Consider the following 121,896-nt stretch of genomic DNA (forward strand, 5'->3'; position numbering starts at 1 on the left):
TCTGGTATACATCAGGAAATGGGAGACATATTGTCACAGAAACAACATCACTTACAGCTCGATGAACATAATGTCTGTTCTGGAATTCCTGGCAGGCCTCCATTATGATGAGGGGCTCAGTTACAGTGCCATTAACTCCGCCAGAAGTGCCCTTTCAGCATATCTATGGCGAGGATCAGAGCGTCATTCTGTTGGGACTCACCCCCTGGTAACCAAACTTATGAGGGGAATTTTTAATATCAATCCCCCAAGAACCAGGTACTCTCAAATACGGGATGTGAGTATTGTCCTAACGTTGCTAAGGAACTGGTCTCCAGCAACAGCTCTGTCCCTGCAAAAACTGACGCATAAAACAGTCATGCTGATGGCTTTGGTCACAGCACAAAGGGTATAGTCTTTACATAAGTTAAGGCTGGACAATATGACTTCTTCAACAAGAAATCTACCTTTTCATATTCACAAATTAGTCAAACAGAACAGACCGGGACCATCAGGCCTCAAAATAGAATTTAGGGCTTACCCTATAGATGATCGTCTCTGTATAATAAGACATGTATTGTTATATATGGAGAACACCAAAAACATCAGAGGCTATGAAATGGCACTACTAATCAGCCACAAGCAACCCCACAAAAAAGTGTTGGTTCAAACTATTTCCAGATGGCTGAAACAAGTTTTAACAACAGCTGGAGTGGATACTAACATATTCAAATCTCATTCCACCAGGGCTGCAGCTACATTGGCAGCTATGGTGTTGGACGTACCGATGGACCAAATCCTGGAGACAGCAGGATGGTCAAGGGAAAAAACGTTCCAACAATTCTACCATAAACCAATGGTTAAACCTGGAACCTTTGCAGAATCAATTTTAAGTTCTGTAATATGATTTCACCCCATGAAATAGGGGCTATAATTTGTTGTTAATAACTTTATCATGGATTTCAATGTCGGATTTATGTTTAAACATGTTAACACAATTCCTCCCTTAGTCAATTAAGGCAGATGTGATGCATCGACTTGTTTCCACGGCATGAAATCACAGAGCTTTGAAATCTTCACGTAGTCACTCACGTGACTCCGAAGTAAAATAGTAAGATTAAACGAGAACTTACCAGTTCGAAGTTTGATCATTATTTTATGAGGAGTAACGTTGAGGGATTACGTGCCCTCCACTCCCACCCTTGATCATAAAGTTCAACTGGTATCCTCTTCTCTAATCTTACTATGTTCAGTCATTACTGTTATCTGTGATTTCACACCGCTGCTTTGAAGAATGACACGCAATCCCTCAACGTTACTCCTCATAAAATAACGATCAAACTTCAAACTGGTAAGTTCTCGTTTAATCTTACTATTAACCTACAAACCTGTACGTCTTTGGAGTGTGGGAGAAAACCAGAACATCTGAGCGATGTTCTTTACGTCTTGTATAACTGCAACATGACCTCCCAACGTCTATATTCAATACAATGACAAATGAAGGGCAATGTGCCAAAATCCTTTTTGGCCACCCTATCTACCTGTGGTGCCACTTTCAGTGAACTATGTACCACCACAACTAGGTCCCTCTGCTCCACAACACTCCCCAGAGCCCTACCATTCACTGTATTGGTCCTGCCCATGTTAGTCTGTCCAAAATCCAACACTTCACATTTCTCTGTATTAAATTCCATCAACCATACCTAAGTACACCTGCCCAACCGATCAAGATCCTGCTGCAATTTTCGACAACCATCTTCACTATCTACAATGCCACCCATTTATGTGTCATCTGCAAACTTTAATTTTGTTTTCTTTTATGTGCAGATAAAATTTTGAACACTCCAGTAGCATTTTAAATGGACTTTGTCGCTGGGTTATTTTGCACGTCTCCCATATGGGAGCTGGTGACTCATTCACATGCTACAATGTAGTGCAACAAAAATCCATGTTCTAGGAAATGATATCTTCCAAGGAAAAGATTCCAAATGTCTTTATCAACTATTGTGAAATGTGGAAATAAATCTTCCCATGAGAATTTAAGAGACATGCTTATGGAATTCATCTAGGATCATAACCTCTGATGAAATGGGAACATCTGCGATCAGATACTTTTACAGTTGTCCACAGTACAAGCATGTTTCCCTAAGTTATTACTGATATGGGCTTTAATGTATATTGGTAATTGCAGTGATATTGTTACTGGCAATACTCCAGGGTCAAAGGATAAATATGCTATTTGGGTGCACAAATAGAATAAATCTGGGGAGTTTTATTTAAATGCTTCCAACTAATAGGGGTGTTTGGAATTTTATAAATATTATGACCTTTATTTGCTATAAATAAAGTTGTGGGAATAATGCTGTTGCTTATTGTGTGCACACGAGTCCCATAACTGAAATATAAATGGGATGACTTGCATCTAGATGTACTTGGATTCAAAGGAAAACATTCCAATATAGTTACACACATGTCAACAATGACAAATCCCACGAGTGTAGTTATAATTACATTTAAGATTAAAACAAATGGTTCACGATGCTTGAAAATGCTTCAACTTCATACTGTAAGTAAAGGATTTCAGTCGTTAGATATGGGCACAGAACTAGGCTTACAGCAAAGGAATGAATGATCCCAGGGATGACTGGGTTAATTCAATTATTCAATGTTACTTTACTGTCAGGTACAGTGAAATACTTTATTTTGCATACAATCTGATAAAATCATACAGCAGATCTCACCTAGACAGTACACAAGAGCCACCATGCTTCTGGTGCCGCCAAAGTAACAAAAGTTCACCGAACTGTCCTATCTTCGGCCTGCCACCGCACATGGCAGAAGTTGGCCCGCCACCTTGTACCCCATTCTTCTCAACGGTGACCCCACCCCACCGGGTCTCCCAATTGTTCTCGGCGGGCCCTAACGGAGTCACTCTCGCCTGCCCTCCTCACTCTCGTCGATCCACCAATGCACCTCACTCTCGATGGTCCACCTCGCGTTGAGGAGTGTTTGAACGCGCAGGGTCTGTATTCTCTGGAGTTTTTCTCCCTGCTAGCAGAGACTGAATCTTTCGCTGGATTAAGGTGAGACAACGTTGAAGCAATTTGATGACTCTGGCCCTGTACTCGCCAGAATTTAGAAAGATGAAGGGAGCTCACATTGAATAATGAGAGATCAAGACAGAGTGGATGTGGAGAGGATGTTTACAGTCTAGCACCAGAGGGCATAGCCTCAGAATAAAAGGACGTACCTTCAAAATGGAGGTGAAAAGGAATTTCTTTAGCCGGAGGTTGGTGAATCTGTGAAATTCATTGCCATAGATTGCCAAGTCGTTGGGTATTTTTGAGGCAAAGATTGACAAGTTCTTGATTAGCAAGGGTATCATGGGGAGAAGGCAGGAAAACGGGGTTAAGGGGGAAAAATAGATCTGCCATGAATGGTAGGGTAGATTGATGGGCTGAATGGCCTAATTCTATTCCGATGTCATATGGTCTTATGGATGATTTTAAAAAAATTGAATGTAATTATTGTATTGGTGCATGGATTATCACATTCAAGCTTTGTTACAATATTCATCTTTATATCTATCTATCTATCTATCTATCTATCTATCTATCTATCTATCTATCTATCTATCTATCTATCTATCTATCTATCTATCTATCTATCATAATCATCATATACTTATTAAAAGTCTGGTCTTGTATATGTGTGTGTGTGTGAGTATATGTGGTTGTCTTTACATCTTCGCAAAAACACTATGCGGTAATGATTACATTTCATATATTCCAAGTGATATTTTTCCCCTCGAGGCCGGAATCACCTTCACTGAACATTTTATGCATTATTTCTCGACATTACTGATTAAATTTAAAAAAAATCAAAATACTTTGAATTTAAAAGGACAGCTTCACTGAAGACCAGCTTAAACTGATGATGTCACAATGGTTCAGTTAGCAGTGATCAGGACTACCACATCTCCAGTGGGGGCAACGGGTAGGGAATAGATGTGTTGGGGGAGCAGACCCAACGGGTCTGCACTTGGTCTAGTACTTATTAAAATTCTGATCTTGTACGTATGTATATGTGTGTGTATATGTGCGTATGTATATGTCATTGTCTTTACATCTTCGTCAAAACACTACGCTGTAACAATTACATTTTTACATATTCTGATTGCAATTTTTCACCTCGTGGAAGAGAACACCTTCACTGAACATTTTATGCTTTATTTCTTGTCATATTCTTAACTTATTACTGATTAAAAGTTAAAAAAAAAATAAAAAGACTGAATTTAAATCAACCAGCTTCAACTGCTGATGTCACAATGGCTCGGCTAGCAGTGATCAGCTTCACCGAAGATTTCATCCTATATTTGAAGTTATTCACGATCAAGGTTTTAAAAATGTCAACTTTCACAAGATTTTTACATATTCTAATTCACATTTTTCCCCTTTAGGCAGAGACCATCTTCACTGAACATTTTATGCTTTATTTCTCGACTTATTACTGATTAAAGTTTTAAAAAATCAAAAGACTTTGAATTTAAAACGACCAGCTTCCACTGATGACTTCACAGTGGCTCGGCTGGCAGTGATCAGCTTCACTGAAGATTTCATCCTATATGAGGACCACGCCTCCCATGGGTAGCTATGGGTAGGGAACGGGTGCATTGGGGGAGCAGACCCAATGGGTCTGCACTTGGTCGAGTATATTATTAAAAATCTCATCTTGTTTGTTTCTATATGTATGTGATCTGGGACCTATACCAAAATGGTACACTGTAGCATTCTAATTTCTGCACCACCTTACTCAACTTTGTCTCGTGGTCCTTCCGATAAAGTTTCATTCAGACTGATGTTATTTCCCTAGTTATTGACATTCAAATGTTTAAAAATCCCCACAATGTAATGAATAATTTGATAGATGCTGGGACAGTTGATCGAAGATTCTGGCAGTTAGCAGCTATGATGTCACAATGGGGTCTCACAGTCCTCCAATCACAATGGGATCTCATTTACATATGCTGTCATGCACATTCCGCCACCCGACAATGACATCACAATGGGATCTCAGCTGCCAATCAACAGTGTTAGGATATGCTCTAGCAAGTGCAATGAGTGGGGTAGGGAAGGAGAAGAAATGTTATTTAAACATTGTGTATAGTGGGGGAGTGCAAAAGGGGAGAGGTGAGGGAGGGTGTGACTGAGGATAGGGAAAAACAGTGGCAGAGGTGAGGGAGGGAGTGGAAGAGAAGGGAGAGAAGAGGGAGGCTGAAGACGAGGGGGAGGGAGTGTATGAGCCAAGCCTACGCAGTTGGGGGCTATGGGTGAGTGGTGGAATATTGTGTTGGGGGAACGGGCTGCGTTGGCGGAATGGATATATCACAATGGAATCTCATTTACATTTCTTGGGGGGAGGTTTTTCATTGTAGGGGGAGGATTAGGAGAGAGGTTTCATTTACTCAAAGAAATTGTGATTTTCCTTGTTAGGGGAAGTGGGCTGGCAGGGAGCTCCCCATTTCATTGTGAGGGGTGGAATAGGGGAGAGGTTTCATTTTCCAGAATTTTCCTTGTGGGAGGGTGGGATGGGGATTTTCTGTGTGGGGGTGGAATAGGGGAGAGGTTTCATTTTGAGAACTTTCCTTGTAGGGGTGTGGGAAGGGGGGTGGGGGCAATTGGGGACTATGGGTGTGTGGTGGACTATTGCATGGGGGAATGGGATATGTTGGAGGAACGGGTGAGTTGTGAAAATGGGTTGCGTTAGAGGAACGGGTGAGTGGTGGATTATTGTGTTGGGGGAATGGGCCCCAACGGGTCCCGCTTGGTCTAGTATACTACTAAAAGCATCATCTTGTTTGGTTCTATATGTTTGTCATCTGGGACCTACACAACGGTACATGGTAGCACTAAAATCTTTGCGCTACTTTACTCACCTTTGCCCTGTGGTCGTTCCTATAAAGTTTAGTTCAGATTGATGTTATATTTCACGTTATTGACTTTAAACGTTTAAAAAAAAAACATTTTGAGAAGAATACCTTGACAGATGCTGGGACAGTTGATTGGTGATTCGGTCAGTTAGCAGAATTGAGGAGTGTTTGGTCTGTCTGTCTGTCTGTCTGTCTGTCTGTCTGTCTGTCTGTCTGTCTGTCTCTGTCTGTCTGTCTGTCTGTCTATCTGTACTCTGTCTGTCTCTGTCTGTCTGTCTGTCTGTCTGTCTGTCTGTCTGTCGCTGTCTGTCTGTCTATCCATATGTTCCCCTAGAACTACGCCAAAACGGTACAGAATAGCGCTAAATTTTTGCACCACCTTAATCACAATTGTCATGTGTTTGTTTTGTGTCAAGTTTCGTTCAGATTGATGTTATATTTCACAAAACCACAATTTGAGAAAAATTTCTTCCCTGTGCTTACAGCTAAGACGTCACAATGGGATTATAGCCCTGCTCGCAACATTGTTGCTATCCAAGTACACCGAGTCCTGCTAGCGTTAGCCGGTGCAAATGCATTTTTCTTAAAGTCACAGTACACAGAATTTAAAAAAAATTAAAATGAGGGAGGGTGAATAAGGCAAAATGAGCAGTCCCTGCGCAGTTGGGGGCTATGGGTGAGTGGTGGAATATTGCGTTAGGGGAACGGGTTGCGTTGGGGACCAGGCGTCCCATGGGGGCTATGGGTGAGTGGTCGAATATTATATTGGGGGAGTGGCTTGCGTTTGGGGAAAGGCTGAGTGGTGGAATATTGTGTTGGGGAACGGGTTGCGTTGGGTGACCAGGCCTTCCGTGGGGGCTATGGATGAGTGGTTGAATATTGTGTTGGGGGACCAGGCGTCCTGTATGACAGGGACCCAATAGGTCCCACTTGGTCTAGTTTTTTTTTTAAGTTGAGAGAGAAGCTTTTTTATTTTCATCTGGGAGCTTCTTTAACAAATATCATTAATAGAGAGGTTTGCTTTATTTGGGACGTCATTAACACTGACACTCAGGAAAACAAAATGAATACCACATTAAGATGGGGAAAGAATGAGTATCCAGCTCTGTAAGAGATTGGAGGTTAACCAAGACCAGGGTGGCACTGACTGAGGGATCTATGAGGGGGGAAAATTAAGCTGATGAAGAGGTAAGCAAAAATAAAAAGAATAGCAAAAAATGAGGTCGGGTGAGAGAGCACAAACCGGGCCAAGAACGAAAAGCAAGGATGTAAGAGTCAGTAGAACAGGGACTCGCGTGGTTATAAAAATTAATTGACAAGCAAAGTCGCAAGAAAGCACACACAATGATCGGCAGTATTTCCTCTTTCTCTGTTCTTTATGTTGGAGCTTGGTAGAAAAGTCAGCAAATAAATCAGCAGATATTTGTTTCTTAGTTTTAGTTTTAGAGATTCAGCAGGGATGCAGGCCTTTCGGCCCACTGACCAGCGATCATCCCATACACTAGCAATATCCCACACGCTAGGGACAATTTACAAACCTGCACGTCTTTGGGATGTGGGTGGAAATTGGAGAGAGAGAACGTACAAACTCCGTACACACAGTACCCATAGGCAGGATTCAACCTGGGTCTCTAGTGAAGTAACTCTGCCACTGTGCCACCCAAATATTAGAAGTCCTAAACACACAAACAGAGAATCTGGAAAACCTCCGCCAGTCAATCAACATTTTTTCAGAGAGAAACAGTGCCATTAGAACCGGAAAAACTGAGAGAACAAAGATGGTTTAAATTGCAGAGACAGGGAGTGGTAGAAGTCTACAGGAATGCCTATGAGGGCTTGCAGACCAAAGCTGACAAGGTAGTACTTGCTCTTAAAAAAACAGTAGCTAGAAACAAGAGAAAGTAAAGAAAGAAACTGAAACAGGTGTGGCTCGTTGTCACCTTCCCTTCAGCTAATAATGAACCATTCTAAATTTCCTTGAGCATCATATGCTTTGATCTGTAATTTTCATACCTCACCCTTCCATATCTCTAGTTTCCCTTCCCACTGACTCTCAGTCTGAAGAAGGGTCTTGACCTGAAACGTCACCCATTCCTTCTCTCCAGAGAAGCTGCCTGTCCCGTTGAGTTACTCTAGCATTTTGGGTCTATCTTAGGTACAGCCATATCCTTGGAGAGAAAAATGATGGTTATCTGAAATTGTCAAATTCACCGTTGTCCCACAATGTGCATAGAACATGTCATGACAGAAGATGCAGTGACAATCCTTGACCTTAGACTGGACTAGTGTACGTGTGATCATTGGTCAACGTGGAGTCTGTGGGCCAAAGAGCCTGTTTCCACTCTGCATCTCTAAACTAAAATCGTGAACTAATTTGATATCATTTTCAAAGACCTGGTACAAGCCCGTTGGGCCACATGACATCTTTGTAAGCTTTATAACTATCCAGCCTTGCTACTCTGTGATTCTGAGAGCAGTATCTCAAGGGAGGCCCCTGGCATTGTCACTACCTCTTCGGCTGGCAATAGTCCTAATTGTGGCAGGTGGCAGTATCCTTGACAATGGAGAAACCTTGACTTGATTCTGCTATACACATCCAACCCTAGCTTTCAATCATCCTGGCAGTTTACTGCAAGGTTATTGCCAGAATTGTACAGGAAGAGATGTGTATTTTAGATCTTACCCCTTTCTGGGTAATATAAGGAGTTAAATGCATATAGTTGGATGGGAATTGTTTTGGAATTGATCATTTGATAACTTTTACTTATTTACATCTCTTTTATATTGTATTCGTCTGCTTTCTCTCTCCCTATTCCCCACCCCTGACATTGCTGTCTTTTTAAAAATAAGTTATTTTATGATTTAAATAATAAATTACAACATAGCATTCAATAATAAAATGATACCCATCCTTCAAGTGCAGCTGCTAAAAGATAGAGACAAGCCCAAAATCTAAGGTTGCTGGAAATCTGAAAGATAAAGAGAAAATGTTTTATTCTCTTTTTTTTAATGAAATAAACCAGCCAATTGTTTGTTGGCAGAGCCTTACTCTTTTGACTTTGGCTCTTATGTTTGCCAATGTAACCATGCTTCATGGAGATTAATTGCCATTAACATGATTTGAAATATCTGAATAGTGCTACAAAAATCCAAATTATTTACTGCTGTTGATCACTAAATTGAATTGAGTCCAAAAACACCATCAATCTATAAGTACAGGATATGCTCTCTCCTACTACTAATAGATACTCATTCAAAAGAGCTCTCAGGTGCGGAATCAGCAAAGTATTAAGCACATTGTTCCCCAACAATTATGAACTCCAACAGTAATAACTAACAATCCAAGTAAAAACCTCAAATGATACTACAGGCTAAAGCAAATCTAATTGTCTGATTAATTCTTTATTTTTGGATTAAGTGCTTCTCGGCAATTTTTAGTAGATGGGTGATATTTTATTTCTTACTGAGTGTACAATGCTCTGTTAAATTGAATTACATGTTTACAATGGAACAAAAAAACAACTTGTATGCATGAAAAGCGTTCAATGTATTTCTTATAAATCAGGTCCATTTGGTAACATGGTATGTTTAAAGGCAATATATAGATTTGGCAATGGCATGTTTTGAAATAGACATTTGTCTTCACGGGAAGTTGATGCGTATGCTTGACTTGGTATCAAATTACTGTATCAAATGCAAGTCATAGCAAACCAGTTTGCGCCTTTATTGGGTGTGCATTCAACGCGTCTTAATTTTTAATCTTTGAATCCTTGCCCAATTTCTCAAAAGATAGGAAATACATAAATAAATAATTGAAAAAATGAACATTAACATTCCTTAAATACCATTCTGAAAAGATCAGATATTTTGCAACACATTCAATGAATATTATCATTATTGTGGCATTCTGCATCTAAGATAGCATCGACACAATATGTGGAAATGGAGCGTGATGAATTGTCTTTCGGAAGTCCGAGTTTCACATCCTGCAGCTGGCTCAGCTTTTTTTCAATCATAACATCTGGATTAATTTCACCTGATAATTGTTTTTTTTCCAAAGGGAAAAGCCATCCTGTTGTTTTAGTTATTGTTTTGCGTGTTTGCTGCTTTTATTTATTTTATAGGCCGACAGATAGCACAATGGGCTAAGAGTTCGGCTGGCGACCGGAAGGTAGCCGGTTCAAATCCCGCTTGGAGTGCATACTGTCGTTGTGTCCTTGGGCAAGACACTTCACCCACCTTTGCCTGTAATGGAATGTTACGGCGGCAGGCGCGGGCACACCGGACTTAAGGGAAAAAAGATTTCGTTGCACTGGGCAATAAAACATTTTTTTTTTTTTTTTTCAACGTGGATTTTGCATCCACTGGGTGTGTGGGATGCACTGCAATTTTTCAATGGTCCCAGAGTACTTCATGTCCCAGAGTTATAGAGTTAAAGAGCATAGAAACAAGATCTGTGGCCTGCCTTGTCCCAACCAACTATTGAACCTATCCATACTGCTCACATTTACCTGCACTGGGCCCAGAGCTTCATTGTCATAAAGTCTTACAACGTGGAAACAGACCCTTTGGAGCAACTTCCCAAAGCCAACAAACATGTCCCATCTACACTAATCCCACCTGCCTGCCTTTGGCCCATATGCCACCAAACCTGTCCTATCCATGTACCTGTCTAATTGTTTCTTAAGCGTTGCAATAGTCTTTGCCTCAACTACCTCCTCTGGCAGCTCATTCCGTACACTCACCACCCTTTGTGTGAAAAAGTTACCCCTCAGATTCCTATTAAATCTTTCCCCCTTCACCTTAAACCTGTGTCCTCTGGTTCGCGTTTCCCCTACTCTGGGCATGGGATTCTGTGCGTCTACCCGATCTATTTCCTTCATGATTTTATACACCTCAAGAAGATCACCCCTCATCTTCCTGCGCTCCAAGGAATAGAGCCTAGCCTGCTCAACCTCTCCCAGTAACTCAGGCCCTCAACTCCGAGCAACATTCTTGTAAATCTTCTTTGCACCCTTTCAACTTTGCCACTTATTTCCTATAACATGGTACCCAGAACTAAACACAATAATGCAGCATCATCAACGTCTTATAAAACTGCAACATGACCTTCCAACTTCTATACTCAATACTCTGACTGATGAAGGCCATTCATTGTCCCTAGAATGTATGGAGTAACATAGAAACATAGAAACATAGAAAATAGATGCAGGAGGAGGCCATTCGGCCCTTCGAGCCAGCACCGCCATTCATTGCGATCATGGCTGATCGTCCCCAATCAATAACCCGTGCCTGCCTTCTCCCCATATCCCTTGATTCCACTAGCCCCTAGAGCTCTATCTAACTCTCTCTTAAATCCATCCAGTGATTTGGCCTCCACTGCTCTCTGTGGCAGGGAATTCCACAGTGAATGGGAAAGTGAGATAACGTAGAACTAGTATGAACAGGTGATTAATGGTCGGCATGGAATCTGTGGGCCAAATGTCCTGTCTCTCTAAACTAAACTAAACTCATTGTGTAAATGCTTCTTAAGTATTCTGAAAGTTTTTATCATTGCCTGGAACTTCTATCAAGATTATTAATATAATTGATAACATAGTTACACATTCCTACATTTAACTTTATTATCAGTTATATTAATAGTATGGCTATATAGCACAGAATCATATAGCACAGAAACAAACCCCCTTGGCCTAACTTGTCCACGCCGACCAAGATACCCCATCTATAATAGTCTCACCTGCCTGCATTTGGCACACATCCCTCTCAACCTTTCCCATCCATGTACCTGTCTATGCCTGTTATGTACGTAAGATCAGGGTTTAAAAAGCTTTGATGTGCTCCCAATCCACCCACGGTAATTAATAGCTTGTTAATTAACAGTAGTACTAATTAACGTTAGTAGTGTTCATTTTGTCAATCACTACCAATATGTACAAGTTTTAGGGGAAATATTTTAGAGTTTGTAGCTGCAGAACCCTTGTGAGCTGCTGGCGTGTTAGCAAGCTTATTATTACCAGATCATCAAATTCTATGCAACTTTGGTTTTCAATTCTTCCACAGACTCCATATGCAGTCTTCTGTATTTTTCCACGAGATCAGAGCTGCACAACAATCTATCTATTGTTTCTCAAAGGGAGCTTGCATCTGTAATAAAAGTATCCATGACTGCATGCACTATTCATTGGGAAGTGGCCTTGTCATAATCATGTGCCTTTTTTTCCAGTAACAAGAGAGTGAGGGCGGCATTCTGTAAGCCAGTGATATTGGATACAACTGTTCAAAATCACCTCTGCCAATAAGTTATTTTCCATCCTTTCACCCAGTTTTACCAGCCACTGGTAGCGCTCAATAAGATCAGCAACTCTGTTGGTATCATGCCAAAGGGCTTTGCTCTCATCCAAACAGTAGCAGTCAGTTTGATAGGAAGGGTGCCACTGACATCAATCCTGCCCTTGCCCAACATACTCTAGATAATGTTAAGAATTACGCCTGTTTGCTTTTATTTATCCATGACTCTGGTTGCCTTTAACAGTGTTGCCATTAGGAATTGTATTTTCCATAACTGAAATGGATCCTTGAAGAAAATCCAATTAGTTTAGTTTATTAGTTTAGAGATACAGCGCGGAAACAGGCCTTTTGGCCACTGATCGCAGCACACTAACACTATCCTATGCACACACTAGGGACTATTTACTGTACAACTTTATCACGCCAATTAACATACAAACCTGTTCTTCTTTGGAGTGTGGGAGGAAACTGGAGATACCGGAGAAAATGCACGCAGGTCACGGGGAGAACGTACAAACACCACACAGACAGCACCCGTAGCCCAAATATCTGGTGCTATAAGGCAGCAACTCTACCGCTGTGCCACCATGAAAGGGTGCAGAGGAGTTTACCAGAATGATGTCTGGATTAAGAGGGTGCAGAGGAGTTTACCAGAATGATGTTTGGATTAGCTACAGGAAAGGTTTGAACAGACTTGGATTGTTTTCTCTGGAACACAGGAAATTGGAGAAAGACCTGATAGAAGTATATAAAATTATGACAGGCATAGATAGGATAGACAGTCAGAACCTATTTTCCAGGATGGAAATATCAAATTCTAGAGGGCATAGCTTCAAGGTGAGAGGGGCAAAGTTTAAAGGAGAAGTGCAGGGCAGGTTTTTTCCACTGAGGGTGGTGAGTGCTTGGAACATACTGCCATGTGGTGGTGATTGAGGCAGATACAATAGAGCATTTAATAGATTTTTGGATAGGCATATGGATATGCAGGGGATGGAGGGATATGGATTATGTGCAGGCAAATGAGAGTTGGTCTTGGCATCATGTTTGGCACAGACATGGTGGGCTGAAGGGCCTGTTCCTGTGCTGTACTGTTCTATGGTGATTTATAAATCCTGTTCAATAACCAATATATGTATATTCTTTAATGAAGCTCAGCTAAATTTGCGGAAACTTGAATACTAACGTTTAGATATTCATTCAAAGTCAGTAGCTCCTGATTTCCTAGGCATTGATAGCAGAGTTGTATTCTAAATCTCAATTCCACATCTGTATTTCAAAGACAGTTTTACTGTACATAGTGTTTAATGCAACCACCCATGAAAATATCTCTGTACAAACATCATATAGTGACTATTTCGACAGTAGACAAAGTTTATTTAGCTGTCAATGCAGAAACTATCAGAAACTAACCATAGCTGGCTCTATCTGGTAATAGCCAGTGAGGGAGGCTATCGAGGGATATAGTGAAACACAGAGAATGTGGGCAGATGGAGTATAATCCAAGCAAGTATGAGGTGTCATACTTTGGGAAGTTGAATTAAAGGAAAAGCGTACTGTGTGCATTCGGATCACCCCATTGCAGGAAGAATGTGAAGGCTTTGGAAAGGGAGCAGAAGAGGTTTACCAGAATACTGCCTGGATTAGAAGTTATTAAAAATAGGAAGAGTGTGGACAAAGTTGATTGTTTCCTCTGAAGTGTTGAAGGTTGAGGGGAGACCTGAATGAAGTTTGTAAAATTATGAGTGGCATATATAGGGTAACAGTCAGACTATTTTTCCCAGGGTGGAAATGTCAAAGACTAGAGGACTTAGCTTTAAGGTCAAAGGGAGAAAGCTTAAAGGAGATATCCTTGGCAAGTTTTTTACACATAGAGTGGTGGGTATCTTTAATGTGCAGCCAGGAGTTTTGGTTAAAGAAGACAGAATAGTTGTAGCCAAGAGGTTTTTCGATAGGTACATGCATATGCAGGTATCGGAGAGATATTTATCAAATACAGGCAGAGAGAAATGGTTTAACTTGGCATCATGTTTGGCACAGACATTATAGACCAAAGGGCCTGTTACTCAACTGTACTATATATTATATGCTTATCTAAAATAAATATCACCTTTAACTCCATGCTAAAGGTGTCCAATTGTTTCTCCCCTGATATGGGTGGTACAGTGGTGCAGTAGCAGAATTGCTGCCTCACAGCCCCAGAGACCCAGGTTCAATCCTGACTACGGGTGCAATCTGTATGGAGTTTGTACGTTCTCCCTGTGATAGTGGGGGGTTTCTCGGGTGTACTGGTTTCTTCCCACATTCCAAGCGCGTGCAGTTTCATTGGCTTCCGCAAATTGTCCATGGTGTCTAGGACAGAACTAGTGTGATCATCGGTCGGTGCGGACTTGGTGGGCCGAAGGGCCTGTTTCCATGTTGTGTCTCTAAACTAAACTTTACTAATGTTATGAAGTGCAAAATTATTGGGGAAAAAAGAGTTGACCTTGGCATCATATTCATCACGGACATTGTTGCTGTACTATGTTCTATTAAAGGATAATTTGCATTTATATAGAGTTTTTTAATCCCTTTAAAGTGTCCCAAAATGCTTTGTTGCCAAGGGATTCCAATGAAGCATACTCACTGTAACCAGCCTGCATTAAACACACACAAGTACATACTGCAATTTCATAACCAAATCATTTGTTTTGTGATATTGATTGATGGTAAATATTGAGCAAGATACTGGAGATTGACACTCTTGTTCTTTGGAATACTGCCAAGTAATATTCTACATTAGTACTTCTGCGACAGCCCACATTTTTGACACCCAGGTCTCAGGAGCACACGCCTCTGCGATCTTCTGACTCAAAGGTGAGGGTGTTGGTAAGTAAGCTGCAGCTGACACAATTTAACCAGATCTAACATTAAGCTACTTGTGCAATGTTAAATTGAATGTGCTTACACACAATTCACTAAGAGTACTGATGAAAATGTCAAGATGAAGGAGTGGTGCAGTTGCTCAATATTCTACCATTGATGAACGGACACCTATGTCAAGAAAGTGTTTCTTGTCTACCTAAATGTTTCTTGGCCCCTTTTGGGCAGCACGGTGCTGCTGCAGTAGAGCTGCTGCCTCACAGCGCTATGGACCCAGTTTCGGTCCTGACCTCGGGTGCTGTTCGTGCGGAGTTTGCACGTTCTCGCATTCACCCTGTGACCGGGTGGGTTTTGTCCGGGTGCTTCAATTTCCTTCCACTTCCGAAAGACGTGCGGATTTGTATGTTAATTGGAAAGTGGGCCTCACCAATGTGGTTTGTTTTGTGATTCAGCGCGGAAATGGGCCGCCTTAAATATAGCTTAAATATAGTTTTGTGATCCAGCGTGGAAATGGGCCGTACGGCCCACTGATTCAACGCTGACCATCGACCACCCTTCCACACTACCTCTCTGTTATCTCACTTTCTCATCCACTCCTTACACACTGCGGGCAATTTACAGAGGCCACATCCCAAAGACGTGTGGGTTGTGTGTTAATTGGCCTTTGTAGATTGCTGTTAGTGTATAAAGAGTGGATGAGTAACCAGGATAACATAGAACTAGTGTAAACAGATGATCAATGTTCGGCAAGGACAATGTTAGGCCTGTTTCTAATATGTATCTCAAAAAACTTTAAAAAAATGTGCCTGGATGTTATCAGGAAGAACATATTACGACACATAAAATTAGCACCGCATATATTTGCAGAGACATCTATTAAATGCCTCTGCAAACATATATTTGTAGCCTGAGACCAAATCTTTGGTTTGCTCCCATTCAGGATTGATCATTGCTGTTCGGAGAATGAGCTGTCTGAACTCACACAAAATCTATATAATTAAAAGTCTCATCTTGACCACTTCCTGTCTGCGCTGTATATTGGTTTTAGAAAAAAACGCTACCCTGTATCGCTGAGATTTTTGGTCATTTTACTCACAGTCCTTCTCCACTGAGCCAGTCCTGAGGATTTTTCCCATCAATGAAAAATAAAAAAGTTATTTGTTAAATGAGTGTTTAAAAAATCTTGAGATCAGCTGATTGCTCCTCTCGCCTGTCAATCACCGCGATGAAGGTAACGCCCCTTCTGGGGGGACAGGACTATAAAACCCCGGATGCCTGGACGTGAGTCAGTCACTCTGCAAGATCACGAGGGAGAGGCCCGACTGTCATTCTAAGCTGTAAATCAACTGAACTGTGAGTCTGCAATGTACTTGCAATAAATGATTTGTTAGCCCTTAATGACAGTGCCATGAGTGTTTGGCCTGCTGCCCTCCCTGTGCTTGAAAGTGCAATGCTTAATTGGAAATGAAATTCAATGAAATAACAATGCCAGCATTGAGTCGTAAGTCCTGCTGCCGTGCCTGTGCTTGAAAGTGAAATGCTTAATTGGAAATGAAATGAAATGAAATGACAATGCCATGAGTTGTTTGGCCTGCTGCCCTGCCTGTGCTTGAAACTGCAATGCTTTATTAGGTCCGACCGTGTTTGGAAGGAATAAATGCTTTATTAGGTCCGACTGTGTTTAGCCCAAAAGTCCCACTCATTTCGTGACTTCCGCTTAGTGAACAGGTCGCGCTGATTGCATCATTTCCGGTGAGTGCAGAGGTCACGCTGATTGCGGAAGTGCTGCTGAAGTGTGTGTGTGTGTGTGTGTGTGTGTGTGTGTGTGTGTGTGTGTGTGTGTGTGTGTGTGTGTGTGTGTGTGTGTGTGTGTGTGTGTGTGTGTGTGTGTGTGTGTGTGTGTGTGTGTGTGTGTGTGTGTGTGAATATTGGAATTGGTGGAGGTGGAATATTGCGTTGGGGGACCAGCCCTCCCATGTGAAGCTGGGACCCAACGGGTCCCACTTAGTCTACTTCTTATTAAATTTACCGGGTGTCTGAGAAAAACAGCGATTAAACTGTTTAAAGGGCAGCAGATTACCATGCCTAGAGGCATGGGGAGGAGGAATGTAAATGTGGACTCACCAATGTTCCCTTTGATGTGGAATATGGAGTTCCTGGGGAAGAAGGCATGTCATATGATGAGCTGAAATCACCAACTAGTATAGTGCTGTTCAAGCTGCATGAAACAAGGTCACCAACCAAATTAATGCAGTCACTCTAATAGTTACATGTGAAAATGAACGAGGAGGAAACCTACAGATACCCGGAAGAATCTAGAAGAGTATGCACATAGATCTGTGGAACGCATCCATCAAAAAACATTCCAAGGTTATCATTGAGAGTAGCATCTAGAGATATATTACAAGAATGCACATGAGAATTGCAATCTCCATTGGCATGGTTATGGTTATGGATTCTGTCAAACTCAACAGTGAGAGTACCAGAGATTCTGTTGACTAAGCCACAAAGTGCTAGAATAACTCAACTGCTCAGGCAGCACCTCTGGTGAACATGTCTGGGTGACGTTTCGGGTCGGGATCCTTCTTTAGACTGATTGTGGTTGTGGGGAAAGAAAGCTGCAAAGTCGGAGGAGCAGGACAAAGCCTGGCAGTTATAGGTGGGTACAGGTGAGGGTGGAGGGGGCATTGATGGGCAGATGTTTGGGCATAGACCAGAGATGAAAAGACAAAAAGTGTGAGATAAGGACAGAGGAAGTGCGAATTGTGAAGCTGGAGGAAGTAATATAGCTGGAGGTGGAGGAGGAGGGAAAGGAATGACTGTGCATCCAAGTGTGGCATATGAAAGAGATGGGGAGAGAAGAGTGGGCGGGGGTAGTTTTGCTGTTAGTTCTCTAAAATTGGAGAATTCAATGTTCATACTTTAGGTTGTAAGTCACTATCTGCTTATTAAAAAATAACCCTCACCTGTATCTAACTATGACTCACCATGCTTTGTCCTGCCCCTCCTCCTTTCCAGCTTTCTTCTCTCCCCCTCCACTCCCCCCATAAAATCAGTCTGAAAATAGGTCTCAACCCAAAACGTCACCTATCCATGTTCTCCATAGATGTTACCTGACAACGCTGATCCACTCCAGCACTTTGTGTCTTTTTTTTGCAAACCAATACCTGCAGTTCTTGTTCACCTCTTTGCAGGCCGGTTAAGTATAAAATTATAAACATCAATTTTTGCAATTAGTTACTGTTTGGAATATATAATTCTAACATCTTTAATAAATAGATCTTTTCATTCATCTGATAGTTTGATTGTATTTTCCAAATATCATTACTGATGTTTAAAATTAAATGGTTATGCATTGCCAAGGCTAATAACGTCTGATGCCATAACACAAGGGCCTGCCTTGTTCCCCTATATGATATTAAATTATTAAGAAAGATTGGGATATTATTAATTGATGACACTTATCTCTTCTGTTGTCCTTCAACTTTTTTTACTTTGAATCTGTTTCCTGAAACTTTCATATTTCTTCTTCTTATCCTTTTTACAGCAGTAAAACATAGAGTGTCAGTGCCAAAAAGTTGCTTTCTCTATTAATCTTCCAGGTTTGTTTTAAAAGCACACATGTATTAAATGTGCTTGCATAAACAGAAGCAATCAGATAAGCTGAAGAATGCAAGCAGAGATAGTGCAGGTGCTATCTCATAGTTCCAGTTACCAAGATTCGATTCTAACCTCCGCTGCCCGCTGTTTGGGATATCCACCCTGAGTCCACATATGTTTTAATTCTATCAAATATTGATGGACTTTCCAGATACCACCTCTGCTAAATCCTTCAATATATCTGGGATTCCTTTTTCTTGGAATCTTCAGCCAGTTGCATTGTGTTCAAGTACTTTATTAGCTGATTCTGACATTTGAATGAATTGTGATGGTAATGGGTAGAATGCAAAGTGCTAGATTAACTCAGCGGGTCAGGCGGCATCTCTGAAGGACATGAATAGGCGTTTTTTCGGGACAGGACCCTTCCTCTGACCTGAGGAGGGGTCCTGACCTGCAAAGTCACCTATCTATGTCCTTCAGAGATGCAGCCTGACCTACTGAGTTACTCCAGCACATTGTGTTTCATGCAAGATTCCAGCATATGCAGTTCATTGTGTCAACATAATTGTAACGGTGACAACCAAGCAGTACTTTGCTTTTGCGGCTTCTATAACTTCAAGGAGAGTTTTCTATTGAACATCACTTGGATACAACTAGAATTGACAGTAGCCAACTACAGTAGCAGGAAATCAACTGCTAGAAGTTCCAGGTCCATTTCTCTCCTGTCATAGAATTTCTTTTTTTTTGGAAGAGCTGAATTGGGGTTGGGCCTCAGGTAGTGAGATAGTTTCTTCCTTTCATCTCGGTATTTGCAGTTTGAGCTCTACCCTCGTCAATAACAATCTTGTCGAAAGTTGTGAGTTTGTGCACAATTTGATAGCGTTTTTTGAAGAGGTCCCTGAGAAGATGGACAGTGGACTAGTACGGGTGTCAGAGGTTATGGGGAGAAGGCAGGAGAATGGGGTTAGGAGGGAGAGATAGTTCAGCCATGATTGAATGGTGGAGTAGACTTGATGGACTGAATGGCCTTATTCTACTCATATCAGTTGTTATCTTATGATCTTATGATAGGGTATATATGGACCGTCAAAAGTCCTTAGACCAGGTCCCAGGTTTTAGGTTATTCCAAAAGGTTAGCACGGGCTCCAAGGTGAGCTAGCCAACTGGATTCAATATTGGCTTTGTGGAAGGACCCAGAGAGCAACAGTGGAAGATTATTTTTCTGATTTGAGGCCTGTGACCAGTGAAGTGCCGCAGTGATCTATAATGGGTCCAAGGTACACAAAAAAGCTGGAGAAACTCAGCGGGTGCAGCAGCATCTATGGAGCGAAAGAAATAGGCAACATTTTGGGCCGAAACCCTTCTTCAGACTGATCGGAGGTGGGGGGGGTGGGGACAAGAAAGGAAAAAGGAGGAGGAGCCCGAAAGGCTGGGGGATGGGAGGAGTCAGCAGGGGGGACTGAGGAAGGGGAGGAGACAGCAAGGACTAACAAAATTGGGAGAATTCAATGTTCATGCCCCCAGGATGCAGACTCCCCAAGCAGAATATGAGGTGCTGTTCCTCCAATTTCCGGTGTTGCTCGCTGTGGCCATGGAGGAGACCCAGGACAGAGAGGTCGGAGATGGAGTGGGAGGGGGAGTTGAAGTGCTGAGCCACCGGGAGGTCAGCTTGGTTATTGCGGACCAAGCGGAGGTGTTCGGCGAAACGATCGCCCAACCTCCGCTTGGTCTCACCGATATAGATCTGCTGACATCTAGAGCAGCGGATGCAATAGATGAGGTTGGAGGAGATGCAGGGAACCTCTGTCGCACCTGGAACGACTGCTTGGGTCCTTGAACGGAGTCGAGGGGGGAGGTAAAGGTACAAGTGTTGCATCACTTGCGGTTGCAATGGGAAAGTGCCCGGGGAGGGGGTGGTACGAGAGGGAAGGGAAGAATTGACAAGGGAGTTATGGAGGGAGAGGGTCTTTGCGGAAGACTGGGTGTATTGGGTCCACTGCTGTTTGTTATCTATATTGGAATTTTGGATAACAATGTGGTTCATGTGATTAGTAAATTTGTGGATAGCACAAAAATGGTGGTAAAAGAGACAGTGAGGAAGGATATCTAAATTTACTAAAGGATTTGGATCAACTATGGAAGTGGGTCAAAGAATGGCAGATGGAATTTAACTCTGATAAGTGTGACGTAATGCTTTTTGGTAATTCAAACCCGGGTGACACTTACATAATAAACCAGAGCAGAGATACGTTAGGGTTCAGGTATACAGTTCAACAAAAGTGTCGACAGTGGTGGACAGGGTGATGTAAAAGGCATTGGGCAAACTTGCAAATCAATAAGGGTATTAAATACAAGGATTGAGACTTCATGCTGCAGCTGCACAAAACGTTGAGTGAGTCTGCATTTGGAATATTGTGTACATTTCTGTCCACTAAACCATAGGAGCGATGCCATTAAAATGTAAAAAGGTGCAGATAAGATTCACCAGGATATTACCAGGACTTGAGGGCTTAAGTTATAAGGAGAGGCTGGATAGGATGGGACATTTTTCCATGACGTGTAGGAGGCTGAGGGATGATCTTCCAGAAGTATATAAAAATCATGAGAGGCATAGTCACAGCCGTTTTCCCCAATGTGGAGGACTCCAGAATTAGAGACCATAAGTCTACGATGATAGGGGAAGATGTAAGAGAGACCTGAGGGGCAATTTCTTTCTGCAAAGAGTGGTGGTATACTGTATGGAATGAGCTGTTTGAGGAAGTGGTAGAGGAAGGCACAAATACAACATTTTAAAGACATTTGGGCAGGTAGATAGGAAAGGTTTGGAGGGATATGGGTCAAATGCAGGGATTTATATAGAAACACATCTTGGTCAGCAAGGATGAGTTGGGGCGAAGGGCCTATTTCTGTGCTGTATTACCCTATGAATCTTGATCAGCAGAGGTCAGAATGGAACCTTGGTCACTGGAGCTACAGGACCTGACTGCCACTATCTGTTGCTCTTCCTCTGAAGAACACTGGTCCTTAGTGTCTGAAGAAGGGTCCAGATCTGAAATGCCGCCTGTCCATTCCCTCTCCAGATGCTGCCTGAGCTGTTGAATTGCTCCAGCTCTGTGTTTTGTTCAAGATTCCAGCATCTGCAATTTCCTGTGTCCCCGTTTTACTGCTCCACTGTGAAATTCCCTGCAAGTATGGCCACTTTGTAAAAGTTCTCCTTCTTTCACTGATGGAAGTTCTGCTGGCCTCCTGCCATTTGACTATATGCTCACCCTGACTCGTTACTGCAGCCACATGTCTTTCCACAGTCCTTGTCTTCACCACCACCATCTTGTCCCACAGGCCTCCCAGTTCAGGCCTAACCATGATCTGGTATCTACAAAACATTCACCACTTCTCACAACAGGTTGCACTACTTGTCCTTCACTCTCTGCCATGCACCCATACCTTCTAGAAGTCTGAAGATGGGTCCAGACCAAAAATCTTGCTTGTCCAAATCCTGTCCCAGATGTTATCTGACCCATTGAGTTCCTCTAGCACCTTGTGCCTTTATGTAAGCTCGCAGTGTGCACTTTCTTATACTGGACTGTCCTTTGAGACATCCAGAGGCAATAAAAGCTGCTTTATATATTAAAATCGGTAATCTGTATTTCTTCACCTACATCAAGGTGAAAGCTTGAAACTATAGTTTCAAGAAAGCATTTGCACTAGTTACCCTTAGCTAAATATTCACTCTGACCATGTCTTCAGATAATCATTCTGACCCACTACCAAGCCAAAATGGTGCAATCCAACTGATAATAAGTTGTTGACATAAGTTGTCCAGATGGATAGTTGGTCAACAGCCAGGGGGCATTGAGGCCCAGAAGCAGGACCATTGGGATGGATGGTGGATGCAAGAGAATGGACTGGGGAAGGAGGGAGAAAAAATAAAATGTGGGACTCAGAATAGAAAGAGGTAGAGGATGAGCAGACTTACTGACCTTAAATTGGAGAATTCAATAAATGGAATATGAGATGCTGTTCTTCCAGATTACATGTGGCTTCACTCTAGCAATGGAGGAGTCCCACGATGTAAAGATCAGTATGAGAATGGGAAAGGGTATTCAAATTATTAGCAACTGAGAGATCCAACAGGCTTTGGCGGACCGAGAGCAAGTGCTCAACGAAACAGTCAACAAATCTATGTCTCAGCCTCAACAATGTAAAGGAGCCCACATAGGAGAAGGCAGGAGATGCCATGATTGAATGGCAGAGTAGAGTCGATGGGCTGAATGGCCTCATTCTACTGTACACAAAAATGCTGGAGAAACTCAGCAGGTGCAGCAGCATCTATGGAGCAAAGGAAATAGGCAACGTTTTGGACCGAAACCCTTCTTCGATGGCCTCATTCTACTATTCCTTATGAACAAGGTTGGAAAAGGTGCATGTGAATGGATGCGTTGGATGCAGAGGCGGTTGGGATAAATGGCGAGAATCCTTGGAACTATTTTCATTCATCTGATAGTTTGATTGTCTTTTCCAAATATCATTACTGATGCTTAAAATTAAATGGTTATGCATTGCCAAGGCTAATAACGTCTGATGCCATAACACAAGGGCCTGCCTTGTTCCCCTATATGATATTAAATTATTAAGAAAGATTGGGATATTATTAATTGATGACACTTATCTCTTCTGTTGTCCTTCAACTTTTTTTACTTTGAATCTGTTTCCTGAAACTTTCATATTTCTTCTTCTTATCCTTTTTACAGCAGTAAAACATAGAGTGTCAGTGCCAAAAAGTTGTTTTCTCTATTAATCTTCCAGGTTTGTTTTAAAAGCACACATGTATTAAATGTGCTTGCATAAACAGAAGCAATCAGATAAGCTGAAGGATGCAAGCAGAGATAGTGCAGGTGCTATCTCATAGTTCCAGTTACCAAGATTCGATTCTAACCTCCGCTGCCCGCTGTTTGGGATATCCACCCTGAGTCGACATATGTTTTAATTCTATCAAATATTGATGGACTTTCCGGATACCACCTCTGCTAAATCCTCCAATATATGGTAGAAGGCAGGAGATGCCATGATTGAATGGCGGAGTAGAGTCGATGGGCTGAATGGCCTCATTCTACTGTACACAAAAATGCTGGAGAAACTCAGCAGGTGCAGCAGCATCTATGGAGCAAAGGAAATAGGCAACGTTTTGGACCGAAACCCTTCTTCGATGGCCTCATTCTACTATTCCTTATGAACAAGGTTGGAAAAGGTGCATGTGAATGGATGCGTTGGATGCAGAGGCGGTTGGGATAAATGGCAAGAATCCTTGGAACTATATCCTTGTTCCATCTGGAGGGAGGGAGGGGTAAGATTATAATGTGGGACACAGAAGAGACACGGGTGATGGCTCCATCTACAACTGCAGGAGGGAAATCATGTTTACTGAAGAATATCTCAAATATTCCAGAGAGGAAAGCTTCATCTTGGGAGCAGATGCAGCAGAGATGGAGGAATTGTGAGTAAGGGATGGGATCCTTGCACTAGGATAGTGGGAGGCGGTGTAGTCAAGGTAACAGTGAGAGTTATTGGGTTTGTTGTCAGGGTTTGCAGTAGATGTCAGTCAATTGTTTCTCCCCTGTGATGGAGACACAGAGATCAAGAACGGGGAAAGAGGTGCCGGAGAATGTCCGGGTGAATTTGAAGACAGGGTAGAAATTCGTAGGAAAGGTGAAGAAATCAAGAAATTGCACACGACTGCAGGAGGCAGTCACATCTTTGTAGCAGAGAAAGAGTTTGGGAATGTTGCCAGGATGCATTTGCAACAATGATTGTTTAACCTAACCAACAGAAAGATAGGCATAGCTGGGGCCCATGCAAGTGCCCATGGCTGTGTTCATTGAAACAGTCAGCAAATCTATGTCCAAGCCTCAACAATGTAAAGGAGGCCATATAGGGAGCACTTAATGCAATAAACAAGGTTGGAAAAGGTGCATGTGAACCTCTTTCTCACTTGGAAGACCAGCAGGGACACCGGATGGAAGTGAAGGAGGAGGTGCAGGGCCAGGTCTTCTTCTGCAAGGACAGTTAGGGGCCTGTCCCAGTTACGTGTCCTTGGCACGCAAATTACGCGACCTCGTGGTCGCATTGAGCCGCGATGGTTCTGCGAAGGTCGAGCGTGATTACATGCGTGCGCACAGCCGTCTGGAGTGTGTGACGTCATTTGAAGATGGACACAAAGCTGGAGTAACTCAGTGGGACTGGCAGCATCTCTGGAGAGAAGGAATGGGTGATGTTTCGGGTCGAGACTCTTCTTCAGTCTGAAAAGAAGGGTCTTGACCCGAAACGTCATCCATCCTGCATTTGTGTCTATCTTCAATTTTGTTGGCCCCGCTCTGGGAGTAGAAGTGGGGGCGGATCCGGATCACAACGGCCGTGAGCCCGAGGCCGAGTTCAGCGATCGTTTGCCTGCTTCTGCTGCTGTTAGAGGTGAGACGTTGCGTCGCGCCAGGGTCTTGGGCCGGTCCCACTTTGGCCGTCAGTTCCTCGACAGGCCTTTTGGCGCGCGAAGACTTTGTTCACTACAAACATTTCGGAGCCCCGCGCGATGTCGCTCACAGCTACATACCCCTCCACACTTCTAAGTGGGACCGGCCCCGCGCAGCCATATGATGCCCGTGCGCCTCAACGCGACCACGAAGTCGCGTAATTTGCGTGCCAAGGACACATAAGTGGGACAGGCCCTTTACACCTTCTACGACTACAGGGAAAAATGCCTGAAGGTGGGGGTTGGGTGGGAAGGGATGAGTGAACCAAGGAGTTGTAAAGTGAGTGGCCTTTACAGAAAGGGGTGGGGGTGGGCTTGGGCTGATGTGACCAGTGATGGGATCACAGTTACACCCTTGACTTGAAGGACGTGAGACCAGTTGTAAAGGATGAGGACAGGTTCTGCCAAGCGGAGGAGAGTGTTAGTTGAGGGGAACTAATTGGAGTCTCCGTTCAAGGAAGAACCGGAGGGGCTTGACACCTTCCTGGTGGAAGATGGAGTTGTAACGGGTATATGAGGTGTAAATCCATGGTAAAAATGAAGCAATGTGGTCCCAGGAATTGGAAACTATTGAAGTGGTGAAGAGCGTGTGAGATGCCGCGGATGCAGGGACTAGACTATCATTTGGGGGACAGCATGAACATGGCTAAGTGCAGGAAAAAAATAAATGACCTTCGAAATAAACAACAATGTAAATAATTTCTCAATTTGCTTTTTCCCTCAGATCGATGCCAAATTATGTCAGACTGCTGAGCCCAGCAGTCAGCACCTTCGCCTACCAAACTGCAAATAGTTCTCTTCCAATCAAACTACTGCACTAGGTCCTCCTCCTGCTTTTGGACACAGGGTCATGACCAGCTGTTCTCCCCGGGACCGACACACACAGCATTTTGTTTGCCAATAAAACAACCAAGCAGATATCTGCCCTCTACTCCAGCAGTCTGGAAAAGGGCCCTGACCTAAAACGCCGTCTGTCCATTTCCCTCCACGAATGCTGCCAGACCCCGCTGAACACCGTGCTCAGGCCCCCTTGGCCAACGCGATCTCCCGGTTGTTAGACATTTTGGCTCCCCTTCCCATTCCCACACTGATCTTTCTGTCCTGGACTTCCTCCATTGTCAGACACGCAAACTGGAGGAACAGCATCTCATAGTTTGCGTGGGCAGCTTACAACCCAACATTGATTTCTCAAATTTCAAGTAACCCTTGGATTTTCTTTCTCCGCCCCACCCCCACCCTAATCGTCCTACTAATTCCACTGTTCACATCCCTGTATCCCTTTGGTATCACCTCTTCCACAGCCCACCATGGACCATTATGATCTCCACCCTTCCTTCTTCATCTATTGCCGGCCCTGATTTATGTTGATCTTTTCCCACGTCCGGTTCATCCCCCCCCCCCTCTTTTATTTTCAGTCTGAAGAAGGGTTCCTACCCAAAAAGTCACCCATTATTTTTCTCCAGAGATGCTGCCTGACCTGCTGTGTTACTCCAATATTCGGTGTCTATCTTCAGTATAAATCAACATCTGCAGTTCCTGCCGACTCAATATCTACTTGCCATGTTTCCTTACATCTTCCATCTTCCATGTTTCAATAAGATTACACTTTGTTTTTGCCTCTGCCTCTACCTCCAACCACCTAGGCAGAGAAAGGAGATGGAAGGTCGTTTGACACATTGACAGCTGTGACCAGCTGTTTGAGGCAGAGATTTCGATTCAATCATAATTATTTAATTATTTTTTTCATCAATGATTTGGATGAGAATGCAAAACACCTGTTGGTTCTAATTGGATCTAATGTATCTAATTAGATCCCATTTGATCTAACATTCCTGACTAACCCATTCGTCAGGACCTAGTTCATATTAAATGCTGGGGATGAGAAAGTGCCATTTTGAAGATTACAATTCTGTCCTTTGTTGGAACAGCGTAGGAGGCCAAAGAGAGTGATATCAGAGTGAGAGAGGGATGGAAATCAAAGTGGCAGGCAATTGGAAACATGGTATCTCCTTTGTTGATTGAATGGTAATGTTCTATTAAGGGGTTACCTAATTTGAAAATGGTCTCTCCAATGTAGAAAAAATTGCATACTGAATTGTAAGTGGGGTGAGCACATTTATTTTCTCTGACCATTATTCTGCACTGGGACTTGTAGCACACTTATACAGACCATTTTAACTTCCCAAAAGGCTTTGGCACCACGTGAATTATCTTTCATTCTTTGTAGCCAGACTCGCATCAAGCAAAGATAGACACAATATGCTGGAGTAACTCAGTGGGACAGGCAGCATATCTGGATAGAAGGAATGGGTGACATTTTGAATCGAGCCACATGTTCAACCTAAATAGTTATTGAATAAATCTAAACTTCCTAATAGAGGAACAAATCCGAATAGGCAGTGGCGGACTGGGTCTAAAAATATTGGTTGCCAGGAGACAAAAGGGGCCCACTTCATCAGGGGCCCACTTGATATAGGGGGCCCACTTCATCAGGGGCCCACTTGCCATCGGGCAAGCTGACACCCTGGTCAGTCTGCCACTGCGAATAGGAGATTGGGAGCACTCACCCCTTTCCAACTGAATAGAAGTCAGGGTTTAATTCCTTCTCTCCAGAGATGATGCCTGACCCGTTGAGTTACTCCAGCATTTTGTGTCTGCCTCGGGGTTTAATTTCCCAACTGAAGGATGGTTCCACTGAGAAAGAAGCTGAACAATGCACAAGCTGAATAATTGTAGTGGTGGTGAAATCAAGATCTTTTATTTCCAGATTTTCATCAGTGGAAGTGAATCCCTGTCACACCACAGTTTCCTAAAAATTGAAGCTAAAGAGGGTTGAAAACGAAAAAACTGCCGAGGTCCAATGTCTGAATAAAGAAAAGCAAAGACCAGAAACACTCAGTAGGTCACTGAGGCAGCAGGTTGGGGCGGCACAGGTTGGGGCAGCACAGTGGTGCAGCAGTAGAGTTGCTGCCTTGCAGCACCAGAGACGCAGGATCGATACTGACCATGAGTGCTGTCTGTACAGAGTTTGTACGTTCTTCCTGTGACACCATGGGTTTTCTCCGGCTGCTCCGGTTTCCTCGCACACTCCATAGATGTACAGGTTTATAGGTTAATTGGCTTCAGTAAAATTGTAAATTGTCCCTAGTGTGTAGGATGTTGTTAGTGCATGGGGTAATTGCTGGTCGGTGCGGACTCGGTGGGCCGAAGGGCCTGTTTCCGCGCTGTATCTCTAAAATCTAAAGTCAGGCAGCATATGTGGAAAGAAAAACAGTGTTAACATTTCAATTCAAAGTCCCTCCGTCAGCACCCACATCAGGTAAAGCAGGTCTACTGATCAAGATGGTTGCAACTGTCTAATTTATTGACCTATTGACCACTTAAAAATCTTTGGATAGACACAAAAAGTAGGAGTAACTCAACGGGTCAAAGCGCCTCTTGAGAAAAGGAATTTCTTTTCTCCAGAAATACTGTCTGGCCCACCGAGTTACTCCAATGTTTTGTGTCTATCTTCGGTTTAAACCAGCATCTGCAGTTCCTTACTACACACAACAATCTTTGGAACTCCACTGTGTTCTGCAGTAAGCAAAAAAGGAACTGCATTAGGAAAATTAATAAATGCCTCTCAGATGGTCTATAAACAAATCAACTGTGACCTCCCTAGCAAAGAGGTACAGTTTACTTTTGCAGATAGACACAAAAAGCTGGAGTAACTCAGCGGGTCAGGCAGCATCTCTGGAGAGAAGGAATGGGTGACGTTTGGGGTCGAGACCCTTCTTCAGACTTTTGCAGAATACATATTTTGTACTTCTACTGTTAGTGCTGACCTCTACCTACAGGTGATATGTTAACATTATGGTTGGATTATTGGGTGTGTGTCTATTGAGCCTGAACAATTGTTTGAGATTGGATCACACTGCAAGCACCTAGTGCATGAGCAGATACTACTGGTCGTGTGCATCATCTGAGGCAAATATTTAGCCTCAGTGTTTGACGCTGACAATATTGACATGTTAAACAGACAGCTTGATGCAGGAAAAGAGATCATGAGGGTAAATTAAGACTCATGTGGAGTACAAACGTAGCGAGGGCCGGTTGAATAGCCTGATTTTGTGCAATGAGTTCAAAGCATACAACGTCATGTATACAAAGAACATGGACCATTGCCAGAACCCCTGGTTACATGTTTGAAGAGTAAAACTAATTTGAAATCTATGCACTCTTTGTTTCTAAGTATGAATCATTATTCAGACTTGCGAGGTTTTCTTCCCATTCATAAATAACTAAATGAGTTAATGTAGTGAAATATTTTCCTACTCCCCCAACACTCTTGTTTAGACCTGGAGGATAAGCCTACTCCCTCATGAATCATTTTTGTAGTAGAGAAGGAAAACTTTTTAAATTATTTAATAGGAACATGAGGGGTAACTTTTTCACACAAAGGGTGGTGGGTGTATGGAACGAGCTGCCGAAAGAGGTGTGTGAGGCAGGAACTGTCGGAATGTTTAAGAAACATTTGGACAGGTACATGATAGGACAGGTTTAGGGATATGGCCCAAATGCAGGCAGGTGGGACTAGTGTAGACATGTTGGCCGGTGTAGGCAAGTCGGGCGAAGGGCCGGTCTCCACGCTGTAAGACTCTGACTCAAAAGCAAATTAAAATAAACTACCATTTTTATTATTGAGTAGAATAAAAGACTGAAGTAACTCAATCACTAAAATCCTTCATAATAAAGAAAATAATTAAATGTTTTGCCCAATATGAAAAAAAATCATTTATTTGATTTATAAATTCAACTTGTTTTGATATTTATATCGCAGGAAGTACCATTGTGCCACAACCCTATCTTTTATTATCCTAGATATGTGTCGAGAGGCAGATAACCTGGAACTTCAAACACTCAGTTCCAACTTTTGGAAGAGGATCCAAAAAAACAGGCAAGAATTTGGATGAGAATGTGTATCCATTTCCCTGCTGTCAGCCAGAAATTTGTGAAGTCAGGATTCCTTCTGCCACTATTGGAGAACAGTGATTTTTTTTCTGTCTGTTTTATTTGCCATAAAGACATTTTAGTTTTAGTTTTAGAGTTTAATTTTATTTTTAGAGATACAGCGTGGAAACAGGCCCTTTGGTCCACTGTGTTTGTGCCAACCAACTATCACCCATACACTAGTTATCCCACTAGTATCGCATCCTGCACAGTAGAGGCAACTTACAGAAGCCAATTAACCTACAAACTTGCATGGCTCTGGAAGAATGGGAGGTAACTGGAGCACCCAGAGAAAATCCATGCAGAGACTGGGAGAACCCTTGGCCATCATTGCCGTCTCTAATTTGTTCTGTACCTATTCATACCTTGTTTCCCTCTCCCCTGACTCAGTCTGAAGAAGAAGGGTCTTGACCTGAAACATCACCTATTCCTATTCTCGAGAGATGTTGCCTGACCTGCTGAGTTACTCCAGTACTAACTCCGTATAGACAGCGCCCATAATCAAAATCAAACCCGGGTCTCTGAATCTGTAAGACAACACCTCTACTGCTGCGCCACTGTGCGGCCCATAGAGTAAGTGCCCATAGACTTCCCTAGGGTGAGCAAGCACCTGGGGTGTGACTTCAACACAACACTGAGCCAGCCTATGAAATGTGGACACACTGTGGCCTGAACATGCCAACCACATTGTATATGATCAATACTTGCAGTAGAGGACAAGAACATGAATCCCAGAATCCTAGGAGGTGTTATCTGAGTTAGTTGGTTGCTCTGCCCATTATATTGTTCCATGCCATTTGTTACATGCTCATGTGTAACAGGAAGTGAAAGTGATCCTGGGATTTATTGCACCATCCTGCAGGATTGCTGGTGTTGCTGATTTTATGCTGTTACGTCACGTCCCTTCTCTTTAACCTTCATTCCACCAATTCTGGATTAGGAGCTGCTCCAACACATCGAGCGTGGTGGACTTTGGACTTTTTGTAAATGGTGCCAAAATAATAAATGGTGTGTGATCTATGAAAAAAGTATTTCACTGTGGAGTGTACATGTGACAATAAAGCACCATTGATCCATTGAGATGAATGTTTACAATAGGTTGCCATTCACGTAGACTTATTTTTAAATTCATGCAAAGTTCATGAGGTTTGTGGGTCTAAAGGGAAGTCAAGCATCTTTAAAGAACATGGATAGGTGATGTTTTGCGTCAAGTTCTTTCTTCAGACTGATATGCCTCCCAGAGATGATGCCTGACCCACTGAGTACATTGGTTAGTTTAGTTTAGTTTTGAGATACAGCACGGAAACAGGTCCTTTGGCCCACCGAGTCCATGCCGACCAGCAATCTCCGCATGCTGACACTATCCTTTTTTTTTTTTTTTTTTTTTAATTTAATTTTTTTATTATTGGAGATAGGTACATAATCTATTACATCATTACTGTTACATCATTTTTAAATTGATAATATTGTCAGTTATTATTACATTGTCTCCAATACTTTTTGCATTTTTTTTCGTTTTTTTTTAATAACTAGATAGAGCTAAAGGGATAGATGAAATAGAGAGAGGGAAGAAGGAAAAAGAAAACTAAAATAAAAAAAAAAGGAAGAGGAGTGAAAGAGGTAATTGAAGAAGAATGGAAAAATTTGTTAGAGTTTAAAAACATCATTCGAGATATGTTCGTACATTTCGAAGTATAGCATTTCATCCAATCTTTAGTCCGGGTGCTAGTCAGGTTCCTGTGCTGAACTATTCTGACCCTTTAAGTAATCAATAAAAGGAGACCATGTTCCAACAAATAATTCCTGTTTATCCAACAGGGAAAATCTGATTCTTTCCATGTTTAAGGTCTCCGTCATTTCTATAATCCACATTTTGATTGTGGGGGCCGTAGGGCCTTTCCAAAATTTTAGGATTAATTTTTATTTTTTTCCTGTTATTAAACTGTAATCGATAAAGTTTCTTTGTGTTATTCTAAGTGTTTGATTTAATTCTAATATTCCGAGTATTATTAATTTTGAGTTTGGTTCCAGTTGTGTGTTGGTTACTTTGGATATTATACTAAAAATATTTACCCAAAAATTTTTAATTTTTGTACAGTTTGTAAACATGTGCGATAACGTAGCTTCTAAATGTTGACATTTATCACATATAGGTGAGATATGTTGAAAAATTTTATGTAATTTTGTTTTGGCGTAATGTAACCTATGTACTGACACTATCCTACACACACTATGGACAATTTACATTTTATACCAAACCAATTAGCCTATAAACCTGTACATCTTTGTAGTGTGGGAGGAAACCGAAGATCTCGGAGAAAACCCATGCGGTCATGGGGAGAACATACAAACTCTGTACAGACCTTTAATCAGGATCGAACCCAGGTCTCTGCCGATGTAAGGTAATAGCTCTACCGCTATGCCACCGTGCTGCCCTTGTGCCCAGTACACTGTGTCGTTTTGTGTATTAACCAGCATTTGCAATTCTTTGTTTCGACAAAAGTTGCAATCAGATCAGTTGTGATTTTGTTGAATAATAGAATGGGCTTGAAGGCCCATATGACTTCCCCTGCTCCGATTTCCTTTGTTTCTCCATTTCTTACTGGGAGTTCACCCGGTTTTTGGTTACTCTTACTTTTGCCAGCTTTTTATTGTTCTGGATCAATTTAATTACTTGGATTTTAGATTGCTGATAGGCAAGGTGGAATTTGAACCCCAAATTAACAAATAATTAATAACCTGTTTGCAGAAATAAACAGCATGCATCATGTGATGAATGCACAATTGAATTCCTGACCTTGGAGTTGTTTTGCCTACAATTAAACCGCTCACACGCAAATGTTTCAATAAATTTATCCTTCATTCTTCCAAACTCCTGAAAAATTGAATCCAACCTGCTCATTCTGTTCTCATCAGATACCTTTTAATCCCAAGATAAATCTAGCAAGGAGGAGGTGTACAAGAAAGAGCACATGGTATTGGGGGTAGGGTGTTGACATTGATGGAAAATTGGTTGGCAGACAGGAAGCAAAGAGTAGGAGTGAACGGGTCCTTTTCAGAATGGCATGCAGTGGCGAGTGGAGTACCGCAAGGCTCGGTGTTGGAGCCGCAACTGTTTACCATATATATTATTGATTTGGAAGAGGGAATTAGGAGCAACACTAGCAAGTTTGCAGATGACACAAAGCTGGGTGGCAGTGTGAACTGTGAAGAGGATGTTAGGAGGTTGCAGGGTGACCTGGACAGGTTGAGTGAGTGGGCAGATGCGTGGCAGATGCAGTATAATATAGATAAATGTGAGGTGGAAAAAACAAGGGGGCAGATTATTATCTCAATGGGGTTACGTTAGCTAAGGGGGAGGTACAGTGAGACTTGGGTGTCCTTGTACACCGGTCACTGAAAGTTGGCGTGCAGGTACAGCAGGAAGTGAAGAAAGCTAATGGAATGTTGGCCTTCATAACAAGAGGATTTCTGTATAGGAGTAGAGAGGTTCTTCTGCAGTTGTATAGGGATCTGGTAAGACCACATCTGCAGTATTGCGTACAGTTTTGGTCTCCTAATTTGAGGAAGGACATCCTTGTGATTGAGGCAGTGCAGCATAGGTTCACGAGATTGATCCCTGGCGGGACTGTCATATGAGGAAAGATTGAAAAGACTAAGCTTGTATTCACTGGAGTTTAGAAGGATGAGGGGATATCTTATAGAAACATATTAAATTATAAAAGGACTGGACAACCTAGATGCAAGAAAAATTTTCCCAATGTTGGGCGAGTCCAGAACCAGGGGCTACAGTCTTAGAATAAAGGGGAGGCCATTTAAGACTGAGGTGAGAAAAAACTTTTTCACCCAGAGAGTTGTGAATTTGTGGAATTCCAAGCCACAGAGGGCTGTGGAGGCTAAATCACTGGATGGATTTAAGAGAGTTTATCTAACTCTGGGGGCTAGTGGAATCAAGGGATATGGGGAGAAGGCAGGCACGGGTTATTGAATGGGGACAATCGCTGGCTCAAAGGGCCAAATGGCCTCCTCCTGCACCTATTTTCTATGTTTCTATGTTTCTAATGATCCCAGGAATGAGTAGGTTAACCTATGATGAGCGTTTGTCGGCACTTGGCCTGTATTGTAGTTTAGAAGAATGAGGGGGGACCTCGTTGAAACATAAAGAATAGTGAAAGGCTTGGATAGAGTGGATGTTTCCACTAGTGGGAGGGTCTAGAACTAGATGTCATAGCCTCAGAATTAAAGGACATTATTTTAGGAAGGAGATGAAGAGGGTGGTGAATCTGTGGAATTCTGAGCCACAGAAGGCTGTGGAGGTCGTCAGTAGATATTTCTAAGGCAGAGACGGATAGATTTTTGATCAGTACAGTTGTCCGAGGCTATGGGAAGACGGCAGGAGAAAGGGGTTAGGAGCGATGATAGCAGCCATGATTGAATGGCGGAATAGACTTGATGGGCCGAATGGCCTCATTCTACTCCTATCACTTATAACCTTATGAGAAAGTGAATGTGAATTGTACTGCCAAGATGAAAAGGTACTTGAACAAAAGGACACAAAGTGCTGGAGTAGCTCAGCGGGTCGGGCAGCATCTCTGGAGAGCATCGATAGGTGATGTTTCCATCTGGACCCTTCTTCAGACTGATTGTGGGGGGTGGGGAAAGAAAGATGGGCGAGAGAAGAGCCAGGACAAAGTGTAGCAGGTAATAAGTGGTTACAGGCGAGGAGGGGTTGCTAAGCGAGCGATTGGAACAAATTTACTTGTCTGATGAAGGGTCTCAACCCGAAATGTTACCCATTTCTTCTCTCCAGAGATACTGCCTGACCCGCTGAGTTACTCCAGCATTTTGTGTCTTACTTGTTCCAACATGTCAGTGATACCTTGACACCCACGATCAACTCATTGAGGACATTGACTTCATGTGGAATCTCCTTTCACTGCTACCACTGCAGTGGAATGGAATCACCCACTTACTCTCCTCATGGTCCTGGTTACTAAAGCCACTTCAATCTCAGGCAATAAACCACGCAAAATACCCTTGCTGCATTTAAGGAGCAATGCAATCTCCGAGCATTGCAGCTCTCTCCTCAATCGCAAAACCTGCTGTCATCTCCCTTCAATCTCATGCATGTAGCTATTGAATAGTGGGTTGAGGTAACTGCACACAGTAATAGTGAAATTTAACATGTATCAGAGTTTTTTTCTCACTTTCTGATTAACCACAGCCCAGTTTTCAATCCTGTGCATCACTGTTTCTTGGACACACAGCATCACAGAAATCGGCTGCGTTTGGTTGACGTTTATTGATAGATTCATGACTTTAACTTTGCCTTAAAACAAGGTAGCTTTGCTGCAGGTCAGTAGTTGATCCAAACAAGTGCAGCACATCAAGACGTTAGCAAACAATCCACCCCTCTTCCCAATTCAAAACATTATTGATCCTTTGAGATATTCTGCTGGATCATGAAAATACGTTTTTGCAGCAAAATAAGCACTGATGTCTGTAAACATCGTGAATTTGGAATGCACCGATCAATGAAAGCTACTTCTGATCTCCATGTAAAATGATTCAAAGGATAAAAACAAAAAATATGAAATAAGATGTGTAATTCCACCTTTGCACAATACACTTCTGTATCTTGTTGTGGTCAGAAAGTATCATAAGGAATAATTTTCTGACTAACACAAAACCTGTTTACAAATATCTTTCCAACTGGAATGGATTGAAGTTTTGAATATACTGTTCCTCTTCCAACATTCCTAACAGTGGCATCTTCACTGCACTTGGCGGCACAGTGGCTCAGCTGGTAGAGCTGCTGCCTCACGGCGCCGGAGACCCTGGTTCGATCCTGACCTCAGGTGCTGTCAGTGTGTAATTTGCACATTGTCCCTGTGATGGTGTGGATTTCCTCCGGGTGCTCCAGTTTCCTCCCGCACGTCAAAAAAGTGTTGGTTTTTAGGTTTAATGCCTTTTACAAATTGCCCCTCGTGTATATGGAGTGGATGCGAAAGGGAGATAATATAGAACTAGCTGAATGGGTGATCATTGGTCAGTGCGGACTCGATGGGCTGAAGGACCAGTTTCCGTTCTGTATCTCTACACTAAACTAAAGCAAATAGTGCTTCAAAGGGCAGTCTGGTTGGAATAAAGTCTGTTCTAATTGCAACGTCAAAAGTAATTGTCTTTTATATGAAAATCAATTTTCTTCCTTCATAAACTTTGACAATAGGTCAAGATCAAGAGCTACAAATCAAATAATTTATGTTCGTTCAACCTTCTGGGAATATGATTTTTATGAACTGGATCTTTCCGCCCACACTCATCACATGGATGTTGTATAGATTGACTGAAAGATATATTGTTACATTTGGCCAAAAGCCCATAGGCAGGATCGAAGCACTCCTATGAAAAGAATCAGATTCACAGTGTTGTATCCAGTAAAAATGCATTTTGATTTTATAGGATTCAGCCTGACAGGAGGGTATTTTTTTGGAAAGAACAAAAAAGGTAAAAGCTTAACATAGAGTCATCGAGCCTTAGTGGAAGCAGGCTCTTCAGCCCAACTTGCCCACGCCAACCAACATACCCCATCTACACTAGTCCCATCTGCCAGCCTTTGGCCCATATCCCTCCAAATATATCCTATCCATGTACCTGCCCAAAATGCCTCTTAAACGTTGCGATGGTACCTGCCTCAACTACCTCCTCTGGCAGCTCGTTCCATACACTCACCACCCTTTGTGTAAAAAAATCTTCCATAGAGACATTGGGCCTCATTTGTTGCGTGGTGTTTCACTTAAATTTGGTCTTCTCTTCATTTGCTTCTAAAGGAACTGTGGAAGGTATGGCGTGGTAATTGGCTTCTATTTTATATATGTCTGTTGAATTTTGCTTCTGAAATTCCTTTACAAATTGCTTGGTTCCATGCAAAAATGTCAGCGCACAGTATGCTTAGTGTATTTTGGGACATCAGCTTTTAAAAGACAAAACTATTTCAAATTTAATGTTTGAGTTTGAGTTTAGTTTATTGTCATGTGTACAGAGGTACAGTGAAAAGCATTTGTTGCGTGCTAACCAGTCAGTGGAATTACAAAACATGATTACAATTGAACCATTAATATGTGATAAAAGGGTTAATGTGAAAAACCTTTAGTGCAAAAATAAAGTCCAGTAAAGTCTGATCAAAGATATTTCGAGAGACTCCAATGAGGTTGATTGTAGTTCAGAACAGCTCTCTAGACACTGGTAGGATAGTTAAGCCTGACACCAGAAGGGAAGAAACTGTTCCTGAATTTGGAGGTGCATTCTCATTCTTCTTTCCATCTTGCCTGATGGGAGAGGGGAGAAGAAGGAGTGACTGGGGTGAGACTCGTCCTTGATTACTCGTCAGTGGATCACCAACTTCCTGACAGACAGGAAGCAGCATGTGATGCTGGGAAAGCACATCTCGGACCTGCAGACCCTCAGCATAGGAACACCGTAAGGCTGCGTACTCTCCCCTCTCCTCTACTCTCTCTACACCCCACGACTGCACCTCCACAGACTCCTCTGTCAAGCTATTCAAGTTTGCAGACGACACAACCCTGATTGGACTGATCCAGGATGGGGAGGAATCTGCCTACGGACAGGAAGTGACACGGCTGGCATCCTGGTGCCATTATCACATATTATCACTGCCAAACTTCCTGAGGGATCAATTGGACAGCAGCAGAAAATGAGTGTGGGAATCATTTGATCCTTGAATACTGTGCAGGCAGTAAGTGATTTTCAATCTGCCTACATATTAGCATAATTATAGTGCCCTTCCTGCACTCACTTCATTGTTAAATCATGGTATCTCAGCAGGGTTTCCAACTTAATGGCTGCCTAATGCTGGTTGAAGCTGGTCTGATGTATTAAAGGCAGTAAGCCTCTATTAAATAGCTCATGAGGCAAATAGCCAAAGCCAAGATTCAAGATCCTGGGTCTCTCCAAAGTGTGCACTGCATTGTAAGATCAGTGAGTGCAGCTTTAACTAGCAGGTCCTATCAACGGCACAACCAGCCTCACACATTGCTCAATGTATCACCACCCACACAAGTTCTGTCAAAAAAGATTAAGACATACATGAGTTGCATCACACCCTCATTGTTTTGGAATTGCTGCAAGCCTCCATCCACATCTCACCACTTTCATTCTCTGCGGGCACCATCCAAGCAGGGTCCCGATCTGAAAAGTCACCTATCCATGTTCACCGGAGAAGCTGGCTATCGCGCTGAGTTACTTCAGCACTTTTGTGTCTTTTTCTTGTTTACGCAACCTGTTCTAGATAAGGCAAGATAACATGGTGCATAATCACAGACACCAGCAGCCAATTGGTGGGATACAAGCCTGGCAATCACCACACAACCGTCTATGAAGCAATGCTCACCATAAGTGGGTGACATGGTGATGCAGCGGTAGAGTTGCTACTTTACAGTGCCACAGATCCCAGTTTGATCCTGACCACGGGTGCTGTCTGTATGGAGTTTGTACGCTCTTCCTGTGACCACGTGGGTTTTCTCCGGGTGCTCTGGTTTCCTCCCACACCCCAAAGATGTGCAGTTTTTTTTAATTGGCTTCTGTAAATTGTCCCTAGTGTGTAGGATATAATCAATGTACGACTGTTCATGGCCGACACAGACTCGGTGGGCTGAAGGGTCTGTTTCTACTCTGTAACTCTAAGCTAAAAAACTAAGTGGAGCCTGTGGTTGCAGAAGATGGTGATAACGTTGAACCCCGATCTTCTCTTCACAACCTTCACCCAGACCTCACACTCCCTTTAGATTCACATGGTATGGATGGTGCAAGCAGTCATCTCTGACTTTCCCTTCCCCATCTCGCCACACCCTTGTGCCATTTCAAAATAGCCAAGAAGCGTAAATTGGCCAAACCTGTTTATAAAGGTATTTATTTTGAGAATCATGACAGAACAATTGAATGCCCATCCCTAACTCTCCTGAGGAAGTGATGTTGAGCCACCTCTGGTTTTACTTTTGTTTGTGATTACTGCCACGAGCACCAAGACACAGGGAACAACTTTGTCTTGCCAGCAATCCAAGCAAATTGTACCATACCCTTCTACACCTCGACCCCATTGTGGACATTGGACATTGGACCCCATTGTGGACATTGGAATTAATGCGCTAAAATGCTGAGAACTATATTCTGAACTGTGTATCTTCCCCTTTGCTTTATTTAATGTACTTGAGTTTGCCTTGATTGTATTTGTGTATGGTATATCTGATCTGTTTGGATAGCATGCAATACAAAGCTTTTCACTGTACCTCGGTACACATAATAATAATAAACCTAACCTGAACCTAATTTCAAAAGAGCATATAAACAGAGTGCAGAAAATAGTGTCTCAGCTACAGAGAAAATGCAGATTAAAAAACTGCGAGGGCTCTAATGAAGTAGATTGGAAGATTGGGAATTCATCCCTTGCATTTTGGATTCTGATAACAGCAGTGATGAAGTTGTTCTTGAAACGAGTGGTACATTCTTTCCAATAGGGAAAAGGGGTATAAGTCCTTATTATATTGGCTGCTTTCCCAAGGCAGTGTGAGGTGTAGGTGGAATCAATGAACAGTGACAGTTCTACAAGTGAAAGTGTTTTTTAGTCCTGTGGGGTATGATGTTTCCCCTGGTAGAGATGTCTAAAATCAGGGTCACAGTCTCGAGACAAGGAGCTGGCCACGGAGAACAGGGACAAGATGAAATGTCTTCATGCAGGGGGAAGTGAAACTTTGTAATGCTCTATCCTGGGGGCCGTGGAGTCTCAGTCACTGAGCATATTCCAGACAGAATGTTTAAGAAAGAACTGGTTGACTTTTCAAGGGACTTTTCAAGGGAAATTAAGTTAATGAAGGAAAGTGATGTTGATCTTATGAACCGACAGAGCTAGCACAAGGAACTGAATAACCCACCCTTGCTTCTATTAATAATTTTCTATCTTTAGAAAGGTTTATTATTTGATAATTTCCACTGAAATCATTTTCTGAGCCTTCCTCGACCACAAGAATGTGCACACCCTCTTGGGAGTAGTCACTCCCATTAACCCATCCATGTTCTCCAGAGATGTTGCCTGACCCGCTGAGTTACTCCAGCACTTTGGGTCATCTGAAGTTCTCTGTTTCTGCAGGGAATAGAGGGATGTGGGCCATGTATAAGCAGATATAATTGGTTAAGGGTGCAATCATGAATGGTACTGATATTGTAGGCCAAAGGTTCTGTCCCTATGCGTTACAGGTCTATGTTCTAATTCAGAGGCTAGCTTGACATAATTACACCTACTTTTATCCTTTCAATACCCATTAATCAGTACAGATTAAATCAACCTTTTATTTACACTTGTTCTTAATTCAATGGTATTCTGGCATATTTTTTTTTCTAGAAAACATAGAAATTCTATGTACTGTTGACATTACGCAATGTCATTATTTGCTAACACTTGAAAAGCTCAGGAAATTACTATTGTGCCAAATCTCGAGTTTGCGCCACAGTTAAAATGACGCAGTTATCAGTGTTTAATCATAAGTTATACTGGTTAATATTTTTGTTTGGTTTATATTATACGCAGGAGTAAAGTAAAGAACAAAGGGGAAAAGTAACTATGAAGTTCAAATAGCAACTAACACTAGGTCATGGCATGATACAAATGGCTATTATCCTTATTTCTCTTATGACAGAGTTATTGTTATACTGTTATTATTTCAAAAGTTTACTGCTGTAAGATGATGCGTTCTTTGACAAACCAAATAAAATATATTGGCCACCTGGTCTTAATGAAATAAGTAAATATATATTGTGATCATTCATAAAAGCAGAGTGCAGAAGAAGACCTATGGGGAAAAGGGTGAGTGTGTAGAATTAGGTAACAGATCAGCTGTGATGTCATTGAAAAATGGACAAGGTCAGTGTGTGGAATTACCTTCCCTCCCTTCAAAGTCTCCTCACAGAAGTGCTTAACTCCACACCGAACTATTCAATGTTACGGGGTCAGCTTGGCCAGTTGTTGCTGTCTTCCTTCCAATATCAGTGAGGATTATCTTGATTGCCATTTATGAAGATGTTTCTGGCATATCCATGAAGCAACAACTCATGCTTGTGGAGGAATCCCTCTTTATTGGACCTGAATGCTTTCCATGTGCCAGGATATGACCTAATTTGGTGAGGATGGCATTTATTGCCCGTTCGCAATTGCTCTGAGAAGATTGGCAATGAACCTGCTGCTTGAACCCTTGCCAAATGGTGAAGGAAATGTTGTACCTGGCAAAGAATGGCAAAGTAAATCCAGTCAACATGGCGTTTAAGAAGGAACTGCAGATGCTGGAGAATCGAAGGTACACAAAAAAGCTGGAGAAACTCAGCGGGTGGAGCAGCAAATATGGAGCGAAGGAAATAGGCAACGTTTCGAGCCGAAACCCTTCTTCAGACTGATCGGGGGCGGGGGTGGGCGGGGACAAGAAAGGAAAAAGGAGGAGGAGCCCGAAGGCTGGGGGATGGGAGGATAAAACGTTGCCTATTTCCTTCGCTCCATAGATGCTGCTGCACCCGCTGAGTTTCTCCAGCTTTTTTGTGTACCAGTCAACATGGCATTTGGGGTGGAAGATTGCAACCTTCACGTGGTCCGTCCTGGTTCGATGAATGCAATCAACCTGGCGTGCACAATCAAATAAGATCAAATAGAACAAGTTGTCCTACAACTTTAGGCTGGGCAAATCACACGCAAGAAGAAGAAGCACGGCATATGTCTCAAGGAAACATGAAGGTAATGGAGTTCCTACTGCCTTGTTCTTCATAATGGTGGCATTGAGGAAGACCAGGTGATTGACTGTAGCTTATCCTGATGACCGGGCATACTGTGACAAATGAGATCATGGAGGAAAATTGGTATTGGCACTGGTTAGTTTTTGTCACATTTACCGAAATACAGGGAAAGTCTTTACGCGATATCCAGTCAAATCATATTGTACACAAGTACAATCAAGCCATACATAAGTTTACTTTAGCTTAGTTTAGTTTAGAGATACTGCCTGGAACCAGGCCCTTCGGCCCACCGAATTGCACCAATCAACAATCACCCGTACACTTGTTCGATCGTAGAAACTAGGGACAATTTACAGAAGCCAATTAACCTACAAACTGTACGAGAGGAAACCAGAGCATCCGGAGAAAACCCACGTGGTCACAGGGAGAACGTACAAACTCCGTAAAGCCAACACCCGTAGTCAAGATCGAACCTGCGTGTCTGGCGCTGTAAGGCAGCAACTCTACCGCTGCACCACTGTGCCACATAGTAGTAGTAGTGCAAAGAGAAAAATGTATGCTGTTGGAATAGGTTGGTTGGTAGGATGTGATGCAAGGACATTGTTTAGATCCATCAAGGATACTGCATTGGCCCGTGCAAAACACAAATTGCCAAAGAAAGTCAGAGGATTAGGCAACATTTGTGAAAAAATGGACAGGCAATGCTTTGGAAAGGGACCCTTCTTCAGACTTGAATTTGAAGGGTCCTGAACCAAAAACTCACCTATCAATCTGAAGAAGGATCCTGGCTTGAAATGTTGCCTATCGATTCCCACCACAGATGCTGCCTAACCCATTGCGTTACTCCATTTCTTTGTGTTTTGCTCAAGATTCCAACATCTGCAGTTCTTTGTGACTGCATTTCCCCAGATAGTATCAAGCATCTTATAGTGTTGGTGATATGATACCCTTTATACAATACTTAGAATATTGCAAAGAGCAAGCATAGATCATTACAATATACTACAATCTTTGATCAGAATATTTTTTTCAAGTCACAATTTTACTCATTATGAACAAAGAGCCAACATTTGATCCTGGTCACAGGATACAACACTAAATATATCCACAAGGATATTATTATCTTTAGTCAAACTTACAAAGGGGCTTTGATGCCCATTATTGTTGATTGGTCAGCTATAACCGTGTCAGGGGGTAAAGTTTAATACAAGGCCGAGAGGTTAAAAGATGATGTTGGGGAGGTTAAACAAGCAGGAATTCACAGGCTGAGGAGCCGCAGAGCCACCGAACCCACACACGGTGCGCCAGGGACGGGCCCGGTACTCACGCCGCCTGCATGCTGCCCGCTCTCTCCATTCCCTTGACCGGAAGCTCCTGCCATGTGGTACCAGCTTGTTGGGAAACTGGCAGAAGTGGGGGGAGCGGTGCAATGTAAGTCTCAGTCTGCAAGAACCAAAATCCACTATATAGATCTCCACTATTGTGAAGGTTTGCTGTATTTGTTTAGTGTTTCTCTCTCAAGCCAAATTTAATATCACTGGCACTCCTCTCCTTTAATTATTTACCTCTTGCGCTGGTTAAATTCAGTATCTAATTGCTATGGAGCCGTTTATTATGTGACCAGCGGACATGGGTGCAGGCAAGTTAAACTCCTCTGGAGTTCAGCTCTTTTGTTCAAGTTTGGACAAAGGCTACAATGAGTGATCCAGGAGTGTCCATTCAATTCCAGCCAAAATTGGAGAGCAATTTAGCCCGCAGTTTAATAAATCTGGGAGTTAGAAAAAATATGCTATCCAAACAAACCAGATATACCATACATGGATACAATCAAAAGAGGTTGTAAAGTGCTGGAGTAACACAGCAGGTCAGGCAGTACTGTATCTCTGGAGAGCATGGATAACTGACCTTTCAGGTAAGGGCCCTTCTTCAGACTACCGACCAAGGTCCCTACCTGATACATCGCCTATCAACGTTCTCCTGAGATGATGCCTGACCCACTGCGTTACTCCAGCACTTTGTGCTTTTTTGTGTAAACCAGCTTCTGTAGTTCCTTGTATCCACATAGATACAATCATGTCAAACTCAACTGCAGCAGATAGAGCATAGGGGAAGATACAGTATGCAAAATATAGTTGTCAGCATTATAGTGCATCAGTTCTAGAGAAAATGCTAGCCTCAGCAAACTATCAGATGTTTACAGAAATCCATCTGGCTTACTAATGTTTTTCAAGGAAGGAAATAAACTATCCATATCCCCCACTAATGGTTATATGTGACTTCCAACCCATCCTTGTGATTGGTCCTTAACTACAATTATTGAAGAACAGTAACTGCTAGACTTGCCAATGATGTCCACATCTCATAAAGATTTTTTTTTTAAATCAGTGGCCCTCGTTGACCTTCAATCCTGATTCAATGTCATAAACTTAAATCCACTCTTAAATGTGTTGCAGCGAGGTGGCACAGTGGTGCAGTGGTAGAGTTGCTGTATTACTGTGCCAGAGATCTAGGTTTGATCCTGACCTCGGGTGCTGCCTGTACGGAGTTTGTTCATTTTCCCTGTGCCGCAAGTGTTTTCTCTGGGTGCTCTGGCTTCCTCTGGCTTCCTCCCACAAGACGTAGTTTAATTGGCTTTGATAAAAAAACATTGTCCCTGGTGTGTAGGATAGTCCTAGTGATTGTGGACTCAGTGAGCTGAAAGGCCTCTTTCCAGACTATCTCAAGACTAAAGACTAAAGACTAAAGACACTCAATAAGTTAAAACCATTCTAACTTTGAAGTTGAGAAATGCAGGGCAAGGCAAGAGGCAAGAGGCAAGAGGCAAGAGCCATTTCCAAATGGCCCTTGTGTATTGACGTTGAAGTCAAAGAATCGTAGAATTATACAGCACGGAAACAGGACCATCGGCCCAACTCATCCATGCTGATGAAGATGCTCCATCTAAGCTAGTATTATTTGCTCCTATTTGGCCTATAGCCCTCTAAACCTTTCCTATCCATGTATCTGTCTAAGTGTCTTTTAAATAATGTTAGTACACCTGTCTCAACTAACACCTCTGGCAGCTCATTCCAGATACCCACCAACCTCTAAGTAAAAAGGTTGCCCCTCATGTTCTTATTAAATCTTGCCCCTCTCACCTTAGACCTATATCCGTCGGTTCTTAATTCCCCTACCCCAAGTAAAAAACCCTATCCATTCCCCTCATGATTTTATACATTGCTTTCAGAGCATCCCTAAATCTCCTGCCCTCCATGAAATAAAGTTCTAGCCTGCTCAACCTCTCCCTATAGCTCAGTCCTTCAAGTCCTGGCAACGTCCCGGTGTAAATCTTTCATGCACTCTTTCCAGCTTAATGTCATCCTTCCTGCAGCAAGATGACCAAAACTGAACACAGTACTCCAAATGTTACCTCACCAATGTCATGTACAATTGTAACGTAACATCCCAACTTCTATACTCTGTGCCCTGTGATGAAGACCAATGTACAAAAAGCCTTCTTTACCACCCTCTCCTCACTGTCATGCCACTTTCAGGTAACTGTATCTGTATCCCTAAATCCCTCTGTTCCACACCAGTCCCCAGAACCCCATCATCTACGTCAAATATTTGAATTAACTAATCCATTTTCATTGGAATATTACTAATAAGCTGTCAATTATTTATCTTGTAGCGGCCTGGACGAGGTCAGGAAAAGGCCAGATGCCAGGCAGGTTCAAACATTAGTCTTTTAATCCTTACAGCGAGAGTACACCACACACACACACCGAGAACACAAACCCAGGGACGTCTGGAAACCCCATGGCAGTCCCTCAATCGGCGAGGGGGATGAACAAAGGAATGGCCTATCCCCCAGGGACCGCCACAATCTTTCATTTCTTTGGATTCATATTACAAGAAAAAAACAGAACTTGCAATTATTTTTGACAAATAGTAAATCATATTAATTTTCTCTGGCAAAAATCCTCATTATTCTAAAGACCAGGAAAGATTACATACCTATCATCACATTTTGGCGACAGAAAAATTATTTCCTTTATCAATAAATAGTTTCATTTTAAAATAAATTGCAATAATTTGCAAAATTAGGTTATCACACAAGAACACGTGTTCTGATAAATTGTGTAGAAAGGAACTGCAATTCTAATCAATTGTTGTTCCCCCCCACCCCCCCCCACCCCCCCCCCCCCCCCCCCCCCCCCCCCCCCCCCCCCCCCCCCGATCTTTGGAAAGGCTCTACAATATATAACACAAAAGGAATTCCAAATAAAACAAGAAAGTTAAAGGCATCACAGTAAATCTGCAGTCACAACAATCATGTTTGCAAGGGTGTCTGTGAAATCCATTGTGAGAATCCTTGTTATCATTTTCCTATAATAACAAGTACATTCCACTGTTCTGGAAGGGCACAACCCTTAATGGGGTGGATGTCCAATAGGAATTAGTTTGTTAGTCTCAGTAGATTTGCAGTGAATTGTCACGGGCACACACAGTATTAATGTTAAGCAACGTAATACTCGGTAGCAATGGGTCAATATATCACAATGGAAATATTAGCACTTTATTGATGCAAGGTTAAAACTCAGAAAGAAGGGGAACATTGTTCTTCTGATCAGAGGTTTCTCGTGGGGTTTCAGCTTGGATGAAAGATAGAGCTTGCTGCAATTGAATACTTGCAATAGAGCTGTGGCCCGATTTAATTGAATTCGCAAATTAACTTTACATGGTTTGTATTAAGCACAATGTAGACATACTGTTGTCAGCTGAGAATCATAAAATTCTGCCTGTACAGAACATGATGCCAGGACAAACTCTTATCTGCCTGCACATAATTCACATCCCTCCATTCCCTGCATATCCATGTGCTTAATGCAAAGCCTCTTAAATGCCACTGTCATCTCTGCATTTGATATTTCCATCCTGGGAAAAAGGTTCTGACTGGCTACTTTATTCATGCTTCTCACCATTTTATAAGCCTTTATCAGATCTCCACTCAACCTCTGGCATTCCAGAGAAAATAATTCAAATCTGTCCAACTTCTCCTTGTAGCTAATACCCTCCAATCCAGGCAGCAATCTGGTAAAGCTCCTCTGCACCTTTTCTAAAGCCTGCACATCCTTCCTGTATTGGGGTGATCAGAAGTGCACACAATACTCCAAATGAGGCAAAGCTGCATCATGACCTCCTGACTCTTATATCAATGCCCTGACCTATGGGACCAAGCATACCATATGTCTTATTTACCATTGCATCTACTTGTGTTGATGCTTTCAGGGAGTTATGCACTTGCACCACAAGATCCCTCTGAACATCAATGTTATTAAGGGTCTTGACATTAATTGTCTAGTTTTCCCATACATTTGAACTCCCAAAGTGCAGCACCTCACACTTGGATTAAACTTCTATTTTATCTCTCTCCATTTCTGTGGCTGACCTATATCCCGCTGTATAATTTGGCAGCCTTCCTCACAGTCTATGACTCAGCAATCTAGTGTGATCTGCATACTTACAAACCAATTAATTTATGTTTATATCCAAGTAATGTGTGTATATATCGCAAACAGAGCTCCTAGCACAGATCCCTGTGGAACTCCATTGGTCACAGACCAGCTTGAATATTGTCCTTCCACCACAGCCCTCTTGTGTTTTATCAGTAATCCAGTTAGGAAGCCATATAATCAAGTTACTGTTAACCCTGTGCTTCTGAATCTTCTGAAACAGCCTACTATGGGGCACTTTATCACATGCCTTACTAAAATGCATGGAGACAGCATCCACTGTCCCTACCCCTCATTGTTCCCCTTCATCACCTTTTCAAAAAACGTAATTGTTAATAAGACATGATCTGCCATGTAAAAGGCCATGCTAAATGTCCCTGATTAACCCATTCCCTTCCAAATTGGAGTAATTCCTATCACAAAGAATCCTCTCCAATAGCGTTCCTACCACTGCCATGAGGCTCGCCAACCTACAGTTCCCTGGATCCTCTCAACTTCCCTCATATTAATATTTACAATTTGTTAACACGAGGAGTCGCAATGCTCAGATGAATTGTTGGCCACCAAAATCAAACGCTTCACCAGGAGAGATGCTGAGAATCTGCAAGCGTTTTGCCTTGGCCATTTGCAGAAACTGTAAAGATGCTGAAAATTGACTTCTTACAAAAACAGTCCATGATCATTTGAAACATTTTAACGCTGTTTGCTTTGGGAGGAAAGGAAAGGAAAGGAAATATAGAGAAACAGCAGCTTTTACATCCCTACATCTCAAAACACTTATATCCCCCAAATTATTTTTTGAAGTATAGTCACAGATGTAATTTTGTACCCTGCCAGCTGCCAGAGAAGCTGCCTGTCCTGCTGAGTTGCTCCAGCATTTTGTGTCTATCTTTTATGTAGACCAGCATCTGCAGTTCCTTCCTACACATCCCACAAATACATATTCAATTATATCCTGGTAATGATTAAAAGATAAATATTGGTCAGGAACCTTTTCACAGAGATAACCTTTTCACAGTTGCATAGAAACTAATATATCTTCCAGTTAAGTAATCAAAGCTTCAATGTCATGTTTTTATGAAAAGACTATAGCTTTAACAGCGCAATGAACTCAAGTATCAACCTGGATTTTTTGTGCTCTATTCCCTGGAGAAGGACTTACACAAGGGCCCTTCTGATTAACCATTGGAAAAAGACACCATCAATATTATTATACGAACTATTTGACTACCAGAAGCATTTTTCTTTTGTCAAACATTGTCACATGTATATGTAAGATAGACACAAATTGCTGGAGTAACTCAGTGGGACAGGCAGCATCTTGGGATAGAAGGAATGGGTGATGTTTCGGGTCCAGACCCTTCTATGGACAAGAAGGGTCTCGATCCGAAACATCCATTAATTCTATCCTGCGATGCTGCCTGTCCCGCTGAGTTACTCCAGCATTCTGAGTCTATTTTGGTGTAAACCAGCATCTGCAGTTCCTTCCTACACATTCCCATGTGTGCTGTATGTGATTAGAACATATTTCTAAGAAGCATGGAGCAAACATGGAACATAAAATAGGAAGATTGAAACTTTGGTCTTAAGGTCTTATGCCACAGAATACCTATGACTCTGAAAGTTTCATGGTAACCATAGGGTGCAATAAGTTGAGGAGATGTTTGATTTTTAAAAGAGGATTGTTCCATAAAAATGTTTTTCAATTATGACCTGTAAATGGATGAAGCTAGGAGGTGACTTTGAAGAAGGGTTCACATGCATGACCAGTTTAACCAGATTAAGATTGCATAAATGAGCCAAAAGAACTTCAGTAATCTTCCGCTCACTGAGCTATAATTGGCGCCAATGGCATTAGCTGTGGATTGTTGCTCTTTTACAGTCTATTTACTACGTAGTCATATGATAACTGAAAGGATTGAGTTCTTCTTTCTGCTGTCACAATTAAAGTAGATAAGAGTAGCTGAACTGTTTTGCTACTTTGAAAGTAGAAACACTGCTTTGAGTATTGAAAAGGTTGCAGTAGGAAAACTCAGCTTAAAAGTGCAGGAAAGAGAGAATGAGAAAAATATTTTAAAACTTCATCTGCTTATAAAGTTCATCGATCACTTGTATTTTCAATTTGATGTGAATCACCTCAGTAATAACCAAGGGAGGGGAAACCAGAAAGTTTCCCAAAATCCATATCAGTTTTATTTTGTTTGCGATTGTCCAAAAGGCTCCATGTTTAATGTGGACTAAGTTAAACATGTCTCTTAAAATAATGTCATGACCAAATTCAATAAGATTTAGGAAGGTCTGACAATTAGATTTATGAGATTTAATCTTAAATTGTTGAAATACTATATAGACCTAGAAAGGATAACTTTAGCAATAGAAACTTTATCTAAGTTGTTTGATCTATGTAGAGCGTCAAATTGAGAGTTTTATATAAATATGATTTGATCTGTCTTCTTGGACCCTGTCATGTAGCTTACACAATAGCTGCCTGAATCATGAGTGATTTGACTCCCACATCATTCTCAATCCCAAGTGTGCATTCCTGTTTGGCTCAATGACAGACTTATGCAAAATAAATCCTCCTCGATTCTAGGAATATGCTCATTAGAAATATTTGGTGTTTAGTTCATTTTTAAATTGCAATCTTTATATATTTTTTAGTGGTTAGCTCTATTGATGCAGAAACCATTGTTCCATCAGGTAATCGACACTTTACAAGCTCACCCAAAATATCTGCAAACACCGAATACTTCTCAACCCATGTAGTTTGGAAAGGGAGGTTCTGAATGATTTAACTACTGTAGTTGCTCAGAAAATGAAATTTCACAACACCTGAGAAACATCTGTGCGACTTTTATTTTGCAAAGTGGATGGAAATAGATCTCAGATCCTTTTTCCAAACACTCCAAATATGAATTGGGTCATAGTGCAAACTGCAAACACCCATGATATAAACTTCAATGGCTTCTTCTTTTATATTTCATCCATATTTACATGCCTTTAATGATGGTTTATGCATATGGACAGGCTCTTTCTATTTTCATTTCCAATACACTGCGTTTGGGATTTGCAATTAGGTACACTTAAATACATTTAGTTCATTCTTGGGATTTAGCTCTGCCAATAAGGCCAATTCTTGCTGCCATCCCTAATTGCCCTTGAGTATTGGAGAGTCAGCACCTGAAATAGACACAAAAAGCTGGTGTTACTCAGCGGATCGCGCAGCTTCTCTGGAGAAAAGGAATAGGTGACATTTTGGGTCGAGACCCTTCTTCAGGCTGAGAGTGGGGGGAAACGGAAACAAAAGATATAGAAGGTAAATAGAACAAATGAATGAAAGATATATAAAAACATCCAGTTAAAAGCTTTTTGGTGCATGCTATTCAGTCAGACAATTTAACTCAGCATTCAGGTTTAGATTCAAATATAGACAAAGTGCTGGAGTAACTCTGCAGGTCAGACAGCATCTCTGAAGAAAAAGGATGGATGACTTTTTTGGGTCTGGTACCGACCTAAAATGTTACCCATCCTTTTCTTCCAGAGATGCTGCCAGAGTTACTCCAGCACTTTGTATCTATCTTTGGTATAAACCAGCATCTGCAGTTCCTTGATTCGACAGGTTTAGGCCCACCTAATTATTTTTTTTCACTTTGCCCAAATGGATTGCAAAGAGTTTATTATAGTTTTACCTATTTGAGTTTCAAAGTTTCCATTTGCTTGCAGACAACATGGTTAAAGTAAGCAGCTAATCACAATCTCCTCCTTGGCAACAATTCTTGACAACAATTACTAACCTGGCCTTATATGGTCATATCCAAGGGATAAATATTACATGTTTTAAAGTTATAAATCATTCCATTTCCTTCCTATTAGCTGGCTAGTGAAATCCGATCAGAAATGGAATTAGACTGTTAAATATAATAAAGTAAATATTATAGTAATAAATAGGTTCTGACTGCCCCACTAGTTGCATTTTCACCACAATGCACACACACTGCAATTCTGCAAATTAATAAACTGCAGCTGCTGGAAATCAGAGATAAAAATTAAAATTCTGGAAATACTCAGCAGTATCAGTGGAAAGAGAAACAGTTCATATTGTAGGTCAAAGACCCTTAAGCAGAACCAAAATTTTACAGTGTATCTGTGTGCATTCCTTTGTCTATTTTTAAGTAGAAAAATGTAAATACAGTGACACAGCTGGTAGAGCCACTGTCTATTAGCTCGAGAGACCGGGATTTGATCCTGGCCTCAGGTGCTGTCTGTGTGGAGTTTGCATGTTCTACATGTGATCGCATGGATTTCCTCCGGGTGCTCCAGTTTCCTCCCAGATCCCAAAGACAGGTAGGTCAGTAGGGTAATTGGCCATTGTAAATTGCCACTGGTGTCTAGGGAGTGGATGAGAAAGTGGGATAACATAGAATTAGCATGAACGGGTGATCCATCGATGGTTGGCATGGACTCGGTGGACAGAAGGGCCTGTTCCCATCCTGTATGTTTCATACAATCAATCAATCAAAATTAAACTAAATAAAGAAAATACTTGTGTTCAAGAAGGAACTGCAGATGCTGGAAGATCGAAGGTACACAAAAATGCTGAAGAAACTCAGTGGGTGCAGCAGCATCTATGGAGCGAAGGAAATAGGTGAAGTTTCAGTCTGAAGAAGGGTTTCGGCCCGAAACGTCACCTATTTCCTTCACTCCATAGATGCTGCTGCACCCGCTGAGTTTCTCCAGCATTTTAGTGTACCTAAAGAAAATACTTACATTGCCAAGAAATCAAACTAAGTAAATAACATGACTTAGTTAACAAATTTGAAATAGTGATAATATTTGAGCATAATTTGTTTCTCTGAATGTTGAGTTACAGTCTGATGTAAAAACCTGCTTATATTGAGTTAAATACTAAGAGCAATTTTCTTCAATCATATGTAAATCCAAATAGTTTTTAAGGTCACACAGCAGTGAGATCATGAGACCAATACAAATCAAAGCAATTGTTAAAATAATCATGTCAGCTTAAGACACTTCTCTTAAAATTATCCTCTACGGGTAAATTTGGTAACACACAGTTAAAAATAATACATTTTAATCTTTAGCAAATTTATAGACAATTGGTTCTGTGAAAAAACATATAATCTTTAAGTAATATGTCGCTGTTTGTATTTATGTGAAGTGGGAACAATTTAAACAACCATAATTTAGTGCCAAGAAAGATTTTGACTTTAACAATTCGGAGATCAAGTCAATATAATTTTATTCCACATCTCTGATCATTCTTATATTTATCTTTATTCTATTCAGAAATGTCGACTGAAATCACTTTCCCACCAGTAAGAGGATTACTATGTTATGTTTCATATTGAATTATGGTCTAGTAAATCTGAACTATGGAAGATTAAATAGTGTTACAGTCCATGTAGAAAATTGATGCAGTGATTTTCCCTTATAGAAACGTTTATTCTGAAGAAGAATTATGCTGGGAAAGGAGATATTAATTTTGTGAGAAAGGACTGATCTGTACATTGTAAGCTAAATTGTGGAATTGTTATGAAATTAGGACATCTAGTTTGATCCAACTCTTTATCTTGTTCCCCTATTATTTCTCCAAAACTGTACAAATTATTTCCCTCAAGTGTCTATCCAGTTTGTTTTTAAAAGCCTTGATTAACTTTTTATCCGTCCGCAATGCAGACAGTGAATCTCAAATTCTATGTTACCTGCCCCACTCCCACAGCCCATGTACAGTATCTCTTGGTGTTCGGACTTAAATGAGAACTAAATATGTGACCATTTCTGTGTGTTTCTATTTGCATTGCTTTATATGACATTTTACCTGAATTAATCTACTCCTAAAGTTAGTTTGTCTGGCAATGATAAAGTATATTGTTGGGTCATTTTATACTTTTGGAAGTTATGACTATGGATAGGAACCATTTATGAGCAATCGTCAAAATGCTTTTTTTTCCAACATCAGATGCAGTCCCAAGTCTAGCATAGACTCAAAACAGTGATGCCCCGTCACTAACCACTTTTTGCATGGATATGCTTTGATCCTTGACTTATGAAGGTCTCAGGTTGAAGACTCTTGTCCCATTACTATTGGAAAAGTAGAGAGGAGCATTGTGCTTCCCATTATATTATAGAAATGTAACTTTCTCCTGGAAGAATTGCACCAGGAAGAACCTGGTCCAGTTTCCCAATGGGCACCATTGAGCTAAAGTAGTTACAAAACTATTTCCATCCATATTTTTCAAGTAGAAATGAGTAAAGCATGTATCCTATTCTTCCTATGATCTGTTTCGAGTTTTGTCACAGTCTTTAATGCGATCAAATTTTGGAAATAATTTTAATAATGCATTCCAACATCATATTATTTACAATATAATTATACTTTTTCAATGACCATTAGGGGTGTTTGAAAAGATAACCTCATAAATGCTCCAGCAAATTATCAAATTAACTATTATTAAATTATGGTTGAATTATTGCCACTTCCTTCACACTAATGTTAATCTTTATGGATATGATATAAAAATGAAAACACAATTGAACTTAGATACATCAAAGACTAAGTTCACACAGTTCTAAATTCACTATATAATTTTCAACTATAGAAGTTGCGTCTATAGTGTTTAGGAAATTAAAGTTTGGGCCTATGTTATTAACCTTGAGGAATTTCCCATTTTGACCTTAACAGCTGTGTTTTGAGAACTCAATGGTATTTGCTGTGGGTGTCACTGTAAATGAATTTCCACTTTGCACTAATGGCTTCCAGTGTCAACAAATTCTTATAATTGGCTTTTCACACTCACGTTCAATGACCCACGCCATCCTGGCCACACACTCATCTCACCATTGCCATCAGGACGAAGGTACAGGAGCCTGAAAACTGTAACGTCCTTCGAGCCAGCACTGCCATTTGATATGATCATAGCTGATCATCCAGAATCAGTACCCTGTTCCTGCTTTCTCCCTATATCCCTTGATTCTGTTAGCCCTAAGAGCTATATCTAACTCTCTCTTGAATACACACAGTGAATTGGCCTCCACTGCCTTCTTTTGCAGAGAATTCCACAAATTCACAACTCTGGCTGAAAATGTTTTTTCCTCATCTCAGCCCTAAATGACCTACCCCTTATTCTTGAACTGTGACCCCTGGTTCTGGACTCCCACAACATGGGGAACATTTTTCCTGCATCTAACCTATCCAATACCTTAAGAACCCTCTCATCCTTCTAAATTCCAGTGAATATAAGCCCAGTCAATCCATTCTTTCATCAGTATGTCAGTCCCGCCATCCCGGGAATTAACCTGGTGAACCTACGCTGCACTCACTCAATAGCAAGAATTTCCTTCCTCAAATTAGGAGACCAAAACTGCACATAATACTCCATGTGTACAACTCCAGGCCCTGAACAACTGCAGTGGGACCTCCTTGCTCCGATACTCAATCCTCTCACTATGAAGGCCAACATGCCATTTACTTTCTTCACTGCCCACCCAACCTGCATGCTTACTTTCAGTGACTGATGTATAAGGACACTTAGATCATGTTGCACCTCCCCTTTTCCTAATCTGACACCATTCAGACAATAATCTGCCTTCTTTTTCTTGCCAGCAAAGTGGGTAACCTCACATTTTTCCACATTGTACTGCTTCTGCCATGCATCTGCCCATTCACCCAACCTATCCACCCTGCAGCCTCATGGCATCCTCCTCGCTGCTCACACTGCCACCCAGCTTTGTGTCATCCGCAAACTTGGAGATGTTACATTCCTTCGTCTAAATTGTTAGACAAATTTGCAGACAAATAGGATTGGGTTCATGGTCAGCACAGACATGGAGGGCTGAAGGTCCTGTTCCTGTTCTGTGATGTTCCATGTTTCTCTGTAGGTTTCATAAATTGATTTTTAATTTAGAAATCCATGACAGTTTTGCTTTGCACAAATATGACTTTAGACTTTAAACTTTAGATTTTAGAGATGCGGCATAGAAACAGGCCCTTCAGCCCTCCAAGTCCACGCTGACCAATGATTACCCCCGTACACTAGCACTATCCTACACACCAGGGACAACGTACAATATTACGGAAGCCAATTAACTTACAACTTGTACGTCTTTGGAGTGTTCATGCTTGGATATTATTTTCATTATGATTGCCAATTTAGGTTGCAGAGTTTTAATCTCATTCATATGGTTTATTGAAATTACTAAACATAGTTATCTTATAATCATATTATGGAAGGACAGCACCTTAATAATTTCCAGCAGATTTATGTAAATTGACTGTGAATTGATATAATAGGCCTGCTCAACCACTTCACAGAACACTTTAATCCCCCCTGCCACAGCAGCCAAGAATTTACTTTTGTCTGCTGCGCAAGATCGTAATTTAAAGCGGAGATTAGAGACAGGGCAAAGTTGAGCCCAATGTTAGAGAAACCTAGCCCTGTGTTTGTTTTTGAGTAGAATGTTCACCAGACCACAAAATCAAGCAGTGTCTGTTCTGCCAAATTTTCAGTCCATCACAACTTTTCGGTTAGAAACTGATTCTCAAAGTAACACTCAAATTCAAAAGAAAGGCTTGCAGGACACAGTTCCACGCCATAGTCAGGGTGCAAACTAAAATACAAACAAAGAACTGCACATGCTGGGAAATACACAAAAGGACACAAAGTGCTGGAGTAACTCAGAGGTCAGGCAGCACCTCGGGAGAACTCTGAAGACAGGTTTCAACCCAAAACCTCACATATCCATGTTCTCCAGAGATGCAGCCTGACTTGCTGAGTTACTCCAGTATTTTGTGTAATATTTTGTAAATCAAAGTGTCTGGGTGGATTTTCCTCCAGTCTTGTTTATCCCTTATGTGATCTGCCATAAAATCACTCAGCAAAGGTATGAGTCCTTCAGTCTACTGAGTCCAGGCAGACTATCAAGCACTCCTTAATCCTGCACTAATAAAATTCTGCACACATTCACCTTCTCTCTTCCCACCCACCCAGCTTCTTGCACTCACCTAAACACCCTCGGTAATTTACAATAGACAGTTAACTGACCAACCTGCACATCTTTGGGATGTGGAACGAAAGCAGAATATACCGGAGAGAACCCATGTGATAGATTTAGATTTATTATGATCGTGTATATAGGGGAACAGTGAGGAGCTTTGTATCGAATGCTATCATAAGGTCATAAGGTCATAAGTGATAGGAGCAGAATTAGGCCATTCGGCCCATCAAGTCTACTCCACCATTCAATCAGGGCTAATCTATCTTTCCCTCCTAACCCCATTCTCCTGCCTAGTCCCCATATCTACTAGAGGGGTGAACACGCTGGATCATGTTTACACCAATATCAAGCACGCGTATAGAGCCATCCCCCTCCCCCAACTCGGCCAGTCAGACCATCTCTCCCTCCTGCTCTCTCCAGCCTACACCCCCCTCAGACGCAGTGCCAGGCCCACCATAAGATCTGTTACAACCTGGCCTGAAAATGCACTCTCCAATCTACAGGACTGCTTTACCCAGACAAACTGGGACATATTCGAACACCAGGACCTGGAAACTCTCACAGAATCGGTGCTGGACTATATCAAGTTCTGCATCGGAAATGTGACTGTAGACAAAAACATACGGGTTTTCCCAAACCAGAAACCCTGGATGTCCAGTCAGGTCCGCACACTCCTCAGAGCCCGCGATGCTGCCTTCAGGTCAGGTGACAGAGCTCTGTACAGGGCTGCTCGAGCCGACCTGAAAAGTGGTATTAAAAAGGCCAAGGCGGATCACAAGAGGAGCATAGAGTCCCACTTGTCCAGCAATAATACACGGGAGGTATGGCGGGGCATACAAGACATTACCAACTACAGAGGCTGTGCCACAAAGTCAGAAGACCTGAGTGCGCCGCTGGCAGAAAAGCTAAATTGCTTCTTCTCCCGCTTTGAAACATCACAACAGCAGCACTCACCTGCTACAGCCCTGTTCCCACCCTCACCTGGCTCCTGCACTACCCCACTCACTGTCGGGGAACACGATGTCAGACGGGTGCTCCTGGCAGTGAACCCCAAGAAGGCTACCGGCCCAGATGGAGTCCCTGGTAAGGTGCTCAAAGCGTGCGCCCACCAGCTCACTGCCATCTTCACCAGAATTTTCAATCTCTCCCTGGCCCAGGCAGTTATTCCGTCCTGCCTAAAATCAGCCACAATCGTCCCTGTGCCGAAGAAGTCTCCCATCACCAGCCTTAATGACTACCGTCCTGTTGCCCTCACTCCGGTAATCACGAAGTGCTTCGAGAGATTGGTCCTCCAGCACATCAAGGACTATCTACCACCAGACTTCGACCCCCACCAATTCGCTTATCGCCAAAACAGATCCACAGAAGACGCCATCACCGTAGCTCTCCACTCTGTGCCGAGCCATCTGGAGCAGGGGCAGAGCTACGTCCGGATGCTCTTTGTGGATTTTAGTTCAGCCTTTAACACAATCATCCCGGACATCCTCATTGGTAAACTGGTCACTCTCGGCCTCCCCACTGTCACATGTGCCTGGATTAATGATTTCCTCACAAACCGGCCCCAGACTGTGAGACTTGGCCCCCACCTCTCCTCCACTCGCAGGTTGAGTACCGGTTCCCCACAGGGCTGTGTGCTAAGCCCCCTCTTATACTGTCTCTACACCTACGACTGTAGTCCGGCCCACAACAACAACCGCATCGTCAAATTTGCTGACGACACTACTGTGGTCGGACTTATTTCAAAGGGAGACGAGGCAGCCTACAGAGAGGAAGTCCTGAAGTTGACAACCTGGTGCTCAGAAAACAATCTGGCTCTGAACACCAGGAAAACAAAAGAGCTCATTGTCGACTTCAGGAGGCACAGCACCGACTTAGTCCCCCTACACATTAACGGCGAGTGTGTGGAGAGGGTCAACACCTTCCGGTTTCTCGGCGTCCATATCGCGGCTGACATCTCCTGGACGGACAACACGACAGCGGTCATCAAGAAGGCTCAGCAGCGGCTGCACTTCCTGAGGGTCCTCAGGAAGCACAATCTGGACTCTAACCTGCTGCTGACCTTCTACCGCTCGTCCATCGAGAGCCTGCTGACATACTGCATTACAGCATGGTATGGCAGCTGCACCATGGCAGACAGGGAGAGGCTTCAGAGGGTAACCAGGACAGCGCAGAGGATCATTGGTTGCCCTCTCCCCTCCCTGATGGACATCTACACCTCCCGCTGCCTTAGCAGGGCAAAGAAGATCACCAAAGACAGCTCCCATCCTGCGTTTGGACTGTTCGACCTGCTGCCCTCTGGAAGGCGCTATAGGTGCATCAAATCCAGGACAAACAGACTCAGGAATAGCTGCTTCCCGAGAATTATATCTACCATAAATTCAAATCCACACATGCACTGACTACACCGCCCAACACGGACTTCCATCTGTATATATGTATATATGTATGTAGCGCCGTAGAATTTGTGCACCTATTCCCCCCCCCCCCCATCTCCCTTCTGTTTTGTTTTTCTGTTTCTTGTTTTTTGTGTAAAATTGTATGTATGCACTGAGTACGAGCAGCTTTCAGTTTCACTGTACATGTATAGTGACAATAAATGGCATATCTATCTATATCCCCTGACACCTGTGCTAATCAAATAATCTAATCAGACCAGGATCATTTATGGATGAGCAGAAATTGTTGGTCATGCCAGTGAATTCACCACCATGTGAATAAGTAAACTTAAAAACAAAACACACTGGCATGCAAAAAATCCCATCATTATCGAGTTTAACATCATTTTTAAAGGTGGAAGTAGCCATACACAATGTTCTTATTGACACAATTGTAAAACAAAATGCCATCCATTTCTTATCTGTTTGGTGATAACAATGTGCCACAATTTCATATCATGTCCATGCATGGAAGTTATAGCTAACTCAAAAATACATATTAAATTCCATTCTGTTGAGATTACAGAGCCTGACAAGAAGGCACATCCCAGTTAGGTCTATAAAAGGAATAAACACTTTTCATTTGAACCTCTCTACCAGTTAATAGTTCAGCAGCAGCTAGCCTATCTGCAATGCCTTTGAAATAGTTTCCACAGGATATGTTAAGTAAACTATCGGCAAATCGGGGTAAACTTGTACTATTCTCCTAAAGTTAATGGATTGTTATTAACAACCTGGGTAGGGAAGAACTGCAGATGCTGGTTTAAATCGAAGAAAGACACAAAATGCTGGAGTAACAGCGGGACAGGCAGCATCTTTGGAGAGAAAGAATGGGTGACATTTCGGGTCAAGATCTTTCTTCAGACGAGTCAGGGGAAAGGAAAACGAGAGATATAGACGGTGATGATGCAAAGAGATAGAAAACATAGAAAACAAAGAAAATAGGTGCAGGAGGAGGCCATTTGGCCATTCGAGCCTGCACCGCCATTCATTGTGACCATGGCTGATCATCCACAATCAGTAGCCCGTGCCTGCCTTCTCCACATATCGCTTAATTCCGCTAACCCCAAGAGTTCTATCTAACTCTCTTTTAAATTCATCCAGTGATGAATTCATCCAGTCTCTGCTGCTTTCTTTTGCAGAGAATCCCAGTTTTAAATGGCCACCCCTTTATTCTTAGACTGTGGCCCCTGGTTCTGGACTCCCCCATCATTGGGAACATTTTTCCGGCATCTAGCTTGTCCAGTCCTTTTATAATTGTATACATTTCTATAAGATTCCCTTTCATCCTTCTAAATCCCAGTGAACTGTTTAATTCAGGATATTAAGACCTGCATTGTGTTTTTATTTAGGTGCGAAGATTTTTAAAAAGGCATCCAGGAAGAGAATGATCTTTTCCACCAGTAAGTGTTCAGAACACAATTTCTTGGTAATGTGAATACAGCACTTAAGTGATCTGGAGTGTGGCGGTGCCTAACGGCAGCGGCTCGACTGCAGTTTGTCTGTCTTCTTTTTATTTTTGTCTCGTTAAATGTATGTTTTTGATTCAAGTTTTTATGAGTTTTTAGCAGTGTATATGTGGGGGGTGGGGGAAACCGTTTAACCTCTTCCCTGTACGGGGACCCGACTTGTTCCCTGTCGGGTCTCCAATGTCATTGAGCCGGCGGCGGCCACCAACCGGAACCAACCTGAGGGCTCCAGTCGCGGAGCCTGCGGACTTGCCATCGCGGAGCTGGCCGACTTTGTAACGGGAAGAGCTGTGGTCGCGAGCGGCTGTGACCCGATTTCGGAGCTTCGGAGGCCCCGGCCGCAGTCCCGGTGGACAGGAACATCGGGAGCTCGCAGGTCCCTGGTGGGAGACCGCTTTTCGGGGCAACGGCAACTTCTCCCACTGGAATCGCGGGGTTTAAATGACTCGGAGCGGGGCCTAACATCGCCCAGCGTGGACTTACCATCGTCCGCCGGGAACTTTAACATTGGGAGCCCCAGTCGCCTCGACACTGCAGTTGGACTGCTGGACTGCAGGAGAAGAACAAAGGGAAGAGATAAGACTTTTGCCTTCCATCACAGTGAGGAGGTGTTGGACATTCACTGTGATGGATGTTTGTGTAAATTGTGTTAAGTGTGGCTCTTGTTTTTTTTTTGTAATGTTAAGACTGTAGGAATTAAATTTAATTCAAACCAAGCTGTTTGAATGACAATAAAAGGCATTCTAATTCTAATTCTAAGTCTTTCAGTTTAGTTTAGTTTAGCTTAGTTTAGTTTAGTTTAGTTTAAAGATATAGCACGGAAAGAGATACAGCATGGCCCACCGAGTCCGCGATAACCAGGGATAATCCTGTGCACTCGCACTATCTAACACACTAGGGACAAATTACAATTTACAGAAGCCAATTAACCTACAAACCTGTACATCTTCGGAGTGTGGGAGGAAACCAGAGCACCCGGAGAAAACCCACTAGGTCACCGGGAGAACGTACAGACAGCACCCGTAGCCAGGATAGAACTTAGGTCTCTGGCACTGTAAAGCAGCACATCTACCGCTGTGTCAATGTGCTGCCCAGATTGGGACCACTTAAGCCCTTTGTGATGAGTTTCCTCTAGGTCATAGACTTATAGAGACATGGAGTTGTACAACACAGAAACAGGCCCTTCAGCCAACCACATCCATGCCTATGTACACAACGCAAAGATAAACACCTTGAGGTTTGCAATGCTTGGGAATCATTGAAACTCTCCAGCCAGTCAGCTTCACTTGGACCTTGCTAGAAACAAGCAGGTAAAGCAAGGAAAGGATTTGAACCTCTTCCTGGCTTCCCCATAAATGATCATTCCCCTGAAATGCTAACTCTATTCTTTTCTCTGGCCTGATCACTGGCTTATTTCCCATATTTTATCGACTCCCTAACTCCAATCCTTCCCTCAACGAGTACATTTAATTTTGGTTCCAACATCATTCAGCCTCCCCACTCACATATGAAGGACTTAAAGTGTATTTTAGAGCCTTTCCACAAAATTGGCCTGGTGCTCACAGGATTTGGGCTGCTCTGAATAGATCTGATGGCTATGTTTGCAAACCAACCAAAAACATACACAAAGTAAGTAACCTTAATTGGACACTTTTCCACTAATGTGGGACAGACAGGATAAGCTGCCTCCAGCACACCAACAAAAAAGAGAGGATCTACTATCTGTCTCGTTGGAGACCCCTTGAACTATCTTTAATTGGTCTTGCTGGACTTTACGTCACACTAAACGTTATTCTCTTTATCATGTATCTGTACACTATAGATGGCTCGATTGTAATCAGATATACTCTTACCGCTGACTGGTTAGCATGCAATAAAAGTTTTTCTTGTCCCTCAGTACATGTAAACTAAACTTAACTAAACTAAACATTGCTGCAGAGGGCTCAGGTGATAATCAAAATGGTAGTGCTCCCTCAACAAGGCAGATGCACAGTGAGGTGGCTTGTGTGGTTTCAGGCATGCTTCAGTGAATGCAGAAAGGGAGCAAAAAACAGGAGCGTAACAACACTCCATATCAACACTCTTGCTGGAGGTTGCGTCAGGGTCAGGACATTAGGACAGGATAGTATGAACATTGACCTCTCTAATTTCAGGTAGTCCAAACTGTCTCCTCCCCTTCTCAGCTCTCCCTCAGCCTTCTGGCTCCTCCTCTTCCTTTCTTCTTCCTGCCCCCCCACCCCACCCTCACATCAATCTGAAGAAAGGTTACGGCCCGAAACGTTGCCTATTTCCTCTGCTCCATAGATGCTGCTGTACCCGCTGAGTTTCTCCAGCATTTTTGTCTACCTTCTGGTTCAGGCAGCAGCTTCTGCAGAGGCAAAGACTGAGACCACATGAAGTCGAGCTGCTTATAAGATCATTAGATTGTATGGCATAGGAGCAGAATCTGCACCACCATTCCATCTTGCCTAATATTTTTCCCTCTCAACTCCACCCTCCTGCCTTCTCACCATAAGCTTTGACATCCTTACTAGCCAAGAACCTATCAATCTCTGTTTTAAAAATATGCAATGACTTGGCCTCCACAGCCATCTGTGACAATGAATTCCGCAGATTCACCACCCTCTGGCTAAAGAAATTCCTTTCTAAAGGGATGTTCTTTTATTCTGAGACTGTGCCCTCTGGTCCTAGACTCTTCTACTAGTGGAAACATCCTCTCCACATCCACTCAATCCAAAACTTTCAATATTCCGGTAGGTTTCACTGTGATTCTGCCTAACTCCAGCAAGCACAGGCCCAGAGCTATCAAACTGCTTCAGTGCAGTCTCACCATAATCCAGCTACAGATTCGGTCTCTGCCAGCTGGGTTTAACTTGATACCCACACGGGGCAGAGGGATGCCACTCTTAAGCAGGTTAGGGATGCAATCTATCTGCAGCTCACAGACATCCAGAAGCAGAGGAGTGCTGCACGTGCACAGATAGCTCCCAGCACAAATGTAAAGATGTTGCATGTCAGCTGATTGCTTTCCTGCATTAGCAAGTTGTAGCCCTACAGGGAAATAGTGATGGCAAGTAGGAACATGCTTGTCATCGGCAGGAATTAGGGCATACCCCTCTTCCATCCCCCAATCACTCAATCACCTCTCCATTCCTGTTCACATTTCATAGTGAGCTGACTGAAGCTAGGAATCGATACAGCAAGAAGCAGGGGGTGATTGAGGGTCTGTCAGCCTGATTAGTTCCAAATCTGGAGCTTAAACAAAGGCTTACCATTCTGAGATCTCCCTCTGAAACAACCTGTTCATTTGACTTCCCCTTACTTTGTAACTTTAATACTTTCACTCGAACCAATGAGCAATATTTTATATGTAGGAAGGAACTGCAGATGCTGGTTTAAACCGAAGATCGATACAAAATGCTGGAGTAACTCAGGCAACATCAGTCTGAAGAAGGGTCTTGACCCAAAAGGTCACCCATTCCTTCTCTGCAGAGATGCTGCCTGTCCCGCTGAGTTACTCCAGCATTTTGTGTCTAAGCAATATTTTATAATTAAACAATAGGGATTACATGATGGAGAACCGCAGATGCTGTAATCTGGAGCAAAAAAGAAAACTGCTCGAGGAAAAGAGACACAAAGTGCTGGAGTAACTCAGTGGGTCAGGCAGCATCACTGGGGAACATGGATAGGTGACATTTTGGGACGGGACCATTCTTCAGACTGACCTGAAACCTCACCTTTCCATGTTCTCTAAGAATGTTGCCTGACCTGCTGAGTTACTCCAGCACTTTGTGTTTAAGAAGGAACTGCAGATGCTGGAAAATCGAAGGTAGACAAAAATGCTGGAGAGACTCAGCGGATGAGGCAGCATCTATGGAGCGAAGGAAATAGGCAACGTTTCGGGTCGAAAGAAGGGTTTCGCCCGCTGAGTTTCTCTAGCATTTAGTCTACCTCCAGCACTTTGTGTCCTTTTTTGTAAACTAGTATTTACAGCATTTTAGAATTGGAGACATTCCAAGCATTCACCCTCACTTTACTCAACGACCACCCTCCATTGGGAGGCAGGGAAGTGATAACAATCTCACTGTCTCTCTCTCTCTCTAGTCTGAGAAGCATGGGGTCAGACCTAGTTGACCAGGATCATCCATCTTCTTCATCTACTTATGTGCAACATGGTAACCTATCATTGGATGACATTAAATGTTATTTCTAAGTGCATATTGTCAATAATCATATTTATTTTGTTTACGGAAGAACCACAAAACTGGAAAAAGGCAAAAAAATATTAGAGGAATCCATACATTGATTTATTTGTGAAATAATTTATCTTCCAATCTATGAAATAACAGCATGAGGACACATTATGTTTTGCCCTATGCCGTTGTCTCTACACTAATTAACTTTGATGCATTTTAAATTGTTGGCTTAATATTATTTATTGATCACAATGTAACAGTGCATCCAACAAATGTTCTGGCATATAAACGGAATTAGATAGTATGGGGATACTGGATTCTCATTACTGCAGGCTTTCAAACACTTTAGCCTGTATGAACTAGTTAACACAAAATACCACAGTGTAGAAATCATTGAATTATTGACCCATCCACTGTTGAATTTGGCACATCAGCTTTTTCTTGCTTATTTATGACCAGGTTACAAACATGTTTTGAAACGTTTTGTTTAGTGACTATAGGTTCACTAGTGGGTCAGTAAAACCTTAGCTTGCAGAACAAAAGAAGCTATTGACACCTTACATCCCTAGTGGTTTGCATTTAATTTAAAAAACACAGCAACAATGAATGTAACCCTACAAAGTAATATAATTCATGTGAATAGTGGAAGCCTCCCTTCTTTGGCTCGGAACTTTGGCTTTTCATCTGAAAATCGTCCCATTATTTATCTCCTATAAACAACCAAAACAAAACCAGACACAAAAAATAACTGTATGCTGATTTGCATGAAATAACAAACTTTCCACCATATAGTTCATAGCAATCGAAGCTGTGTGTCTGATAGGTCAGGTTTGTTCTGGTTTAAGGGTTCTTCCTCCATACCCCGTGAATTCTTGCTTACTCTGCCTGCTTCATATCTTTTTGTTTTGTCCAGATCTGGTGCGGCACAGTGGTGCAGCAGTAAAGTTGCTGCCTTACAGCGCCAGGCATCCGGACTACGTGTGCGGTCTGTACGGAGTTTGTGCGTTCTCCCCGTGACCACGTGGGTTTTCTCTGGGTGCACCAGTCCCGTCCCACACGTGCAAAGATGTACAGGTTTGTAGGTCATATGGCTTCGGTAAAATTGTAAATTGCCCCTCGAATATGGGATAGTGCTAGGGTATGGGATGATTGCTGGACTGCAGGGACTCGGTGGCCAAAGAGGCTGTTTCCACGCTGTATCGCTAAAGTCTAAAAATCTCCAGCTATGTAAAGAAGACATGATTTTCCCATTCCCATGAGAAAGGATGAAAACAGAAATTAATAATTTGGAACATAGGATTATGATAGTGTGCGATATTCAATGGATTTTTGTATTTTATAATTATGGATTACAGATTCAAATATACTAATCTTCAATATTCAAATTGTTCTAAACGCAAATTTAGATCTGTTGGTTAGCGGGTAAATGTCTTCTGTGGAGAAGTACATTTAACTTGATCGTATTAAAAATAGTAAAATAATCAAGGGGCTTTAATAACTATTAATCAGCTCCATTCGTTAAAGATCCTTTGCATTTATAGATTCCTAAATGATTGCAAAGATGAATGGTGGAGTATATTAGATCCCAAAGAGCAAGTATAAATGAACAAATAAAAATTTATCAGTCCAAAATAAAGGACCATTGGTTTATTTTGCAAAAATTCGTAACATTTTATTTCATATTTAGTTATTTACTGGATATATTTCTCACAATTATGAAATATATTTCCAGCCAAAAACCCAGCCATCTCTTCATGTGGAACTGCACAACATGTACAGGTCCACCACCGAATTTCCATCAACTGGTGGTCCTGCACCTCCTTTAATCCAGACAACATTATGAGAGTGCATTTGAAATCTCCTCCGGAAATCGCCCAAAAATGTGGGGCTTAAGCCGGGTGATGCGGCTGATTTCAACCTCATCGGGTGTTCCGCGGCTAATTGGTGGGCTGAATTTTCCACCCTGCGGCCAGGGAACACGCCGCCAGAACCAGCAGAGCCGTTCTCATAGCCAACCGGAGGCCATCATCGCGAGCTGCTATCTCAGCCACTTGGCTGCCTAGGCGGAATGTACCGGTACTGTTCGACTTCTCTCAGAGGCCGTGACCTCTGTTGATCCTGCTAAATGGATAATCCAGGTAGGCTCTGGTAATGCAGGTAGGCCAAGGGTTCTGGGGAATCGGTGGTGGACCTGTACACTTAATACATTTCAATTTCAAGGATATGAAGTAATTTAGTCAAATATTTACATACTTAAACAAATGGATTTAATTCCAGGTGGAACTTCCAGCATTTTTGTTCAATGACAATGTTAACACATTTGCAGGGAAACCTTCCATTAAGTGGAGGGACAAGGAGAGGAACAGAATGAAGGGGCTTGAACTGCACATGAGGGAATGAGTCAAAGATAGAAACTGTTCTCAGGAGAATGGAGATCCACATGCGGTGACTACCACGATAATTATACATCATGTGTCACTTATAATCCATATAGCAATCTAGCTATAGTCAGGCATATAGTTCAACTTTTTCAGACTTCATTGTTATATCTTTGCACTAAAATGTTGTACCTTTTATCCTTTTTCTGTGCACTGTGGATGGCTTGATTATATTCAGGTATAGCTTTTTACTTGATTGGATAGCTCACAAATAATAGCTTTTCAATGTGCACGTGATAATAATCATCTGAACTAAACTAGCAGTCTTGGTGCTGCTTTATAAAACTTTGCTTTGACCACATTTGGAGTATTGTGTGCAATTCTGATCGCCCCGTTACAGGAAGGATGTGCAGGGATTGAAGAGGGTGCCGAAGAGGTCTACCAGGATACTACCAAGACTCAAGAGCATTAGGTGTAAGAAAAAGTTGGACAAACATAAGAGACTGAAGAGAGACCAGATAAAAGTGCATAAAATTATGAATGACATGGATGGGGTAGACAGTCAGAATATTTTTCCCTGGATGGAAATATCAAATACTAGAATGCATAGCCTTATGGCGAGAAGTAAAAAGTTTCAACGTTATACGCGAGGCATGTGTTTTACACAGAGAGTGGTAGGTAGCTGGAATGTGCTGTCATTTGTTGGAAACAGATACTGGAGATATTCAGGAGAAGGGATTAACTTTATTTGGCATCATGTTCAGCACAGACATTGTGGGATGAAGGACCTGTTCCTGTATTCTATATGTTCTATAACTGTACAGAACTATTCACCTTTGTAATTAGTGTAATGAATACCCAACAGTAACCACTGAAGATGAAAAAAATTGCTGCTGCATCACATTCTTTTAGAAGGTACGTGTCAAGTTGATGCGTCCATGAAATCCACAAGTTTTGTTGGACACCTTTTGTGTGGCTTGGAATACTTTTGAGATTACTGAACTGAACTTGCAAAGTCTGAACTTGCATCTCGTTACTGAATCCACTCGTGATGCACTGAAAAATCACGCAATAGACACCACATTATAGATGGACACAAAAAGCTGGAGTAACTCAGCGGGACAGGCAGCATCTCTGGAGAGAAGGAATGGGTGACGTTTCGGGTCGAGACCCTTCTTCAAACACTACATTATGTTTGTATATGGATGCCGATTAATATATTCATCACCTCTAGGCAGGGCCGGCCTTAGGGGGTGCGGGGCCCAATTGGGAACAATTTTGGTGGGCCCCAGGTTCCCAGCCAAGGTCTGTCTGCCCTGTTATTTAGTATATATTATGAAATTGTACACTAGGTGCTATGGATTATACACTGTGTGAATCTCTCCTGCTCCCTCCCGTTTGACTGTCAGTAGCTCCACTGGCTTCCAACCTTTACTGCTAATTACCATTAAACTGCATTATGTGATTGGACACAATGCCCTTGGAGACAGCGGTTGATTGGACGGGTGGAGACTGAATTGTTGATTGGACAGGAATTTTAAGGCAAGCTGGTGGGTGATTAGACGCAACCCCCTTAGAGACAGCGATTGATTGGCCACCAAATAATCGGGCACAAATTGACGAATAGGAAAATAAATTTCTCGTGCGGGATTTGAAAGCCCCGTCAAGTCATAATGAACCAACAAAGATGCTCTATTTTCTTTCCATAGATTATCTGTTTAGTTTAGTTGAGAGGTACAGCGCGGAAACAGGCCCTTCTGCCCACCGAGTCCGCACCGACCCCTGCACACGAACACTATCTTGCACACAGTTCTTCAGGCTTGGAGTCAGGGGAGAGGGAAACTAGAGGTATGAAAAGATACAGAACAAACCCCAGAACAGAATGATCTGTTCAGTACCTTTTCTCACCTTTAGTTTTCCTAATAATATGGAAACCATTGAACTATTGAAACAAAGATAGACACAACATGCTGGAGTAACTCGGTGGGACAGGCAGCATCTCTGGATACAAGGAATGGGTGACGTTTTGGGTTGAGGCCCTTCTTCAGACCCTTCAACGAAGCAGCTCATTGGAGGTCTGTGAAACAGTGCTGGGCAATGCACCTTCTAGTTTTGTCCAGAACATTGGGGAAGTGAGTTATGCTTTACTCTGAAATCTTGGCAACAAAAGTCAATGACCCCCCCCAACAGAAAGGAACCGCAGATGCAGCCATCACCGCAAAACGTCAATGATTACGGTAATGCCGAGGCGACAGGGTGAGAGAGAGTGTGTGAGAGAGCGTGAGAGAGCAAGAGAGACGAAATGGGAGCAGGGGAGAGAGAGTGTGCGAGAGAGAGAGGGAAAGAGAGAGAGGGAGGGAGGGACGGAGAGAGCGAAAGACAGAGAGACACAACGTGGGTCGGTAGGCGAATGACTAACCTGCACACCAGGAAGAAGCTCGCGGTTGGAGCCCTCAACCATGATGATGAGTTTTAAGAAATTCTCAATGTCGTCAATGCATCGATTGACATTCCTCAGTGTAATTGTGTTTTGACCAAGTATTAATAACGTCGCATTCCTTTTGAATAAAATTCACATGGCGTCATTAATACTGGGTCAAAACACAACTACATTTACTGAGGAATGTGGATCGTCACATTGTATAACTACGTGTTAAGTACTGGCTGTTAACGTGCTAGTAATTAACTCATCGTTTTTGTCTGATGGCCGATGCAGTGGTTTTTATCCATGTTTGTTTAAAAAAAAAAAATTTAACAAGGCAAATATTTTGAATGTTGGAAAGCGTGCAAAGAAGATTTACAAGGATATTGCCAGGACTTGAGGGCCTGAGCTATAGGAGGCGGGCACAGCCGGTGAATGACAATGGGGCTGGCCAATCAGTACGGCGATGGTGCAGGAAGGGGCTTCACCGTCCCGACCACGACTGACAGGAGAGGAGAGATTTTTAAACCTTAATAACTTTTAAAATATACCACCGATCGGAACAAAACTTGGTGCATTTGCAGCACAGCACAACCATGAGTAACGTAGCGCTATCGCGTACCGTTTTTGCACAAATGTAAAAACAACACAAACCAGAAGATAGCACAATGAGAGTTTTAGTTATGTATAGACAAGAAGAGCTAACAAAGAAGTATGTTTCAAGCAAAACTCATGCTATCATCGCAAATGTTAACCTCATTTCCCCATTTTACTCCCACAGATACTGCTTAGTCTGCTGAGTGCTTGGTGCATATTTCGAACATTTACATTCACTTTATTGTTTTTCTATTCCACTTTTGTTCTTTAGGTACCCAGAATTAATTTGCTCTGTCCGTAATTTCAGATTTTAATCATACACTAGATAGACAAAAAATGCTAATGTAACTCAGCTGGACAGGCAGCATCACTGGAGAGAAGGTATGGGTGACATTTTAATCTACAATTTGAGAGGGAGAAGGGTAAATCTGTCAATATTACAGTTGAACAAAGGGGCAAATGGAGCCATGAGGGAGGAGCTGGCCGAAGTTGACTGGAAAGATACCCTAGCAGGGACGACAGTGGAACAACAATGGCAGGTATTTCTGGGAATAATACAGAAGGTGCAGGGTCAGTTAATTCCAAAGAGGATGAAAGATTACAAGGGGAGTAAGGGTCGACTGTGGCTGACAAGGGAAGGCAGGGACAGTATAAAAAGAAAAGAAAAGAAATAGAACATAGCAAAGATGAGCGGGAAACCAGAGGATTGGGTAACATTTGAAGAGCAACAGAAGATAACAAAAATGGCAATACAGGGAGAAAAGATGAGGTATGAAGGTAAGCTAGCCAAGAATATAAAGGAGAATAGAAAAAGCTTCTTTGGGTATGTGAACAGGAAAAAATTAATTAAGACCAAAGTTGGACCCTTGAAGACAGAAAAGGGTTAATTTATTATGGGGAAGAAGGAAATGGCAGATGAGTTGAACAGATACTTTGGATCCATCTTCACTAAGGAGGACGCAAACAATCTTCCTGGTGTATTAGTGGCCAGAGGATCTGCGGTGAAGGAGAATTAAGGAAATCCACATTAGGCAGGAAATGGTGTTGGGTAGACTGATGGGACTGAAGGCTGATAAATCCCCAGGGCCTGATGGTCTGCATCCCAGGGTACTTAAGGAAGTGACTTTAGAAATCGTGGATGCATTGGTGATAATTTTCCAATGTTCCATAGATTCAGGATCAGTTCCCGTGGATTGGAGGGTAGCTAATGTTATCCCACTTTTTAAGAAAGGTGGAGAGAGAAAACAGGGAATTATAGACCAGTTAGCCTGATATCAGTGGTGGGGAAGATGCTGGAGTCAATCATAAAAGATGAAATAGCAGCACATTTGGATAGCAGTAACAGGATCGGTCCAAGTCAGGATGGATTTACGACGGGGAAATCATGTCACTGAAAGTAAGCATGCAGGTACAGCCGGCAATGAAGAAAGTGAGTGGCATTTTGGCCTTCATAACAAGAGGAGTTGAGTATAGTAGCAAAGAGGTCCTTCTGAAGTTGTACAGGGCCCAAGTGAGACCACACCTGGACTATTGTGTGCAGTTTTGGTCTCCAAATTTGAGGAAGGACATTCTTGCTATTGAGGGAGTGCAGCATAGGTTCACAAGGTTAATTCCTGGGATGGCGGGACTGTCATATGCTGAGAGAATGGAGCGGCTGGGTTTGTATACTCTGGAATTGAGAACAATGAGAGGGGATCTTATTGAAACATATACGATTATTAAGCGTTTGGACATGCTCGAGGCAGGAAACATGGTCCCGATGTTGGGGGAGTCCAGAACCAGGGGCCACAGTTTAAAAATAAGGGGTTACCCATTTAGAACGGAGATGAGGAAACACTTTTTCACAGAGAGTTGTGACTTTGTTCTCTGCCTCAGAGGGCGGTGGAGGCCAGTTCTCTGGATACTTTCAGGAGAGAGTTAGATAGGGCTCTTAAAGATAGTGGAGTCAGGGGATATGGGGAGAAGGCAGGAATGGGGTGCGGATTGTGGATGATCAGCCATGAGCAAATTGAATGACGGTGCTGGCTCAAAGGGCCAAATGGCCTACTCCTGCACCTATTGTCTATTGTCTGTTGTTTTGGGTCGAGACCTTTCATCACTCACCTTTTCCTTAGTTCCCAGTGCTACTGAAGCCCTGTTTCTCCGTCCACATGTGCTGCCTGTCCAATCTCCATGTCCATTCCCAGCACTTCCAGTTTTTATTTTTGGTTTTTACCGGTTTAAACAAGTTTCTCTTTGTTCCACTCCGAGTACTTAATTTAAAATAAAAATATTCTAGCTTTTGCCTTTCTGAAACCTTACATATTTCTTGTGGCATCAGAATTGGATGATGCTGGTACTGTACACTGAAAATGACAATTAAAATTGAATCTGAATCTGAAACGCTCGCAGCAGGGTGAACTCACATAATATGGTTTACTTCAAATGACGGACAATAGTGATGAGAAAGTCCGGGTGCGTGTGGGGGCGCAGTCCCTCATCGTTAGCGAGGAGGTGCTGGCTGTCCTGGATTTATCCCGGCGGCTCACACTGGCCTCAAGCAGAGGTGCTGGCAGTCTCAGTCTTCTTCCAAGCCCATGTAAAGAAGTCCGGTCAGTAAGTGGTCTTCCTCTATATCTCCCTTTCTCACTGTCTTGCTTTCTTCTTGTCTTGCTTCCTCTCTCTCCTTTCCCTCAGTTGGAGCTCCCTGGGTTTATAAGGGACGGGGCTGACAAGGTACAGACAAGTTAATCCAATTACACCTATTTGGACATTACTTTTCTCCTTTAACTGTGGCCTCAACTAAGTCTGGAGTGCTGATCGCTGGCTTCTTCTGGCCTGCTGCCGGTGATGCGGATCGGAGAGGCCCTTTGGTAGGACGTGCTGTCGCAATCTGCAAAGTCATAGTTTAGATGCATTTTCTCAAGGTTAAAAATCCTGTTTCTCTAGTCTTTCCTCATATCTCAGATCACAAACTCTAGGCTCAATGCTATGACATGGTTTGTTTTGTTTCATGTACCTGAATGTCTTGTTTCTTGACAACCACAACAGGATACAACCTGACCAAACTACTCCAATGTTTGAGAAGGAACTGCAGATGCTGGTCAATGTTTGATCTCACCCTACACTATGACAAGTGGTTATTGTTGCCCTATTCAATTGGTTTTATTGACTTTGATTTGGGTAGCTGACATCATACTGCTCCATAAAGCTCCCATGTATTTTTCAATTGTCCACTATTCATTTCAAGACATAACTTCACCTGGCAGTGTCGTACGCACCTCATATTTTGCTTGAGCAACCCAGCAGCATGAATATTTATTTCTTTAACTTCAAGTAACCCTTGAATTCTCTCTCTCTCCGTCCTACCCCCCACTCTAGCCCTCTTGCTAATTTCACCATTTGTATCCCTTCATTGTCACCTCATCCCCAGCCAACAATAGACCATTGTGGGCTCTGCCTTTCCTGAGTCATTGATACAGGCTCTGCTATGTTCTGTATCTTCCCATACCTCTAGTTCCCCCTCCCTGACTCAGTCTGATGAAGGGTCTCAACCCCAAACATCAACGATTCCTTTTCTTCAGAAATGATGCCTGACCCGCTGAGTTACTCCAGCATTTTGTGTCTAGCTTCAACTTAGACAGTTAGATACTTTTGGTCTCAGAAACCAATTGAACTATGGTAATGCCAACACAAGACACTCATGGCATTGTTACAAGTACAAAGATTTTAATGAAATCGCTTCAGTGATTCAGGCAGACACAATTGAGTTCAGAACTACTGGCCTAATCTGAATTGTACTCTGATAAATTCATGTTATAGGAGCAGAATTCGGCCAGTCTACTCTGTCCATTCAATCATCCCTCTCAACTCCATTCTCCTGTCTACTCCCCCCTCCCCTCCCCCCATAACCCCTGACACCCAAACTAATTAAAAAATCCAGCAATCTTCGCCTTTAAAATATTAATCGACTTGGCCTTATGTGGCAATGAATTCCACAGATCCACCACCATCTGATGGACCAAAAATTCCTCCTCATCTTCTTTCTCAAGGCATGTCCTTTTATTCAGATGCTATGGCCTCTGTTCCTAGGTTCTCCCACTAATTAAAACATACTCTCCACATCCACTCTACCCAGACATTTCACTATTTGGTAAGTTTCATTGAGGATCCCCCTCATCCTTCTAAATTCCAGCGAGTATCAGCCCAGTGCCATCAAATGGCCATCATATGTTAGTGAACAAAGGGACAATTTAATAGTTTTGCAATTAAACTATCTCATAACATCCTTCCAGATTCAGGGACAGTTCTGTAACTGAACCATCTATCAACATCTAGAGAGCAGTCTTTAACTACTATCTACCTCTTTGGAGACCCTTGGACTACCATTAATCAGACTTTACTGGACTTTATCTTACACTATCTGTTATTCCCTTTAACCAGGGCCAGATTTAAGCTTCACAAGCTTATGTTTAGGGCCTCAAGATCGAGGGGGGCCTCGGCCTCGCGTATAAAACTTTTGGCATAGTGGCGTTGTTACAACCTATCATCAGTGGTGCTGTGCTTGCGATTCCGGAGGCTTTGGTGGTGTGTGGGGGGGGGGGGGGGGGGGTATTAAAATGCAGGTGAGGTTTATATTCATTGTCGGAGAGAAATTTGCTCTTTGATTTGCTCGAAATGCTACTCAAAGACCTGATGCTGAAAATCCGTTCTATGCGACTAAAAACACCTTCAACACCTTCACCATCACAAGTGTAGGACAAAGCAAAAGGTATATAGTTTATTTAGCCATTTTTCCCAGTCCCTACCTGGGCGATGATGCATCCTTCCTCCGAGCGGCCCATCGAACCTCGCCGCCCCAGTGGGACCTACCCACCTCTCCGCCCCACTGGGGTCTACCCACCTCTCCACCCCACTGGGACCTACCCACCTCTCCACCCCACTGGGACCTACCCACCTCTCCACCCCACTGGGACCTACCCACCTCTCCACCCCACTGGGCCCTACCCACCTCTCCACCCCACTGGGGTCTACCCACCTCTCCACCCCACTGGGACCTACCCACCTCTCCGCCCCACTGGGACCTACCCACCTCTCCACCCCACTGGGGTCTACCCACCTCTCCGCCCCACTGGGACATACCCACCTCTCCACCCCACTGGGGTCTACCCACCTCTCCGCCCCACTGGGGTCTACCCACCTCTCCGCCCCACTGGGGTCTACCCACCTCTCCACCCCACTGGGGTCTACCCACCTCTCCACCCCACTGGGACCTACCCACCTCGCCGCCGCACTAGGCTCATCGAACATCGCCGCCTCACTGGGCCCACCGAACCTCTCCGCCCCACCAACCTTTCTGCCCACGAAGACCACTCACGCTTCGCCCGCTGACCCGGACTCCACTCCCACCATCGATTCCACCGACCATCGCCACTCCAATATATATTTTAAAACCAACTGTTTAATGACAACATACAGTAGGATCTAAAAGTGTCACACTGTCACTGTCGGATAGTCATGGTCCTCTAGTCGTGGGGGTGGGGGATTGGGAGGGGGGGGTGGAGGGGCCTCACAAATGAAATAACCTAGGGCCTCTCTTCATCTAAATCCGGCCCTGCCTTTATCATGTATCTGTACAATGTGGATGGCTCGATTTTAATCATTTATAATTTTTCTACTGACTGGTTAGCTCGCAATAAAAGCTTTTCACTGTACCTCAGTACACATGACCATTAGCTAAATTAACTCCACATACCTCATTGTTTTTTCCAACAGTTCAATTTCTTAAAATTGTCCCATGAGGCCACCATGGCAAGGAAATGTGTTATAAAGTTTGGTGGGCCATGTAGAAAGTAGCATGGATTAATGCTCACAAAGCCAGCAATAATGTGCGGCTGAGATCAATCCAGTTCATGGATTACACTGAGAACATGTGGTCTCCGCACAGTTTATAAGGTAAGGCAATTATCACCTGAGTCATACTGGTACAGTGCCCATCAGCAGAAAATCACATGCATAATGTTATGGGACAGTCTAGACATAGCCAAGATCTGTATGTCTTTGAAGTCCTGATGTTATTCTTAAGTGCATACCACCATGAAGTGCCAGGATAGTACTTAATGGAATTATGCCATTCTAAATAAGGCTCAGAATATTGGCAATTCCAATTAGTCGTGATCCTAACAAGGAATAAATTGCTCTGCAACCCAGAAGAAGTAGCGATCTGCAATTAACTAAAATGTTGACGATCTACAGCCTCCCAAAGGGACCATCATCTCCAGGATGCTCTGGGGCACTCTTCTATCTCCACCGTTACCCATTCCACTTCCAATGGCAGCATCTTGGGCCACAATTGGTAAAATACCTACCTCAATCTTCATCCCTCCACATCATCCAACGTTGCAAATATTCTTTCCACATTAGGCAACAATTTACTTGTACTTCTTTCAAGTTAACATGCCAAATCCATTGCTCACAATCTGGTCCCTTATACATGAGAGCAACTCAAGCCAAGTTTGATGGCTGTTTCATGGAGCAGCATGTTCATTCCACAGCCATAACACTGAACTTCCAATTGCATGTCACTTTAATTTTCCATCTCTCTGGGATTCTGACCTCTCAGTCCTCAACCTCAATCATGTTCAAATGAAGTGCAATGTAAGCCCTAGGAACTGTAACTTATCTTCCCACGTGACATTCTGGGTCCATCATTGAGTTCTACAATTTCAAATATTCAGCATTTCTCACATTTTTATTTAACATTGCTGACACTTGTTTTACATTCCTCTTAAAATAATTGCCTGCACTTTAACCTGGTTCAACCCAGTGGCATGCAACCACAAATGGTAGAGCCGCTGCATCACAGCGCTAGAGACTGGGTTCGTACCTGACTTTGGGTACTGACTGTGTGGAGTTTGCACATTCAGCCTGTGACTACATGGGTTTCCTCCAGGTGCTCCAGTTTACCTCCACATCGCAAAGACGTGCATGTTTGTCGGTTAATTGACCTCCATAAATTGTCCCTAGTGTATATGGAGTGGACGCGGAAGTGGGTTAACATAGAACTAGGAACTGTTCTGTGTAAACCCACTGTTTGAAAAACTATTTTCAACTTCCCACTTCTGAGGTCTGAGGTTCCCACCTGCTTTAAGAGGGCATCAATAATACCGGTGCCCAAGAAGAGTAAGGTGACATGCATCACTGACTATCGACCAATGGCGCTAATGTCTGTGGTGGTGAAGTGCTTTGAGAGGTTGGTTATGGTGCACATCAACTCCTACCTCGACAAGAACCACGACCAACTACAGTTCGCCTACCACCACAACAGATGAATGCTAGATGCAATTTCACTGGCTCTCCACTTAGCACTGGACCACTTGGACAATAAAAACACCAACGTCAGGCTGTTGTTTATAGACTACAGATCGGCGTTTAATACCATCATTCCTTCCAAGCAGCTTACCAAGCTCACGGAACTGGGCCTCTGCCCGTCCCTCGACTTCCTCATCTACAGACCACAGTCTGTTCGAATTGGAGGAACCACTTCATCCTCAGTAACAATTAGTACGGGAGCACCTCAAGGCTGCATGCTCAGCCCCCTGCTTTACTCACTCTATACCCATGACTGCATCGCCGGTCATAGTGCGAACTCCATCATCAAGTTCGCCGAAGATACTGCTGTGGTTGGACGAAGCACAGATGGGGACGAGTCAGAGTATAGAAGTGAGATCGACCGACTGACCAAATGGTGCCAGCACAACATCCTGGCTCTCAACATCAGTAAGACCAAGGAACTGATTGTGGACTTTAGTAGGGGAACGATGAGAACCCACAATCCTGTTCATATCAACGGGACGATGAGGGTCAATACTTCAAATTTCTGGGGGTACATATATCAGAAGATCTTTCGTGGACCCAGCACACTGATGCCAAGTCAAGTCAAGTCAAGTTTATTCGTCACATACACATACGAGATGTGCAGTAAAATGAAAAGTGGCAATGCTCGCGGACTTTGTGCAAAAAGACAAACAAACAACCAAACAAACTACAAACAGAATGGAACAGAATCACGTATCATTTTACATATTAAATATCGTGGGCTAAAGGAAAAAGGGGAAAAAACAGCATTTTTTAAAAAAGCAGTAGAGTGCTACAGTAAAAGTTAGTCCCTGGTGAGATAGGAGTTTACAGTCCTAATGGCCTCTGGAAAGAAATTCCTTCTCAACCTCTCCGTTCTCACAGCATGGCAACGGAGGCATTTGCCTGACTGTAGCAGCTGGAACAGTCCGTTGCAGGGGTGGAAGGGGTGTCCCATGATTTTATTGGCTCTGGAGTTGCACCTCCTGATGTATAGTTCCTGCAAGGGGGCGAGTGAAGTTCCCGAACGCACTACTCTTTGCAGAGCCTTCTTGTCCTGGGCAGAGCAATTCCCAAACCAGATGGTAATATTTCCGGACAAGATGCTTTCCACAGCTGCTGATTAGAAGCACTGGAGAATCCTCGGAGACACTCTGAATTTCCTCAATTGCCTGAGGTGGTAAAGGCGCTGCCTTGCCTTACTCACGAGTGCTGCGGCGTGTGATGCCCATGTCATATCCTCAGAGATGTGGATTCCCAGATATTTAAAGCAGCTCACCCTATCCACAGGATCCCCATTTATCCTCAATGGTGTGTACGTCCTCGGATGATGTGCCCTCCTAAAGTCCACGATCAGCCCCTTAGTTTTTTGATGTTCAAGAGGAGGCTGTTGTCCTGACATCAGAGTGCCAGATCAGCCACCTCCTCCCGGTAGGCCTTCTCATCGTTGTCTGAGATCAGGCCCACCACCACAGTGTCATCAGCAAACTTGATTATTGAGTTGGAGCTGAACCTAGCCACACAGTCATGTGTGTACAGGGAGTACAATAGGGGGCTGAGGATGCAACCCTGGGGTGATCCTGTGCTCAGGGTGAGGGACTTTGATGTATTCCCTCCCATCTTGGCTACCTGGGGCCTGGCGGTGAGAAAGTCCAGGGCCCAGGCACACAGGGGGGTGTTGAGCCCTAATTCCAGTAGCTTCTCAGCCAGTCTGGTGGGGACTATCGTGTTGAAGGCTGAACTGAAGTCTATGAACAACATCCTCACGTAGCCCCCCTTCTGGCTGTCAAGATGAGAGAGAGCGGTGTGCAAAACCTGGGAGACCGCATCGTCCTTGGATCTGTTCAGACGGTATGCGAACTGTAACGGGTCCATGTTGCGAGGGAGGAAGGCGCAGATTTGTTTCTTCACCAGCCTCTCAAAGCATTTCATAACTACCGAGGCAAGGGCCACCGGACGGTAGTCATTCAGACAGTCTGGGGAGGCATTTTTCCCATCTTCCCCACAATTGTAAAGAAGGCATATCAGCGACTCTACTCCTGGGAAGATTACGGCGATTCGGCACGTCGAAGAGGATTCTCCTAAACTTCTACAGGTGCACGGTCGAGAGCATTCTGACTGGTTGCATCATGGCCTGGTTCGGCAACTTGAATGGCAAGGAGCGAAAAGGACTACAAAATGTTGTGACCACTGCCCAGTCCATCACTGGCTTTGATCTCCCTACCGTCAAAGGGACCTACCGTAGTCATTGCCTCAAAAAGGCTGCCAAATCATCAAGGACCCACACCATCCTGGCCACACACTTATCTCACCATTGCCATCAGGAAGAAGGTACAGGATCCTGAAGACTGTAATGTCCAGGTTCAGGAACAGCTTCTTCCCCACAGTCATCAGGCTATTAAACACAACGAATAAGCTCTGAACTGCAAAGACCATATTGTTATTTACAATACAATTTATTTGGTGTCATTTGAATCCATAGGTTCAAACGACATTTGGTTTCTGCAGTCATACAAACAAGAAGAAGAATCAAGACACAACACAATTTACACAAACATACATCACAGTGAATCTCCTCCTCACTGTGATGGAAAGCAAAGTCTTATCTTTCCCCTGCACTCCTCGTTCTCCACCCGATGTCAGAGTCAAAGCCCCCGGCGGGCGATGATAAATAAGTCCCGCGGCAATTAAAGCCGCGCCGAGCGATGCAAGACCCTGCTCCGGATCTTGGTGTCGGAGCCCCCGGCGTGCACTAACAAGTCCCGCGGCCATTTAATGCTGCGCCGGGCGATGTAAGGGCCCGCTCCAGGTCATCCTCAACCCCGCAACTCGGGCGGGAGAACTCGCCATTGCGGAAGCCCCGAAAAGTGGTCTCTCAGCACGGACCCGCGGGCTCCCGGTGTCCCCGTCCACCGGGCCGGCGGCTGGAGCCTCCGAATCTCCGGGGTCGGGTTGCAGCACTCACCACCACAGCTCCTCCCGCTCCGAACTCGGCCAGCTCCGCGATGGTAAGTAAATCCGCAGGCTCCGCGACTGGAGCCCCAGGTCGTTCCGGTTGGAGGCCGCCCACGGTGCTAGGCCCCAAAGACAACAGAGACCCGACAGAGAAAAGATCGGGTTCTCCGTACAGGGAAAATATTTTGAATGTCCCCCACACACATACCCAGTTTACAAATAAATAAAAACTACATTCAAACAAGACAAAAAATTAAAAAAAGACAGACGGACTGCAGAGGCCGCTGCAACGTGAGTCGCGCCGCCCACCCGATTTGTTATTTGCTCTATATTTGTTATTTATTGAACTTTTTTTTTATCCCCGTTATATACAATGTTTACATATTCACATATTCTGTTGTGCTGCAGCAAGTAAGAATTTCATTCTCCCATCCGGGACATATGACAATAAAACATTCTTGACTTGACTATTGAACTAGTGTGAAGTCTGAAGAAGGGTCCCGACCTGAAATGCTGCCTATCCATTTTCTACAGTGATGCCGCCAGCCCCGCTGAGTTATCCCAGCATTTAGTGTCTATCTTTTTTGTAGAACAAATGTGAATGGGTGATCAATGGCCGGTGAGTACTCAATGGACTGAAGGGCTTATTTCAGTACTGACCTTTGAATCAATCAAAAACCTACCACCTTTCATCTCACACCCTCGCCACTTCTATCATTTGACCCTTCCTGGCTTCTGTTTTTTATTATCTCACATGTTTTGTTCTCTTCATCCATCACTCCCCTCTCTGGATTTTGAAACCTGTTCTATCTTTCATTATTCCCAGTTTTGGACTGGTTCTTCCTCCTACAGTGTTCCTGATCTGCTGGCATTTCCAGCGTGAGGAAAATGCAACATGAGGAATTTAGCTGGTCAGGCAGCATCTATGGAGGGAATGGGAAGGCAATGTTTTGGGTCAATACCGTTCCCTAGAACAGTCTGAGTTCCCCCAGTGCTTTTGTGTTTTACTCAGTATTCCAGCATTTCCAGCTTCCTAAATTATTTAATTTTTGAAGAAATCTGATATAAAATGCTGTTGGATTATAAAAATTGCTCTCGGATCATGGAGATTTCGTCAACATGTGTAAAGCCTTCTGTAGACCATGCTAACATTACCCAGTTAATTATTTTTTTCTACAGAGAACAAAAGCCTGAGACCGATCTCAGTCATTTGCAAAATTTGATTTATTTATGAAAACTGTAATTCCATCCTTAGCTTATGAAATAATATCCCGGCTATCAGGTGTAATGGAATGAATTTTGCAACCATTTCACATCTGAATTAGGTCACCTGTGATCATAAGAACTAGTAATTGCTAGACAGCAAGTGACGAAGCTCCAATAATTGGTCTTGTGATATTCATGTGATACAATGATCACGGAGCTGCTGCCTTTGCATGGCTATCAATATAGCCTGTACATGAACCACAGTATACAAAGAGTTCTACATGGTGTTAAATTTGAAAACTATTAGATGCAATACCATAAGTTTGAAAATCACAAGTCAGCGATGTTTGTGACTTGGATGTAACGGGATGGGGTCTGGAACCAGCAGTGAGAATTCTACAGTAAATTATAAAAATTTAATTAATATTAGGAAATTAGGAGGGGCAAATGGATGATGTGTTTGTGGATGAGCCATTTGGGACCAGTGACCACTGTTCTCAGGCTGCATGACTCGATGACTCTATAAATCTATCAAAGCTGCAGATGTTGAATTTCTAAATTAAAATTGAAAATGCCAGCAAGATGGAAGTGGCATTGCTGCCACGCAGCTGCGGCTCATCTGAAGTCCGTCTGTCTTTTCCTTTTTTTTGTTTTCTTTTGTCTTGTTAGATGTATGTTTTAGTTTATTTTTAGTTGTGTATGTGCGGGGACTTGGGGAAACTTTTTTTAACCTCTTCCTTCAACGGGGATGCGACCTTTTCCTTGTCGTATCTCCATCTCTGTTTCCGTCTGCGCTGAGGCCTAATATCGTGAAGCTGGCGGCCTCCAACTGGAATCGACCTTGAGGCTCCAGTGGCAGAGCCTGTGGACTCACCATCATGGAACTGGCCGACTTCAGAGGCTGTGGTGGCGCTGTGGCTGTGACCTGACCGGAGCTTCGGAGGCTTTGGCCGCGGGCCCTGTGGACGGTAACATCAGGAGCTCGCAGGCCCCATGTTGGTGACCGATTCTCAGGAGCTCCCGCAACAACAGCTTCATCCGCTGGACTGAAGGGTGGTAGCTTCGTCCGCCCCGGGTCGCGGAGTTTGAATCGGCCCGTTCGCGGAGCTAGGAATCAGCCGCGGGACTTACCATCACCTGGCGGGGGGCCCAACATTGAAAGCCTGGATCGCCTCAACGCAGCGGGAGAACAAGCAAGGAAGAGACATTTTGCCTTCCATCACAGTGAGCAGGTGCCTGGAGATTCACTGTGATGGATGTTTGTGTTATACTGTGTTCATTGTGTGTTCTGTTGGGGTTTTTTCTGTCATGACTGCAAGGTATGCAATTTCTTTCAAACTAATGTTTGAATGACAATAAAGGAAACTCTAAACTCTAAACATTTAGCAAGTGTGATAGCATCAGTGGTAAAGATCACCCAGGAACCTTGACAGAAGAACCTTTTGGTTGACATCTGCCCTAATTTCTTCCCAGCTTGTTGTTACAGAAACAAATAGCATAGTAGTTATGTTAATGAACTGGTTTCCAGTAGCTTAATTGATTTAAGTGCATTTGTGAATTTAAATTCAAGTAATTAAATCAATTTGAAATTGAAAAGCTCTTACTAGGAATAATGACCATGAAATGACGAGATTGTTGTAAAAGTCGCTCTGGTTCACTAATACTCTTCAGGGAAGGAACTCTGCTACAAACCAAGTAGCCCACCATTTTAAACCGGGCTGAGGAGAAATTTCTTCTCTCAGAAGGGTAATGAATCTCTGGAATTTCTCTGTTCATGAGCGTGTAGAGGCCAGTTCATTGTATTAATTTAAGATGTAGATAAATGTTTGAAAGAGTAGGGAATTAAAGATCATGAGGTATAGACACAGAAGGGGAGTTGAGGCCAATGTAGATCAGCCTTGATCATATTGAATTGTAGGACAGACGTGACAGGTCAAGTGGCCAACTTTTGCTGCTGTTTACTTGTGTATTCACTGTTTTTGTTACCTGGTCTGGCATGTATAAAACATCAGATTCACCAAAACAGCTAAATCTTAAATTACACTACCTTGATAAATTGTGGATGAGTAATAAATAGAGCAACTATTTTGGCAGTGATGGGAATTAAATAAAAGAAAGAGCTATTTGCAAAGTTGACTAGCCTGTTGGCGCCTAAGTCTTGACTGGAATAGGATCATTGCCTATGGGTCTATCTGATTTTAGTTAACCTTATTTTGACATGATGATGGTGATATACAATTCCAATTGTATTAAGAGATAACAATAATATAGTAATAGACCTGGATAGTGGATATAAAGAGGATATTTCCACCAGTGGGAGAGTCGAGGACCAGAAGCCATAGCCTCAGAATAAAAGGACGTACCTTTTGGGAAAGAGATGAGGAGGAATTATTTTAGTCAGAGGGTAGAGAATCTGTGGAATTCATTGCCACAGACGGCTGTGGAGGCCGTCATTGGGTATTTTTAAGGCACAAATTGACAGATTCTTGATTAGTAAGGATGTCACGGGTCATGGGGAGAAGGCAGAATGGGGTTGAGAGGGAAAGATAGATCAGCTGAATGGCAGGGTAGACTTGATAAGCCGAATGGCCTAATTCTGCTCCTAGAACTTATAAACTTATGAATAGTTTCTGCAACAGCCTTGATTGAAGTGAGCATCACGAAGGACCAATATTCAGCTTATGATGCCACACTGATCAGTAGGTGGTAAAAATTAGTTTGGTCATAGAAACGCCAGTTAGTCGTCATTATATGTCTAATGCCATCTTGGTAAAAGGGTTAAAATCATTACTAGGGATCGGTGCTTGTGGGCTCCTGGTCAACAAAAACAGTCCTTGTTACTTAACAAGAAGCCATATGGCATTTTGCTAGCTGATGCTCCACGCATATCCTTCTCTCAACTGTGATCGCCAACAAGCATTACTAGCAATGTCAAGTTGGATAGGAAAGGTTTAGAGGTACATGAGTCAAACATGGGTTGGTAGGACTGGTATAGCAGGGGCATCTTGGATGGCATAGGCAAGTTGGGCTGAAAGGCCTATTTCTATGCTGTATGTAGGTATGTTACAAAGCTTACCTTCAGCGGCGTTGCAGTTCTGTCACTGGTCGTGTGCGCGACTTTGGCACCTTTGAGGGAGGGGGGGGGCGGGGTTAAAATGCGGTTTTCTCTTGCCTGTCCTGGATATTTTTTTTCAGGGTGCTAGCTTATGCTGAAGAATTGTTCCGACTGCCGGTCTGTGAATTTTTTTATTTAAACCGCTAGACAATTTCAGCGCTGGAGTAAAATAATGCCATCAACGTCGACAACGGGGACAGATTTCAGGTACGGGACAGCTAAAGGAAAGCCGTTTATTTTACATATAAACGTGTTTCTTAGGATTACCTTAATCCAAATTTTACGTTGCGAAAAGGTGATTTAGGCCCCATAAGAACCAGCAGTATTTTTCCTGCCGATATGGGGTTTAAATTCACTGCAAATGCAACGTTCCAAACGATCGCGTTCCACAAAATCCCACTCGCAAGATGATTAAAATGGCCATTAATTTTACAGGAATTAAACACTAAATTCCTTCTATTTGGCCTATAAATTCATGACAATGAGATTTAAAAATCATGTTATATTGTGAATTCTTGTGTGAATGTTATTTGGACACTTAAGCTATTTAAAAATGTTAATCTTCTCTTAAGAAATGGATAGATGTTTAGATCTAGTCATTGAATTTTGTAATTAGCTACAATTGGGTAACTAACTAATTATATGCTTTAATTTCAGACCATCCAAGTAAGATTGTTTCATATTTGTTTCAGAATGCTTCAATCTACAATAACGGAAAATTTATTTCAGTTCTCTTAATTTTTAAGAAAGTTATGGGCTTTTGATTGTCCTCGATCACAGCTTTTGTGTTAAGTCAGTGGAAAAGCAATAGGGAACAAGATGCATATTCCCGAGTATGAAAATGGGCATAACTTTTTTTAATACTGAAGATATGAAAGTGAATTAGGTGTCAAATTAAACTTCTTTTTATGCTTTATCTGATGGAGTAAATTGCAGACTTGATTTTTCAAATCTCAAAATGGTGTAACATTGCTACTTTATGACACTGACTCTAAGCACTATTCACTTGCTCTGCTCACTATGCTCTGCCATCAGAGCTGTGAAGAGAACATCTGAAACACACTAGAACTGTTTCTAGAATACATGCCTAGGCTTGAACAAAATTGATCCATAAAATTCAGAGCTGCATCACAAAAATGTTCAAATGCTATTATAGATCAGCTGGTGGATGATAATGTAAGAAGGGAATTGCATAGCTGATTGTGGTGTAGGAAGAAGAAATTAGACCCGTCACACAGCACCAGCTACCAGAGGAGAGAAGGGCATGACGACAAGGAAGGAAATATGGTCTTTATCTCTTTATGATCACAGGACCTCACCGCTAGAAGTACCTCTAGTGCCAAATCCAAAAACCCCTAACTCTACCCTGCACTAAGCCCTAGTATCCTACTTGACTGGAAGTGAGTACAAGGAAACAACACACACTGTTCTCAAGCTAGTCAGCAATCTATAATTACATGGAGCCATGCAGAAAGACAGATTTAGAGGAGTATATAAAGGCCAAACACAGGTAGGTGGGACTAATGTAGATGGGGCATGTCTTGCCTTCATTGCAAACTCTGATGAGAATATTGACTCTTGTGCAAAATCTGCATGTGCAAGAAACTGGGATAATTACCGTGTTTCTTCAGATACTTTCAATGGCAGGGCAACAAAATGGCATCTGTTCCACACATGCAGGGATGCAAGGCCTCAGATGCCAAACTGGCAAGGACCATGTCTGCAGAGATGTGCATTGGACATCTTCAATATCATTTTACCATCATTTACCAATGAATGGTGAAAACTTCAAGAATCTGTAAATCTCCACTTTAAAAATATGCATTGACTTGGTCTCCACAACATCATGTGGCAATAAATTCCACAGATTCACCACCCCCTGACTAAATAAATTCCTCAAAGGTACACTCTTAATGAGTGAGTCAGGTTATTCTTGTGATTGCTGCCAGGACTATATAGCAAATTAATGTTAAGCATGAAAGATTCTAAGTGCACAGTATAAATGTATTAGTTTTCATACGGTAACCACTTCCTTTCACATCAATAGCTTGTTTAATTTTTCCATAGGTCCATCCAAACCTGGTGACATAATTATGCCTCCCAAACCCTGCCGTATAATATGTTCAGAGTTTTGAAATTACCTTTAATGGGTTGTGTTACGCATCACCAGTTTGGGAATAAAATAGCTGGCAAGTGAATGCAACGCTTGAGTATTCCTGCAGTTTCTGAGACTTGATACTTTTGACATGTCTGAACTAATAAATTAGGATTAGCTGGGATTAAACCCTCAATTAAAATAACACTTTACATTTCAGTTTATATTTCTATTCTTAACTAATAAAGCTATTATCTAACTTTAAAGTAAAATTAGAAAATGAAATCTTTCCAAAAGCATGATTACAATGATTAAAAGGGTCTTACAGAGCTCATGCCTTCATTAATTTTGAAGCTCTGATTTATCAGTCTGGGTTGCATATACAGTAGGTTTCACCAGTCGTAGATAGAGTAATACAGCGTGGAAACAAGCCCGTTGGTCCAACTTGCCCACACTGACCAACATGCCCCATCTAGATTAGTCCCACCTGTATGTGTTTGGCCCATATATCCCTCTAAATCTGTCCTATCCTGTTCCTTTGTCATAATTTGCAACTCTTCAACCAGTCTATCTTACACCTTCTGCTTTAATCTATGTCCCTTGTTATAACCAACTACCTATCAATGTTCCTTCCTCACCTGTGCCCACCTATTACCTGCCATGTTGTCCTGCCCCTCCTCTATTCCAGCTTTCTCACCTCCCACCCCACAATCAGTCTGATGAAGGGACCCGACCCAAAACGTCACCTCTCCATGTTCTCCAGCGATGCTCCCTGACCCATTGAGTTACTCCAGCATTTTGCGTCCTTTTGTGTAAACTAACATCTGCAGTTCCTTGTTTCTACTCTCCTTTCTTATTTCCTGCAAGCTTAGTTTGTCCAATCTAATAGGGAATAGTGGGATATAACAATTTCATTATATCCTGTTCTCATCTGAGCTCCTTTTCAGTAAGGTGGCCATGGGTCAATCCAAGAGAAAGAATCTTGTGTGCACTTCACAGAGTGAAATCATCTTCTTTACCAGCTGTTTAGGGATTTGCAATGCACAGAATTTATTTCCCCCCCTCTTCCAGGCATAGGAACTCTGCCTATTGCTTCTGTTTTAGTTTTAATTTCGAGATACAATAAGGTTTTAATTCCTTCAGCCCTCCGTCCATCGATCTCCTGTTTGCATTAATTCTGTTATCAGACTTTCTCATCAACTCCCGACACATCAGGGGTACTTTTTTACTGAGTCTACAAACCAACACGTCTTTGGGATGTGGGAGGAAACAGGGGCACAAAGAGGGAACCCATGTGTTGTTGGGGAGAATGTGCAAACATCCACACAGACAGCGCCTGATGTCAGGATCAAACCCGGGTCACTAGCAGTGTGAGGAAGCATCTCTACCAGCTGCACCACTGAACCGTCTCACTTCAGCTCCAACTAAAGGAATTGATACCTATTGCCTCCTGCTTGGGTTCTCATCTCACACCAGACATAGAGCTTCCCTTTTGATTGTTTTCACTTCCTCATTTAATTTCACACTAATTTAACTGGGTTTATCATCTGTTCATAAGGTCATGTCATAGGAGCAGAAATAGGCCATTCAGCCCATCGAGTCTACTCCACCATTCAATCATGGCTGATATATCTTTCCTTCTCATCCCCATTCTCCTGCCTTCTCCCTGCCCTTGTCACCCTTACTAATCAAGAATCCGTCAATCTTCGCCTCAAAAATGCCCAATGACTTGGCCTCCACATCCATCTGTTACAATGAATTCCACAGATTCACCACCCTCTGTCTGTACTTGCTTCTGCTTTTATACAAATATTCGTGTTTGTGTTGGTTCTCAAGACTCTGTTATTATCAAGATTCTGCTAACAGCTAACAGCTGAATGTTTTTCCTTCTCCACTTTTTATGTGCCGCATAGTTCTGTGATTCACCTGCGACTGTTGGTATCAACTACAACCTCTCAGTCTCTCTACAACTCATTACTTATAGGTTTTATGAATGTGAATCCATAGCCCGGTTCACTACTGCTCCCGGGAGCACAAGGATGTCATGCCTCACGTTGCAATTTCAACCTTGTTGCCTTGTCGATGGCACTCTTCTGATGGAAACCAGGCACCTGCTCAAAATGAATAAGAGCAACAATCAGACAGAACTACTGCTCTCCCAGAAGAAGGGCTGTGGACCAACATCTGCCTCCCTCAGCAGCTGCAGGAATTCAGTATTAGTCACAAGCTGGTTCTTGGAATCGCTAAACCACTGGATCCAGCTGCAAGGGAGGAGCAGTTTTGCAAGAGCAATTCTGTCAAATCCAACTGCACTAATTTCTCTAGTTATGTTTTCTCTCTATCAGTGGTTCAAATGCACTTGATTTTCTTCCTCAGGACTCGAGGAAAGAGGGTGGTTGGGGCGCTGCAAGCCGGCGTCCTGTCAGCAGCATGTGCGTTTTTTTCTACTTTTTTTGTTTTTTTAGTATGTTTTACAGTATGTTTTTGATGTTTCTCAGTGTGTTTTGTGTGGGGGGGTAAGGGGGAAACCGCTTCGGTCGCTTCCTCCACGGAGAGGCGACTTTTTCCAGGTCGCCTCCCCCGTGGCCTAACAGCAAGGATCAGCGCGGCCTTTCCCGGAGCTTCAGCGGCGGGCGCAGTGCGGACACGGCGTGGAGCGGGCAAGCCCACGCTGGGATTCGCTGGAGGGGAGCGCTCTGTTTCGCTGGCCCGCGGCAGCCGGCAGCCTGAAGCCGTGGTCTGCAGAGCTCCAGCTGGCGCAGCGTCTACAGCCCGGGATCCCTCGTGGGGGACCCGGGGGGAAGAAGAAGCTCCGAGTGCCGGCCCGCGGCCAACTTCTACCGCGGGACCAGCGTGAACTTACCATCACCCCTGGAGGGGAGCTTCGACCGCCGGCCCTGCGGTCTGCGGTGCTTCTGGCTGCGGCGCGAATTTTAAATCTTCGGCCGCCGGCCTGCGGCCTACATCAGCCTGAAGCCGCTGTCTCTGGAGGGGAAGAGCCGATCCTGGACTTACCTTGACTTTTACCTTGTCCTTTATCATCTGGACGTCCGCAGCGACAGTTGCCGAGGGTTGAGGTCCCGACCACGAGGGAAATGGAGGAGGACTGGCCAATTTCTGTGCCTTCCACCACAGTGATGAATGCTGTGGTGGATGTTTGTGTTACATTTTTATTGTGTTTGTGTGTTCTTTATCATTGTACCGCTGCTGACAAATTCATTTCACTTGCACTCTATGTGCAATGTGACGAATAAAACTGATTGATTGATTAATGGGCTTTTGAGGATAAGACGCTCATGGATCTGTGGGCAATAAACAAACTGTTGGAAGAACTAAGTGTGTTTGATTAGTTTGGTTTAATTTAGTTTAGTTTAGGTTAGAGATACAGCAAGGAAACAGACCCTTTGGCCCACTGGGTCCGTGCCGACAAGCGATCACCATAAACAATAGCACTATCGTACAGCCTAGGGACAATTTACAATTTTTTACCAAAGCTAATCAGCCTACAAACCTGTATGTCTGGAATGTGTGAGGAAACCGGGGCTCCCAGGAACAACCCACATGGTCACGGGGAGAACGTACAAATTACGTACAGACAGCATCTGTAGTCAGGATTGAACCCTGGGTCTCTGGCACTGTGAGGCAGCAACTCTGCGGCTGTGCCACCGTGCTGCCCTGTGTCAGGTAGCAAATGGACAGACGTTTCGGTGTTTACAAATCTTTTATGCTCTTGCAAGTAAGACATTCATGTTCCATTTTCATAAGTTCATAAATTCTAGGACAATAATTAGGCCATTCATAGCAACATAGAAACATAGAAAATAAGTTCAGGAGTATGCCATTCGGCCCTTCGAGCTAGTACAACCATTCAATGTGATCATGGCTGATCATCCACAATCAGTACCCCGTTCGTGCTTTCTCCCCGTTTCCCTTGATCCCGCTAGTCCTAAGAGCTCTATCTAAAGGGCCTGTCCCACTTTCACGACCTAATTCACGAACTCTGCCGAGTTTGCCCTTGACTCATACTTGCAGCATGGTCGTCACGAGGTCGTAGGAGGTCGTAGGTAGTAGGTAGGTCGTAGGAAGTCGTGATAACGAAAGACACTTGGGAAGAAAGTTTACAACACATATATCAGTGTTCACTAAACGCCAGACATTCTCTAATACAATTTAAAGTAATACATAGGTTACATTATTCAAAAACAAAACTACATAAAATTTTTCAACATATTTCACCTATATGTGATAAATGTCAACATTTAGAAGCTACATTATCGCATATGTTTGCAAACTGTACAAAAATTAAAAAATTCTGGGTAAATATTTTTAGTATAATATCTAAAGTAACCAGATCCAAAATTAAGAATACTCGGAATATTAGAATTAAATCAAACATTTAGAATAACACAAAGAAACTTTATTGATTATAGTTTAATAACAGGAAAAAAATTAATTCTAAAATTTTGGAAAGGCCCTACGGCCCCCACAATCAAAATGTGGATTATAGAAATGACGGAGACCTTAAACGTGGAAAGAATCAGACTTTCCCTGTTGGACAAACAGGAATTATTTGTTGGAACATGGTCTCCTTTTATTGATTACTTAAAGGGTCAGAATAGTTCAGCACAGGAACCTGACTAGCACTCGGGCTAAAGATTGGATGAAATGCTACACTCTGAAATGTACGAACATATCTCGAACGATGTTTTTTATTTTAATAAATTTTTCCATTCTTCTTTAACTATCTCTTTCCCCCTTTTTTTTTTTTTTTTTTTTTGTTTTGTTTTTTTTTGTTTTTGTTTTTCTTTCCTTTCTTTTCTTCCTTTACTTCATCTATCTCTTTAGTTCTATCTAGTTTAAAAAAATGAAGAAAAAGGCAAAAAGTATTGGAGACAATGTAATAATAACTGACAATATTATCAATTTAAAAATGTAAGACAGTAATGATGTAATTGGTTATGTACCTATCTCCAATAAAAATAATTTTCAAAAAAAAAAAAAAAAAGGAAGTCGTGATGCTAGTCGTAGGTACTCGTGGCATCAAGTAGGTCGGGGCAAATATTCTAACATGATGAAAAATGTCCACGAGTAAAAAAGGTTGTGAAATAGATCGTGAAAGTGGGACAGGCCCTTTACTCTCTTTTGAATGCATCCAGTGAATCGGCTTACATTGCCTTCTGAGGCAGAAAATTCTACAAATTCACAACTCTGAGTAAAAAAGTTTTTTCTCATCTCAGTTCTAAATGGCCTACCCTTTAATCTTAAACAGTGGACCCTGATTCTGGACTCCCCCAACATCGGGGACATGTTTTCTGCATCTAGTTTTTTCAATCCCTTAATAATTTTATATGTTTCTATGAGATATCCTCTCATCCTTCTAGATTCCAGTGAATACAAGCCCAGTCGTTCCATTCTTTCATCATATGACAGTCCCGCCATCCTGGGAATTAACCTCGTGAACCTACGCTGCGCTCCCTCAATAGCAAGAATGTCCTTCCTCAAATTAGGAGTCCAAAACTGGACGCAATACTCCAAGTGTGGTCTCACCAGGGTCCTGTACAATTGCAGTAGAACCTCTTTGCTCCTATACATGAATCCTCTCGTTATGAAGGCCAACATGGCATTAGCTTTCTTTCTGCCTGCTGTACCTGCATGCTTACTTTCAGTGACTGACTGACACCTAGGTCCCGTTGCACTTCCCCTTTTCCTAATCTGGCACCAGTCAGATAATAATCTGCCTTCTAGTTCTTGCCACCATAGTGGATAACCTCACATTTATTCACATTATACTGCATCTGCCATGCATCTGCCCACTCATCAAAGCTATCCAAGTCACCCTGCATCCTCATAGCGTCCTCTTCACAATTCACACTGCCACCCAGCCATGTGTCATCTGCAAATTTGCTAATGCTACTTTTAATTCCATCATCTAAATCATTAATACATATTGTAAATAGCTGCGTTCCCAGCACCAAGCCTTGCGGCACCCCACTAGTCACTGCTTGTCATTCTGAAAGGGACTCGTTAATTCCAACTCTTTGTTTCCTGTCTGCCAACCAATTTTCAATCCATGTCAATACCCTACCCCCAATACCATGTGTTCTAATTTTGCCCACTAATCTGATCTAGTGGGTCCTTCGGCTCTTCGAGTCAGCACCGCCATTCAATATGATCATGGCTGATCATCCACAATCAGTACCACGTTCCTGCCTTCTCGGCCTTCTTTAAAGCTCTATGTAACTTTCTTGATAGCATCCAGAGAATCGGCCTCCACTGCCTGCTGAGGCAGAAAATTCCACAAATTCAAAACCCTCTGTGTGAAATCTTTTTTCCTCATCTCCGTTCTAAATGGCTTACCCCTTATTCTTAAACTGTAGCCCTTGGTTCTGGACTCCCCCAACATCGGGATTATGTTTCCTGCCTCTAGCATGTCCAAACCTTTAATAATCTTATCTGTTTCAATAAGATACCCTCTCATCCTTCTAAATTCCAGAGTTTACCAGCTCAGCCGCTCCAATCTATCAACATATGACAGTCCTGTCATCACAGGAATTAACCTTGTGAACCTATGCTGCATTCCCTCAATATCAAGAATGTCTTTCCTCAAATTTGGAGACCAAAACTGCATGCAATACGACAGGTGTAGTCTCACTAGGGCCCTGTACAACTACAGAAGGACCTCTTTGCTCCTATACTCAATTCCTCTTGTTATGAAGGCCAACATGCCATTCGCTTTCTTCACTGCCTGCTGTACCTGCATGCTTACTTTCAGTGACTGGTGAACAAGGACCTCCAGATCTCGTTGTACTTCTCTTTTTCCCAACTTGACACCATTCAGATAATAATCTGCCTTCCTGTTTTCGCCATCAAAGTGGATAACCTTTGGTAGCAAAAACCTTTGGCCCATCAAGTCTACTCCACCATTCAATCATGGCTGATCTATCTTTCCCTCTCAACCCCATTATCCCACCTTCTCCCCACAACCCCTGGTACCCGTACCAATCAAATATCTGTCAATCCCTGATATCCATTGACATGGGCTCTAAGCCATCTGTGGCAATGAATTTTGTTACATATGACAATTGAACATTCTTGACTTGACAGAGAGGGATTGCATTCTAGGGATTGCATTAGAATTTCTGATCTTGCACTTCACTGGACTCAAGTACACTGAGCAGAATGTATGTGAAACAACTTACTAATATAATTTCTGAAAGGGGTATAAGAGCAAAGAGAACTGGGAACCGGAATTTGTTGAAAGTGACAAGGTAGGTTGGCAAAATGGTTAAGGAAAGTAAATGAGATCCAGTGTTTTAAGAATAGAAACATATTTATTTTTAATTTCAAATATATATTTTATTCACAACATGCACTCAATGCAATCACCATTTTTCACATTCTTCCTCTACATTCATTGTACCATAAAACCAATGCATCCTTCTCAACTGTGGTGCCACGTGGCAGCCCATGGTACCGCTCCCATCACCCAATAGCAGGCCTGGCTCACCAAACATGGAGTCGGGAAGCACGTCCTCGAAACGGAACCTGCCAGGCCCGGCCCTTTGTCATCTCTGAGGACCGGAGAACCGGAGAGAAGGGTTGAGAGAGTCAAGATGGCAGCGGCGGACACCAAGAACAAAGGACTGGTAAAAGGAACCTTGTGCTCTCAGGTTTGGCTGCAGGAGGCGTGCCCTGGGCACAAAGACTGAACGGTGGCCAGGCAAGGAGAGAGACGATGGTTTGCCAATGTGAGGATCCGTGGTGAGCTGATGGCTAAAGGCCCTGCAACAGCTAGGGATACGACTAGTTCGGGACCACCCCAAAAGACTGAACTTGCGGACTGGACGAGGCTGCAGTGGAGCAGCAGTGGAGGACACCATCAACTTCACTTGGCCTGGCCGAGCCAGCAATGCCACCTGCTCAATGGGCCTTTATGGACGGCTGCACTTAAAGCAACTTGGACTTTAAAAATAGCGCCAACACCTGGCGACTCTTGTATATTGTCTCAGTGGACTACTTCTAGACACTTTGTACCTTATCTAAGAATGTGCTTCTGTATTAATAATTTATTGAATAGTATGCAATAAAAGTTCACTGTACCTCAGTACATGTGACAATAAAGAACCATTGAACAATCAATCCTTGGAACCATTGATGTCCAGTGCTACTCTTGGCTCCTCGTGTAACAATGTTCAGTAGCAAGGAAGTCATGATGAATTTTACAAAACATTGGTTCAGCCACAATTGGAGTAGTGTGTCTGGTACAGTGGCGGACTGGGTCTAAAAACATTGGTTGCCAGGAGACAAAGGGGGCCCACCCACAACTACAATGCTATCATTTAACAGGGGCTCACTTGCCATCACTTGCTATCACTTCATCAGGGGCCCATTTGCCACCGGGCAAGCTGACACCCTGGCCAGTCCACCACTGGTCTGGTACCAGGTGCCACAATTAACAAATGTTAGCATTGGAGAGAGTACAAAAGATATTTAATAAGATGATTCCAAGAACAAGTGTCATTACTTATGTGGAGGGACTGCAGAAACTAGTATTGGTCTCCTCAGAACACAGGAGGTTGTGAATGGTACCTGAAAGTGTTATTTAATTAAGGGGTGAAGGGCCTGGTCCTGTGCTGTGTTATATTATAAAATCATGAATGGTAAATGGAGAGAATATGTTGACATTGATGGCGAGATCAAGTAGTGTAGGACATACGGTAGAACAAGTATTTAGTTTAGTTTTTAGTTCAGAGACACAACGTGGAAACATCCCTTCGGCCCACTGAGTCCATGCTGGCCAATGATCACCCATTCACATTAGTTCTATCCTACACAACAGGGGCAATTAACAGGAGCCAATGAACCTACAAACCTGCATACCTTTTGAGATGTGGGAGGAAACTGGCACACCTGGAGAAAACCCATACTGTCATGGGGTGAACGTACAAACTTAGACAGCACCCAAGGTCAAGATCGAACCTGGGTCTCTGGCGCTGTGTAGGCAGCAACTCTATCGCTGCACCACTGTGCCACCCAAGGTGCTTTCTTCACATAACGAATGATTAGTTTGAAATTTACTGTCTGAGAGAGTAGTGAGGGAAGATTTGATTTATCCTCTGAAAAGGAGCTGGGCAAGCATTTACAGGGGAAAAATTATGGATTAGGGCATGGGAGAGGCCAGGTAGGTAGAATTAGCTGGTTTGCTCTTGCATTGAACCTGTACAGACATGACAGGCATTCATCCATGCCATGATTCTGTGAATCAGTCCTAGAATTGCTTTCATGCCTTAATCCTTTGCTCCTCATGGATTAGTATATTGTAATTTTCAAAATCTATCTTTCCATGAAAGTTATATGTATCTTCCATGAAAGCTCAAGGCTGCCAAGAGTAAATTTATTTTCCCATTATTTGAGGTTGAAAGTCCAATCTGCAGCTCGAGTGTTTGAATACTGCCTGTGTTTGGTTTATTAATTAGAAAGAAAATCATCGAAAAATTAAAAACTTTTCTCATGGTTTTATCAATATTAATGCAGTATAGATAGGAAGAAGCATGCACTCTTTAACTCAGCGATAACAGTCAGAAACACAGAATGGAATTTTTTTCAACATTATATACACAAAAAGGTCAATTTGCACCTGGCATCTTACATAGTAAGACGTTAATAATTCACCAACATCTTGCAACACATTTTTTTAACATGAACTGTTCACATAGCATTGATGTGTCTCTTTTTCCAGTTTTAACTGATAGTCACAACTTCTCAGTAATTTTCCACTGTGCCTTTTCCATGGCCACACACACTAACAGCACCATACATTGCATTGTCTGTGATGGGTTTAAACCGTCTCTCTCTCAGAATCCTTTACCTGGAGCCTCCAGACAGTCTCCAGAACACTCCTGGAATTTATTCAAGCACTTTTTTACCTACTTTTAACTAAGCCGCTTTCCTTAGCAATAATTAATCTAGGTAAAGATCATAAATCCTTCATTTTATTGTGTCTCAGCACCGGAAGTGGGACTGCGCTCAAGATATATTCTGGTCAGTTCCAATTTCTGTTTCCTCACACATTCCTTTACTATTACTGAAGAAGTCTGAAGAAGGGTCATGACCCAAAACATCTCCAGAAATACTGCCACTCCCGCTGAGTTACACCAGCATTTTGTGTCTACCTTCGATATAAACCAGCATCTGTAGTTCTTTCTTACACACCTTTACTATTACTCTTCCATTCTGACCAAAGTTCTGACCTTACCTTAAAGACTTGGCCCTTCTACTGTGACTTTCCATTAGTTTTAATTTTTGTTAAATTCTATCATTTACAAAGCATATTAAAAAATTGGATATAGAAGTTCAAGGAAATTTAAATTTACTTGGAAAGCAGTTATGATCTGGAACACTTTGCCTACAGGAATATAATTAGCAGGGAATTAGATAGGCACATGAGAGGGCATAAATTGTCGGACTAATGGGATTTGTGCAGGATTAGTGTTAATGGATGCTTTGTTGGTCAGCGCAGACTTGATGGGCCAAAGGTTTGCATGGTGTATGACTCTGTGACTCGAGCTGGTGAATTGAATTGACAAGGATTACTTTACTTGGAGCTACCATTGGCTCAATGGGCTGAAAGGTCTCAATCAAAACTGTAAAAATGCCGTGATTCCAGTCCAAGATTTTAACTGTGCTACAGAATGTTGACTATGCTTCGGGCTTGATTTCCTACACACTGCTGCAAAAAAAAACAGGATTTAAAAAACATATGATCATTAGAGATACAGCACAGAAACAGGCCCTTCAGCCGACTGAGTCTGCACCGACACGCGATCCCCATACACTGGTACCATCCTACACACTTGGGACAATTCACAATTTTTACCGAAGCCAAAGAACCTGCACGTTTTTGGAATGTGGGAGGAAACCGGACCTCCCTGAGAAAAGTACCGACCTGAAACGTCACCCATTCTTTTTCTCCAAGGATGCTGTCATGACCCGCTAAGTTACTCCAGCACTTTGTGTCTATCTTCTGAATTGGAGCAAGACTTGTTTCTCTCTCTCTCTCTCTCTTTCTCAGTTTGGCACGACAGCAAAGGCTTTCCTTGATAAATTTTCACCTGTTCTCAACATTTTCCTGTTGGAGTCCATCTCAATTACAGCACGGAAACAGGCCATCTCGGCCCTACAACATCTCCATGCATACTCCCACTGTCGAGAGAAAAAACAGAACACTGGGAGAATTCAGTGGGATGAGTATGGAGGCAAAAGGTGGAAGTTGACATTTCAGGGTCAGGACTAAGAGGGAACAGAAAGATTGCCAGAACATAGCAATACATCGGGGTGTGATGTAGAGGTTGTTAGATGACAGGTGCAACTGGTTGGGGTGGGGCATGATGCACAGATGGAACCAACTGGAGGAGAGGGTGGGGACAATAGACAATAGGTGCAGGAGTAGGCCATTCGGCCCTTCAAGCCAGCACCGCCATTCAATGTGATCATGGCTGATCATCCACAATCAGTACCCCGTTCCTGTCTTCTCCCCATATCTCCTGACTCCGCTATCTTTAAGAGCCCTATCAAGCTCTTTCTTGAAAGTATCCAGAGAACCGGCCTCCAACGCTCTCTGAGGCAGAGAATTCCACACTCACAACTCTCTGTGTGACAGAGATTGGTAGGTGATAGATGGACCCAGATGCGGTCCTGACCTTAATTGGACTTCAATGTTATATCTGGCACTAAATGTTGTACCCATCATCCTTTATCTGTACACTGTGGACAGTTTGGTTACAGTCAAAGAACCAAGTATTTCCTATGTTACACAAAAAAGCTGGAGAAACTCACATGCAAGCAAAATATTTTCACTGTACTGTACTGCGGCACATGTGACCATAATAAATAAACTAAAGCTAAATGGGAAGTGGACGATGAGATGACAGAACGAGGTGAAAGGAAGATGGATGAGACAGAAGGTACACAAAAATGCTGGAGAAACTCAGCGGGTGCAGCAGCATCTATGGGAAGGAACTAGGCGACGTTTCGGGCCGAAACCCTTCTTCAGACTGGAGAAGGGTTTCGGCACGAAACGTCGCCTATTTCCTTCGCTCCTTAGATGCTGCTGCACCCGCTGAGTTTCTCCAGCATTTTTGTGTACCTTCGATCTTTCCAGCATCTGCAGTTCCTTCTTGAACACATGGATGAGACAGAGATTGGTGCAGATAGGTGGCGCCAGATGAGAAGTGGATCCCGGTCAGTGTGGAAGGGGGCGGGATTTTGATGGTAGGGACGAACAAAAAGAAAATGTGCGTGGCAGATAAGCACTTCGGGTGGATGGGTTACTTGAAATAGGAAAATTCATGCCATTGTGTTGTTCCTCTCACCTGCGTATGTCCCACACCTCTAAGTACTGCAATATACTGGCCATCTTTCCTGTTCCTTCACAACCCTGATGCAGGGTCTTGACCTGAAACCCCCACTTACACCTTTTACTTCCACTGCAGATGCTGCCTAACATCCTGAGCTCTGGCATGGTTCTGTTTTTGTTCTAGATTCCAGCATCTGCTGTCTCCTCGGTCTTAACTCTCCTGAGTTTTACTCTGGTCTCTTTTGCATAACATCATGTGCAGAGGTCACACACACACACACACACACACACACATGAATGTACGCACCTTCTGCTGGGAATTGGCACCGGTCCCAGTTACAGGAGGGGCCACGACAAAGAGAGGGGCACGTCGAGTGTCAAAATGACGCATTAGTTGTTCCAAAGCAACGGAAACGATGACGGCTGCTCTGTTCGTGATGAATTATATTGCAAGAATACAGATTGCTAATATCAAATAAATGAAATCGAAAACCCAAATCCCCTTTCTCCCAGGCAAAAACAAAAATGACCTTGATTCAAAAATCCGTGCTACAAACCTAAGATTGGAATATTTCTGTTGGGGTGCCGCTGCCTAGTTACAATGTTATGTTGTAAAAATCACTTGTATTATCAATGTACCAGCAGCCCAGGCAACGGTTCTTCCGCTGCTGGATATTGAAAGACAGAATCCGATGGGGATACCCCTCAAACAAGGGAAGGGACGTCACCCCGGGAGGGCTGGGGGGGGTGGGGGTAGTGCAAATGCGTGGCAACGGTGTTTTGTTTAAAGATAGGTGCGAATACCAGTACGATGTTGAACACTGGTGAATGTTTTGTCACTGAGAAGGTATGCAGAGTTCTTGTGCAGTTATTGTCTTGTATATATTTTTAATTCTGAATAAAGTTTATTTATTTTTAAATTACCAAAAAAAAAACAATGTACACAAAGATGCTGGAGAAACTCAGCGGGTGCAGCAGCATCTATGGAGCGAAGGAAATAGGCGACGTTTCGGGCCGAAACCCTTCTTCAGACTGATGGGGGGGGGGGGGGAGAAGGAAGGAAAAAGGGAGGAGGGGGAGTCCGAGGGCGGGGGGATGGGAGGAGACAGCTCGAGGGTTAAGGAAGGGGAGGAGAGAGCAAGGGCTAGCAAAACTGGGAGAATTCAACGTTCATGCCATCCGGACGCAAGCAACCCAGGCGGAATATGAGGTGCTGTTCCTCCAATTTCCGGTGTTGCTCACTCTGGCAATGGAGGAGACTCAGGACAGAGAGGTCGGATTGGGAATGGGAGGGGGAGTTGAAGTGCTGAGCCACCGGGAGTTCAGGTAGGTTATTGCGGACTGAGCGGAGGTGTTCGGCGAAATGATCGCCCAACCTCCGCTTAGTCTCCCTGATGTAAATCAGCTGACATCTAGAGCAGCGGATGCAGTAGATGAGGTTGGAGGAGATACAGGTGAACCTTTGTCGCACCTGGAACGACTGCTTGGGTCCTTGAATGGAGTCGAGGGGGGAGGTGAAGGGACAGGTGTTGCATTTCTTGCGGTTGCAACGGAAAGTGCCTGGGGAGGGGGTGGTACAGGAGGGAAGGGAAGAATTGACAAGGGAATTGCGGAGGGAGCGGTCTTTGCAGAAAGCAGACATAGGGGGAGATGGGAAGATGTGGCGAATGGTGGGGTCACGTTGGAGGTGGCGGAAATGGCGGAGGATTATGTGTTGTATTTGTCGGCTGGTGGGGTGAAAGGTGAGGACCAGGGGGACTCTGCCCTTGTTGTGAGTGCGGGGATGGGGAGAGAGAGCAGTGTTGTGGGGTATGGATGAGACCCTGGTGAAAGCCTCATCTATGGTGGCGGAGGGGAATCCCCGTTCCCTGAAGAACGAGGACATTTCCGATGCCCTGGTGTGGAACGTCTCATCCTAGAAATGTCCTCGTTCTTCAGGAAACGGGGATTCCCCTCCGCCAACATAGATGAGGCTCTCACCAGGGTCCCATCCATACCCCGCAACACTGCTCTCACCCAAGCAGATATTTCCAGGTGCGACAAAGGTTCACCTGTATCTCCTCCAACATCATCTACTGCATCCGCTGCTCTAGATGTCAGCTGTTTTACATTGGGGAGACTAAGCGGAGGTTGGGCGATCAGTTCGCCGAACACCTCCACTCAGTCCGCAATAACCTACCTGAACTCCTGGTGGCTCAGCACTTCAACTCCCCCTCCCATTCCCAATCCGACCTCTCTGTCCTGGGTCTCCTCCATTGCCAGTGTGAGCAACACCGGAAATTGGAGGAACAGCACTTCATATTCCGCCTGGGTTGCTTGCGTCCGGATGGCATGAACGTTGAATTCTCCCAGTTTTGCTAGCCCTTGCTGTCTCCTCCCCTTCCTTAACCCTCGAGCTGTCTCCTCACATCCCCCCGCCCTCGGGCTCCTCCTCCTCACTTTTTCCTTCCTTCTCCCCCCTACCCCCCATCAGTCTGAAGGACTGAGGAAGGACAAATCTGAGGAAGGACATTATTGCCATAGAGGGAGTGCAGAGAAGGTTCACCCTGACTGATTCCTGGGATGTCAGGACTGTCTTATGAAGAAAGACTGGATAGACTTGGTTTATACTCTCTAGAATTTAGGAGATTGAGAGGGGATCTTATAGAAACTTACAAAATTCTTAAGGGGTTGGACAGGCTAGATGCAGGAAGATTGTTCCCGATGTTGGGAAGTCCAGGACAAGGGGTCACAGCTTAAGGATAAGGGGGAAATCCTTTAAAACCGAGATGAGGAGAACTTTTTTCACACAGAGAGTGGTGAATCTCTGGAACTCTCTGCCACAGAGGGTAGTCGAGGCCAGTTCGTTGGCTATATTTAAGAGGGAGTTAGATGTGGCCCTGGTGGCCAAGGGGATCAGAGGGTATGGAGAGAAGGCAGGTACGGGATACTGAGTTGGATGATCAGCCATGATCATATTGAATGGTGGTGCAGGCTCGAAGGGCCGAATGGCCTACTCCTGCACCTAATTTCTATGTTTTCTATGTTTTCTATGAAGAAGGGTTTCGGCCTGAAACGTCGCCTATTTCCTTCGCTCCATAGATGCTGCTGCACCCGCTGAGTTCCTCCAGCATTTTTGTGTACCTTCGATCTTCCAGCATCTGCAGTTCCTTCTTGAACACAATGTATGAGCAGCACTTGTCGCATCAGCCTTCAGGGTCATTGCAGGCTGTTAAACACCACCCTTTGCTCCCTCTGATTTGCCAGCCCTGATTCAAAAGTGCTTTTATAAAATAATCTTTGATCAGCTCTGGAGTATTTAAGGACTTTCTCAGCGGATCAGAGCCGCGACGTTCTGTACATGATGATATGCATGATGTCCCCTCAATAAAACATTTACTCACATCCGGATCAAATACTTGATGATCCTTCAAGCATCGTCTTTAAACCTACCTTGAACATGACGTTTGGGTGGATCCAGTGAGCATTTGTTCACGGTTTCCGGAAATTGAGTGTACTCGTTTTTCTTCTCTCTAGAAATTATTTTAAAAAATCGTTTTAAGGCAAAGAATCGTCTCTTCAGTGACTAAAACAGAGCTTGGATCAGCAGGAACCCTTTCCTGCTAATCACGAAAACCCTGAAATGTAATTTGCATCAAAAATTAACATAGGATATTCTTATATTACAAACCAAAGAGAGGGCTCTGATACATAAATGTGATGTATGTACAATATATATATATGGACGGCTTTGTTTACAAACATTACAATTAGATATCTTTAACTTACAATTGGAGGCGGTACAGTTGTCAGCCACTCCGATGAATGACAGATTGAAAATAAAACTCCACCCCTTTCTGATGCAATTTTTAACAAAGATCCTGCTCTTTTTAAAACGGGCTTACATTAGTCGAAAAAACACCATTGACACAGAGACGGCATAGGAGTGGCACTGGGTCGGTCGGTCGGATTTTTCGGATCGGATCTCAGTTTAATAACAATATATCTACACAGACAAACAGATACAGCTGGACGAATATCCAAAGGGGGGTACCTTAGAATTAATCTTCACTAAACAAGCTTCTTGAGATATCTTGATCTCTACTACGTTCTGTTTCCTTTTAAACTCGACATTTTTTTGGATGTAAATAACTACCCTTGTTATTTCAAACATCGGACTGATTTGTAATTGAAGATCTTTTATTTTTATAAGCCACGTCTGGGAAGAGGTAAGCAATATGTTCAAACCATTGTCTCTTTAACCTAATTTCTCATTTTATTCTAGTAGAAATGGATTGATGCCTGATCGGCCTTCAATATAGATATTATATTTAGATAGCATTATGTCCGCGGTTATTTTCCAACATGCATGTATTGCGACAGTCATTAAGAGGAAGATGATGCAACTGGCTCGTTGCCGGCTATTCATTATCCAGCATTTCGAATTTCACGTCAATGGCCAGATTGCTTTTGTTTGAGATTATGTTTCCTTTATTTTATATAAGATGCATGAGCAAAAAAAAATTTACTTCGTTGCTTTCGGTAAATCTGAGTTTTAATCAACCATGAGGAAAATTACATTGGATTCATGTGTTGTAGTCTCATGACTCATTCAAATGTCACCCTTCCCCTGGCGGGATTAACAGTGCAGGGCAGAGACGATACTGTTTTGGTTGCGGTGTTTAATAAGAGCAACCCTCCCCTCGTCAGAAATTAAATGTAAAATTGTGGCCAAAAGAATGGAATTGAAATGTACAGGTTGCGATTGGAGATATAAATGTTTGGGATAATGAAATCGTCAGATCAGGGCAATGGTTGTATTCAATTTATTAAATAAGTATGCCCATATATTGATGTTTAATACAGGCTACTCTGTCTGATTTGAACACATCCAGGATTTTGTCTGCATCTCGTGATGAGACTAGTGGGCTGACAGAGACAACGGCACATAGCTGTTCTTCACAGTATTTTTCCATTCGAGCTCAGTGGGTAGCTGATATACCCACGGCAGATCACGTGGAGAGAGACAATTAAGGAGGATGTTCAGCCGGTTGCCTGGTTATTGACATTTCACTATTTCCTTAGGGGGAACCACACGGACAAAGCACAGGGCAGGTCGCTGGCAGAAGGCGGAGGAAGTGTACACATCGCCGGTTGCAACACAGGAGAGAAGGAACCAAGCGCAAAGTTAGAAGTGTTTCACTAAAATCGTCTGACCATGACCATAACGGAGATGAACAGATTTAACATCACACCCGATGACGACACTAGCAGCACCAACAGCAACGACTACCCTCCCACGAAAAAGATTCCCATTAATAGGTAAGGAATATCTCCAGATTTCTGATAATGAGAAATGTTAGTTTAATTGAATAAAATGCTCTCCTAATTGTACTCAATGGAAAGGCGTTTGCCATGCGAGCTATTTTGTACCGTCCTTGCTGCATTATAGAGCATCACATGGTTTAATGAATAATTCAGATCTCTCAACTCGTGATCTGTGCCATAAAAAATTAATAACTTGCATTCAAGAATCTACCAGCAATTCAGCTTTCTTTAATGCTGCAATGTTATTTTTATTCTTGCAGTCAATATGCCGAACATGATGCAGAAAGTCAGAATTTTCTGCCAAATTTGTACTATGGGAAAAAGAAATTTGAAGAAGAATATGTAAGTGCTTTATTCTGTCTATTTCCATTCAGATGTATGCTCTGGCATCCATAGATGAATGCTGAATCTGTTTATTATTTTCTTTTGCCAGAGAACTGGAAATACCTCATTTGGAATTTCAGCATTTAACCTCAGCAATGCCATTATGGGCAGTGGCATTCTCGGATTGGCATATGCCATGGCTAACACTGGAATCGTACTTTTTGTGTAAGTGTTTCACAGACGGCAAAACAAAAAGCACGTGCTTTGCAAGATGCAGCTCCTAACCTGCTGACGCTGCAGTGCAGCACTGACTGCAGCAACCTACTGCGGTCCTTTGCTGTATTCCTTACCTACTGTTTAGTCACGTGTCTGGGGAGGAGGAGTTGCAGCAGCTTTTCAAATTGTCCATTTTATAAAAATTGTGCACTTTGAATATACACCATTGATGACATCTCAATTGACATGTGAAAGGATTGCAACCACATATGTGAAGTTCAGCATACAATGGGGCAGGACTAAGCATTAGCTTTAAATCTTTAATTTATCCTTGCGAGGTGCCTTAACAGTAACTGACAAAACAGTAACAGATGATAATGATGGGCAAGTATGTTGGGAACAATAGGCTGAGAGAGCATGGAACCGTTCAGACTTGATTGCTTATTCAGTCTGTTTGAGGTGAATCATTTATTCATGGGCCTGTGGATGGTTTGTTTCCTTGTGTGTTTCTCAGTCACTTGCTGGAGATGACCTTGAGTAATAGTGCAGCACAGGCTGGGAGAGGACTCGTAATGCTTTCTTAGTGGGGGAGAGAGTTAAAGGAATGTTTACAAACAAAGGATTTGGCGGCAACCAGTGGGAATCGGTTTTTAAGCCTAAGAAGTTTAGATTTGAGGATTGTGATCTGATTATTATGTTGCAGATCCTATTGTTCATGCATCAGATTATATTGTAAAATGGGTTTCATGTGGTGGCAAACAGCCAGTATAAGAACCGACCCATGCTTTGTGTGGCTAATTTGCTGAGTTTCTTAGGCTAAATGTATTTCCTATACTGTTTGTTAACAAGGGGGACTACTTGTAAGACATTCCATCTAACCAATTTACAACAAGTGGCCCGAGGCAACCACTTATTTAAGAAAGATTGGGCTTCTTTGATGAATGAGTAAAAAATAAGGGCACTCCTAAACTTCAAGATTAGGCAAATAATCTTGTGACTGACTGAATAAATAGGATTGCTTCTCCCATAGGTCTAGTTATGCCCACACAACAGCAAGGGTGTTGATTAAAATAATAGTTTGTCATCAGAAAAAGGAATACAATCTTTGTACCAATGTTATGCATCCATGTTCACTAAAACAACATGAAAGCTTAGAAACTAAATCATGCTGCTATCACTGTGCCAATAGATTGTAGCATTTGCAAAGCAGTCTGTCCAAGGAAATGTAAAGGGCTGTTCTTGAAATATGAGGATAAATATACAAAAAAAGGCATGTTCTTATTAATGCTATTAATCATAGTAAAATCATGAGTGCTTGATATTTAATCTTGCACACTGTATAGATCTGTTTCTTATTCTGAAATGCAACCAGTGTAGCAACAGAAAAGATGAACGTAGATTTAAAATGGAATCAATCATTAGTGAGGGAGGTAAATAGTCATTTTTGTGTGTTTCGACATTGGTTTGATAATATAATGAGCGGTTGCTATAATGATCATTTGCTGAAATGTTATTTCTCAAGTGACTGAGAAAGCAGTGTAATTAATCTTGCTATGATGCGCATAGTTGGCGTACCATCGGGAAAAAATAAAAATTGTATTTAACATTGGTGGAAATGTAGTTGGGTTACAGTGCAATTGCAGAAATAACTACTTATTGTGGATGTGAGAGTCTGTTGATTTGGCTGGGAAACTGACAATGACAATAAATTGAATCATTTCATTTCATTTGGCTGGGAAACTGCTCTGATCTTGCATTATTTAAGATAGCAGGACAAGGCAACAGCACTGTAAAGGCAATGTGTGAAAAATCAGTGTTGCAGCCAACTAGTTAGCCACATGGTGAAATGATTGAAGTTTGTTTTTAAAGCTAAATAACGACTGTTTACCATCACTTTTTATTTCCTTACAACTGAAAGATGTTAATATTGCAGTTAGGCATTGACTTTAATGTAAATTACAATCCATTCATTATTGAATGAAGTGTGTATGTATGAAGAAACTGCAAAATCTGGTTTAAACCGAAGATAGACACAAAATGCAGGACAGACAGCATCTCTGGAGAGAAGGAATGGGTGACGTTTCGGCTCGAGACCCTCCTTCAGACTGACATTCGGGGTGGGGGAGGAGGGGGGAGATAGATAGATAAGGAAGTGTGAAGGTGCAAAAAGATCAAAGGGAATGGAGATCAAGGAAGGTGTGGAATAAATAAATGTTAGCTGGGAGAAGATAACATTATTGAATGAAAACGTGATTCATTGTTTAGTGTCATATAACAGCAATCTTCTGTTTTGCATTTTTCCAGGATCCTTTTGAGTGCTGTATCAGTATTTTCCCTGTATTCCATACATCTCTTACTGAAGACTGCAAAGGAAGGAGGTAATTGATTAGCTTCAGTGCATACTTTAATCCAATCAGAATGAAATATTTTCATGTTCGTACATTAAACCTTGTTTTTTGTCCCAGGTTCACTGGTCTATGAACAACTTGGACTGAGAGCATTTGGGTTACCTGGGAAATTGGCAGCATCACTTTCAATCACGATGCAGAATATTGGAGGTAAAATTCTACTACTTTCCTAAACTACGTTTCGTTCAAAATATTAACATCCTCCTAAGGTCTATATATTCTAATCTAAAGACATTTAGCGTCAACGTTTAGACGGTCTTAGATATTTATTTCATTATATACTTTTCTTTACCTTTTTCTTACTACAGCTACATCGAGCTACCTCTACATTGTGAAATATGAGCTACCAATTGTCATTCATGCTTTCCTGGGACTTGAGGAAACGACTGGGTACGTTGAATTACAAACTGAATGTCAGGCACAATATGCTAAAGATTTGTACCAGAGATTTAAAAAACATTTCCAGAAACATTCACCTTTGGAGGGGGATCAAGAACTGGGGGGGGTCAGAGGTTTAAGATGTGAAGGGAAAGATTTAGTGGGAATGTAAGGAGTAATATTTCCACACAGAGGATGGTAGGCATATGCAACAAGCTGCCAGATGAAGTAGCAACATTTAAAATACATTTAGACAGGTGTATGGAAAGGAAAGGTTTACAAGGATATGGGCAAAATGCAGGCAAATGGGACCAGTATAGTTGGTTCCTGGTTAGCATGGATGATTTGGGCTGAAGGGCCTGTTTCTGACTACTACACAAAGTGACAGTATTTAGTGAAGTTCAGCACCCCTTGCAGAAAGCAACTTATGTGAATGGAATGCTACATTTGACCCAGTGTAATACATTTCCTTATGCCTTGTATTCTGTTGGCTATCATCATCCTAAGTATATTAGCCCATTCCAGTATAGCAGATCTGTTGAGTTTTATCAGCATTTTCTATTTGTATTCTAAAAGTCCTGTTTTATACCCAACTGAGCTAGTGCTATATGAAGGGCTGGTTTCAATTGGTATAAGAGCGTTTCCAGCCAAAGTCTTCAACTGTAATGTACACCCATCTATAGCACGTTAACACCCAATGGTTAGTTTCCATAAAAACTGTTCGTCAACCAGAACTCGATTTAAAGAGAATCGAGGAGGGCATGGTATGTTCATTTCCCTGCCATAGTTTGCATATCCAATGCCAAAGACATGATTTTGTTATGATCTTGCTGCAAGGTGGGAGAGAACAGTGTGGCTTGATACAGTTGGTATACACAGAACAGTGCCTGAATTATTCTATAGGATGGGCAGATGGAACAGCTATGTTTTCATTTGAGGCGTGAAGCTTTCATTAGAATGGACACAGTGAAGATGTTTCTAATTTTATCCCAGAGAGAGAGAGAGATCAGCATCAATCGTGATTGCTGCAGCAAATGTACAGCTCCTTGCCCTCTTCACAGTTGCCATTTTGAGCCACCCGTGCTGAAATGGATTCTTAGTCACCCCAAACTGCAGTGCAAAGTTGGACAGGAACTGAATACAAAAGTTATATTATAATTAGTTGGTATAATTAGTTCACCTCAATGATTGTAAAATCCAGTAATTGCATCATCAAACTGGAAGTAGATTCCGCAATGCAAACAGTAATTCGAAACATGCAAATGATTTAAGCAACATGGGTTGAATAATGGAGAAGCACAACACCGATTGGGAAAACTACATGACAAAGTGTACTCTTGTTCTTATCATGGAGTTTCCAAAGATTTTACCATGTGGCATCATCCAATTCCTTTAGGAAAGATAAGCTAAGAATAGAACTGACAGCTATGCTTGGCTTTGAATAAATGCATATAATTGCTTGTCAAAACAAAATAGTAAAGGGTGACATTGAAACATTTTATTTACTGGGTTACTTTTTCATTCTATATATTTAATCCGACCAGATACTGTGAGCTCGCCTCCCCACCGCCCATTTACAGAGATAACCGAGTTATGTAAACCCATGTACTTCTCTGTTCTTTGATACACTCTGTCGCAATGATCAGCTGATCAGTTGACGTAAAACCTCACCAAACAGTCCCAAATGAGCACCACGTTTGCTACAGGGCAAATAAACATGTGCTATTGGCAGTCTTTGAAAAACAGTATCACCTCAATAGATTTAAAGTGTGGTATCTCTCCATGGGAATTCCGTACTTTATCTGAGAATACAGCATTGTCATATCACCTGGAAGCAAAATAATTAGAAATTAAGCTCCAAATACAGAATAAGCACCACTGTTAAAGTAATATCAGTGGAAGGATGAGTGTAGTCACGCATTAAAAGTACTAACAATTAATAATGTATATCAGATTCAAAATAACTTGCTGTGCAATAATATTCTTTAATTGTATGATTTAGGTGTATAATATTAATGTGCTACATTATTCTACATTGTACACTGACTACAAGTCAAGGAAGACCTCAAGCAGACCTGTGCTGCTCTTATACTCATAGCATATGGTTACATGAAGCTGACTTCCTCACATCAGTGGAAAGGCAGCACCACCAATGTTGTGCTCTTCACCATTAAATAGTGTGCAATTGGCAACAAACCTTTTAACTTGAATCAGTGAATTAGTCTTTGTGGAATATTTCTTGAGCATCACATGCCTGGCGTAATTAGAATCAACTGGAATAAAACCTGTTTCTGGTTTTCACGCAGCTTTGTAGCTACCTTTTGTGCAGACGATTAACTGTATTCGGACTGTATGTTTTAATAATAAGATGCAGCTGTCGTGGAAAATAGGAGCTGTGAGATTTATTTATTCTATTGCTGAGAAAGGTGGTGGAGTCTTTCAACTCCTTCAGGATTGGTTCCAACTTATTTTCCCCAGCCTGTCCCAGTTGGTCTCGAGTGACATGTGGCTAATGAATGTTTTGGACTGGTTTCATGTAGTTCCATGTTGTGTGTGTGGATTTGTTTAGGGTAAACCTACATTCTGGTTCTTACTGGCTCCATATGTGTTCTCCCATCTGGGAATGTAGAGAAATCTAATCACAGCTGAATGTATGGGTAGTAAAATAAAATGTAAATTGTAATGACAGCTTAAGCCTCTAAGCAATTAACATTTCTCAATCTATCCTATAAGACTCCACCATATGTTGGTCAGCAAGATGTTCAATAGTAAAGTTAATAAATCTCAGTTGTTATGTTGAGACTAACAGGAATAAGACTAACAGAAATGCTTTTTTTTTTCAGACAATGGTACGCGAATGGTGACTACTTGGTTCTTTTAGTGTCTTTATTCATCATTCTTCCTTTGTCCCTGCTGAAGAATTTAGGTGAGTTGTTTACACTAAAAGCCGATGACAGTAAGAATATACTGTACTTTTAATAATCCATGACTTCTTGTAGGCAATGCCTTTTCTGTTTTGAAGTGGGCAGTTTGCTATTGTGAAAATAATTTGCTGAGAATTTAATCTGAACACTAAAATTACTGCTTGTAAATCCAAAATCCATATTACTTTTCCTCTTGATACAATAAATTGCGACATGCTGCACTCAGTTAAGAAGAATAGGGTTGTCAATAGGATTCATCATCAAATGAGTGACTAGTAGAAAACAAATCATGTACATCCAGATCCTCCCACCCCCTCAGTGTCACTACCCGCTGTATAAATGTGAACTTGACGCAAGACTATCATTAAATGTCACACAACTCGGGGACATAGAATTACACAGCCACAGTTGGGAATTGACATTATTAATCAACCAGTTTTGTTCAGATATGTTTTTTTTTTCAATCTGTTCAACATTGTGGTGATTGTGTGAAGTAGATATATTAATAGATCACATTTTCTTTCTGTGCAACATATAGCAAAATTCTAATTACCTTTATGAAGAATATTCTTTGATTTTACTGTTAAATCATGAATTGGAAAATATTTGAAGGATGTTACTGACATCTATAAATTCCCTCTCTTATTTTTCAGGCTACTTGGGCTACACCAGTGGGTTGTCCCTTCTCTGCATGCTCTTCTTCCTAATAGTTGTAAGTATGAAATTGGATTCATCTTGTTAGAAATGTCTGCAGAAATTGTGTAAAATTGCTTAATGGTAGAAATATTTTTTTCAAAAGTCTTATATTTTGATTTTATAGTCATTTTCTCAGTTTTTTTTCATGATGGAAGGTAGCTGTTAGCCTTGTTTGTCACATTGCCGTTCTCCATTGCTCTAAAAGCCAGATCCCGTCAACCCAGCTGTTATGTTAATCCAGTAACTACCAAGAGGCTGGTTAAGTATGACAGAACCAAAGCCATATTGACAAACTATATGTGTATCTCCCAGGGTTGAAATAACTCATGCAGCTGATGTGAAGATAAATATTAATGTTGGGTAACAATACTGAAACAGTGAATAACATTGGATAAAGCTTCATGTAAGCATTACCATCCATTGTTGTACACATCGATAGCTTTTTAAAATATACATGTTTGGGAAAAGAACATTACCAGCAAACAACAGAGCTATTATTTAATGATGGGAGGTAAGTGTTAGCCCATTTAGTGCCCATCGCTAATTGCCGTTGAATATTTGGTGGTAAGCCACCAACTCTATATCCTGTGGGAAATGCTAGATAAGAGTTCCAGGATGTGGATCGATCGACAATTTTTTTTTTTAAATGACTGGTCCCATGAGAACCTGGAGAATGAGCCTTTTGTTGTTGCATTCTGATAGAAGAATTTCTATCTCATAAGACTTTCCATATTTAAACAATAATGGTAATGGCTTCCTTTTCTCCAAGTTATGTCAATGTCAGTTGTAGCAGCTCTCTGGTACATTTTTGGAACCCATTTAAACAAGCCATGCATTGAACCTAGAAACTAGGAACTGCAGATACTGATTTACAAAAAATGATGCAAAGAGGTGGAGTAAGTTAGCAGCCAGGCAGCAACTCTGGAGAACATGGATAAGTCACACACATTTCTATTATATTGCACTTAGCAAGTGTACAATTCTAATCTTATGATTCTCTATTAAAATAGTTGGGGACAGTTCTGGGCTAGTTCGTCGACTGCATTCGCCTGTGGGTTTAAATTACTTTTGAATACTTCCATTATAATCAGTACCATATCTGCTAATCAGAACAGAAATACTTTTTCAGCAAAGGGTATCAAAGAATGTCACTGGAGCAGTTTAGATTAGGTGTCAACCCAAAACGTCACCTATCCATGTTCTCCAGAGATGGTGCCTGACCTGCTGAATTACTCCAGCACTTGGAACTTGTACTCTTTCTGGTGTAGGTCACATTGCACTGCCACTGCACTCAATGGGCCATCGCTGACTCTTGAGGTTGTGGGGAGCAGGAGAATTAGAGTGGACTTAAAGAAAACATGTTTACTGGCATTCTCAAACTGCGGTTATCCATTTTTATTTTTCTCCATTATAATTCTCATGTTACAAATACTTGCAGGTAATTCACAAGCACTCTGCAATTCCTTGTCCATTGCCCCTTATGGACCAGGAGCTAGGCAATGCAACACTGAATATGACGATAATGATGACTGCAACATCAGCGTATGAAGCAGTTACCAGCGTTTCAGAGCCCAGTTTAATGCACAATGAAACCGATGAGGATATGTGTAAACCGCAATTATTTGTCTTCAATTCACAGGTAAGAATGAATCAATTGTGAAAATGAGCTTAAAAATTAACATAAAAGTTCATGATTTATTTCATATGAGACTCGTATGCATTGTGATATGTTTGCTCATGATTTCAGTGTTAAGAGGTATTGGGAGACACAGTGGTATAGCTGGTGGAGCTGTTGTCTCACAGCACCAAACATCCAGGCTAAATCCTGACCTTGGGAACTGTCTGTGAGAAGTCTGCATATTCTCCCTTTGACCACATGGGTTTCCTCTGGGTTCTCCGATTTACTCCTACATTCCAAAGGATGTGTGGGTTTGTAGGTTAATTGGCCTCTGCAAATTGCCCCTAGCGTGTTGGGAATGGATGTAAAAGTGGGATTACGTGGAATTAGTGGGAACAGGTGATCGATGATCGGCATGGACTCAGCGGGTTGAAGGCCTGTTTCCTTGCTGCATCTTTCCATCTTTCTTTCAATCAAGTCAATTAAAACAAAACACCAAAGCCTGATCTTTATTATTATAACATTTAATAATGCCCTTGACTTGGAATGGTTTTGTTAAGATAAATTTGCTGTATAAATGTAAATTGTTAATATTAAGCTTTCCATTTTCCTTTGTATTTCAGACTGTCTATGCGGTACCAATTCTGACATTTGCCTTTGTGTGCCATCCAGCTGTACTTCCTATTTATGAAGAACTCAAAGAGTAAGAACCCATTTCTATTATATTGCATTTAGCATGTGTGAGATTTAATTCCACGTGATTCAGCAGAACTATTCTCTATTAAATAAATTGGGGACTGTTGTGGTCTCGTTCGTAGACAGCATTCGCCTGTGGGTATAAACTATTGATGAACACTTGCATTATAATCAGTCACATATCTGGTAATGGGAACAGAAAGGCTTTTCCAGCAGAGGGTATTGAAGCATGTCACTGGAGCAGATTAGATGTACTTTTCCCTCTGCTTCCACCAAACTTTGCACTATCTGATATTAACACGAAGTTCCAAGAAAGAAAAGAAACATTCTGTTCTCCAGCCGGCCATCACTCATCAAAATCACCTATAACATTTGCCAGGAATGTGTTGCTCCTGTTAATTTCATAGAAAAAAATATTCTGTGCTACCTATTGAAGAAAAAACCTGAAATGTATGATCATTTGCTAATAATTTATTGAAATTGACTGGTAAATTTATTAATTACCATATTGTTATGTTAAATGAACTGGGATGAATTAATCAAAACAATATTTTGTTCTCTTTTAGCCGATCTCGCAAGAAGATGCAGAGAGTTTCCAACGTTTCGTTCTTTTTTATATATATTATGTACCTGTTGGCTGCTCTCTTTGGTTACCTGACCTTCCTTGGTAAGTCCCAATTAATGTATCTATCCTCTCATTCCTTTATCCTTTGCTCTGTTGAGCCACTGTCTTCTCCTCATTTACTGTTTCCTCAGCATGACAGCATCACCTCAATTAAACAGTCATTCTCATGTGAGGATAGGGCTGAAATGCATCACCTGCTAATTCATTCCAACAAATGTGTCATCTTGATCATTGTATATGTTTTATTTGAGAAGAATCAGTATATAGTTCCAGAAAAATAGTGTTTCCACAAAAGTTGAATAACCTAAAAGTCTGAAACACAAATTTAACAATTACATTTTTTAATGGTTTGAACAATTATCATGAATATTTTATGTATGTGCCATGGCCTTGAGCCAGAAAGAAATATATTTAGATTGAACCTCAGGCTGATATTTAAACTAAAGAAATTGCAAATGCTGAATTGTGAACTAAAAATAGAAAGTGCTGGGAATAATCAGCAGGTCAGGCAGCATATGTGGTGAGAGAAACATAGTTTATGTTTCAGCTCATTGACCCTTGATTATTTTTCCTGAAGCCTGCTAATTACTCCAATTTAACATAGCAAAATGACTAGAGACGTATCAGAATTTTTTTTCTTGATGTGTTTTCTCTCCTGATAGATTAAAAAAGAAAAGGAAATTATGTTTTAAATTAAAACCTCTCATCTCTTTCCCTTCTACAGGTGAAGTTGAGCCAGAGTTACTTCACACATACTCAAGGGTGTACCAAGTTGATACTGTCCTCCTTATTGTCCGTCTGGCAGTACTTGTGGCTGTTACATTGACAGTTCCAGTTGTGCTTTTTCCAGTAAGTACACTCCTCATGAAGAAATCAATATCAGACTAGAAATTTGCCTTTGGTTATACATGCTAAATATGGGATTTTGTTGCCTATGTTCATTTAACATGAAAGATCAACGTGCTAATAAATAAATGTTTTTCTGTGCTTTATGCCATGAATTTAACAGAGGAACAGGCCCCTCAAGTATTTCCCCCACCATTTAATACAATCTTGGCTGATCAGCCCTGGTCACCATTCCTCTTCTGTACCAGTTCGCCACAACCCTCAATTCTTTTATCTTCCACAAATTAATCTACTTCCACTGTGAACACATATAATGACCCATATTCCACAACCCTAGAGAATAAAATGATCCAGAGTTTTATTGCCTTATGAAAATGAAATTTTGACAGACCTCAGATTTAAATTACCTCCCCTAGAAAATATGTGTGCCCTCATTCGAGACTCCCATTAGTAGAAACATCTCAAAATCGACCCTTAGAATCTTCTTTCAATAAGATCACCCCAATTTTTTCAAACTTCAAAGCGTACAGATGCAACTTCTTTAGACTATCACGATAGGACAGTCTTATTTCAGTTAACCTGGTAAATCTCTTTTGCAATGTCTTTTCCAGTTACTCCCTATTTCTGAACTTTGTTCCTCTTAATATAAAGTCCAAAATGCCTTTTGCCTTCTTAACTGCTTGCTGCACCTCCTTGTAAACTTTTTTTATAAATCATACAAATGGTCTGGCCACTTAAAGATCAGAAATGATAGCCTGGGTTAGATGCAAGACAAAACCCCTTGCTATGTGTAGGAATTAACTGCAGATGCTGGTTTCCACCGAAGGTAGACACAAATGCTGGAGTAACTCAAGGGGTCAGGCAGCAACTCTGGAGAAAAGGAATAGGTGAGGTTTCGAAAAAGAAGTGTCTCAACCTGAAACATCACCTTTTCTCCAGAGATGCTGCCTGACCCGCTGAGTTACCTCAGCATTTTGTTATGTGTTATAACATATCACTTGTTCTGTGATTTCTTTTACCAAATTGAGAAGAGAAACACTTATTGCATCATTGTGATGCTTTTACTGTAAGGCTCACTGTCTTTCTGACCTGAATAAGGCTAAAATAATTAGGTGAAATGATACATGTGATATCAATAATGATTATTTAAGTCGGTCAAGTTAACCTAATTTCCAGTTATTGCTACTATTATCATTAGAGCAGCATCTTGCCAAGCTGGATTTATCTTTTCTAGCCATCGCTACTTGATGGCACAAAACCTACCCCCTCCATTTGTTAGTGTGTAATAAATGTGGTATTGGATGAATGATGTGACATAATGTTAACTTTTTCCCATAGATTCGAGCCTCTGTTCAGCAGCTGCTTTTCCCCAGCAAAGAATTTAACTGGATACGTCATACAATAATCACTATTGTAATTCTGAGCTGCATTAACTGTCTGGTCATTTTTGTTCCTACCATCCGAGATATCTTTGGCTTCATAGGTACGTACATAATATAAAATGTCTTCTTTACTGTGTGCACTTTTTATCAAATGTATGGGACCTGATGAAAATTAATCCTCTATCCATGTTTCCTTAGGTTCATCTGCTGCTGCTATGTTGATTTTTATCCTGCCTTCCGCATTTTACCTTAAACTTGTAAAGAAAGAGCCAATGAAATCAGTGCAGAAGATTGGGGTATGTTGAAAACTAATTTTTAAATGCAATAAATAAAATGTTTATAAGGACAAACCTTTATTATTTTAGCTCGTACTTAGAGACATTTATCCTCACCCAAATTTAAATATTTGTTTTGTTTTTTATCAATTTTTAATATATGATTATGCAACAATCATTTTGGTGCATTATGTATTTTCACATTTTTTATGTACAAAAAGAGTAGTTAGATTTTATGTCACATACCTATATATCCCATTCCCATACTGACCCTTTTTGCCCTGCACCTCCTCCACTGTCATAGAGTGAGGCCACACGCAAATTGGAGGAACAGCACCTCGTGTTTTGCTTGGGCAGCTTAATACCCAGCGATATGAATATTGATTTCTCTAATTTCAAGTAACCCTTGCATTCCCTTTCTCTCTGACCCTCCCCCACCCTAATCCTTTTGCGAGTTTCACTGATTGTATCCCTTCATTGTCACCTCTTCCACAACCAACAATGGACCATTGTGGGCTCCACCTTTCTGGAGTTATCAGTCCCAACTCTGATTTGTTCTGTACCTTTTCACACCTCAAGTTTCCTTCCCTCCTGACTCTCACTCTGAAGAAGGGTCTCGACCCGAAACGTCATCTATTCCTTTTTTCCAGAGATGCTGTCTGACCCGCAGAGTTACTCCAGCGTTTTGTGCCTACAAGACACTGGAAATAATAGCACTTCTCTGAGAAGGTAAAAGAGACAGTCTGCAGAGTGAGAGGCCATTTGGACCCTCTGCTAAAATTCAGTCTCTTCAGCCAAATCACAAATACGCATGGAAAGTAATTTTAAAAAAAAAAGGAATTGTTTCATCGAAGTATTCTTAAGTAGGTAATATGCTTCCTGTTTTTAATAGTTCTTAATTAGAATAGGATGTTTTGCAGACACACCTACATAAACCATTTGAAAAGAAATACCGTATTAACTAGTTTGCTCTTCCCGCTCTTCCCACAGGCATTAATTTTCCTGATCAGCGGCATATTTGTTATGTTTGGATGCATGACGCTCATAATTCTCGACTGGATCCACAACGCATCAGCGGATGATGGCCACTAAACTGCTGCTGAAGAAAACCACATACTCGACTGAACAGAACTGAGCATTACTCTGAAGAACAATTACTATTTTTCCAGCCTTGAAATTTCCAAGAAATCTGAAAGGCATTCATGTTTGCTGTCTTCCTCAAAGTTAGGAATAGTTGTCCAAAATACTAAACTATTTATATTGTAACTGATTATTGATCAATGTGGGCCCAGGCCATAATAATACCATTCCTAGAGAATGGACTAATTGGTGTATAATATGTATTTATACGGCCACGTATGTGGTGGAACAAAGCATTATAAACCCTTAGAAAATTAACTTGTAGATATTGAATCTAAATTAATTAGGGTGTGGCCATATTTCACTGTATATTAGTAGATTTAAGCAGTCAGCATGTAGACATTCAGCAATTTTTGACTTTTTTTAAAAAACAGAACTATTGTGGACATAGACTTGATTATTTAATTTTAAGGCAGCAACCTGCCTTTTTAGTAAAGAGTGGTGTATACTCTTGTTCAAAATGTAATGTTGATTAAAAACAATAACACGTTGGCAGGCAAGACACAGTGAAAGACTTCTGTAAACTGGCCGAGTTTATTTTACAAATGAAACAAATAGAACTACATGGATGAAGTTGGCAGAAAGACCTGCATCAGTGCTGTATGGTTCTATGATTCTACACTATGTTAATTATTTTTGTTTGTTTTTGAAATATTCAAATCTGTTCTGGATAAAATGACTTTGGATAAACTGCATGCATCCAGTGGGATAAAGAAAACACGCAGAACAGAAGTTCAATTCTTGGCTGGAGTTGATGCACCTCAACAGGAGCATCAATTGAGATTTGCTTTGGCCACATCCCTAGGCCAGTGAGTGGATAGAACATGTCCCTCACAAATCAACTACAGGATTGCCCCCCTTTTATCTGGGATGCTGGATAAGTGTAGGATCAGATTCCACTCTTGTGTCCCATATCCCAATACTGTCAACATTCACGTTGAAATAAATAGTGATGGTGGACAGATTTCAGTGTGGATTTGGTGTTTATCTCATTGTACCTACCTCAGGCACAAGGGGAACAAAAGATGAAAAGAACACATCTTGTCCAGCTCTCTAGCTTTAAGGGTTCTCACCTGTTTGCTGAGTATGTGTCTGATTGCAATTGAGGAAAGGTGTAACAATCCAGACTTTGGGTACTGTCTGCGTAGAGTTTGCATGCTCTCCCTGTGGGTTTCCTCCAAGTGCTTCAGTTTCTTCCCACATCCAAAAGACCTGTGGGCTGGTTGGTAAATTGGCCCCTGCGAATTGTCCCAAGTGGGAGGTAAAATCGGCAAGGAAAGTAAAAATGTGATGAATGTAGGATTGGTGTGAAATTGGTGGTTGATGGTCAGCCTGAACTCAGTGGGCTGAAAAGCATGTTTCCTTGCTGCATCTCTAACATAATTGGCTTATCATAGATAATTGGAGATTTAGTTTTCACACTAAACTTGTAACTATGTCTTGTCGAAGAATTCAGCATGTTTAAAGTATTTTTTTGAAGCTGCTTTTTCTTGTATAATAATGCTGTTTTTAGTGATGTATAATCATTGAGAATGTTGGCATCAAGAATCCATTTCATAGTTAATGAGACGACTGAAGTAGATTTTACATTTTTCAAAATGATTTTGTACCATTGGTTGAATACCATTGTGGCATTTCTTCACATCTGCCAGCTGTTCCACTTCTAGAAGCTTAATCTGTGAACGTGCAATGTAAACAGGGGAGCAGTATCCATTGTTTTCGCAGAGCCATTTTCTGTCCAGCTAATAAACATCAATGGTACACTTTGTAGAGGTTGCATTGGACTCTCATCAAAGTGCACTCATGATGATTTGCGAGCAGAAAACAAAACACACTACATTGTCCTTTCTAAGTCACGTGTCTAAGCCAAGCAGTAGTTGTTGGAAGTTGAATTTGTGCAATTGTAATGAACAATGTGGCACTTCCATTGACAACTCGAGCTTCAAAACACCACTCAGGCACTTCCTTTGTGTCTCTTTTGCCATCTGTTGCCACTACAGAGAATGGCTGTAATTTTCAATTATGTTGTCAGTTGTCTTAAATGACGACAAGTAGTTGAATGTGACAATAACACAAATGAGATAAGGGGATCCAAGAAGAAAATATGGCATTCTTTTAACAATATTGTATATTCAGTACTGAATGATTTTCTGCCTCCTGAAATTGAAGTGTTATTCTGCTGTTCCCACTTGGTTACTTGAAAGAAAACTTGTATATTGTGCTTCCTATGACAGTTCAACCTGCTGCAAACTGTTTTATTTTTTAATTTGCTATTTGTCATAGAATATTTATAGACCCAGAGGAAAGCAGTATAATTTAACATATTTATGACTATGTAAATAAATGTACATAATCTTGGACTATTTGTAAATACATTGTCAATATTTAAGAGGTATTATTGTTCCTTTACATCCTTCTGAGACAATTACTGGACTATCTTCGAATCTTTGAAGATCGTCTGCTGACTACTGGTACTCTGTTTCAGTGCTTTGTGTTTCCTTTGTTCAATATAACTTGTGTAACACAATATCAAGTGCTAAAACGGTGTGACATTGCCAAACGAGTAAGTGAACTGGCACAATGTAATTATTTGTACTGAGTGACTGGACATTCATCAGTTCTGGATTACTGGTTGTTGCTGTCAAACAGAACCTCAGTTGATCAACATTGAAACCATATCAAATTTTGTTAATTAGTAAACATAAATACTATTTTAAGACTTATTCGTTAGTGGAAGCTAGACTCATTGACGTTTGTAAAATTGCGAAACAATTATAATTTTTCAATTTGTTTTTTGTAACATTTTTACAAAGAACTATAATGAACCGTGACTTACAACTGAAGTTCATGTTTCAATTACAGTCACCAGAACTTTAAAAAGCTTGTGCATTGATTCTACTTGTATAATTCACTCTAAATATTTGTACCTGTGAAAGCATGCAGTACAGAAAGCTTATAAAGCATGACTGCTGCTTTTTAGCATATCCTTTTCATCAATGTGGGTAGACTGCCTTCATGTCTTGTATTTTCTGATACTATTAAAAAGGCTTTACCTGACATTATGTAAAAGTTATCATGTATGTACATTTCTATACCGTTAACTGTGACAGGCTGACAATTTGGATGGAGGTAATTTGGTTGTTAGTAAAGAGGATGCATTATTAACAATGCTACACTCTAGTTTCAATGAAACACCCATTGTATTGTACATATTGTAAATAAAGTTATACTCTTAAAACAATCCTTGTCTTCTCAGGATTAGTACCTTGTCGGCTTGTACTAATAAGCACCTACATTTCTCAATCTCCTCATGGGTGGACCTAGCGCATTCAAAGCTTAAAGATTTGCATCAAATTTGTCCATGTTCACAAGCCAAATATCACTGGCCACACAAACAACAGAAGCAGGAGTACTCCTTCCAGTCCACCTTGCCACAGTTGATCATCTGTTGCAACAGAGTATTCCAACTCTTTTCCCCCAGACCACTTTATGCCTTTTGCATCTGGAAGTCTTTAGGGCCTGTCCCACTTGGGCGACCTAATCCACGAGTTCTGGTGAGTTTGCCTTCGACTCATACTAGCAGCATGTTAGACACAAAGTCGTAGCAGGTCTTCATAACTCTCCTTCATGCTCGAGAGTGGTCTCCGCGTACTCGAGGCCTCAGCTACGTCACGGTATTTTTTTCAATATGTTAAAAAATGCCCGCAAGTAAAAAAAAAGTCACCAAAAATCAATACTTTTTTTACTCGTAGGTTTAGTCGTAGTAAGTTGGCATGTTAGTCGTAGGTAATCGAGGGTAGTCGTAGATAGTCTTCATCATGGTCGAAGGAGATTGAAGGAGGTCATCTTCACTCCCGCTATTTGGTGTTCAATTTTCCCGCAGTTAGTCGTAACCAGTCGAAGGAGGTCTTCTACATAGTCAAAAGAGGTCTTCAACATGACAAATTTTCAAACTCTGCTAAACTTGCCAATTAGGTCACCCAAGTGGGACAGCCCTTTTATATGTGTGTTTCTTTAAAACATTATGTCTCTA

At 42.2% G+C, this 121,896-nt stretch overlaps 1 protein-coding gene and 1 long non-coding RNA gene across 2 annotated transcripts; one reads left to right on the plus strand and one right to left on the minus strand.

Annotated features, from left to right (window-relative positions):
• Positions 1 to 48,927: 48,927 nt before the first annotated feature.
• LOC129706406 (uncharacterized) lies at positions 48,928 to 102,732 on the minus strand. Its single transcript, XR_008725052.1, has 3 exons — positions 102,461 to 102,732; positions 60,858 to 60,924; positions 48,928 to 50,638 (listed from the first exon to the last, which is right to left on the minus strand). It is a non-coding gene; the product is annotated as an uncharacterized LOC129706406 (long non-coding RNA).
• A 147-nt stretch (positions 102,733 to 102,879) lies between these two features.
• On the plus strand, positions 102,880 to 121,104 carry LOC129706405 (sodium-coupled neutral amino acid symporter 2-like). Its single transcript, XM_055650693.1, has 16 exons — positions 102,880 to 103,236; positions 104,093 to 104,329; positions 104,596 to 104,677; positions 104,769 to 104,884; positions 107,180 to 107,253; positions 107,341 to 107,433; positions 107,592 to 107,673; positions 110,505 to 110,587; positions 111,239 to 111,297; positions 112,720 to 112,920; positions 113,523 to 113,602; positions 114,162 to 114,262; positions 114,945 to 115,069; positions 116,405 to 116,549; positions 116,647 to 116,744; positions 117,714 to 121,104. Exons 2-16 carry the CDS (start codon positions 104,226 to 104,228, stop codon positions 117,813 to 117,815), a joined length of 1,545 nt encoding a protein of 514 aa, XP_055506668.1. The 5' UTR covers positions 102,880 to 103,236; positions 104,093 to 104,225; the 3' UTR covers positions 117,816 to 121,104.
• The last annotated feature ends 792 nt before the right edge of the window (positions 121,105 to 121,896 follow it).

Source organism: Leucoraja erinacea, chromosome 19 (genome assembly GCF_028641065.1).
Source record: "Leucoraja erinacea ecotype New England chromosome 19, Leri_hhj_1, whole genome shotgun sequence".
NCBI lineage: Eukaryota > Metazoa > Chordata > Chondrichthyes > Rajiformes > Rajidae > Leucoraja > Leucoraja erinaceus.

Bases quoted from the DNA above. Each gene is read 5' to 3' on its own strand.
- LOC129706405 (XM_055650693.1), top strand. From the start codon at position 104,226: ATGACCATAACGGAGATGAACAGATTTAACATCACACCCGATGACGAC. The intron at 104,678-104,768 runs GTAAGTGCTTTA...TTCTTTTGCCAG, and splicing joins AGAAATTTGAAGAAGAATAT to AGAACTGGAAATACCTCATT. The intron at 111,298-112,719 runs GTAAGTATGAAA...AAATACTTGCAG, and splicing joins TGCTCTTCTTCCTAATAGTT to GTAATTCACAAGCACTCTGC.